At 35.9% G+C, this 144,179-nt stretch overlaps 1 protein-coding gene across 22 annotated transcripts; it reads left to right on the top strand.

Moving 5' to 3' along the window:
- The first annotated feature begins 37,010 nt into the window (after positions 1-37,010).
- On the top strand, positions 37,011-124,261 carry RBM26 (RNA binding motif protein 26). 22 transcript variants are annotated; one of them, XM_034665355.1, is made up of 24 exons: positions 37,011-37,549; positions 67,852-67,970; positions 68,616-68,752; positions 72,081-72,169; positions 72,835-73,052; positions 74,758-75,018; positions 75,784-76,023; positions 76,444-76,614; positions 76,965-77,120; positions 82,998-83,109; positions 84,199-84,358; positions 86,179-86,343; positions 86,996-87,127; positions 88,348-88,419; positions 95,314-95,439; positions 95,792-95,866; positions 97,309-97,476; positions 99,228-99,332; positions 102,841-103,041; positions 105,684-105,770; positions 113,666-113,779; positions 115,433-116,624; positions 117,264-117,319; positions 121,037-124,261. In XM_034665355.1, exons 1-22 carry the CDS (start codon positions 37,479-37,481, stop codon positions 115,520-115,522), a joined length of 3,069 nt encoding a protein of 1,022 aa, XP_034521246.1. In that variant the 5' UTR covers positions 37,011-37,478; the 3' UTR covers positions 115,523-116,624; positions 117,264-117,319; positions 121,037-124,261. The 22 variants fall into 22 exon arrangements, with proteins under 22 accessions (XP_034521246.1, XP_034521247.1, XP_034521244.1 ...); XM_034665356.1 differs by having other exon boundaries at positions 117,261-117,319; positions 121,040-124,261; XM_034665353.1 differs by having other exon boundaries at positions 117,261-117,319.
- Positions 124,262-144,179: the final 19,918 nt, after the last annotated feature.

Genomic DNA, 144,179 nt, shown 5'->3' with positions numbered 1-144,179 from the left:
ATTCATAGTTATGAGAGAGACTAGCTGCCAAACAAATATTGATTTTCTTACTTAATAGCAAAACTTTGATTTTATTCCAGGTAGCAATATGAACAGCTAAAAGATGCCTTTTCACAGCCTCCACTGCAGCTATAAAATTCAGAAAGGCCCCTTAAGAGAGGGATAGCCAGCTTACATGAAGCATTTTTACTTTCTCTTCTTTGTCTTGCTTCTTGCCTGGAACTCGAACATGGTGGCCGGAGCTTCAGCAGTCATCTTGGACCATTAGGAAACTTTGCAGATAGAATCCATGGCTACAAAAGGCACAGTAGGAATATAGGAACAGTCTTAGTCTCTGATGACTTTGGCACTACCTTATGAAATATAGACCACCTATCCCCAAACTTTTTCTACCTGAGAAACAATCAGTTTAAGATCCCACTTTGTTGCTTGCTATTACCTGCTAAAGGTAAATTCCAAAAGATACAACTGTTAATTGTGAATATAATTAAAGGTGAGGTGTGCTTGGATTAGTTCATAATGATAAAACATATTGTTTACTCTAAGACAATTTCTGAAATACTTTCTAAGTATTATCTTATTTAATCACCATAAAGATTTATGAAGTAGGTATTTTATATACTCTACTCTTCATAAAAAGAAACTTAGCTCAGAAATGTTAAGGAACTTGCTCAGGGTCACAAACTGGAAAGTGATGATATTGGAACTCAAACCCAGAAAAGGCTGCCATGACAGCCCTGGTTCTAAACTTCTCAAAGGTTAAAAAAAAAAAAAAATACAATCCCAGTGACAGAAAGTAAAGAAAATTTTATAATTTTAATAGATCAAGCATTCATTTGTGAAATTATGAGTGTTTGTTATAAACTTTGCTCTTTAACAGAAGCTGATATGTAGAAATAAGACACACATCCTATCTTTATAGCTCCTGGTTTAGGGGGAAAGAACCTACCAAATATCCCTATGAATCTGCTTAATAATCCCACAGAAATTATGAAACAGGGAAGGTCTTCCATCAGAATCCTCACAGTCCTTATCAGTCCTCTCCTCACCTTTAGCTATGGGCAGCACTGTTGCCTGATAATGCAACGCAGGATTCTAGAGGACTCTGTTCACATCCATAGTCATCACTGATTTGTGTATGTATTTCTATGATTTTCTGACAGATGGCAGTAAAATGTCTTATGAGTGTCTTTTTTCCTAACTTGCACAAGGGTACTATTTGGGCTAGTGGCAAGGGTGGTTATGTGCTCTTCTATTCTGGGCACCCTAACTTGTGATCTACCCAAAGCACCCCAACAGCACCCCCACAGCCTTGGCCGCATCAAATCCTAACCTTAACCCAACAGGCTATGTTCCGGACAGCTTCCAATGTCCTAGAATTAAACCTCTCATCTCCCTTCAAGGTCTTGATATCTAATTCAGTGGTCAAGGCAATGAAGTCCATAAACTAAGTTATGATAAAAATGGAAATTAGTCTTTCTTCTTAGTTTTCTCGCTTGTTAAGACACACTTGAACACTAAAAATTCTTAATTCATTGAAGTGTGTGTGTGTGTGTGTGTGTGTGTGTGTGTGTGTGAGCGTGAGTGAGGAAGGGAAGGAAAGGGGAAAGGGAGAAAACTAAGTAACAGCCATTTAAAAATACAGTACTAAAAAAAATACAGTACTCTTACTATGATCCCTTGCTCATCTCCATCTCATTCCCCAGGTGAAACTCTTTGTAACACTTAACACTTTTTTTCTAGTATTTACCCCCATATTTCTAAACAATCTGCTGATACTGGTGTGTCTTCTTTAATTAATTTCAAATTTATTTATTAATATCCTATTATGATAATGAGGATTTACATCTTTTACACCACCAATCCCACTTTCCTTATATCTGCCACTCTCCCGGGTGCCTGGGGGACTACGATGGTTGAGTGGCTAACCCTGGATTTCGGCTCAGGTCATGATCTCAGGGTCATGGGATGTAGCCCCAAGTCAGGCTCTGTGCTCAGTGGGGAGTCTGCTTGTCCCTCTCCCTCTTCTTCTCCTTCTGCACTCTCTCCCGCTCTCAAATAAATACATAAACAACATCTTTTTTAAAAAATCTGCCACTCTCTGAAGATAGTTACACCACAAGTTTTGGTTAAATCAATATCCAGTGTTTACATTTTTATGGCTGTGTAAATGTTGACACTTCAGAGTCATAGCCTTTCCTGTAAAACGTTTTTCCTAGCATTAACTGCCTCATTTTGTCATTTCTTAATGTTAGTAACTGCTTTATTTCTCAATTTCTCATGAGAAATTTTTATACATCAAATACCATTTTTTGAGTGCTCAAACATATCAAATAATCTATGAACTCCATTTGTCCCCAGAGGAAGACTTCCCACCATCCTCCTGCTCTGATACTGATTGACTTATTATTGGGTTTGTTGTCCAGCTTTCCCTTGGGGTGTCCTTCTGCTATTATTACTCTGGGACTTTGCTTTGCCCCCTCCCTGTGTTGGATCCCTTTCTTACTGTCATGTCTACTCCCTCATCTGCTGGAGTACATTCTCCAGGAGTTTCCTACAAAAGTCATCTGTTTGAATGCCGACGTGTCTACAAATGTTTTTATTTACCCTCATACTTGACCCTTAATTTGTCTAGGTGAAAATCATTGTCTTGCAAACGTTTGAAGAATAGTTTCACTGTCCGTTAGGATGCTAACTTCCTGCTAACGAGTCTCATTCTTTCATTCCTGATGTTCTGGAATTTCAGGACTATATGCTCAGTATGGATCTTCTCTCATTTATCCTGCTGATAATCAATGGGGTCCTTTCAATTTGAAGACTCACGGCCAAGTGCCAGGAAATTTTCTTGTTCTCTTTTTCTGGAACTCTTCTTTCTTCAGATATTCTCCTAGATCGATCCTGAGGATCTATGACATTTTCTTTACTAAGGTCTTTATCTTTGTCCTTTTGTCCTATTGCTCTGGGAGATTTTCTTAACTTTATCTTTTATCTCTTTTATCAGAGATTTTGTCTATTATATTGTTAATTTCTAAGAGCTCTCCTTTGCCATTTTTCACTTCATCCTGTTTTTTGTTTGTTTTTTAGGGATGCAGTAGCTTGAGGGAGGTTAAGTATGCACCAGGATATCAGTATTTGGGGACCTGTTCAGGAAAAGATGGTTAGAAGCTTTTGGAGAAATAGGAGGAAATAATGCATTAACCCACTTTCTAAGATCACCACGAATGATTTAGGATCAGACTTTTCATTTCTCAAAGTGGCCTCAGGACTGCCCTTGGTTAAATCTATGGAACAACTGTTTTTGAATTCAGATATAACTCAAGCTGTGCGGATTAGATTACAGCAGGCATGTGACAATCTAATGGGTGGAGAGTGATTTCTAATGAAAGAAGTCTATTTTCTTATTACTGAGTTCTCACCAGGACCAAAGATCCATTTAGATTTCATTTTGTCTTCTAATTTTCTGGCTGCAGCCTTCCTTAGGTTCAGAAGTAACTCAGACTGCTTCAGAGAGAGGATAGGTATTTGCTCAGTTTCCTGTTTTGATACTATGCACAATAATAACTGAGGTCCACAAACTTGATCAGGCAGAATGATTTCCCGCAGTTTTGTTCTTGTTTATGACCCTTTGTCCTAACTGGGCTAAACTTACACTTTGTAGTTCTCTCAGGTTTCTTGGGTCTTTCGTAAAAGACTGACCAAGTAGCCAAAAATCCTTACACCTTATCTAGCTGTTGAACTAGCCCCAGATTTGTTCTTTTTCTCTTTCTTTCTTCTCTTTTTTCTCCCCCAAAATGATCTAACAGCATTGCATTCTTTTTATGGAATTCTAGAAAGTTTGGGCAGGGACAAATATCACAGCTTCACCCTTCCCTCTCCCTGGTTAGTCAACATTTTTATTTGGGTGGAATTGCTTGTAATGTGAAAATCAAGGGCACTGGAGTATAGTTGGAGAAGGACAAGGGAGATGCCGTCCATCCCTTTCTTTTGAAGAGAGTGGAGGTCCTCATATTCTGATTATACAGACACAGAGCTGAGGCCTGGCTCCAGCAGTGGCTGAGCCACTTCCTGTCTCAGAAGAGACTCTCTGCCCTGAGTCACTGCCCTGCTGTCACCAGCTGCTTGTTTGCTCACTAGTAACACACTCCGCCCCCACCTCCCCACAGGGAGTTCTGGGGAATTGCCCCAATTTTCAGCTCTGCTGAGGTGGTTTGTGACTAATCCCCCATCTCTTTAGTGTCATTTTAAAGGGACAAGAATAACCCCTATTTTTATTTACTTATTTATTTATTTATTTTTAGTCACTTCTCTTATAGGCCTCTCCTTGCTTATTTGAACGCAAGCTAAATTAAGTTCAAAATCAGTAACTTTGTTTTGCATATCATTGATCAAAAGCTGGCTTTCTATTCTGCTTCCCTTTAAGATATCTTCTTTCCGTGGGGGGAAACAGTTCAGGAGGGAGATCTTACTTCCTATGGTGCAGTTTACTGTATTTTCCACCAGATGCTGTCAGTAATTGTCCAAAATAGGGTACAGAACTGCAATCCTAGGCCTTCTACTTAGGATCTGTTTCTTCATAGTTTTACATACCGTACTTCTCCTGGGATGACAAGGATTGCCAATGCAACCAAAGTTGCTGCACCTGAACTGCACTATTCTGCAATGTCAAGTGATTTAAGAAATCATGATTCCATTGTATTTGTTTCTTTGTTTTATTTTACTATACTTTAAAGCTGTTATAATTAAATATCCTCCACCTTTTAGAATTGATACTTTAGAGATCTTGGCATGCTTATTAGCAACTTAACCTCCCATGAGGAGACACCCACATGGAGGGGCTGTGGAAGATGTGTCTTTGTGTATGTACTTAACTCCTATCACTAGCCCGGAGCCAACTGGATTAGAGAATTTTAAGCAGCCCAATTTCATCGGAACAGAAGGTGTGAAGGTGGGAATGCAGGAGATGACGTAGAAGAGACAGTGCTAAAGAGCTTAACGTTTGTAATTTGTCTGGAGAGAAAGGCTGCGCATAATCTAATTTTAGGAAGTCTAAAATCTAAAGTAGATCAATTTTCCTAAATTTAAGAGACGATATTTCAAAAAAAAAAACAAAAAAACAAAACCAACTCAGAGGAACAGATTATAAGGCTCCTATGTAGCTCAAAAGGGTTTAAAACTCCAGAAATCTATTTCTTATTATATAATTTAAATGGCATCAGTAGTCACACCGATACCGAGTAGATATTCTATACTGTAGAGCTATCGGTTTAGTCTATGTGTGAGTGAGTGAATGGGGAGATATAAAAAAAAACCTATATAATTCACAGTGAATTATTTGGTAATCTAACATTTAAATTATAGTTTAAAAAAAAGATTTTATTTATTTATTTGACACAGNGTGTGAGTGAGTGAATGGGGAGATATAAAAAAAAACCTATATAATTCACAGTGAATTATTTGGTAATCTAACATTTAAATTATAGTTTAAAAAAAAGATTGTATTTATTTATTTGACACAGAGAGAGAGAGAACGCACAAGCAAGGGGAGCGGCAGGTAGAGGGAGAAGCAGGCTCTCCACCAAGCAGAGAGCCCGATGCGGGACTTAATTCCAGAACCCTGGGATCATGCTGAGCTGGAGGCAGATGCTTAACTGACTGAGCTACACAGGTGCCCCTAAATTATAGTTTTGAATGTGATATTACCTATACTTACACACACACACATGCACGTGTGCATGTATGTATGTATATATAATGGAAATAAAAAGCATATAACTACAGGCAGTGTCAGAGGGCAGCCATATGCCTAAAGAATAAAGTGAGATGATTTTTTAAATACCATACATTGCCATTTGTTTCTTTCCTTCCTATTCACTTCCCTCCCTCTCCCTTCTCTTCCCTTTTCTGTTATTATTTCACAAAAAAAAGTAAGGAAGGAAAAGAGAAGGAAAGGAAAGAGAAGGGAAGGGAAGGGAAGGGAAGGAAAGGGAGGAAGGGAAGGGAAGGGAAGGGAAGGGAAGGGAAGGGAAGGGAAGGGAAGGGGACCCATATGTTGTGGGTCCCAGCCAGGTCTTCCATGCCTCGTGCATGTTTGCAGACTGGTCATTGTTGCACAGGGCCAATGAAACATGATTGCAGTGCCACTATACACAGATAAGCCCTAGTCGTTTTTATGTAACCCATGTACCATGTAGCAATATGGTGTCTGTGACAGTAAAAAATTGCAACTAGACCCTGGCTGAGATGCATATAATGTACTTCGCTTAAGATAGTTTTAGAAACCATGAAAGGTTTCTGGAGTTTCACATAAGCACAGTTTGAGTAAGAAGAGTAACAGTAGATCTAGGTTTTCTGGGGTCTGGAATGTATTCAGTTTGGGAGGAGGACCCTACTTATAAAAGACGACAAATTCAACATTTATATGGTCTCTCCCAAAGCCTGGGGACAGGCTTATGCAAGCAAGGGACACTCAGTCTTAAGCTTATATCTGCCTTTGCTCCACTGGGGACTTTCTTTAGTGTAGCAGGGTCTTACCCTGGACAATCACATAACCATTGGCACCTCTTAAACACATGTCCTCTGCAGGACACAGGAAGTCATAGTCCCTACCCATCTCAGCCAAAGAACATGGAAAAATGATGGGAATGACAATTTTCTCAGTGCTCTCAAGCTGGTTACAAAACTAGTACCACTCTAGATGCATAGGGGAGAAGTTAATCTGTGGCATGCAATGGATGCCTTATTGCAATATGGCCTGATTCTTACCTGGAATTAGTTGAGAAAGATTTCCCTAGCTTCATACCTTCTGTTATTCTTTGTTGCAAATGTATCACTGTAAGTTACACAATAAAATATATAAGATCTATATGTGTCAGAGTGCTTCTTGCTACTCTTTAAAGACGATTTCTATAAAACTAAGTCATTGTTTTATACTACAGTTCCAGAAATAGGACTTACTCAGAGAGGACACATATAAGCAAATATGATCTTCTGGTAAGTAGCAGAAGAGTAATATCAATCATTAGGCAAAGATCAGATCATGAACAGGAAGTGAGGAAAAGGATCAGGAACCATGGTAGTCAGGAACGAGATATGAAGTCTAAACAGAGGAAATGTTGCAATGCTGTTCTTAACAGTGTTACCCACACGGCGCAAGAAAGACAGATGTAGAGCAGGAGCACAATGAAGATGATACAACATTCAGAAGAGATAAGATCATTCCACAAATTTCTAAAATGGTAGATCCCAAGGAGGGGGATTCTGGATTATTAAGGAATTGGATTATAAAGGAATGCTTCGTGTCCTCCTAGTTCCCAGCATGGATTAACTTGAGAAGATCAATACACCCTCACCTCATCTCTCCAAATTCCATACCTACCGTTCATTACTGGCAATAGAAGAGTGTGCTTGTGAGCTTCAAGGTGGGGGAGAGGAGAAAAGAACAGGGACATTGGCTACAGGCTGCAATGGAAGTTGGTATAACATAACACTGGGCAGTGAAGCAGGCAATGAAAATGCTATGGCTGTGGGAGGTGTCAGGGCCAGGTGATTGAGGAAAGACAGAGAAAAAGGATGGGCCAACTTTCAAAAATGTTAGAAAAAGAGTTCAGGAATTGAAGACAGAATATGGTGCCAAGAATATGGACCCCCCAGGTAATAATAGCAAGTGCAGTTTGGGATTAAATAGAAGGAAAGGGAGAAAAGGAAGATAATAGAGGAAGTAGGTGCTGAGTGGTTGCCCCAAAACATTCGTTCTTAAAATGTGGACCCCAGATGTGTAACTCATGAGAATTTGTTAGAAATGCAGATTCTCAGGCCCTGCCCCACACCTACTGAATCAGAAACTCTAAGGTGGGATCCAACAACCCAGGTTTTAACAAGTCCAGCAGGGGATGACAGCACAAGCTCGAGTTTGAGAACCACTTCTTTAGAACATCAGTTAGGATTTGCAGATTGTTTTACTGGGAGTAGGAAGCTCAGTGCAACTCCAAGGGCCAGTTTTTGCCTTAACTGTCATACGTTAAAAGTTTTTATTAAAAAGAAAAAAAAAGCCACCCCAAATTTTTGCATTGTGTTTAGATTTCAGGAATCAGTCAAAATCCTTTTGTTAAAAAGATCTGTTACAGAAAAGAATGTGATTTTTTTTTCTAACCACTGAGAGTTGCAAAGAATATTTTACAGTTCTGAAGATAAAAGACTTAAAAAGAGGAAACAGTGAACTTGCTGCTGATTCATTTGCACCAACCGATTAAATTTATGAACCATCATCAATTTTCGCTCTAGCTATTATATCAGGACTTTAGGCAATTATTTATGACAATGCTTCACAAAACGTTTACACTTACTCAAGCACAAAGGTTCCTATTATGTATTTCACAATAGATAAAATCAGGTTCCACAGCACATCATCTTCTTTTTGGGGACAGGAGCTTAGCGAACAGAAAGTACACTATAAAACAAAATGCAATCCGATGTAGGACATTTATTCCTAACCTAGTAAACCAATAAGCAAAAGGCAATTTACTTGATTTAAAAAAACAAAGCAAAACAAAACAAAAACCACCAGTTATTTGAACAGGAAAAATTCAATATAAAGAACTGTTAGAATTTCTCTGTTAGGCAATACTATTGCTAGACAATAAGTAGATGATGGTCATCTACCAAAATGAGTAAAAGGAGTCCAGAAATGTCAGGTGTAAAAAAGCAGCCACTATCCGGAGGCTGTGAAAACACAGACAGTAAAGGAACTAATTGCCAGGAGCAGGCTGTCCCCTATCCCAGGCTGAGAGTCTGACATCTTCAGAGAGGAAGCGGCTACCATAGTGGTACATAGCCTGCTGGTCACTGAAGAAGTTGCCACTCGAGTATAGGCATTGGTCTATAGAGAAGGGTGCACCATTGCTGGAAGTTGTGAGTGGACTGGAGCTGGTTTCTAGAAGTGATACACCATTGCCAAAAGTGTAGGCAGGCCAGAGCTTCTCAGGCTTCTGGTAGGGAGATCATGGCCTTAGGGTATGGCTGGAGCACCTCTGAACAGGCAGCAGCTAGTCTGCTCTGGATAATACCTGAAGACAAGAATCTGGAAGGGAAGTGTGTTTCTTTCTGCCATTGCCTGGAGAGTCCAGCTTTAATATCACAAAGCAGGGCAGATAAAGGTGGGTTTGTAGCTGAGAGACAATAAATTGATAACTGCACAGCCCATCCTCTGGCTATTCAGTTTCCATATGCACTTTTCTCCATACATTTAGACCTCTACTCAACAAAAAAACAACTCAAGTTTTCTACCCAAGAAGATGTAGCTGTCCTTTGTACACATGAGAAAGTTCTCACCTTTTCCCAAAATGAAAAGATGCACCATTCCAAGGGTTATTGTAATTACTGTATTATAATTCAATCACAGTCCAACCAAATATTCTGTTATCTAAAGGCTAAATTATAAATGTAACCTTCAAAAGCATGTATATAAAATCATAAATGAAAGAGAGAGAAGAAAATCACTAATGCAAAGAGAAAATATGTAAAGCTGCTACAATCCTTTTGTAACTGGCCATGACGTTGTAGTTGATACTGTGACTTCTTTCTTCTACTAGTCTTTCCATATTTTGCTTGCTCTCAGGAAAGATACCACCTACTTGGGCTCTTTACCTGGTAGAATGATCCCAAACATAATTCCTGAGGAGTCTGTATTCTCAATAATTTTGTCATTCATTCATTCATTCATTCATTCATTCATTCATTCATTTTTGGTTGCTGAGTTTTCCATTAATTTCAAAACAGGAAAGTACTTGGATAACTAGGTAAACTTTTGGAAAAAGCTAAAATTAGACCCATATCTAAGCTCCAAATAGATTAGAAATTTAAATGTAAATTGAAAAATCATATGAATACTACAAGAAAACATGGGTGAATTCCTCTTTAACCTTGGTATAATGAAAGACTTTCTAATCATGATTCAAAATCCAGAGACAATAAGAAAATAATAAGTTTGATTACATAAAAATTTAAAAATTTTGCAAGACAAAACCATAAACAAAGTTTTTCATAAACTGACAAACTGTGAGAAATATCAGTGACATATAAGATGGGCAAAGGGCTAATAATCTTAATATATAATGAATCTTAAAACTGAACGACAACAGCTAAAGCAGTGCCTACTAGGATATTTATGGCATTAAATATTTATATTAGAAAGGAAGAAAAAGTCTCAAATCAATAATGTAAGTTTCTAATTCAGGAATTAGCAAAAGAAAAGAAAAACCCAAAGCAGGAAGAATTAAGAAAATAACACAGACTAGAGTGGAAATCAACCAAATCGAAAACAGAAAAATAGAGAAAGTCAATGAAACAAAAAGCAGGTTCTTTGAAAAGAATAAATAAAACTGATAAACCTATAGCGAGACTGAGCAAGCAACACAAAAATACTAATATCAGGAATGCAAGAGAGGATATCATTACAGATCCCACAAACAATAAAAGAATAATAATATGAATAATAATAAGATGAAAAAGACCAGTCCTTGAAAACTACAAACTACCAAAACTTATCTAACCTGAATACTCCTATCACTATTCAACAAATTGAATTCATAGTTTAAAATCTTCTGAAAAAGAAATATCCACCCCAGATTGTTTCCCTATAGAATTCTAGTAAACATTTAAAGAAATAAAATTAATTCTATACATTCTTTTTCAGAAAATAGAAGCAAAAATAGAATAAATGGAGGTTAAATAGAAAAATAGAATAGAGGACACTTCCCAACTCGTTTAATGAGGCCAGAATTACTCTTGTACCAAATCCAGCCAAAGACATGAAGAAAAGAAAACTCAGACTCATACTCTCAAGACCACAGACACTAAAATCCTCAGCAAAACATAAGTATGTATATATATATATATATATATATATAATATATATGTGTGTGTGTGTGTATATATATATACACACACACACACACACACCTGGTTGTGATGCATTATTCTTTGAATAATGCATCACAACCAAGTGGGTTTATCCCAGGAATACAGGGCTAGTTGGCTCACCATGAGAATTCAATCATTGTAAATCACCATACTAACAGCCTAAAGAAAAACACCACATGATCACTACCAATTAATGTAGACAAAATTCAATACCTACTTATGATAAAAACTCTCAAACTAGAGTAGACAGGAACTTTCTCAACCTAAGTGGCATCTACGAAAAACCTATAGCTAATCTCTAAGTTGAACAAAATATCAAATATATATATTTGAAATACATATATATTTGCTATAGGCAAGATAGCCATATTTTATAAAGTTGATATAAAGGCCTTCTGTAATGGGTGACTTGGGTCACTTGTTTGCATGCATAACACATAAAGAAGACAATCTTCCACCTCTTTCCATTTTCCTGGGACATTATACCATTATCTTCAGAAGATCCAAATCTTTTTTGGTTTAAACGAAACAAAACAAAACAAAGCAAAACAAACAAGAAGCTGGCCTGAGTGCAGTGGCATTTACAACTCATTGATCACAGCCAGTTAGAGTTCTCTGTTCCTTCTCCACATCCACTGTTTTATTTGGCTACCCTTAAATAGAAAATTAATTAATTACCAAAGAAGTCAGAATTCCAAAGAGTAGTTTGTTCCTTTTTACCTTTTTCAAGACAAAAGTTTCTCATAAATGAAATGGCTTTCATTATAATTACAGCAACAAAAAAAGTAGTTCTTCCCAGAATACCCCCGGGTTTTTCCTTACTTAGGTTATGCTTAATTTTATAATTTCTGTTGGATGCTGGAGAGGTAATATAATTATGTGTATATGAAACACAACACATGATTTAATGTAATTACAAATTCCTGTTTCTGGGCGCCTGGGTGGCTCGGTTGTGCATATGCCTTGGGCTCAGGTCATGATCCCAGGATCCTGGGATCAACCTGCTTCTCTCTCTCCTTCTGCCCCTGTCCCTGCTTGTGCTCTCTCTCTCTCTCTGAAATAAAAAACTAACATCTTAAAAAACAAACAAACAAAAAAACCAAAAACAAATTCCTGCTTCTAACATCTTTAAGAGTGTCCTTTATAAAAGGGGTATCAATGAAAAGGCCCAGATTTGTCTTAATCAGAGAATTCTGTATTTTATTTATATGCAGAGTTTGGGAAATGGAAGTTCAACTTTTTTCTCATTAGACTCATTAATATTTGCTTCTGCACAGATGGAATGTTTTTATCAGCGTGTAACAACTACTAAACTGTGATTAGTATACATAATTTTCCACACAAATGGCTATAAAAAGGGTGATTCTATAATCCATAACTCTTATTTAAAAATAATTCAAGCACTTATTTTTGTTTTCTTTTAGTATACAAACTTGATAAAAGTTAAAATGTTTAAGACTAATATGACTAATATAAGGGAGTGTTATGGGCCGAATTGTGTTCCCCAAAATTCATCTGTTGAAGTCTTTTTTTTTTTTTTTTTTTTTTTTTTTTAGCTAAGAAGAGGGCAGAGGAGAGGAGGAGGGAAGGGAGAGAGAGAATCCCAAGCAGGCTCCATGCTCAGTGCAGAGCCCAATGAGGAGTCCAATCTCACAACCCTGAGATCATGACCTGAGCCAAAATGAAGAGTCAGATGCTTACCCAACTGAGCCATCCAGGTGCTCCTATATGTTGAAGTCTTAACCTTCAGTACTTTAGAATGTGACTGTATTTGAAGATAGGGCATTTAAAGAGGTAATTAAGATACTATATGGGTGGGCCCTAATCGAGTAAGACTGGTGTCCCTGTAAGAAGAGAAGATCAGGACACAGACATGCACAAGGGGAAAGACCATGTGAGCACACCGCAAGAAGGTGAACATCTGCAAGCCCAAAAGGCCTCAGAAGAAACCGAACTTGCTGACACCTTGGTCAAAACTGTGAGAAATAAATTTCTCTTGTGTAGGTTACCCAGTTTGTGTTTTTTGGTTATGACAGCTCTAACAAGCAAATACAAGGAGTTTTAAAAAATTGTTTTCAGTGTGAGCTGTATGCTAGGCACTGCAGGGAATACAAATGCTTTCAGAAACAGTTGCTTCATTCAAGAAATTTAAAACACTCAGATTTAACTGGGTTGAAGACCATGGTGCTAGATCCTATATTCTCTAATAAGCAGAATAACAGAAGAGAAAATTGAGGTTTCTGTGCATGATCACTAAAGTCTCACAGTGTCTTTTGGACTGTAATACATAAATCCCCACAAAATATGTAAATGTAATTTAATCATGAAAAAATTATTAATGAAAAACATTTCTTTCAGCTTAACCACACTACTGCAAGAAGTAAAAATGGTAAAACTCATACTACATTTAGTGGAGAATGTCCTCATGATCTCCAAACAGGAGCTCATTTACAACTAAACACCCCCTGAAAAGTCATAATTTGAGGCCAGGAGACTGATATCTAGAGCTGAGTAGAGAACAGGGTTCACGTACGAGAAGACCTAGGATTCAAATCATGGTATCCAGGACTTTACTATTCTTACAAAACAGGAGAAACTCTTGCATTTGTGATCATTCTGAGGGGTAATTACAGAGAATTTCTCTCCAGTAAAAAGTTTAAAAATGTATACAACTGTTTTTTCCACTTAAAAAAAAACACCCTCGGTTATTAGTTAAAAGAAGATATGTTGATAAATGAGTTTTGTCTGTTCTCTGTGGCTGGGTACAAGCTGTATAATGTGTTCCAACCTACTCATCAACATTACTCATCTCTATCACTGAATAATTGAAAGTTAGCTTCACATTTGGGCACTTACTGCATTGTCTTCTCATACATTCTTAATACTGTATTGCTGATAAGTTGATAATGTACCCCCTTATATTAGAAATAAATAATTAATTAAAGGTGCTGAACTCTGGTAATATGAGCTATTAGCTTTCCTTTCCTCCCCAAATATTGAGTTTATTACTTGGATCACTTGGACCAGTGGTTAAGGTTAGCCCATCCTCTGCTGAACATTGAATAAAAATCTCCAGGAAGTTCCTTCTACAAATGAACTAATTAATTTTATCAGAAAAGACAGAAAGAAGCAAGTTTACAGATGTGTTCATCGTCCTTGCTAGGAAATACTTGCAACACATGGTACTTGCTGAAAGCCATATGAAACATTCTTAGGCTTTGTCTATAACTTTTATGATGAACACTGAACAAATTAACTCCATTCGTTCATTCATTCATTCATTCATTCATTCACTTAATCCACAAAGATTTGCTGAATGCTGACTGTAAGATGACTATAAGATCAAGTCCTAGAAGCAGAGCCTGAGATGAGGATTCTTGTTGAAATGATTAGTTGAAGAAGTGATCTCAAGAGAAGGTGGGTAAGAGAGGCAAGATGGTACAGGGGAAAAGGTTAGCAAGGATGTAATCTTGTCAAGACATTAGCTTCAGTCTAGTTGCCCAGGAAATTCTCATCCCATCTTGAGTGAACGGGGCCAACTTTTGTGCCCCATGTTGGTTGGTTATCACATGGGGGCTGTAGTCCTCTGGGTGTGGCTACCCCAGTCTCCTGTTCTGCTGAAAGGAAGAGAGCAATTCTCCTGAGATGGGGACAGCTGTGAATTGCTAACAACAGAAACTTGTAATAGCTAGGGGACTGGGGGTAGACAAAACAGCCAGATCAAGGGAAGGTGGCCACCAACACACTAGTCCACTAGACTGTGTTAGAAATGGTCATGACTTATTAAATTTTTAAATGTAGGATGTACTTTAGAGATTAGATAGAGGGACACCTTAGACAGTTCAACATGACTCTTGATTTTGGCTCAGGTCATGATCTCAGGGTCATTAGATTGAGCCCTGCCGTGGGCTCTGTGATGGACCTACGTAGAACCTGTTTAAGATTCTTTCTCTCCCTCTCCCTCTGCCCCTCCTTACTGCTCAAGCTCTCTCTCTCTCTAAAAAACAAAACAAAACAAAACAAAAACTCACTCATTTTCTACATAAGCAGCACTGAGGCTGAGAGACATAGTCTTAAGAGTACCTAATTTGGCACAATGTGGATTACAGCACATACGTAACTTCCAGCAGGATAATTTTATTATATCCTAATTCCTAATTTCAGAAATTTTTCTTTTGATTAGAATACAGGCTGCAGAAACCTTATCTCTAATATTTTTCTTTCAGAGAACTAAAGGACCTGAAAACATATTTTGGGACTAAATGAGTTCTGTAATAGGAAAGAATTAATTGCTCAAGAACAAGTAACTGGACTTCTCCTGCTTGTAATGAATTTAAGAAGAATTCAACATCTAAATTTAGATGATAATGAAAAAAATAAAAGGCAGCCCCGAACTGGAGATAAGGATAAGAAATAAGACATAATTTCTTCCTCTCATGAGTGATGAGGCAGAAAAATCCCAAGCTGCAATAATGCCTAGTAATGAAAGAGCAGAAAGAGGTGCCTCATCATTGGATTTTTAATTAACGGCACTAAGTATTTTGACCACGTTTTATGAGAAAGAACATGAGAGAAACTGAGAATTAGGACTCTATTTTCAAGTTTTTAGACTTAACATAGACAAAACCCAGGAATTTGACTTTTCTCTTAAAACATCCTTGCTTAAAGATGTGTTTACATTGTCTTTAGGAATCCTGAAACTATACCAAATAACCAAAATGTGAGGGTTATGAAGTCTGTTTAATTTATCTGTTTATATGAGGAGTTCTTAACCTGAAGTCCTTGTGTGCCCGAAAGGCCCGTGTATAGAATTCAGAGGGTGTTTGAACTTGATGGGTAAAAAAATTTACATCTTTATTTGCAGTAATGTTTAACTGAAATTTAGAAATTCCTTCAAGTATGAATATCGGCAAAAATCTTGGTCCCTGTGACCTTGTCACCACTAGAATTCACAGATACTTCTAAATCACAGTGAAGTTGTTACTGATATCTTAAAATATCATTTATGCTAATCACTCCTCAAAAGTACTGCCGTGTGGGCTCTCAGCCTCCCTGCCCACAGACGCTCCTGAGTTGGAGCTGGCCAACTGCAGCGTAATTCTGGCCCTTGAACTGGGAAGCTATATAACCTCATAGGAGAAATTTAACTCAAACAGCTTCCAAGAATTTTGGTATTCCTTGAGGGAACCTATCCGTTTCTTGTTAAGCAAGCTATGGAAACTTGAATTAAATTTATGATAATATATTTTTTGGTAATCCGGACTGTCAACACTCGTAACCAAACAAACCCCCAAACTGGACGCCAGTGGAATACCTTACAGGACATACACATTGCCCTGTCAAAGTTCACCTTTCTTATTCCCATTCAGTAACAATGGCCTTCACACAGATAAGTGTTCTAAAAAGAAAATTTAACTTTGAGTTGCCTATATTTGAAATCTGTTATTAGTGTATTTTAAAAAGCTCATATGTTGTTACATTACAAAAATAATATTTTATAATGTTTTCAGTTGAATTATTTATTTTTGCTAATCCTATATATTTTATGTATTCAAAATATTCTTAGTAGGAATCCATAGGCTTTATCAGACTGTCAAAAGGGCCCATGAGATAAAAGAAAGTTAAGAACCCTAGAGTTTCAGAGGTATTTATTATTTATATAAATCGTGACACTAAATCGTCACTTTCACTGGCCTTTGCTTCTGTCTTCTGACTCAAATCAGTTAATTATTTCCTGAACTCATATTTTTTCCTATTTTTACACCTTTAGTGAGATATACTTTACATATTATAAAATCCACCCATTTCAGGCATACAATTCAGTGATTTGATTAATAACCTTATTTTTTTTTAAGATTTATTTATTTATTTTAGAGAGAGAGAGAGAGAGAGAGCATGAGTGGGAAGGGCAGAGGGAGAAGGAGAGAAGATCTCAAGTAGACTCCACGCTGAGGTCGCAGCCCCACATAGGGCTTGATCTCTTGACCCTGAGATCACGACCTGAGCTGAAAGCAAAGTTGGACACTTAACTGCACCAACAAGGTGCCCCTCAATCAGTAACATATTGAGTGGTGCAACTATTCACATAAGTCAGTTTTAGAACACTTGCATCCCCCCAATAAAACCACAGTCCTTAGTTCATTATTAGACATATTAAAACTGTATCCTACCCCTGACTCGTTGATTATCATGTTTTTTAGATTATAGGAATTCACCTACAATGAAAGTCCTGTGATGATGCTAACACTTAGCATGGCATAAGTGGAATACATTTTAGAAACAAGTTTAATTTAAAAATACTCATTCTAATCGATTCAGGTAGTAGTCATCAATGGATGCTAACACTAGTGTGTAAATGTTTGAGGAGCAACAGGATAGCTACCCAATCTCAGAGTATCTTTCCAAAAGTCCTCTGTTAATTATAAGAGGTAACATAATGTTACCGTGAAGAAACATGACAGACACCACCTTTGCCACATGATCAAAGTTAAGCACAAATAGTGAGACAAGTCAATAGCATATGGCTCCTAGTGTGGTGCACTGAGAACACAGCACCCTTCCTCTGATATTCCTGTGTAACTTGAATCTAATAATGAGAAAACATCAGACAAAACCTAATTTGAAAGACCCTCTACCAAATAATTGTCCTGCACTCTTCAAAGATGCCAGCTTCATGAAATACAAAGAAAGTCTCAGGACTTCCACATTGAAGGAAAGTAAAGAGATATGACAACTGAATGTAATGCATGTTCCTAAATTTCTTTTTCTGTAATTGTCTTTACTGGTCTATTAGTCAAATCTGAGTAAAGGCTGTCTAGTATATAATAGCGTTGTGTCAGCAGTAATTTCTCAATTTTGAAAATTGTGCTTTCGTTACATAAGAAAATGTTCCTGATTTTAGAAAATGCACACTGAAATGTATAGTAGGAAAGAAGTATCATATCTGAACTTACTCTTAAATGATTGTGTGTGTGCGTGTGCGTGCATGTGCATGTGTGTGTGCATGCACACTTACGTGTAGAGAGAGAATGAAGGAGAAGATTATGAGACAATAAAATTTAACATTTGCAGAATCTGGGTAGAGGCTATTCTGGAATTCTTTGTACTATTTTTGAAATTTTTCTGTAAGGATGACATTATGTTAAAAGAAAACCAAATAAAAGACAGCCCTAAGTGTACTCACTGTCATACCAAATACTGAGAGTTCGGATACCTGAATTTATATCACTATTGGTTGTATTTAGCTGCCGGCAAATTTTCTCCATAGATTTTTTGGCTGTGCGCCATTTGCTTTTTTCATTTGAGTATTTGTACTCTCTTCTTTTGTTTATTATTTCCCTCAGGCAGATGTTGCTGAGTTTCAAACATATGGCCATTTTCATTTTCTGCATTCACCTACAAAAAAAAAAAAAAAGCCAAAAAGGACCAACCATTGTAATAAACCAAAATAAACTATGGCAACGTGGAGCAGAATGAGTCATGTATTTTGGGAGTCTGCAACTTTGGTTAGCTACTAATTCAATTCATGACCTTGGAAAAAAACACATCAATGCTTTGAAACCTATTCTCCTCATCATCTTATTCAACACAGAGTGCTAAAAGGATTAACTTATGAATCACGTTGAATCTCCTTGGTTAGCTCTTAAAAGAGTTACCACAAATAAATATCCTTATAAATAGCACACTTACGAAAATCTTCTTCTTGGTATTTTGGTAGTTGTTTTAGAACTATAAAAGCTTTTCATAATGCTCAAATTATTACCAGCACTGGCTGGGAGTAGACTTTCTCCCTGTGGACATTGTATTATTGAATAATATTGATGAGAATAGGAATCATGCAAAGGATTCATAGATCACCAGTATTTTGCCTTTTTTGTCTTTTCATTTCTAGATTGAAAGTATCCAGTTTTTTTTCTTCAAAGTTTTTACCCTCTGTACCAGGCCTGTTGTTTTGCTTGCCTGGTGTCCATTCACACTTTTTTTTTTTTTAAAGATTTTATTTATTTATTTATTCGACAGAGATAGAGACAGCCAGCGAGAGAGGGAACACAAGCAGGGGGAGTGGGAGAGGAAGAAGCAGGCTCATAGCGGAGGAGCCTGACGTGGGGCTCGATCCCGTAACGCCAGGATCACGCCCTGAGCCGAAGGCAGACGCTTAACCGCTGTGCCACCCAGGCGCCCCCATTCACACTTTTTCTAGCACTGAGTTTAATTTGGAGACAAACCTCCCCCAACTCCGTTCATATGGTTTAGCTGGGACTGACCCAAGAGGTTGAGGTCCACGGCACAGATCTGACCAATCAGAGCACCACACACCCTGTCTACAACAATTGTAGGAACAGACACATGATACAAAGGACCATGCGTTTCTCTTACAACTCTTTCTAAAATGAAGAAACAGGTGATCTCTTTCCACTGAAATTGCTAAACTGGGAGAATGTAAGCCCATTATCTCTAGTAGCTATCTTGCCACCAGGAGGGGAAAATATGTCTATGCCTGTTTCCAATCCAGATAAAAGCACAGGTGACAGATAAAGGAAATAATTTCCTGATGCTTATTTGAGTGCCTGGATTGGGTATGCCTGCATAGAAATACCCTGAAGTTTGCTAATGGGGGGTCAATATATTCCCTGGTTTTTGTTGTTGCTGTTGTTGTTTGGCTTAAGTTGGTTGGGAGAGCTCCAACAAAATCATTTGGTACATGTGGTGGAGACAGCTGGTTGCTTATTCAACATCCATTTTCTCCTTTATCCTTAGTAACATAACCTCAATTTTATTTAAGGTGCCAAATGTCCCATCTTTAAAAAAAGTACTTTCTAACCTCCTTTATAGACAGGTATGACTGTGTAACTAAGTACTTTCAAAGGTGAAGTTATAGGCTGGGATTTATTAGAAAGCTCTTATTAACGGAAAGCTTGGATGAGTCCTTTTGCTCCTTGCCCTTCTACTTATTCCTGCCTAAAATGGACATATGATGGTTGCAATTCCTGTTGTCATCTTGTGATTTTGAGGATGGAAGCTATGTGTCAAGAAAAGTACTGTTGAGANAGAGAGGGAACACAAGCAGGGGGAGTGGGAGAGGAAGAAGCAGGCTCATAGCGAGGAGCCTGATGTGGGACTCGATCCCGTAACTCCGGGATCACGCCCTGAGCCGAAGGCAGACGCTTAACCGCTGTGCCACCCAGGCGCCCCAATAAATATAATCTTTAAAAAAAAAAAAGAAAGAAAGAAAAGTACTGTTGAAATATAGAAAGGCCTGGGTTCCTGTTGTCTTTGTGGAACTCTGTGCCAGTGCGGAAAGCCCACATTTGAACTTCTTTTACGTAAAACAATAAACTCTTAGGTGTTTAAGCCATAGCAGTCAGGTTTCTATTGCTTGTAGCTGACAAGATTCCTATGTAATGTGATACACCTGCAGTCAAATACCAGTGGTACTTCATGAAAGGCTTGGATTTATTTTCTGTGAATGGAAACTGAGGAGGAACAGAACAAGAATATTTTTGCTTCAAGCGATCATTAATTTATCCCATTTATGAATTTTAGGGACAAGCAATAATTCTGGTTGCTACTACCTCAGTCCTTTTTTCGACCATCTCTACACAATAAATAAAATTCTAGATGGGTCAAATGTGGCAGTTCAGAGTCACACGAGCTTGTAGATGTTCCTAATTTTTTGCCTTCTCTATTCTTAGGCTCATTATTCCATTTGAAGTCATCGTCAGTTTGTTACCTGGATTTCTTGCATTCAACCTTTGCTACTAAACCCAGTTCTATGCACTGGCATTAGAGTAATCATTCAAATATATATCATGATTTTAAAAATTCCTTAGAAAACAACTAAATGAACTGGAGAATGACCAAAATTAGGCAGAAGCTGGAGGGAGGTCCACACGTGAAGGAAGCAACAACAGGTGAAGATATTTATATGTGGTTTCCCTCCTGAGGACAGGTTCCAGCGAAGGAACTAAAATTTGGAGAAAAACCCACGACCACTCTGGCTTCAAGAAATAAGGAACAAAGCACAGAATTTGGGATGACCACTGTAGCCAGAAAGAAAAAGGGAAAATATACAAGAGAGGTTCAGAGAGGAGAGTTCCAAACACTCTGCTCAAATTTTAGTTAAAGCCTGAACTCTAACTTGCTCAGGGCAGATTTAAAGCAACCCAGAAAAGCCAAAAGATCTGAACAGAGATTCCAGGTGCTGCCTTCCATAGGTAAAACTGTGATTCCAGTGATGTTAACTGCCTCTAAACAACAGCAACATCACAAAACAAAATACCACTCTGAGCCAACTAGGAATAGAAAGAGAACTTCTTCAATTTGATAAAGAACATCTACAAAAGCCCTACAGCTAATGTCATACTTAATAGCGAGAAAGTTGAAGTTTTCCTGCTAAGATCGGGTACTGGGCAAGGATGTCCCCTGCACCACTGATTTCCAGTATCATACCATTAAGTCCTAGCTAATGCAGTAAGACAAGAAAAGGAAATAAAAGTTATACAGATTGGGAAGGAAAAAACAAACCTGTCTTTGTTCATTGATGACATGATTGTCTATGTAGAAAACCCCCCATAATTGACAAAAAACTCCTGGAACTAATAAGCAACTATAAAAAGGTTGCAGGATACAAAGTTGATACAAAAATCAATTGCTTTCCTACATACCAGCAATGAACAAGTGGAAGTTGAAATTAAAAACACATTTACCACATTAAATTAGCAGCCCCCCCCCAGTGAAATACTATAAATCTAATGAAATATGTACAAGAGCCATATGAGGAAAACTCCAAACTCCGAGGAAAGATATAAAGACAAACTAAATGGAGAGATATTCAATGTTCATAGGTAGGAAGACTCAATGTCATCAAGATGTCAGTTCTTTCCAATTTGATCTATAGATATAGTATAATCCCAAACAAGATTCAAGCAAGTTATTTTTATGGATTCTAAAGTTTAGCACCAGAATAACCAACTCAACATTGAAGAAAAAGAACAAAGTTGAAGAACTGACACTACCTGACTTCAAGATTTACTATAAAGCTACCATAATCAAGACAGTTTGGTACTGGTCAAAGAATAGACAAACAGACCAATAGAACAGAACAGATAGCCTTGAAATACAAATACAGTCAACTGATCTTTCTTTTTTTTAAATTGAAGTATGACTGACATATAACATAACAGTTTTAGGTGTATGACACAATGATTCAATATTTGTATATAATGTGAAATGATCACCACAGTAAGTCTACTCAAAACTGTCACCATACATGGTTATAAAACTTGTTTTTCTTTTGATGAGAATTTTAGGCTTGTTTTTTCTATTTCTGTGAAAAAATGCCATTGGAATTTTGATAAGGATTGCATTATAGATAGCTTAGGGTAGTATGGACATTTTAACAATATTGACTTTTCCAATTCATAAAACTGGGATATCATCCCATTTATTTGTGTCTTGTTCAATTGTTTTCATCAATGTCTTAGAGTTTTCAATGTATAGATCTTTACCTTCCTTGGTTAAATTTATTCCTAAGTATTTTATTATATTTGGTGCTATTGTAAATGGGACTGTTTATTTCTTTTTCAGATAGTTTGTTGTTAGTGTATAGAAATGCAATGAATTTTGTATGTCGATTTTGTATCCTGCAACTTTACTGAGTTCGTTTATCAGTTGCCATAGGTTTTTGGTGAAGTCATTAAAATGTTATATTATATTGGTCATCTTGGGATATTTTGGTACCCATTTGGAAAAATGATGTTGGGTTCATAATTCACATTGTACTTCAGAATAAAGTTCAAATCTAAAAATCAATGAACAAACCACAAAGATACTAGAAGAAAACATGGGAGAATTCTTTATAACCTGGGAGTGGGGATGGATTTTCTAACTGTGACTCAAAATCTAAAAGGCTGTAAACAAGATTGATAAATTTGACTATGTAGATATGAAAATTTCTGCGTGCTAAATACATACCATAAGTCAAAAGACAACAAAGTGGCAACACATAACACAAAGGGCTAATCACCCTAATTAGGAGAGACTGAAATTTAATAAGGACCAACAACCCAACAGAAATATGAGCAAATGATTATGAACAGTAAGTTCATGAAAAAGAAATATAAATGGCTCTGATACTGATATTCAACTAATGCACGCATAGTAAGAGAAATATACATTATACCTAGATACATGTCACCTATCAGACTGGTAAAATTCAGAAGTTTGATAACATTCAGTTGGCAATATTGTGATGAAATAGTTACACTGTTCCTGAGGAAATATAAATTGGTAAGACCTTCATACATGGTAATTTGGCAATATCCGTTAATATAAACTCATATGCCTTTTTACCGAGCATTCCCACTTTGGGGACTTCATCCTTTAGATATACTCTTTACATATACAACATGGCACATGCATATAAGGTTATTATTAAAGAATTATTTGCAAGAGAAAATGATCAGAAACAACTCAAAAGTTTATCAAATGGGAACATGTAAATAAATTATGATATATTCTTAAAATGCAGTTGCTATCCACATATAAATGCTTAAAAATATGAGTAAGTTCTCTACAATAGACTTATGGAAAGATTTCCAAGATACATTAGTGACAAAACTAAGATTTTGGTATACTAAATACTAAGTATTTAGTATGATATGTTACTTATTGCATAGGAAAAAGTGGATTAGAATGAGACTTTATATTCATATGTCTGCGTATTCATAAATAAATTCTGGAAGGATACTTAAGAAAATAATATGAATTGTGTTTATGTATGTGGAGGGGCTGAGAACTGAGTGAATGGGAATATGTTTATGTTTTACTACATATATAAGAATTGAACTTAAAATGTGTCATATTTTACCTATCATGTTTAAAGTTTACATTGAAAAGTTTTCATTATAGTTTGCTCCACCTTACCAGAACCAGAAATCTTGGGGAAAAAAATTTTGGAAGCACAGGCTATGGGAAAAAATAAATGAAAGAATGAAATTTCAATTGCCTGCCATTTGTAGATAAAATAAGTGATATTGATATCTTCCCTGTGAATATATTTTTAACTGAAGGATTTTTTACTAATACATTTTATTATTTAAGTAATAACTACATATTTTTCAGAATCCAGCACCTTTTAAAAGAGAAAATAATTTTCGGTAGTAAGTTAAAAAACAAAGCAAAAAATGTTTTAGCTCCCTCTGCCGGCTCTGTAGTAGCATATCAGAGTGTATTTTGGTTTTATTTAGAAACAAACTGGCATATGGTTGGTAAATCCCATTAATTCATTTGCCAATATTAAAGAGAGTAGTTTTAAACTGTGTGTTTTCCATAATCTTATACTGTTAAGTTCTGCTAATATACCACTAATATTAGTAAGATGAACATTCAATATAAATGTTAAAGTTTTATTCAGTATTTGCCTGTTCCATTTAATACATCCCTAACTATGGTACCACATAAGTGGGCTGTATAGAAAAAAATTTCTACATGCACAACATGTAAAGGCGTATTTTAGCTTTAATTTACTATGGCTTTCAAATTGCAGTAATCATAAATGTTACTGTTGTGTTAGTATATTCATATTTATTTGATTAAAATATATGCATATTTTGAAGCTAGGAGGAATGTAAAATATTTGCATATTTAAGCAATAATTTACATGACAATTTTGAGTATCTATAGTTTTCGTCACGACAGCACAATCTGTGATGTGCTTTGCAAAATTATGATGTACTTTGCAAAATTACAAGTTACCTCTTCTTTTATGATTTCTATTTTTATCTTTCAGATCATTGATTAGTGTCTCAGTGGTGACCATTTGATCCTTCTCTTTATTCATTATATTCTTTTTCTTTTTTTAAAAAGATTTTATTTATTTATGTGACAGAGAGACAGGCAGCGAGAGAGGGAACACAGCTGGGGAGAGGGAACACAGCAGGGGAGAGGGAAAGGAAGAAGCAGGCTCCCAGCCAAGGAGCCCAATGTGGGACTTGATCCCGGAACGTCGTGATCACGCCCTGAGCCGAAGTCAGACGCTTAACGACTGCGCCACCCAGGCGCCCCTATTCATTATATTCTTTAATTTTTGTGTGTTGAACTTAAATCTCTCTAAGGATTCCTTTAAAAAAAAAAAACAATTCAGGTTTTCATCCCTCTTTTTTTTATCAGTTCCATTTTCCGCTTGTTTATTCTGACTGCTATTACTCTCTCAAACTACAGGTGCTTCTTGTCTCAGGTGCTCAATTCTGGTTGTGGAAATATTGGGAATTCCCCATGTGGTGGCAGGTAAAGGTGTTTCCAGTCAATGGTGTGCTGGAGCCCCCCCCCCCCCTGTTAGCAGCCTGTAAGAGCTTATTTACACGAATTTTGCAAGCTAGTTTTTTGGACAACTTTTATTAAAAACTATCTAAACTTAAAATTACATCAATTATATTTTAAAAGGCAATAGATACTAAAAACTTATCACTTCCTAATTATTCTACTCTACTTAATTTTATTATTATTTGTGCCCCTCAGGTTATTTATTGTAACTGTATGGTGGAAATGATGTACAAAGATGTGTTACTGTGACCCTCTTTCCAACTCTGCATTTGGTGATATCATATTGATAACCTGAAATAGACTAGTTTGGGAGCATTTATACCATGGAAGCTGGCAATTGCTACAGAGCTGGACTTGATTTATTGTTTTGTTGATTATCTAGATGTAAAAAAGTGATGCAGAAAATGTTACAGATACAAGCATTTGGTAAAAATCAGCTAAACCATTTTGTCAGAACCAATTTGTTGTAGGGAATTTATAATAAAGAGTATTGTATATTTTGTTATTTGTTAAGTTGTGTGCTACATATTCTTTGTATCAGTAAAACTTATGTACATACATATGTATCCATACATTTTATTTTCTAGAGGGCGAGTTGCTAAACATTAACCAGCACACCATCAGTCTCTGTCCCCAGAGGTAGTATAGACAGGCAGACAGTCAATACTCTGCTGATGCTCCTGGAGGAATCACTGTGGTACTACTCACACAGCCTCAATGGTTGTGCTGTGGTTTTAACGTATGCCCACAAATTCTTTGATGCACCTCCTTTCTAAAGATGAGGCCTAATCCCCACCCCCACCCCCAAATGTGGGCTGTAGGTTAACTCTGAAGAATAGAGTGATAGAAGTGATGGTATTAGATTTCCCAGTGACTCATGCAAACGGGGGTGGGCGTGGGGGTGGGGGGTGGGGTCTGATACCGAAAGGGGGTGAGGATGGATGAAGTTCCAATTTCTCTCCTCTTGGCCCCAGCACTTCCCTTTGTCTCCTGACTACTTGTTCTCCAGCCATCAGACTACCTGCTCTGTTTGGGATGTCCTGCACTTCCACAAGCTAAAAGGTCTCAGACTCCTTAAGGCCATTGGCAGAACAGGCTCTGAAATCAGGCAAATTGGCTTGAAATGCTGGCTCTCCCACCTCCCACTGTGCAGTGTGCCCAAATCCCTTGAGTTCTTCTTCTCAGCCTCAGTCTCCTCATCTCTACACTGGGAACATGAATCATATCTGCATTATGGGATTCATGTGATGAGTAAACGCATGTCAGCTCCCAGAACTCTATAAACAAAATATGTTATTCAGGACTCTGGATTGATGGGAAATGATGACATACTTTTTCTTTAATTTACAAGGACGTAGACAACCAAATGCACCTTATGATCGACAGAGCAATTGCCTTAAGAATATCTCTAAGCAGCATTTTTTCCCTAAAGGTCTCTTTGCTTAACACATTCCTGGAACTTTTCTTTTGAAGTTGCCTCCAGCATGAGTATCTTTAGTGGTGACAAATCTCTTTCCTTTGGGTATGCATTAGGACCAGAATGGCCAATGAGAGACAAGTACAGTATTAAGAGGGGCATCCTTTTGGTTAAATGTGAGGGGCAATTGTGAAGTTCTAATCTGGTCCCAATACACGTGTCCAGCTCTATCAGCTGCCACAACTCCCCATCCAAGGCACTCAGAATTGCTCAAACCTCACCATTTCCTGAACAAGCAGAGTCTCTCCCTGCTCCCAGGGCTCTGCAAGGACTACACCCCCTGAATAGAATGGCACAGCCTTCTCTCTCTGATCCATCCAGAAATATCCTACTTAACTCACATTGAACCCCTTTGTAAAGCTGCTTCTCTGCCAACGGGGCACATCAGCACAGTGGTTAGGTAAAAAATATGAGAGCCCAAGAATAGGGCTCAAGGGAAGCAGCAGACGAGGTGGTGGACCATGGAGCCAAGTGGTGTAGGTCTGAATCCTGCCTCTACAATGTGGTCACAAACTCTGTGATCTTAGATGAGTTACTTTACTTGCCCATGAATCAGCTTGATGAAGAGTGGTAGCTACATCAAAGGTCTGTTTTGGAGATTAGATAAAGCACCTAGAATAGTACTCAGCAAATATTTGCCTAATAAAGTCCAAGATCTATCATTTCTTAGCTAGGTGACCCTGAGTGGGTTTTTTAACCATTTTGCATCTCAATTTCTTGACTTTAAAATGAGGATAAGAAAAAGAATATCGATTTCATAGGATTTTTGAGGATTAAATAAAATAGTGTATGTAATTTGCCTAGTACATTATCATACATAGAACCTTGCATATGGCAGGATTTCAAAACAATGGTAGTTAAAAAAAGTTGGTTGTTTCTACTGAACTCATAATGCTTTATTTATATCTTATTATATCAAATTATATTATAATAGCCTAGACTGGGAACTCCTTGAGAGGACAGGAGCTTCGTCATTATTCTTTGGATAAAGGGAAAACCGGCTGGCAACTAGGTTCAGCTGGCAACTAGGATGTGAAAAGGGAACTGAAAGTTGAAATAGAAACCACAACTTGCAAAACCACATTATCACTCACAAAACAGAAAAACCGTACAAAACCATGACACGCAAGACAAATTGTCTTCAGAATCTGAACACCAATTCATCAGACCCATGGTATTCTGAACAAGACCACACAGACAGACCAACCTAACAATAATTCCATAAAAAGTCATGTGTCCTAAAGATAAAACCACTGATCCTTCCAGCAGCTTCCTAGTTTACAAATTCCGAGTAATCTCTGCCAAGGCCATCCTATGACTAATTCCGGTTCTACAAACTCTATATAGGTATTCTTCTGTAACTGTCACCTGTTGAAATGTTGAACTCTCCACAGTGTACATTCTCCCTTGTAGCAGCCAGCTAATAAACCTAAATTTGAAAAAAGAAAAGAAAAGAAAAAAGCAAAGCAAAGCAAAGAACTATCTATTACATGTTAGGTATGGGAATAAAACAACGAATGGAAAAAAGCTTGATCTTTTAATATGGTAGATAGACAACTATTAACAATACAGGGTGATATAATTATAATAGGGATGCACACTGTGAACACTCAGTCCAGTCAGAGAAGACTTCCTAGAGGAAGTGATTTTTAAGATAAATCCTGAAGTGTGATTGAGAGTTAAGTTCAGAATAGGGTTGGGCATGGTAAATGTTCTAAACAGCAGGGGCTCCTAGTGCAAAGAAGAGAATAAAGGGCAGTATGTTTTGGAATGGAACAAAGGACAGCTAGGAATAGATTGAGGATTTTATGGGCCTAAGGCAACAAAAATATTACAATGTTTTTCCATTTGAAAGTCAAATTCAAAATAATGCTAATGACAAAATAAATGTAGGAAATTCCTTCTGTCTGGTTTTTCTTATCATGTTCAGTTGTATACTTTAAAAGAAATTCCCAAATTCTCTAAAAGATATATTCATGCTCCTGTTTTGATGTTTTTTTTTTTTTTTAGAGATTTATTTGTCAGAGAGAGAGCGCGCGCACAAGCAGGGGGAGTGGCAGGCAGAGGGAGAAGCAGGCTCCCTGCTGAGCAAGGACCCCCCCCTCCCCCGTCCCCCCACAACACAGGATTACCTGAGCTGAAGGCAGACACTTAACCAACTGAGCCACCCAGGCATCCCCTATTCTGATGTTTTCTTCAGCATATACCTGTTTGCTTATTGCTCAATACAATATTGTTTATTTGGGGAACTACACAAATATTTTGGTATGGTAGCACTACCGAGTGTGAAAGGTGAAGAAGTGAGACAAAGTTGGAGAGCTAGACAGACACCAATTAATGAAAGATTTAGTAAAATGTGGTTAAAGATGTGGTCGTTGTTGTTTAGTGATCTGAGTTTAAGCTCTACCACGCTTGAGGACTCCCTTGAATGAACTTAGACTACTCAAGGCTTTAATTTCTTCGGCTATAAGATGAGAATGCTAAATTGTGAGGATTAACATAATATATATATAACGCACTTAGCACGGTGCTTAATACCATAAAACACACTAAATTTCAATTAGATATTATTATGAATAAATTTGTACTTCAGCCTAGTAAATGGGGAGTCAATAAAGGATTTTAAATTGTGACATGATTAGCATGGGCTTTTATGGATTTCTTTGGCTGCAGTGTATAACCTGGGCTGAATGCCAATGAGTAGGTTCTAGGTGTACTTATGAGGAAGACTCAATAAATATTAATGATTAATTGGATGGTGGTTGAAGAGATATATGCATATATATATACACACATTACATATTCATACACACATACGCACACATTTACAAAGTCCCTTGTACACACTGCCATAGATGATGACAGATAGGTATAAATCTCAGTATCCAGAGGAAAAAAATCTGTAATATTATTAAAACCATCTGTCAGGGAAATGATGTGATGTTTATGCTGTCAAAATAATTTGAAATGGAGTAAGAGGAGAGTATGGAATATCAATGAAATAAGATTGATCATGAGTCCATAATTGCTGCAACTGGATGATAAGGAAGTTTATACTCTTTTCTGCGTTTGTATATGTTTAAGTTTTTCCAAAATAAAAAACATTTAAAAAAATCTATTAAGGGGGCGCCTGGGTGGCTTAGTTGTTAAGCGTACGCCTTTGGCTCAAGTCATGATCCTGGGGAACTGGGATCGAGCCCCGCATTGGGCTCCCTGCTCAGTGGGGATCCTGCTTCTCCCTCTGCTCCTGCTTGTGTTCCCTCTCTCGCTGTCTCTCTGTCAAATAAATAAATAAAATCTTGAAAAAAGAATCTATTAAGGCAGGGATCTTGCCTGTCTTGTTTACATCTATATTTTCAGGACCTAGAGAAGTTCATAGCACACAGTAGGCTCTCAATATAATATTACTTATTGAATGAAAGAACACTGGCAAACAAGACTTATAACAGGGGTGAGAGTCTCCCAGCTTAGGCTCAGAGTCAAGACTCCTGGCGTTCCCTTCATCTTTCATGATACAAATAACATTCCATTAGCTGTTGTAAAGATGAATGCCTCCAAACAACAAAAACAGAAACACAAAAACAAAACACACCCAAAGAGAAAGCAAAGCAGACTGACAAACTTCGCTTTGGAATTCCATGAGAAGTAGGATTTACAAGCGTATATGCATATGATCCCTTGAGAGCCTCTGTGGGGGCTCTGCCATATCATTTCATTTCATTGCTTTTTTCCCCAACAAATATTTATTGTGGAGCTATCTCTGTCCTTCAAGCCAAGAATCAGAAGAAAACTGGGTATACCCTTTTGTCCCTTCCTCTCTCATTCTCTGGCTAATAAGAAGTGAGGCAGGAATGAACCATCTTTTGAAGAAAGTTCAGCTCTACATTTCATTCTTGTTTCCTTAGTAGCCTTAGGACAAAATTATCTGTTACAAAAGTAATGATGTAGAAACTTAATTAGGGGTTTTGAAATTCAAGCCCAATTTTATTGAAGACCAGTACCTGAGCAGAGAAAAATGACCAATGACACTGAAACAACAGACATCAGCCACAATAAACTTTAGAGACACTCTAAAGTTTTAAAGCTGCAGTGCCCAATACCGTAGCCATTAGCAATGTGTAGCTATTGAGCGCTGTGCTTCAACTGAGATGTGCTTCAACTGAGATGTGCTACAAGGGTAAAATACACACTGGATATCAAAGACTTCGTAACCAGAAAAAAGAAAAATAGCTCAATAAATTTTATATTAATTACATACTGAAATGACAGTATTTTAGTTACGATGGGCAAAACAAAATATATTGAAAGTAATTTCACCTTTAATCTTTAAAAAATACTGCCACTAGAAAATGTAAAATTACATATGTGGCTCCTATTTATTTTTATTGGACAGTGCTTTCCCAAAATGGAAGAACTTTTCCTCAGCTTATGTGGAATAAAATAAAGAGCTCAGTGTATTACTAGCACAACTCCTAGTCCCCTTACTCTGTACTGTTCTGCTAGGTTTTAGATCCCTTCCATTAAAGTGCTGCTATAGGGAGTCATTATAATCAATTATGGGTATAGATGGAGTGCCCACTAAAGAATTGGTGATTGTCCTTCAAATTCCTTTTTTGCAACCAGAAGTACTCTGATCTTATTAAGGGGGAAATCATAGTATGTCCTCTGATCCTAGTTTACACGATTAGCAACTGCTGAAGGGTTTCCTCTTGAATCACCTAAGGACATACCTCACCACAGCAAAGCATTATTTCTCTTTCCAAGTTATTGGCTTCTAGTCTCAGATGAGAAAACTATATTCTTTATTAACATGATCTTGATTCTACTTCTAGGGAGATAAAAATCCTAGCATTTTTATGTTAAAGGTGATTTGCCTCCTTTTTGTTTTTATTTAAAAACTCCCAAATTTAATTAAGCTTTCTAAGAAGTGTGTACATTCATGTTTTTAATTCGCTCTGCCACACTGAAAACCTCTCAATGACTGCACATCTTATTTTATTTTTTAAAGATTTTATTTATTTGACAGAGAGCACATACATGCAGAAGCAGGGGGAGTGGCAGAGGGAAAAGAAGAAGTGGGCTAAGGAGCCCAACACTGCTTAATCCCAGAATGCCAGGATCATGACCTCAGCCCAAGGCAGATACTTAACCAACTGAGCCACCCAGGTGCCCCTGCACATCATATTTTTAATAACATCTTGTTCAAAAATCTTAACATGGCCCTGTTTACCTAATTGGCCTATAGCTATGTTTCCTCCTGACTTGACATGCTCTCCCCTCTCAGACCTTTAAGATCCTGGCCCTTCCTTACCTCAGGAACATCCCACAAGCTATTATGTAGGCCAGAAATGTTCTTGTCTCTATTTTGCTTCACGTGGCTAACTTGTACTCATTATTCCCTTTTCTTAACCATTTAAATATCATATCCTTAGGGAAGCCATGCTTCAGTATTTCTAGTCTAAACTTTTAAAATGGTTCATATTTCCTTCTTTATAATATGTAATATATTTTATAAGTCTTTTCCTATATGATTACTTGTTAGAAGTCTGCCTTCTTTATGAGCCTATAAGCTCCTTAGGGCAGGTATCATGTCTTTTTTGTCCACCATGGTATTCTCAGAAAGTAGTGGGGGGTTTAAAACAGAGGAGTCCTTCAGGACACATTTGTTGAACAATGCGCTGGAAAGGCCCCGTAGAATGACAGGGTTGAAAACAGGAGATAAGGAAGTAACTGATGAAATGAGGTACTCAAGGAGGTCAAAGGGAATTAAAACAGAGCCTTAGTTGGAGGATAAAGTATATGTACACTAAAAAATAAAATGATAGGTACTAAATCAATGATGGCCAGAGAAAGTCGTAGGCTTGTCAGAATGTATGCCTTGGGAGAGACTGTATTAAACTTAGTTGGGTAGGGATGGTTTCAAAGAAGTAATTGGGCCAGAAGGTATAGTTAGATTTTGTTATTAAGCATGACTTTAATTTATAAAAATAGAATGAATCAGATAACGTAACTTGTGTCATAAGTTGGGTTCTCTGGGGGAGATGTTGAGTTAGTTAGAAGTGCAAAAGGTTTACTGCAGAGTAGCATTTATGAAAAGGAAAGAGAGGAAGGAGGACTGGGCAGGGGGAGCCATCAGACTGCCATGCAGGTCTGACAGAGCCTCTATCACCAATGTTGAGTACGTGTTTTTACTATGCCTGACTCCGTCTTTAGCTGAGGATGGGCATGGGGGAAATGGGCTGCCCTGACAATAATGTAACTTCAGCTTGAAAGCTCAGGTGAACCTAGAAGTTAACAGCTGGAGGCTGTCAGCTAACTACATGCCTTCTGTTGGGCAGTGAGTCCTTTCTTGAAGGCAGATCTGAGAAGCACACCTGTGACTGCCACACATTACAAGATACCAATTCAACCCAAATTTATATATAGAAATATATATAATAAGGGATTTTTATTTTACAAGCTCAACAATCTTGTTCTAGGAAGTACTTGGAAAAACAGAGGTTTACGTTAAGTAAAATTTGAAAAAAAAAAGCAAAAAGGAGGGATTTGTCCTATTAGGTATTAAGATAATCTATAAGATGTTGGTAAATCAAAACAACAGGTTTTATTATTTATGACAGGTGTAGTCATAGACAAAGAGACCAACTGAAGAGTTCAGAACCAGAGCCATATATAAATATAAATGGAAACATGATATATAATAAAAATGGCATCAAAAACCAATGAGAAAGGGATAGACTGCTGTGTAGAATTATAGAGAAAAAGTGGCTTGTCATCTGGAGAAAAAACAGGCTAGCTCCCCATCTTTCACCAAATAAGGGAATGTATTCCATACAAAATAAAGATCTAAATGTGATTCTCTGGAGAGTAATGAACTATAAAGGAAATAGAACATATAGAATATCTTTGTGATATCAAAATGCAGGCTGAGCTTTTAAACAAGAGCCCAAAGGTGCCACTGAGAGTAATAAGATTATATCCACCAGCGAGGAGAGAGAACTGGAAGAACCTAAGAAGGATTTAACTACACTATAGCGCATCTTCCTAGGATCAGGGCAGCTAAATAAACCACGAGGTGACAGAAGTCTATTAGGAGGTATCATTATGACTAGCCTGCCCAAAATATTTTCCCCTGCCTCTACTTCCTTCTTATTTAAAATTAAGTGCATATCCTTCAGTAATCATTTTTGAGTTCCAGATACTGTGCTAAGCGTAGGAAATACAAGGATGAATAAACTTGAGTCCTAGTCCTTAAAGAGTTCATAACCTAGTTAAGGAGACAGAGGAGATAACTAAATAAGATGTTTTAACTCATATCCTACAGGTGGAAACCGAGAGGCAACTATCTTTGCCTAGGGCATCAGTAAGAAGATGGTTTTTTGAGCAATGAGGAAAGTCATCCCAGGCAAAAGGAATCATCACTAACAAAGTCACAGGGCTTTGAAAAAGCATGGTGTATTGGAAAATGTTAAGTAGGTAACCTAATACTGAACATTCTGAAATGTTACTGAATGCAGAAAGTATTCTATGGTGGTTGTTTTAGTCTTTTCTTAACAGCACTGATAATCACACTAGCTAATTATCACCTTTGAAGGCAAAACCAAAGATAAAATACTGAAGTGATAAGGGATCAATGTTAATGGTTAAGAAAAAGCAGCATGCTACAAAGCACTATGACTAAATGTGGAGTAATAACAAGCACTGTACAATGGATTTAGAGGAGGAAGAGGTCACTGTCAGCTCCAGTGGTCAGGGAAGATTTCATGGAAGTGGCAGAGCTTCAATGAATCATTAGAAAAATTGAGAACTGACTGAATATGTCAGGGGCTGTGCTTGGAGCAGGAGCTTCAAAACTATAGTTACTAAGGGACAGATAATCAGATACTTGCAAAAATAAAGCAAGAGTGCTGTAACAGAGGCAAGCACAGGCTGATGTAAGAAAACTTCAGAGTGACTTCTGGTTTAGAGCAGGAAGGTCAGGGATGGCTTTCCAAAGGTGATGTTGTATGCACTAAAATATGATGGATGAGTAGGATTTCATCAAATGAAAGGGAAGAAAAAACATTCTGCAATAGCCCCATTAAGTGTCAGAACACACCTCTTCCAAGGAACATAGAATAGCTCAAGATGGCTTGAAACAAAGGCTGAAAGGCAGTGAAAGAACTTTCTAAGGCAAATAGGTGGGGGTTTGATTATGAAATTAGAATGTGGGAAGAACTTGATTTTTATCCTGAAGACAACGTGGAGTTGATGAAGATTGTAAGCAGGGAAGTGACATGATTACATCAAAGTTTTACAATGATTACTAATAAAGTCAATGATGATAAAGGCAACAAAAGATGAACTGGTAATGGGGGCAGTCTAAGAGGCAGAGAGATTAAAACGTTGCTACTGTTTAGGAAAAATCAAAGACTTCAAATATATAGGAGCAGTGGTATTAGGAGAGAATGGGTAAGGTTTGAGCAGCCAGACAAAGAAGTGGAGGCATTCCTTGTGGAAATGACGTAGATAAGTGTTTGGAGAAGTGGAGGGTGAGCAAATCAGTTTACCTGGAGTGTATAGTATTTGGTGGAAGAACGATGGTTAGCTTTGGAAGGCTGGACGAGAGGGCCAGTTAAGGAACAGTTGGTGATGAAGTTGAAAACTGCTGGAGTCAGCCTGAGACAAGTCTATTAAATAAACAGTCTAAACAATTAGGATTTTACTTTTCCCATAGCAACATTAAAATTTAAAAAATCACTTTTATTGTTGTAAAATATACATAAAATTTACTATTTTAACCATTTTAAGTGTATAATTCAATCGCATTAACCATGCAACCATCAACACTGTTCATCTCCAGAAACTTTTCAACATCCCAAATAAAACTTTCCCCGTCCTCCCCTGCTCTCCCACCACTGGCACCCAACCATTCTACTTTCTGAGAGTTTGCCTACTGTAGGTACCTGGAAAGTGGAATCTTGATATTTGTTCTCGTTTCTAACTTATTTCACTTAGCTAAATCACTTTAATCAACACCTTGGTTACTCAGTGACTGAATTCTAATTTCATTCTACTCTACATGTTATATTTTAAAACAAATGTCTAGCTTTTCCTGATAATTTCTCCCACTTATTGCTTAAAGACACTTCAATCTAGCAAATTATAAACTCAGAGGTCTTAAGGACAATTTCGTCTACCACTGCCTGCCACAAGAGCTTTTTATTGGTCTACTTACTCTAAGTGTCTTTATATTGCTAATTATTTTCATTTCATTATAGTTTACAGGCACTAGACCTTTTGGAAAATCCCACCTAGCACCTTAACCATAGTAAATAATAGCAAATAAAAGAACACAAGCATGATTCAAACTTCCCCAGAAGGGAAGTTAATTTATTTAGGACACTGATATGAAGGCTCTCTCTTTTGATACTAATTTCCTATCTCTGGCTGAATCGGCTCTATATGAAGAAAATTAAAAACACACTTTTTTTTTTTTTTAAAGATTTTATTTATTTATTTATTTATTTGACAGAGATAGAGACAGCCAGCGAGAGAGGGAACACAAGCAGGGGGAGTGGGAGAGAAGAAGCAGGCTCATAGCGGAGGAGCCTGATGTGGGGCGATCCCATAACGCCGGGATCACGCCCTGAGCCGAAGGCAGACGCTTAACCGCTGTGCCACCCAGGCGCCCCCCAAAACACAATATTCTTATCTTTAGGTGGGGAAACGTCCGAAGTTTCAGATGGTTGGAAACTATTTCAGAACCGTCAAGGTTATCTCACCTTTCTTTTGGGGCATCCCTAGATCATAACCTCTCTGCAATCAAGTCGAGTAATTATGGACAAGACACTAATCCTCTGGAAGTCTCAAAGGGTTCGATTACACCAGCCTGTGCTTCCCAACCTTGTCCACACCACAGCGCACACAACATGGTATTGCAGGACACTGAGATAAACGGAGGAGGCAGTACAGCACACCTGGAACCCACTGGCCGCCGTGCGTCCTCGCACAACGCGTAGACGCTCTCAAGGAGCGCTCCAGTCCGGAGGTTCGTTCCAGCTGATGCGCCACAGCCGTCTATTACATAGGATGAAGTGGGACTCCCACTGTTTCTGGAGTCAGCGGCCTTTCCCTTCTTGTAAAAAAGAAAATCTTTATTCCGTACGCGGGCCAAGGAGTAAAAAAGCACCAAGGCCGCAAACCACGCAAAGAAGCAAAGAATCGAGCGCCGCACTCAACCGGCGCGCTCTCCGCCGATCTTACGTCTCTTCCCAGCAGGCTCCGGGAGTCAACGCGAGACTTCATCAATTCTCGCGATATTTATCGGCAGCCATCTTCTTGGGGGTGCTAGGAGCCGGGGAGACCCCCCGAATCGTTTCCATTGAGCTGCCCTTCGTCTTCGTTTTCTTCACTTCTGCCTCTTCTGCGTTGCCAACTCCACCTGATCCCGAGGCTGAGTGAAAGCTCGGATCTAAGCGCGTGTCGCACTCCCGGTCCAAGAAGATTTGCTCGGGTGGAGGGAAGGGGGAGGGCCCGGGCAAACCGTTGCTGCCTCAGCCGGGGTCCGGGGACGGGGAGCTTCTGGCACCCCGTGGATTCGCGGCCTGCGACGGTACCCGCAGAGCTGTTCGCCGATCGGGGCTCGCGGGAACCTGCCACCAGCGCCTCCCACCGCGGCCCACGCGGGCGGCGCGCGGAGGAGGGGGCGGGGGCAGCAGCGGCTGTAGCGGCCGCGACCTGGGCGGGCGGAGGAGTGTGACGGGCCTCGGGGCCGCTGTGGATGGTTTCTAAAATGATCATTGAAAACTTCGAGGCACTCAAGTCCTGGCTCAGCAAGACTCTCGAGCCCATGTGAGTATCCGGGGGCTATCTCCTTGCAGATATGGAAGTGGGAGATAGGCGGACCCAGAGATCTGTGCAGTTTCCCGAAGTGCCTGTGATGGAGGCCGAAGCGGTGAACAGAGATCCCAGGGTTTTGTGTTTTCTCCTTTTCCACCCTGGCTTCCAGGTTCAGGATACCCCAGAGAGCCTGAGCTGACCTTTATCTTACCGCTGAGGTGGTCCTTGAACTGATATCTCCTCTTGTTTCCCCGTTATATGTAGACCGACTCCAACCTACAGACACATTTGATGAGGGCCACCAAATCGGTTTCTTTTCTTTTAGTGAACCCGAGCATAACCTCTTTCCCACAGACTGTTTTAACTGGTTTCTTTAAAGTGAATGGCCCTTATTAGGCATTAGGGCAGTTCTCATGTAAGCCACTCACGTTTTACCTAAATACAGTCCCCGAAAGAAAGGCCACGTTTCCCATGTGCTATCTGGCTCACCCGCACCTCTCTTAACTGATTGAAGATGTAACAGGTGCTAAGGTGTCCAGTAAGATTCTCTTTTCCCCACTTACACGTTTGTTAGTTTGGAGAGAAGGAAGAAAATGTTACTTATCCATATGGGATATTTGGCAGTTTTAAGTGGGATGCTGTAGATGGACTCTGGGGGGCGGGGGGTTCAGAGTACTGGAATGTTTTAGATTAGAAAAAGAGTGTTTTAAGGATTTATCTTTTAATACATGCAAAATATATCTTGGGCCAGGTGCTTTATCAAAATTAGTTGATTTACAATAAACAAAATGAAATAGGGAAATTCACTCATTTAGTAATTTTATTAAGTGCCTGCTGTGTATTGTGGGAGGCTTTGGTGATAGAGCTTTTAAATTCCAAAGTTGAAAAGACAGTAATAAATGAGTATAAAAGAAATAAAATAGGAATAAAATAGCAGTGGCGGTTGTAAAATAGAGAGTCATATAAAAGACTGATCAGAAGGCCTCTCACAGGAGGTAGCATTTGAGCAACACTTGAGGAGGAGAAGGAACCATCTGTGTCAAAGTCTGTAGAAAGACTGTTCCTTGCAGAAGGAACAGCAAGTGCAAAGGCCCTGTAGCAGATATGATCACAGTGTGTTCCAGGAAGAGAAGGAAGGCAACTGTGGCTACAAGGAACGTTGTGATGGGGGAGAGAATGGAATAACATGAGGCTAGAGAAGTAGGAGGGGGCCGCATTATTTCGGTTCTTTGAGGCCATGGACAAGAGCTAGGATTTTATTTAAAATACAGTGAGACCTTGGATAATTTAAAGCAGGCAGGGACTGATTTGATTTTGTTTTAACTCCACTCGCTTAGTGGAAATTAAGGGGGCAAGAATGAAAGTAGACTATTCTGAAGGGCATTGTAGGCAGGAATGTAGGTCGTTTATATTAGAGTGATAGTGGAGACAGAATGAAATATGTTTTGTAAGTAGATCTGATAGAACTTGCTGATGGATTGGATGTGGGAGATGGGGGAAAGGGAAATCAAGGATAATGACTAAGAAGGTAGCCCAAACAGCTGGATGGGTGATGATAGAGAAGACTCGGAGAGAACAGGTTGAGGGGAGGAGGAAAGGTAATTGGTGTTTGTTACACATCCAAGTTAGATATTTAAGAGGTGGTTGGGTTGAGTCTAGAACTTGGGCAGGAATAGAGAAAGTTAGAGTCATTCAGAGAGTATTTGAAACTGTGGAATTGTGGAAGATTTCCTGGTAAGAATGTGTTGATAGGGAAGAAAGGAGGGCCCAGGTCTGAAGCAGAAGACTGAGATTTATGTTACTAACGAAACAAATGTATGGCAAGAGAGGAGAGTTGTCAGCTTGATGGGATGCTGCAGAGTGGATGAAAAGGTGGAGGCAGGTAAGTGGCCCTTAAGTTTGGAAAGGTAAAAGTCATTGGTGACCTTAGCAAAATAGTTTTATTGAAGTGAGGTGGTCCAGATAGAAACTTTGTTTCAGTGGATGAAGAGAGAGCATGCAGCGGTGGTTGCAGTGGTTTAGAGGACGAACTCGAGTCTGAATGGCTGGCTTTGAATATTGCATCTGCCACTTACCAGCTGTATAATATTGGGTAAATTACTTAACTCAGTGCCTCCCGTTTCCTCATCTGTATGGGGAAATAATGAATATGTATTAAGAATCTTTGGACAGTGCCTGGTTTGTAATTAGCACTCAAGTATTAGGTGAACAGAAAACATAAAAAAGTTTTGAATTTAAATAGCATTCCTTTTTTAAAAATTTTTTTGAATTATACTTGACACACAATGTTACATTAGCTTCAGGTAAACACGTAGTGATTTAACATCTCTGTACGTTATGCTATAACCTAAAAGGAGTTTATTTGTAGTTATGTAGTGTGTATGCTTGTGACTTTTATTCAGTTTTAATGAAGTGTGTTTCAGATATCTTATAGCCTACTTAGATGACTGTAGCACTGCAGTCATTACTGTTAGGATAAGTAAGGCCGCTGGTACAGCTTAGACAGTGGCAGGAATTGGGATTGGTCCTTTCATAATGTACATTGCTGTGGTAAAATTGAGCCCTTCTTGTAGTTCCTACCCCTTTCATTGCATTTCAGGTGAGTTCTTGATGACTTTTAAAGCTGCTTCCAATTGTTTAAGACTTGTGGTTTCTAACCTTCGTTTTGTGAAATTTTAAGATGTGTTTGTTATCTAAAGGGATTTTTAGCTTTACTTCGAAAGTGTATTTGCCAAATAGCACCTATTTGAAGGAGAAACATTTGAAGGACCAAGGGTAAGATGTAACTCAAAACTCATATGGAACTTTCTAGCTACTTGTGCTAGTATAGTATCTCATGGTTTTGGACTTCCCCTGCATTTTAAATATGTTAATTCAGCAAACACTGAGTACTTAATCTGTACTGAATGGTAGTGTTAGATATTGGGGATATTGGGAAACAGGCTGAAATAACTATCTTCATATTGCTTACCATTTGGTAGGGAAGACAGAGGTTGAACAAGTAAGTATAAGACCTTTGAGTATTATGAAGTCCAGAATGCTGTCAAAATGTATGTTTGGAAGGTCAGGAGAGGCTTTTGCTGGTCTAACATTTGATCTTAGCTTAAAAGGATGAGGAACAGTTTGCTAGGGCAAAAAGGTGGGAGAGCTGTGAAAGCATTCTAGGTTTTGAAGAACAGATTGTATGAAAGCCCTAAAATGAAAAAAAAAAAGTGTCTTGGGGGAAATGAAAGAAATTGAAAAAAAAACTGAAGGGAAGAATAGCAGTGGATAGCTCCAGAGAGAGGAGCAGGATCATTCAAGACTTTGTTGAGTCATGTTACGGATTTTGGATGATAATAGAAGGATAGTGGAAGCCTGAGAAGGGTTTTAGGGCATGAGAGTTTTCAGATTGACATGAAAACAAACAAAAACCCAGCGTGGTTGCAGTGTTTGGCATGAAATAAAAGTCGATAAATCTGCTTGTTATTTGATTATAAGGTCTGTATGTGTCAGGGCTCTGAGTTTTGTGTTTTTTTTCCTCAAATTATTGAAAATGTAGGTGTTAAAATTGGCATCTTGAAATACTTAAGATTGATATTTTGTTCTCTCAAACATTTGCTTAGTCATACTGCCATAATAAAATGAAATTAGTTGTTGGTCTTTTCTTCAACATTCATTTCTTTTTGCTAATGTTGTTGGTCTTTTTCTTCAACATTCATTTCTTAAATGTAAGCTTTTTTTTTTTTTTTGGTGGTGATGTTCAATTTCCGTTTTTTTTTTTTTAAAGAATTTATTTATTCGACAGAGATAGAGACAGCCAGCGAGAGAGGGAACACAAGCACGGGGAGTGGGAGAGGAAGAAGCAGGCTCACAGCGGAGGAGCCTGATGTGGGTCGATCCCATAACACCGGGATCACACCCTGAGCCGAAGGCAGACGCTTAACCGCTGTGCCACCCAGGCGCCCCTGTTTTTGTTTTCTAAACAGAAAAGGTTTTCTGTATTTTGAAACTTTTTATGAGGTTGCACATCACTAAATGTGGTGACTTAAAATCATGGACTTCAGTAGCTGGAGGGAAACCTCAAAATCAAATCAAATTCGAAAACCTTAATTTTTCAGAAAATGGAGAGGCAGATAGACTTAGTGATGTGCCCAAAATTGTGAGGTTAGTAGTAAAGTACAGAATGCATAGTTTTGTGCTCCTGCTGCTATGTAGTGCTGTGGAGGTAATGTGTAGTGGAAAGAAACCAAGTTTTGTTGCCATATAAACTGGTCTTCACATCAAAGTTCTGCCACTTTTAACTGAGTAATTTAGGCAAATGAACCTCTCCTTTCCTTAATGGTATAATAGGGGGAATTACACTTATTTCCTTCTGTAGTTGAAAGAATTGAGACATAATTTTTTAAAAGATTTTTAAATTAATTAATTAATTAATTTAAGAGAGAGCCATGGTGGGGAGAGGGAGAGGGTGAGGGAGAAAGAATCTTAAGCAGACTCGCTGCTGAGCTTGAGCCCTGCAGGCTCATCTCACAACCTTGTGATCATGACCTGAGCCACCAGGAGTTGCATGCTTCACCGACTGAGACACCCAGGGGCCCCTGGGTCACATTTTTAGGAGCCTGGCCCTACCCTCCTTCCTTAAATACTGCTTAATTAAACATAAATAGGTTACATTACTGGCTACTGTTAACTATTATCATCACTGCTGCTGCCACTATCACCCTCATTTGTATGCACTGTTGAAAGTTTTGTATTACTTCCAAGTTCTGAGAGGTAAGGATTGTTACTTCATTTTGCAAGTGATGGCACTGAAGCACAAAGTTAAGGTACTTATCCAGAGTCACACAGCTAGCCACAGCATGTGACTGCAGAGTAATTTAAACTCATGCTTTTTTTTTTTTTTTTTTTTTTGCCTCTAGAGCCATGTTCTTAATTTACTACTACACAATATAGTGTGATCTACCCTATTATTGTATGCACTTCTTTACTATTACATTTTCATAATACCAGCTGCAGTTATAAAGGAATAAAGTTCTAAAGCGTCATGGTTATCAGTGCTTTACAGTGTAAGAAAGAAACTTATTCGGAGTTTTTGTAGTCTCTCTCCCCTCACCCACACTGATTAACTGTGCCCTTCTCACCACATTAAAATTATTTTTTGTTCCTGTTTTACAGGAAGAATTGAAAGGTGATCTCTTCACTGCTGAACTTTGTTTCTATTTCCCTCCTTTGATCTTTCTTTTTGTACAGACTTCTTTTGGCATAGAAAGTCAGTTTCCTAGTCCTTAAGGAAGAAAAACTCAGCAATAGTGGCAGCAAAAACAAAACAAAAAATAAAATCATAGTTTTCTTCCAGTCACTTTCATGCTAGGTTTTCCTTTCACTGGTAAATCTAGGAATAGTAATCAGTCTTTACTTTTTCACTCCTTTGTCCCCAACCATTTAGTTCTTAATCCTTTCTCATATAGTCTCTTCCTCCTTATACAAAAACAAAATTGCTTACCTCAGTGTTACCAATGAGTTTATTAAATGTAGAGATTTTATATAAATTTTATATTCTTTGGCCTATATATATAACATTAAGCAATGTTGATGCTGCCTTTTTTTTTAACTTCTCATATCTTTAATCCCTAATACTTTGCTTCTGTTTCTTCTCAAATCAGCTGTCTTTTTTAGTTCTTTTTCTTGCCTTTTAATTATATTTTTTCAAGTTATGTTTCCATGCCTTTTTCCCTCAACTGTTTCTACTCCTGTCATCTCATTCACATTCATCCCCCTGGATAGTTTCCATTATAATCTGTGCCAGTGGTTCTTAAAAACTGTGTGTGTGTGTGTTTTGGAGTCTGAAAGTTTGATTAAAGACTTCCTTCCTTAGGATATTGCATGTGCTATATATAAATTTGCATTGAATTTCAGAGCTTTTCCAAGAGAACCTCTAGTCTCTACATTATTTTTCACATATGTATGTTTCGACTTAACCTCTGTTCAAAGCCTTAAGCTCTTATTCCAGTTGCTAGCTGTGTATCTGCCGGGTTCTCCCATCTGAACTTCACACTACATTTCTGAAAATAAACGTTCTCTGAATTTACTAATTTCCATTTCATTTCCTCAAATTTTCCAAGCTTGAAATTTTATTTTTTTAGCTTTTCCTCCCTTCATTCTTTCCCCCTTCAGTTACTCATTGGGTTCTATCTCTTTTTTTTATATAATTATTAACTAATGACATTGCTCAGTAGGGGGTCTCACACTCCTTATATCTAAATTTTTGCAGTTTTTTCTCCCTTCTAGTTCCATCCTGGATGCCCAGCCTTGTTTATATTCTTTTATTTGCTGAAATTTTTAGCACTGCTAAATAAATTGTATACATTTTGACCTGGTTTTCAAAATGTGTAATCTTGGGGCGCCTGGGTGGCACAGCGGTTAAGCGTCTGCCTTCGGCTCAGGGCGTGATCCTGGCGTTGTGGGATCGAGCCCCCACATCGGGCTCCTCTGCTATGAACCTGCTTCTTCCTCTCCCACTACCCCTGCTTGTGTTCCCTCTCTGGCTGGCTGTCTCTATCTCTGTCGAATAAATAAATGAAATCTTTAAAAAAAAAAAAACAAAATGTATAATCTGCTTATCTTTCCAGTTTTATCTTCCCATTTTTTGGTGAGTTTTAATTTCAGCAAAGCTGAACTTTTTTCTTTATCACATTGTTTATACTGTACCCTTTTTCCAACTTTTAGAGGGTAAGATTCTTTGAGTGCTTATCATATGCTAATCATTATGTATTCATTGAGTGTGATATAGATTCTGTTATTTCAATTTTAAATATGAGGAAGTGGAGTCTTAGGCAGGTTAATATGGGTCATAGCTAATAAATAATGGAGAAAGGATTCAAAACAAGACATTTTGATTTCAGAGCTTTGTTTTGTGTTATGATATACTGCCTTTCTCCATTTCCTTTATATATATTGAAATCAAAGGTCAAGGATTGAATCCAGTTCTTCTAGACATTATTTATGATCCATCCATCTGCAAGGAGTGACATGACTTTTTCCTCCTAGCACTAGTTTGCATCAGTTATGACATTCACCACTTGCATACTTGTTTAGTAATTATTTCTTATTTATTTTAGCTTCACTATTAGAATCTCAGGTCCTTGAAAGTAGACTCCAGATCATAAGATTTAACTGTCTTCCTGTTGTATACAGCACCCAGCACAGTGTCTTCTGTGTGGTATATTAAATACACTGGTTGAAATTTCTAGTTTGTGTAACCATAACCTAAGCAGAGAGAAGAAGTGTAAACTATAAAATGTACCATACTTAAACGAGAATTTTATTTCAGAGCAGCAGATACGTGAGCAATTTGAAAAGTTACTAGTCTCTGGGTCTGTTTCTCTTTATTTTTACTTCATAGCGCCTTCAGATTATGTAAAGTTTAAGCAATTTTTTTTTTAGGGGGAAAGGACACTGAAAAATATTAATAACATTTACTCAAAGTATTTTTGAATTCTGTTATGTGCAAGCTGCTGGACTCCATGGAGCTGCCCAGAAAAGAATGCTATATGATAATTCTAGTCTGATGAATTTTACAGCTGGTAGAAGAGTTTTTCTATAATTGATTACTGGTTAAATATTTTTCATTACCCTCTACATCCCTTTAACTTTTGTTGAGTTGACTCTCATTACCACATTTCACTGCTGCAACCTTACTTGGCTTTTTCATCTGAGTGCTGAGTAGTTAAAATGGGTTTAGCATTTTCTATATGTTTTAGCACATCCTTGTCTTTGGCTTACAAAAATTCTCAAATAAAATTATTTTATATGCATATCAATCAAAAGACAGAGATAGTATTATGAGCAAAACAGAAAATAAGATATTCCAGTGTTTGGTGTCTACACATCAAGAATGACTAATTCAAGCTTGAGCTAAACAGCTTCTAGGAATATTTTTTTTCTTCCTTCTGCTTCCTAAGTCCCAGAGAATAGAGAGTGAGAGAAATGAGTAGATGGTATAAGCCCTTCCTACCAAACTTACTTACTTACTCCCACTACCTCATTTCTTTGGAAAAATCCTTTTCAGTCTACAAATAGTAACTTCTCAAACAGGTGAAAGTTTATTTTTAACTTGGGGTCGTATTTAGTATTGTGTGTGTTTGAAATAATGGAATTCATTTGAGATCTGTTACTTAGTGATTCTTCCTGAGGTATTTTACCAGCACACAAGCGAATATGTTTATGTATTCTTTCTCCTTTTAACATAATTGGTATCATACTTGGATGTCATTCCACATAATACATAAAAGTGTTGTCTTTTTTATTATAGTTACATAGTATTTTAATGTAACGGATATGCCATAATTTAACCATCTGTATAGATGAACTGGACAAAAAGTACAACAGTGTATATATTTGCACGACACACCCATATATACCCATCACTTTGATTCTGCTGTTAATATTTTAGTGTGCTTGCCCCTATCCTTCTTTGATGTATTTTAAAGTAAATTGCAGATGTTAGTGAACTTACCTCAGAGTACTTATGCATATCATGAGAGTTCAGTATTTACAGTTTTAAAAAAAAGTTGGATTTATATGTATACGATAGTGTCCACAGATCTTAAAGTGTATTGTTTGATGAGTTTTGACAAATGATGTACATCTTTGTAACTCAGTTCCCTATCAAAATAAAGAACATTACCATCATTCTGGAAAGTTTCCTCATTCCCTTTCCCATGCTACCAGTTACCCATAGAAATAAGCACTGCCCTGATTTTTTCCCCACTGTATATTAGTTTTGCCTGTTAAGGAACTTCATACAAATGGAATTTTGGAATAGGTGCTCTTTTGAGCAGGACTTCTTTTTACTTCTCAAAATGTTCTTGAGATTTATCCATTTCCATATTGTTGCATATATCTGTAGTTTGTTCCTTTTTACTGCTGAGTAGTATTCCATTATCAAACGCATGCTATATAGTTATAATAATGCCCATGCCATTTTTTTTAGTACTGACTAGTTAATTTAACACATTTTTTCTTTTAATTGAAAATAATACATACTTGTTTTAATTAAAAAAATATAGAAATAGAAACCAAAAGCGAGGGGCGCCTGGGTGGCACAGGGGTTAAGCATCTGCCTTCCGCTCAGGGCGTGATCCCAGCGTTATGGGATCGAGCCCCACATCAGGCTCCTCCGCTATTGAGCCTGCTTCTTCCTCTCCCACTCCCCCTGCTTGTGTTCCCTCTCTCGCTGGCTGTCTCTATCTCTGTCGAATAAATAAATAAATAAATAAATAAATAAAATCTTTAAAAAAAAAAAACCCAAAAGTGAGTCTTTCTAGCCCCTTCTTGATCCCCATATGTAAATACATAATTGTATATTTATAAAAATAAACATACATGTATTATGTTTATGTAGGTATATGCAGTTGATCCTTGAATAACACTGGTTTAAATTGCATGGATCCACTTATACATGAATGTTTTACAGTACTGTGAATGTATTTTCCTAATAACTCTTAATATTTTCTTTTCTCTTTATTGTAAAAATACAGTATATAATTACATATACCATACAAAATGTGTATTAATTGACTGTTTATATTGTTGGTAAGGTTTCTGGTCCACAGTAGGCTAGTAGAGCTTAAGATCTGGGCGAGTCAGAAATTACACACAGATTTTTGACTGCGTGGGGGTTGGTGCCCTTAACCCTTGAATTGTTCCAGGGTCAACTGTAATTTTGTAACATAGGATCATGTTGTTCATATGTTACTGTAAGTGATATTATGGGTAACAGACACTCTGCATATCCTCCCATATGAGTATATTCTTTAGTTTCCTGTTCTTCTCAATGGCTCCATAGTGAATATACTATATAATTCATTTTAATAGTGCTTTACTTAAGACATGGGCATTACTTTTTAGAAAAAAAAATTAGCTTATTTTCTTAAGAGTGTTAAATTCCTGCATATAGTTACAAGAAAGAAAACTTGCCAGAAGGCTTTGAAATGAAAAGTTAAAGTCCTCTTCACACTTCTTACCCTAGCACTTTTTTTTTTTTTAAAGATTATATTTATTTATTTAACAGAGATAGAGACAGCCAGCGAGAGAGGGAACACAAGCAGGGGGAGTGGGAGAGGAAGAAGCAGGCTCATAGCAGAAGAGCCTGATGCGGGGCTCGATCCCATAACGCCGGGATCACGCCCTGAGCTGAAGGCAGACACCTAACCGCTGTGTCACCCAGGCGCCCCTACCCTAGCACTTTTAATATGTAGCCTTAATACCTTCAAAGTGGCTGATTCCAGTTTTGAGTAGCGCTACCACAATTTACTTAACCATATTTTTACTTGTGATTTGGTTAGTTTCCTAGGTTTTTTTTTTTTTTTTTACTTTATAAATAACTGCAATGAACATCTTACCATATGTAGTTTCTTTTTCTCTAACTTTTCCTTCTTTCGTTCCTTTCCCTCCCTCATTCTCTTTCCATCTTCCTCCCTTCTCTTCCCTCCCTTCTCTTTTTTGTTTTTCCTCCTCTCCTCACCCCCTCCCAGTTTTCATTAGAGGGGAATTATTTTCCAGATGTCACCTGATGCTGCTGTTGGAGGCCTTTTTAACATTAAAAGATGTGTGTTTGAAAGCTCACCTAGGTGTGCTTTTGACAGTGATTGTTTAAATCCAGTAGTTCAGATAAACTCATGTATATCGTTGTAGCAAATAATTTCTCTTGTTTTCTCGTCTCAGAGAGCCATTTAAAAAGTGACAGAAGGAGAGGGGCACCTGGGTGGCTCAGTCGTTAAGGGTCTGCCTTCAGCTCAGGGCGTGATCCTTGCAATCTGGGATCAAGCCCCACATCAGACTCCTCCGCTGGGAGCCTGCTTCTTCCTCTCCCACTCCCCCTGCTTGTGCTGTCTCTCTCGCTGGCTGTCTCTATCTCTGTCAAACAAATAAATAAAAATAAAATCTTTACAAAAAAAAAAAAAAGCTAGTCCTTTGAGTGAGTTGTATTTAAAAAAAAAAGTGACAGAAGGAGAGATAGTATGTCAGTATAAATTCTGGCCTGTTTTTGACTTTATAACTTCTGTATCCTGCTGTTCTGACACTCCCTGCTGCTATGCCCACATTCTCCAATTATTAATTTTCCATTGCTTATTGGCAATTTAAAAGTTGTTACGAAAAAGCATTTCTACAAATTTAAGATTTATGCAAATCTTAAAAAGTTACCAAAAGTGAAAAATACTTGAATGATTACAAATTCTACATACAAGCATTTAAATATGCTGTTCAGCAGATCATTTGTTGCTCTTTGTAATAGTTTTTTTAATTGAATAAATCTGCTGAGTAACATTGTGTAAGTTTAAGGTATAAAGTGCATCACTTTAATACATTTATGTATCAATATGATTGTTGTAGTAATATTTATCACATATTATAGTACAATATTATTGTCCATGTGTATAATACTGTGAATTTGGTCTCCATGGCCTATTTACTACTCATTGCAAGTTTTACCCTTAAACACCATCACGCCTGTCTCCCTCCCTCCCAATCCCTGGTAGCCACCATTTTACTGTTTTTCACAGGTTTAACTTTTCTTAGGTTTCACATATAAGTGATTCATACAATACTTATCCTTTTCTGTCTGATTTATCTTGGCATAATGTGCCGAAGGTCCATCTTTTTTTTTTTTTTTTCCACAGAAGGAATGATTGTGGCTGAATAATATTCCATCATATTTATGGACCACATCTTTTTTATCCATTTATATGTTGATGGGTATTTGGGTTGTTTTCAGGTCTTGGCTGTTGTGAATAATGCTGTGATAGAGATGGAAATTCATATATCTGATCACTATCTTGTTTTCATTTCCTTTGGGTACATACCCAGAAGTGGAATTGTTGGACTGAATGATAGATCTTTCAAAAATTTTTTGAGGAACCTCCATGTTATTTTTAATATTGTCTGGGCCACTTTTTATTCCTACCAACAATGTATAAGGGTTCTCTTTTTAGTACATCCTCGTCAGCATCTATTGTTTCTTGTCTTGATGGTAACTATTCTAACAGGTATGAGGCAGTATTTCCTTGTTGTTTTGATTTGCATTTCCCTGATGATTCGTGACATTAGCATCTTTTCATGTGTCTCTTGACCATTTTGATGTCCTCTGGGGAAGTGGCTATTTAATTCTTCTCATTTTTTAATTGTAATGTTTGATTTTGTTTGTTTATGAGTTGATGGAGTTCTTATATATCCTTTGGTTATTAACCCCTTCCAGCTTATGGTTTACAAAAATCTCCCTTTTCAGATTGTCTTTCATTTTGTTGATGGTTTTGTTGCTCTGCAGAAGCCTTTAGTTTGTTGTAGTCCCACTTGTTTTTGCTTTTATTGCTTTTGCTTTTTGTGTCAGCCTCAGAAACTCATTGCCGATAGCTATGTCAAGGAGTTTACCACCAGTTTTCTTTAAGACCTTTGTTTCAGGTCTTTGAGTTAGTTTTTGTATATGGTGTAAGATTTTGGTCCAGTTTTATTTTTTTGCATAGGACTTTCCAAGTTTCCCAACATTTATTGAAGAGACTATATACTTTACTTTCCTGTTGTAAATTCTTGACCTCTTTGATATAAATTAATTGACCATGTTTGCATGGGTTTATTTTTGGCCTCTGTTCTGTTTTATTGATCTCTGTGTTTTTATGCCAATACCACACTTTTAATTACTATACTTTGTAAAATAGTTTGAAATCAGGGAGTATGGTGCCTCTAGCTTTGTTCTTCTTTTATAAGATTGCTTTGACTATTCAGGGTCTTTTGTGGTTCCATACAAATTTTAGAATTGTTTGTTCTGTTTATCTGAAAAATAGTATTGGAATTTTGATCAGGATTGCACTGAATCTTTAGATTGCTTTGAGCAATGATGGACAATTTCACAATATTAATTGCTCTACTCCATGAACGTGGGATGTCTTTACATTTGCTTCTTTGATTTCTTTCACAATCTTGTAGTTTTTGTTGTATAGATCTTTCACTTGCTTAAATTTATTCCTAGGTATTTTATTATTTTTGGTGCTATTGTGAAAGGGATAGTTTTCTTTATTTTTCAGTGTTTCATCATTAGTATGAAGGAATGCAACTGACTTCTGTAAGTCAATTTTGTATTCTGCAACTTTACTGAAATCGTTGATTAGTTCCAAAAGCTTTTTGGTTGAGTCTTTGGGTTTTTGTTTTGTTTTGTTTTTTTTAATAGGTAAAATCATGTCATTGGAAAATAGTGATAGTTTTACTTTTTACTTTCCAGTTTGGATGCCTTTTATTATTTGTCTAGCCTAATTGCTCTAGCAAGGACTTCCAGTTCTATAATGAATAGGAGAGGTGAGAGTGGGCATCATTCTCTTATTCTTGATCTTAGAAGAAAAGCTTTCAGTTTTTCTCCATTGAGTGTTATGCGAGCTGTGAGTTTGTCCTATATGATAGTGTTTATTGTGTTGAGGTATGGCGCTTTAGTTAAGGTTTTTTATTATGAAGGGATGTTGTATATTGTCAAATGTTTTTTCTACATCTGTTGAGAAGATTGTGTGATTTTCATCTTTCATTTTATTGATGTAGTGTCTTACATTTGTTGATTTGCACATGTTGAACCATTCTTCCATCCCAGGGATAAATCCCATTTGGTCTGTAGTGATGTATAATCCCTTCAATGTGTTCCTTACTTTGGTTTGCTAATATTTTGTTGGAAATTTTTGCATATGTATGCGTTAGGGATATTGGTCTGTAGTTTTTTTGTGGTATTCTTATCTGGTTTTGGTGTCAGGGTAATGCTAGCCTCATAAAATGAGTCAGGAAGTGTTCCCTCCTTGTTATTTTGGAAGAGTATGAGGAGGATTGATTGGGGTGAATTCTTTAAATGCATCATAGACTTCTCCAGTGAAGCTGTATAGTCCTGGCATTTTCTTGTGTTGGGAGTTTTTGATTACTGATTCAGTCTCTTTACTAATTATTGTTTGTTCAGATTTTCTGTTTCTTCCCGAATCAGTCTTGGTAGGCTTTGTGTTTCTAGAGATCTATACATTTCACCTAGTTTATATAATTTGTTGGCATATAATTATTCATAGTACCTTAAGATTTTAAATATTTCTGTAATATCTATTGTAATGCCTTCTTTTTCATTTCTTTTTTTTAAATTTTATTTATTCATGAGAGATGTAGGTGGGGGGCAAAGGTAGTGGGAGAAGCAGGCTCCCCACAGAGTAGGGACTCTGGGATCACAACCTGTACCAACGGAGCCACCCAGGAGCCCTTCTTTTTCATTTCTGATTTTATTTTATTTTATTTTTTATTACTATTTTTTTTTAAGATTTTTATTTATTTATTTGACAGAGAGAGACAGCCAGGGGGAGTGGGAGAGGAAGAAGCAGGCTCCTAGCAGAGGAGCCTGATGTGGGGCTCGATCCCAGAAACTGGGATCACGCCCTGAGCCGAAGGCAGACGCCCAACGACTGCGTCACCCAGGCACCCCTGATTTTATTTTATCTTTGAGCATTCACTTCTTTTCCTCTTAGTCAGCTAAAGGTTTATCAGTTTTACTTAGCTTTTCAAAGAACCAGCTCTTAGTTTTGTTAATGCTTTCTGATGTTTATCTGGTCTTTATTTCATGTATTTCTACTCTGATCATTATTATTTTCTTCTTTCTGCTAACTTTGGGCTTAATTTATTCTTTTCCTAGTTCTTGAGGTGTAAAGTTGTTTATATGAGATATTGCTAATTTTTTAATATATGCATTTACTGCTATAAATTTTCTTAGAACTGCTTTTGCTGCATCCCACAATATTTGATATGTTGTGTTTTTATTTCATTTGTTTCAAGATAATTTTTTATTCCCCATTTGGTTTCTTCTTTGACCCAGTGGTTTAGAAGTGCATTGCTTAGTTTCCACATACATGTAGATTTTCTTACTTTCCTCTTGTTGATTTCTAGTTTCATACCATTGTGGTCAGAGAAGATAGTTGGTATGATTTCAATCTTCCTAAATTTGCAAGATTTGTTTTGTGGCCTATCTTGTGCTGTTATCTTGCAGACTGTTCCATGTGCACTTGAGAAGAATGGTTATTTTGCTGCTGTTGGATGGAATGTTCTCTTTATGTGTTAAGACCATTTGTTCTGAAATGTGGTTCAGTTCCAGTGTTTCCTTGTTGATTTTCTATCTTGATAATATGTCCATTAACAGATAGTGGGGTATTGAAGTCCCCTACATTTACTTATTGTATTGCTGTCTGTTTTTCCTTTAAGATCTGTTTTAGTTGCTTAATATGTTTCAGAGCTCAGGATTTGGGAGTGTATGTATTTACCATTGCTATATCTTCTTAATGTATTGACCCCTTTATCATTATATAATGACCTTCTTTGACTCTTGTTACCTTTTTTGGCTTGAAGTTTATGTGTCTAGTGTAATTATGGCTCTGCCCACCTTTTTGCTTTTCTTTGCTTTGAATATCGTCTTATCATTTCACTTTTGAGCCTATGTGTGTCATTAGAGTGGAAATGAGTCTCTCGTAGGCAGCACGTAGTTGGGTTTTTTTTGTTTTTAATCCATCCAGCACTCTGTTTTGATTGGTGAGTTATTTCATTTATGTTTAGGATGATTATTGATATGTAAGGATTTACTACTGCCATTTCATTTTTTCCTTCTGGTTATTCTGCTTTTTCATTTTTTTTCCTTCTGTTGCTGTCTGTTAGTTGGTTTTCCATGGTGTTTTGCTTAGTCTCCCATTTTTTTTAGTTTCATGTCTCTGCTTTTTGCTATGTGGTTACCGGGAGGTTACATAAAAAGTCTCCTAGACAAGCAGTCCTTTTTCTGCTAATAAAAGCTTATCTTCATTTGCCTATAAAGATTCCATCATTTTACTCTTCCTCTTTTATATTTTTGATGTCGAAAATGATATCTTTTTATATTGTGATTTGGTTATCGAGTTGTAGCTATATTTTTAATGCTGACTTTTAAAAAAATTTTTATTTATGTTAAGTAGCCTCCATGCCCAACGTGAGGCTTGAGCTCACAACCCTGAGATCTAGAGTCACATGTCCCACCACCTGCGCCAGCCGGGTGCCCTTTAATACGCTTTTTAAAACTTTTATGCTATTGTTAAGAGTTTAATGTACTATTCTTAAAAAGAGTTACAGTATTCTGAGTATTCTGTTCATTACCTTAATCAGAGTTTTCTGTACTTTTGTCTTTTCATTTCAGCATGAAGAGCTCTTTTTAACTTTTTTTTTTTTTTTGAGATTTGTTTATTTTAGAGAGAGAGAAAGGCAGCAGGCGAGCGTGGGAGGAAGGGGAAGGGGTGAAGGGTCTTTTTTTTTTTTTTTAAGATTTTATTTATTTACTTGACAGAGAGAGAGAGAGACAGCCAGCGAGAGAGTGAACAGAAGCAGGGGGAGTGCGAGAGGAAGAAGTAGGCTCCCAGTGGAGCAGGGAGCCCGACGCAGGGCTTGATCCCAGGACCCTGGGATCATGACCTGAGTCGAAGGCAGAATCCTAACAACTGAGCCACCCAGGCACCCCGAGGGAAAGGGACTTAAGCAGACTCCATGCCAAGCATGGAGCCTGATGCAGAGCTCACTCTGATGACCCGGAGATTACCACCTGAGCGGAAACCAAGAGTTGGGCACTTAGCCGACTGTGCCACCCAGGCACACCCCTTAACATTTCTTATGAGCATGTCTAGTGATAGTGAACTCCCTAACCTTCTGTTTGTCTGGGAAATCCTCTATTTCTCTTTTGTATCTCAAGAATAACTTTGCCAGTGGAATATTCTTGGCTGGTTGTTTTTATCTTTCAGTGTTTTGAATATGTTATTTCATTCTCTCCTGGCCTATAGAGTATCTGCTGAGAAGTTAGCTGATAGCCTTATGGGGGTACCTTTGCCGGTTACTGTGTTTTTTTTCCTGGCTGCTTTAAAATTCTTTATTGTTGACTTTTGACAGTTTTCATAGACTGTATCTTGGAGAAGGTCTTTTTTTAAAGATTTTATTTATTTGAGACAGCACAAGAAGGGGGAAGGGCAGAAGGAGAGGGAGAAGCAGGCTTCCTGCTGAGCAGGGAGCCCAACATGGGACTCGATCCCAGGACCCTGAGATCATGACCTGAGCCGAAGGCAGATGCTTAACCAACTGAGCCACCCCAGGTGCCCCAGAGAGGGTCTTTCTGTGTTGGTATAATATGGTGTTCTGTTGGCTTCGTGGCCTTGTATATCCAGTTCTTTCCCTGGGCTTAGGAAGTTCTCAACTGTCCTTTAAAGATGTTCTGTGCTCCCTTCCCCTTTGTTCTTTTTTTGAGATACCAATTATTATTGTGGGGCTTGAACTCATGACCCTGAGATCACAGAATGCTATGGTCTACTGACTGAGTCAGCCAGGTGCCCGGGTTTTTTTACTTTTTAAAAATTCTACTTCTTTCTCCTCTTCCACCTGAATCATTTCTATATTTCTATCCTTGAGTGTGCTAATTCTCTCTTCCATAGGATCTGCTATATTTCCAGTGCATTCTGATTCATTCTTCATATAATGAGTTCTTCAGCCCAGAATTTTTAAAAAAATTTTAATCTCTCCAGTAAAATACTCCTTCTGTTAATCTTATGCCTGAGATCATTGTATTGCTTTTCTGAGTTTTCTAGTAACTCACTGAATTTCTTCATAATAGCTGTTTTATATCCTTCATTAGATAACAATATTTTATGTCTTTGGGTTCGGTTGCTGGAAAATTGTCATTTTTTATTGTGACACCATATTACTGTAATTTTTCATGGTGTTTGATGGGAAGTGCTTCGACTTCCACATTTGAAGTAGTAAACACCTTCCTTATTTAGGCAAGGTTTTGTTTACTTTGGTTCTTAACAATTCAACAGGTTTGTAATTAGGAGCCTTCATTTTGTTTTCCAGAAGGTGGCACTATAGTACAAGCCTTTGGTTTCTCTTAACTAGGGCTGACTCATGTTAAGGTTGTTGAGCAGGTATATTTAAAAGAAAAAAAAAGGACCAAAGGGTGCCTCTGCAGAGCTTGGGGAGAGGTGTGTATTTAGTACTTCAGGCTTTGGGTGTGCCAGTGGTCTGCGGGGGATCCTCAAGTTGGGGGGGTGTACCAGAGGTCCATGGGTGGTCCTTTACCCCCAGGGCAGAGAGCAGGAGACCCTTTCCTTCACTTCTCTGCCTACTTCCCTATCCTTCCGCTCTTCCCAGGCACTGTGGTCTCTCTGCAGAGAGAGCAACTGGTTTTTTCAGCTTTAGCATTCATGGTCAGGCAGACCCCTCTTCTCCTGCCTTTACCTTCCACCTCCTCTGCCGGAATGGTTGTGCTGGCTTCCTGCTGGACCAGCTACACCTTCTCTGCTGTTGCTACAGCCTCTGTGGTCCAGTCCCCTCACTTTCAGGTGCCCAGATGGATAGATCTCTCAGGTGTCCTGATATCCTGTGCAGAGGTGCTCTTTTTCCCCTTCAGTTATGGATATCTAATTAGTTGTAAATCAAAGAGGAGAGAAAAAGGGAATGACTCCTGCTGCCATGATGCTGATGTCTGTAATATACTTTTAAGTGTAAGAAGTACTTAAAGACCTTTTTGGGGCATTTTGTAAGAAATTGTCAGTGTGACTGGTACTTACTTTACCTTTTATGAAGTTTAATTCTTTATAATAGGAGACAGTGAACGAGATAAATCCCATTTTGAAAACTTCATACACTTGCAGTGACCAGTCTCTGAAGTTTTTCATGCACTTTCTCAAATTGGATTCTGTTAAAGTTTAAAGCTTATGATGACATTAAATAGCCAAAATTGGAAGAACAGTTCTGTGAGGAATTATGACTATTCATTTTGGTTAGGAAGGGGCTTTTGAATCCCGTAGCCTTTGTTGATTTCAGACTAAGATTTTATTGCCATTCTGAAGTGTTTGGGCATTGGGACTGGGTTGTGGTATACTGGGAAAGGTAAATTAAAGCTGGGGAATAACTTGATCAGATTTTTTTTTTTTTTAAAGAATGATACTGGGGTGTGTAGAGGTTTGATTAGATTATAGCATTTTTGGAGACAGGTTAGTTAGCAGTTTTTTCTTATAGCTTTAAGAGTGAGTTGTGAAATGCCTGAATTTGGACTTTGGCAGGAGATTAAGAAGAAATGGCAATATTCTTGGAACTTGTGTACTGAATATATATGAGGAGGAAAGGCAAAGAGGAAAGACCTGCCAATATGCTAGAGATGTTTTATTGACTTTTTTTGTATCTGTGAGAGGTCTTTGAACTTGTTAGTACACCTTTATGTATGTCATAATTGGTTTTGACCTAAACTTAGAGCTGTTTTTTGTGTTTTTGTTGATAATAGTCTTGATTTAGTGTGATCTTACAAAATGTGATAATTAGTTGATACTTCTCAATACACTGTAGTTGGGTCTGGGGAAAAGGTAGACATAGTTACCTAGAATCCCTGTAGGGGAAACAGACAAGCGTAGCATCCCAATAGTAACAATTTAACAGGACAGAAATATGTACAGATCTTAAGGTCTGGCAGTTCAGGAAAAATTTATAAAATGTTTCTACTTAGTTGAATTTCGATATTATTTATCTCTTCCAGAGGGTTAAAGTTTACTCATGAGTGTTCAGAAAGGGGGATTCTGGGGGCGCCTGGGTAGCGCAGTCATTAAGCGTCTGCCTTCAGCTCAGGGCGTGATCCCGGTGTTCCGGGATCGAGTCCCACATCGGGCTCCTCTGCTGGGAGCCTGCTTCTTCCTCTCCCACTCCCCTGCTGTGTTCCCTCTCTCGCTGGCTATCTCTCTGTCGAATAAATAAAATCTTTGAAAAAAAAAAAAAAAGAAAGGAGGATTCTGTGGCTTTTGAAAAACAGGTAGGGGGAAATTTTTTAGTTTTCAGATTACATACTGAATTATTTTAAAGTTCAGTTAGCTAGGTTTTTTTCAGACTTCTGGTCTTAGTGCTGTTTCTTTTGGGTAATTTTGCCTCTTCTTGGTCATGAAAGAAAATATTTCCTGGCGTCCTCTCTCTCTTAGTAACTGAAAGTATGAAATACCTCAGCTCTGGTTTATAAGTAGGTAGAATGTAAATATGAGTAACTGAAGGGGTGGCCTTTGGAGGCCAGAGTCCTTTCCCAGAGAACTCAGATCTTCAACCGGTCTTTTACGAGAGAGTTCTGTGACATGATACTGTAACCATACCTGTCTGTGCTTGGTTTGCCATTTGGGCTACTGTTCTTTGTAGTGAACAGTATAGAGCTTTCAAGTCTGAGTTAGTGGGTCTTATCTTCGAGAAGATGAAGACTGACTTTGTCTTTGAATCAGATACTTAAGAGATACTTTTAAAATGAATTTTAAAAACAGTGGTTCTCAAGTGTGATGGGAGGACTCCTGGGCTTTCCTGAGACCTTTCATAGGGTCTGTGAAGTCCTCCCTTTTCTAACTATGTATCTGTACAAGGTCAGATTTCTTCATGTATTTCAACCAACAGCATATCCCAACAGATTGAATATAAAAGTAGATATTAGGGTTGTTCTATCTTCTTTTAAGCCAGACAGACATTTAATGGTATTTGCAAAAGTGTGAAACATTGTCACTTTTGTCACCAAATTTTTATTCTGTTGTGGAAATATAATTTTTTTCATTAAAAAAATAGGATATTTAGTTTCAGGGGAGGCTGTTAGTCATGGAACTCTGTCCATCCCTGCCCTGCATAGGGATATGACCCAAACTGAGGAAGATGAATCATTTTCAAGGACCAGTATGATGCAGGAGGAGAGGAAGGTAATTCCCTCTCCCTGGATTCACTAGCTATCAGAATGATATAAACCTGGAACTGCTCAGAGCCATCTTTGTGGCCATGTGGAGAGGGCATGCCTTAAAATGAAATGAATACAAGGGAAAGCAGAATGAAAAGAGAGTCCTGGTATCATTTGAATTCCTGGATCCATCTATACCTCAAGTTAGCCTTACATTTGGCTTTCCATTTATTAAATTCCTGGTTTTGATTACTACCCTCCCCAAAGGGCTACTTACGTTAAATTGTAGGTTTGTTATTTAATTTATTTGATTTGTTATTTTAAATAAAATAATTTTTTTCCAGTTTTCCTGATATGGTAAATATTGATAGATGCAGTCCTTTTAAATAAAAGCTCTTTGGAGTTCTCTATAGTTTTTAACATGTAACTCGGTCCTCAGACCAAAATGAGGACTACTGTTCTCAAGGAAAGAAAGCATTGTTGCTATTTCTTGGGGGTAATATAGGGAATGAAAGAACTGACTGAATAGTTTTCAGTGTTGTGACTACATGTATTGTGGTAAGTGCGTGGTGAGAAGTGATTTTTATGATGCTCATGGATGGATCATGTTTAGATATGCTTATTTTGTGGTTGTGATTTTATTTTGTAGAATGAAGTGGGTGTGATAATTCTTAATGAATAACTTGCTGTAGCTAATTACTACGTACAAATAATCTATTTTTGCCTCCTTATTTGAATTGAATGAAACTGTATAGTAAACTATGGCAATTGAATTTTTCACTGTATGTATTGTATTTGTTGCAATGGGATTTGGATTTTTAAAAGAGTAATCCTGAGTACAAAATAATGGAACTATGACTTTGATGCAAATTAGATATTTTTCTTGAATATAAAGTGAAAATTTGGTAGGAACAGATGTGGGTGTATATCCATGTTCTACAGTTACTGAGTTAACATATTTAAATTTAATTTTTAATTTCCACTGCCACCTCCAGCTACACCTTCTCAAGATTACCAAAAATGGAAGCTTGGGTTAAATTCCTTCGGTTATCTTCCACTGAATTTCTAAAGCCTCCAAGAAACTTGAGCAAAACAAAACAGACTTCTTTTTGAAAGAATGTACTAGAAGGCTAGCTTTTTTTTGGTTTTCTTTGTCATTACTATTTTGAAAGTCCTAAATTAAAAAATAAAAACTAATATGAAGAGTGGGTTAGGAAGACTAATTACAATCTTTTTATCTAGGAGTGATTTGATTCATGTCAGTTCTTTTGGGAGGTTTTATTTTTATAATAATATTTGATTTTCTGCATTGTTTTGTTTTCTTCAGCTTTTTTAGTGTATGTACTTCCCTCCACAGATACTTTTGGAAAAGAATGACCTTCATGGATGGTTACCCCTGCTAATGCTTTTCGTTATTATTACTATATCCTTAGCACAAATTCAGAGATTGTTAAAATTTTACTTTGACGCCTTTAAAATCATTGGGTTGAGGGGCGCCTCGGTGGCTCAGTCGTTAAGCGTCTGCCTTCAGCTCAGGGCGTGATCCCGGGGTTCCTGGGATCAAGTCCTGCATCAGGCTCCTCCGCTATGAGCCTGCTTCTTCCTCTCCCACTCCCCCTGCTTGTGTTCCCTCTCTTGCTGGCTGTCTCTCTCTCTCTGTCAAATAAATAAATAAAATCTTTAAAAAAAATAAAATCATTGAGTTGAATGACTTCATGGTGATCTGGACATTTAATTTGTTAAAAGCTCATTGAGCATTTGATTTTAAATCTTAAAATAGGTAAGAGATTAGAAATCCCAACTGTTGATGAATGCTCTCTTTTCTCCATCCCACTGGACTCTTGTGCTTCATGTATAAGTAGGCATCCACTTCAGACCTTTTCTTTTGGGCTCCCTTGGCCTGGACCGTCCTTTTTCCAGATTGCCCAAATTTTGTTTGTGCTCCATTTTGATCCCTGTTTAAATTCTGATCCCTGTTTAAATGTTACTTCATCAGGATTCTTCCCTGATGATCTTATCTAAAATATATTCATTCTGTCTCCTGTTTCCTGTTCTTTCCTCCTTCCTTCCTTTTACTCTATATTTTATCTTCATGCTTTACATTATTTTTCCTTAGAGCACTTGTCTACATGACAGTATGTTGTGTGTGTTTCTGTATGTGTTGTGTCTCCTTCACTGAAGCTTCAACAGCCTCAGTGTAAGTTCTGTGAGGATAGGAACTTAATTTTTTTTGAAGTTGAATCCTCAGGATCTAAAACAGTGCCTTACATAGTAGGTGCTTGTTAAATATTTTTGAAAGATGAATGTGATATTTGGAAGATAATCAGCTATTTTATTCTCAGTACTTCATGAAGATAAAAAGAAAGGGTCCTTGATAAAAGTGAGCTATTGATCTAGTGAGGTACATTTGTATATATTCTCTCTCTCTGTCTCAGTATTCTCTCTTAGGTACTGTGTTAGGCCCAGAGGCTACACCTGTGTAAGAAGTTCTGTTTTTGGATTTTGATATGTTTTTGATAGAGCTCTCTTATATAGTACATAGTTTATCTGTAGTGCGAGGTCATTTAAATTTTTTTATTACTAATATTTACAAATTAATTGAAAAGAATATTATATTTCATATATCTGTGCAATATTCCACAAACAAAATTAAACCTAAGGATTATACTCTTTCAGGTTTGTGAGGGATTTACTATCTAGTCCAGTGCTTATCTGCCAGGAGCTGTTCAGCGTATGCTTGAAACCATTCTAATGATGGAAAATGCACTTTCTTTTAGGCAGTTTATTCTGCCTTTGGGAGGCCTCAGATTATTAAAAAAGTTCATCTCTATTTTAAGCCAAAATCTGTTGCTTCCACTTACTGGGTCTAATTATATCCCATGGAGGATGTATTGAATAAGTGTAATCTTTCTTGTGATAGCCCTTCAATTATTTGAAAACCTACCAAGTTGTCTGTGACATTTCAATTTTCCAGGCTGAGAATCCCTAGTAAGCTCTCTGATAATGATACCCATTTACCATTCTGGTCATTTTCCAGGAATCTGTTTGAGTTTGCTTATGTATTTGTAAAAGGTGACATCTAGAAGTGAAAGCAGTGGCCCTCCTTACGGCTTGGGGAGCTGGGTTGTTTCCTCTCTAGTACTGTTTTTTAATTTTATTGCATCTTTATGATTTAAGTTTTCCCCCAACCATTTCACACTTTATCTCATTTGACTTACTAAAATAAAATACTTAGTTGCTCCTCCTCCACCCTACCTTTCACAAATGCTGTTGGCAGGTCCTGTCTCATGCCTGCCTTATTCTGTAGTTTTTCTTTGTGTTTTGCCCACCCAACTCTCTCAGCCCCCCAACACACACACACACACACACACACACACACACACACACACACACACAGGTAATTGGAGTTGGAGCACTCTGTGGTTAGTTTGATGCTTTATTGGCAGATTATGTACTTGCTGGATTGAGAAGTCCTTATGGAACATAGAATCAACGGGAATTTAGCTTGTTTGCTAAGATAGGGATGAAGTCTGTCACTCAGTGTTCTTTGTACTTAAACATTTTCAAAATCTGTTCTCTCTCTCTCTGATCTGAAAGAAGATTTCAGTCCCACTTTTCTTTTACTGTTTCTAGAATGCTAGTAACATAGCATAGGGTAAAGTCTAGCTCTGACAAGATCTTTTCGTTCAGACTGCAAACCTATCATCTACAATGGCAGTTGGTGCCATAAAGTACCACATGAACAGTCTTGCTTGCCATGGAGACTTTTTTTTAATAACCCCTTACTATCTTAATATAATTTTCCTTTGATTAGGTAATTTAAACATTTTTACTGCATTAATTTTGCATAGCAGGTTGGTGCTTTGGGTGTTCAGATGAAGTAGCATTGGCACTTTTATTTAAAACACAAAAGAGAACATGTATTTTGTCCTTTCTCCTTGATTTATAACATGTGGAATATTATTAAACTTCCGCAGTTCAGATGTTTTTTTACTCAGCTGTAATTTACAAGTACATATCTTTTTTATTTTCTAAAATACTAAATATGAAATGACTTTTTATAAGATTTAAGAAAAGTTACCTGTCATGTAAATTTACCCATTTTGCCATTAGATGTGAAATTATAAACCTTGCTTCCACTGTATAACTTGCAGTTTAACAAATTTTAAAAAGTAATTTGGCCTTTCAGACTATTTCAAGCATTTAAAATTTTTGTGTATGGTAGTTGATTTGCTGTGGTTGTTGTGATTTTATTGGTTTTTTTATTCAGTTCACTAGATTCCTATAGAAGATGTTGAGCAATGATTGTTCAGGAATGCTTCTGTCTTGCTTTTTTATAAAACTGTGGTCTATAAACCATAATAATTACAGAAATCACAAAGGTCTTTTTATACATTTTTTTAAAGATTTTATTTATTTGAGAGAGAGAGGCAGAGATTGAAAGGTGGGGAGCAGCAGAGGGAGAGGGAGATGCAGACTCTGCTGAGTAGGGAGGCCAACGTGGGGCTCAGTCCCAGGACCCTGAGGTCATGACCTGAGCTGAAGGCAGACGCTTAATTGACAGAGCCACCCAGGCACCCCTACATTTTTAACTGCTAAAATTTTAATTGACTTAAAGTGTCCTATTTGGAAAAGTAATGGAGTGGCAATGGGATAGATTTGGTGTTTAGTTAAGAGAAATGTAAAGTCACAGTTAAGTCATTAGAAAGACCATTATTAAGTTGAAAATTCACAACAATAAGACCAATGTTGAGTTAAATTATAGCATTTGGACTCAATGTGGAGACTCTAAATTTGTTAACAGCAGTTGCAATAAAACAGTATAACACAGTGGTAGTATTATGTTTCACAGTGATTTTCAATAGATTGAATTATGTTTAGCTTGATGTCTAGTTTTCAGTTGACTGTGCTTATTCAGGTTGCCTAACATGAATAGGCATTGTTTCATGATTTCTCATGCAGTATTACTGAATTGTTGTATATAAGTGTATCTATAGATACATCATGAGATTATATTTGTCCCATTTCTTTGGGCTTATTTCATCACAGATGTAGGTATTTCTGTGCTCATTATGATAAAACATGAAAAAATGACCATGAATCATTTTGTCTGTATTTTTTTAAGTGTTGGTTTAAGTATATTGAATTTCTTTTTTCAAAGAAAAAGTCTTAAAAAATTTTCCATGTACCATTAAAATGGAATTTTTTCTTGCTTCTTATGTAAGTAATAGCCCATTTCAAGTCTTTGTAAATAAATGGAAATAGATCTATGAGAAAAGTATGATTACTGACAAATTACCCTGCAACTTAGTAACACAGCAGACATTTATCACCTCATGACATTTATCATTCTTGTGCCAGGAATTTGGAAACAGGTTAGCTGAGTGTTTCTGGCTCTGAATCATGAGATTGCAGTTAAGCTGTAGATCAGTTCTGCAGTATTCTCAAGGTTCTAGGGTGACTGTAGAATTGGCTTCCAAGCTCACTCACATATGGCTATTGGCAAGAAACCTCAGTCCTCTGACTGTTGACTGGAGCCCTCATTTCATTGCTACATGGTACTTTCTCCATAAGACTGCATGAGTGTCCTTGGAACATAGCAGTTGTTTTCTCTAGAAGAAGTGATTCCAGAGAGAGAACAAGGATGATGCCATAGTACTTTGTATGTCCTAGTCTCAGAAGGTAGGCACCATCACTTCTGCTGTTCTGTTTAGAAACAAGACCCTAAATTGAGCTTACTCTCAAAGGGTGGAGAACCAGGCTCTACCTTCTGAAGGGGGGAGTGAAGAATTGGAAGACGTACTTAATGACCACAATAACGTAGACTAGGAAGTCTTAGAACATAGGATAAATGCTATACTGGTTCCTTAATAGGGTAGTTGTCAGTTCTGACACTGTATTAGACTTATCTGTGTAGCCTTTGTAAAACAACAAAGCAAAACACAAATGGTTGAATTAGGCCTGTTGATTCACTTGTAGTCAGGTTTTTCTATAGGTGTTTTCTACTGTGCAAACAAAGTTCTTCATTGTCTTTTTTAAGATGTACTTTCTGATTGAGTGACATAGGTTACTGCTGTACTTTTAAATTTTTTATTATATTAGTCACCATACAGTGCATCCTTAGTTTTTGATGTAGTCTTCCATGATTCATTGTTTGCGTATAACACCCAGTGCTCCATGCAATATGTGACCTCCTTAATACCCATCACTGGCCTATCCCAATCCTCCACCACCCTCCCCTCTGAAGCCTTCAGTTTGTTTTTCAGAGTCCATACATAGTCTCTCGTGGTTCATTCCCCCTTCTGTTTACCCCTGCTTCATTCTTCCCTTCCTTCTCCTACTGATCTCCCTGCTATTTCTTATGTTCCATAAATGAGTGAAACCATACGAAAATTGTCTTTCTCTGCTTGACTTACTTCACTTAGCATAATCTCCTCCAGTCCCGTCCATGTTGCTGCAAACGTTGGGTAATCGTTCTTTCTGATGGTTGAGTAATATTCCATTGTGTATATGGACCATATCTTCTCTTAATCCAGTCATCTGTTGAAGGGCATCTCGGCTCCTTCCATGATTTAGCTATTGTGGACAGTGCTGCTATGAACATTGGGGTGCATACGGCCATTCTCTTCACTATGTCTGTATCTTCGGGGTAAATACCCAGTAGTGCAATTGCTGGATCATAGGGTAGCTCTATTTTTAACTTTTGGAGGGACCTCGACACTGTTTTCCAAAGTGGCTGTACCAACTTGCATTCCCACCAACAGTGTAAGAGGGATCCCCTTTTTCCACATCCTCTCCAACATTTGTTGTTTCTTGCCTTGTCAATTTTTGCCATTCTAACTGGCTTAAGGTGGTATCTCAAGGTGGTTTTGATTTGAATTTCCCTGATGGCTAATGATTTTGAACATTTTTTCATGTGTCTGTTAGNACAGAGATAGAGACAGCCAGCGAGAGAGGGAACACAAGCAGGGGGAGTGGGAGAGGAAGAAGCAGGCTCATAGCAGAAGAGCCTGATGTGGGGCTCGATCCCATAACGCCGGGATCACGCCCTGAGCCGAAGGTAGACGCTTAACCACTGTGCCACCCAGGCGCCCCCCAGAAGCTTTTTATCTTGATGACGTCCCACATGTTCATTTTTTTCTTTTGTTTCTCTTGCCTTTGGAGATGTGTCATGAAAGAAGTTCCTGTGGCCAATGTCAAAGAGGTTGCAGCCTGTGTTCTCCTCTATGATTTTGATGGATTCCTGTCTCACATCGAGGTCTTTCATCCATTTGGAGTTTATCTTTGTGTATGGTGTGAGAGAGTGGTCAGGTTTCATTCTTTTGCATCTAGCTGTCTAGTTTTCCCAGCACCATTTATTGAAGAGACTGTCTTTTTTCCACTGGATGTTTTTTCCTGCTCTGTCGAAGATTAGTTGCCCATAGAGCCGAGGGTCCATTTCTGGGGTCTCTGTTCTGTTCCATTGGTCTGTGTGTCTGGTGACATGCTGTCTTGGTGATCACAGCTTTGTAGTATAGCTTGAAATCTGGCAACGTGATGCCCCCAGCTTTGTTTTTCCTTTTCAACATTTCCTTGGCGATTCGGGGCCTTTTCTGGTTCCACACAAATTTAAGGGCTGTTTGTTCTAGCTCTTTGAAAAATGTCATTGGTATTTTGATTGGGATGGCACTGAAAGTATAGTGCTCTGGGTAGCATAGACATTTTAACTATGTTTATTCTTCTGATCCATGAGCATGGAATGTTTTTCCATCTTTTTGTGTCCTCTTCAATGTCTTTCAAGAGTGATCTGTAGTTTCTAGAATATAGATCCTTTACCTAACTCTGGTTAAGTTAATTCCAAGATAGTGTATGATTTTTCGTGCTATTGTAAATGGAATTGATTCCCTAATTTCTCTTTCTTCAGTCTTATTGTTCGTGTATAGAAATGCAATTGATTTCTGAGCATTGATTTTGTATCCCGCCACATTACTGAATTGTTCTATAAGTTCTAGTAGTTTGGGGGTGGAGTCTTTTGGGTTTTCCATATAGAGTATCATGTCATCTGCGAAGAGAGACAGTTTGACTTCTTCTTTGCTGATTTGGATACCTTTTATCCCTTTTTGTTGTCTGATTGCTGTTGCAGGGACTTCTAGTACTATCCCTTCTCTTTCCATCACATAAGTGGTAACATGATACCAGGTTTTCTCTACCTTTTTAAACATAACAAATTGATGAGGAAAATTTCTCTATGATAGGAAAACTTCCTCATTCTTTTTTGTGTCTTTTTGCTGTATTCCATTCCCTTGTGTAGATTAGTGTAATTTCTCTTTCCAGTCCTCTGTAAATGGACATTTGCACATTTTTTATTTTGCAACCAGTGTGACAATGAATGACTTGTGTATGTGTCACTTTAAATGTGTAAGTATGTCTGTAAAGTAACTTCAGAGAAGTAGAATTGCTGGGTCATTTGCACTTGGTATTGTATGCTACCGTACCTTAGGGGTTACCAGTCTCCTCACAGCAGCCACGGTGTTTAAAAACTGCTTGTATGCCCATAGTCTTTATCTCCAGAATATATTTTCATATCTTTAAATTTTGCCAGCTTTATAGCTGAAAAATGGTATTTCAATATAGCTTAAGTTTGAATTTCTCTTATGGATGAGGGTGTATTTTTACTTATATTTAGACCTACTTTTCTTCTTCTGTTTAGCATCTGTTCATATTCTTTGTCTTCTTTCTCTTATGGTTTTGGTTTTACTGATTGGTAGAAACTACATATTAGGAGAATTCACCTTTCAGAATGAGTTAAACTGTTTGTCTTTTGACTCTTTTCATTCCGAAGTTTTTGCTTTTTTTTTTTTTTGTATAATCAAATTACTCTTGTAATATAGATTTTTGTCATTACTCAGAAAGTCTTACTCCAGAGTTATAAAATTATAAAATTACTTTTTTGTTTTTTCCTAATACTTTAGTGGTTTTATGTTTTTCAGTTTTAGATTTATTGTGGTGTATGGAATCAGTTATGAAACCAACTTAGTTTTTAAATAGATAACTGCCAACTTGTCTCAGTATCTTTTATTGTGTAGTTCATTTCTTCCTCATTGACTTGGATGCCAACTTTATAAAATCAGAATTCATATATTTATTTATTTGGGTCTTTTTCTAAACTCGTAGTATGTTTTCAGGTTTTCCTTTAGTGCCCTGTCCGTCTGGGTTTTCTAGCTATTTATTTAGTTCTTGGTGTAGGGGGAAGGGGAGGGTGCTTTTTGTATTTTTATTGGTTCCATGCTAATATTAGTTTTTGATGCTCTGGTACTGTTTTTACTTTGTTATAACTTCTTTTTATAATAATAATAAAGTCTACTGAGTTAAATACATACATTAGTACATATGTGGAAGGATATGGAATAATGGCTATGTATATTGTATAAAATATATTACCGTAAGCAAGAACTTATTTCTTCATTGCCTTCCATGGAGTAGGTGCTTTTTAAATATATTAATCCACTTAACTATTTATCATACCAACTAAGTCTATTTGTAACTGGAATTTTCAGAATGTGCAATTGTTTATGGCTAAATTTCCTTCAACATTGCTTTTTTTCTTCAGTTGTGATGCGGATCCATCAGCCCTAGCAAAATATGTTCTTGCTTTGGTAAAGAAAGACAAAAGTGAGAAAGAGTTAAAGGCATTATGTATTGATCAACTGGATGTATTTCTTCAAAAAGGTAAAATCTTTGGTTTAAAAATACTAGTTTACTTTAATAAATCCTTTAAAGCAAGATTTTCCATAATATTAAAGGAACTCAATAAGATAACAGACTCTAATTGTAACAAAGTTGAAGTGTTATTACTGATTATTTATAATGAAAACCTTTTTCATTAATATCTTTATCTTCTTTCTTAAAGCATGCTGATATTTTTCCTTAAAAAATTAAGTAAATGAATGCTTGTTTATTTAAAGATCGTACTGCTTAAGAAACTACTTGGAATGTTGTCCAGATAGTGCTTCTAACTTTTTTCACTTTGCCACCATCTAGATAATAATAATATTTATGTTTGGAACTCTGAGCGCAGCATACATGGAGACTAGTCATGGCTGGAAGCAACTGGCCCAGAAGCTCTGGCCATCCTAGTTCCACTACCCTGAAATTGAATGGATTAGTATTACCATAGGATTTGTTTCATGACACACTGGTTTGGAAGCTATTATTGTTAGTATAATTTCTAGACTTATAAAAGTCAGTGTATATTTCATCATATTGAATTCTGATGTATAGAAGGGGAGAATTCATATCTTAGCAAATGTCTTTAATTTGTGGTTTTTGTGTTTTTGTGTGTGTGGCTTTTTTTTTGTTTTTTGTTTTTTTTAGAGACACAGATATTTGTAGAAAAGCTTTTTGATGCTGTGAATACAAAGAGTTATCTACCTCCTCCAGAGCAGCCATCATCAGGAAGCTTAAAGGTAGAATTTTTTCAGCACCAAGAAAAAGATATTAAAAAAGAAGAGGTAAGGATTTGTGTATTAGATGTTCTTTAAAAACATATAAGGAATAATTAAACTGAGTTTTACTTTCTGTATTTGTGTCAAGAATCCTCAGGACCATCCCTAGGAGCAGTCTTAGGATTTGACACCTAGTTGTACTCATGGCTATGACTTCTTACAGCAAAATCAGCAAAAAGAAAAAGGAGGTGTTGCGAAGTCTGGGGGAAAACAGACATAAGCTTCCAGAGGCTTCTCCGAGTAGTCATGCAGGATGCACATAGCAAGTAGTTTAAACACATTAGAACTAGGGAAATTGATTAGAGACTCTGTGTCCAGGGTTTTTATTTAGGGCTGATCGCAGACGCACCTTCTGCCTACTATGTACCAAAATTCCAAACTCCCAGAGGAAAGCATGTGTTCAGCATAAAACCATATCCCTGACACAAACAATTTAGGCATATAGTAAGCTATTCTTATCAGGGAATGATGGGAACCCTCCAGAAATCAAAGTTCACAAACACTAGCCAAGGGTCTACCTTATATAATAAGCAGGCCTTTCTAAGGATAACAATCTCAGGCTTGCTTTTTAACTCTTTTCTGTATAGTATCTTACAGCTATGGACTTGGATTATCTGTGTTCCGTGAAAATAATTAGATTGACATTAGATCTATTTGCTTCTGTCCCACCTGCGTTTTGTAGGGGACTGTTTTTAAGGTAGTCACATAAAAGGACCTTCACAGGGCAGGGGGCATGACCTCATCCTTTAAGAGATTTTGAAGAGTTTACCTTTTATACAAGGTTGCCATTCTTGCTTAATAATTACATAAATTCACATCTTCTCAATTTGATGTTTAAAGATTGTAATTCGAGCAAAAATAATTAATAGTTAAACTGTTATATTTTTGCAATTAGCCAAGCTTTAGGTCAAATAAATCTTGGTTAAAATTTTGGCTTTATCAATCAGTGCTTTATGACCTTGGAAATGTTACTTTTCCAAGCCTTAGTTTACTCAGCTGTGAAATGGAAATACTATAGGGTTGTTGAAATAATGATAATGAGAAATAATAAACTGGTGTCTATAAAGCACTTGGTGTAGTATGTAGCACATAGTATGTTCTCAATAAATGGCAGTTCCTTTTTTTTTTTTTTAAGATTTTATTTATTTATTTGACAGAGAGAGAGAGACAGCAAGCGAGAGAGGGAATACAGGCAGGGGGAGTGGGAGAGGAAGAAGCAGGCTCCCAGCGGAGGAGCCTGATGTGGGGCTTGATCCCAGGACTCTGGGATCACGCCCTGAGCCAAAGGCAGACGCTTAACGACTGAGCCATCCAGGTGCCCCAATAAATGGCAGTCCTATTACTGTTGAGAGATTGTTGTGTGGTGGAAGATGTGATTGGGCTCTTTCCCCTCATACTCTTTTTTTCTTTCCAGATTATGTAAGTAATATTTATTATGTACTAATATAAATATGTGTATAACATTACATAGTCATTCTCAAGTATATTTTTATTTCTGTTTCTGAACATATTTACATACATGTACACATATGTAGTTACACAGACATGCACATAAAACACCCCTATCACTTCTCTGTGCAAGGGAAGACCAGAAATAATTTTGTGTGTATTTTATACCTAGCAGTAGGGGGGTTCTACTAATAAGGAAGAAAGGAATAGTGGCTGTTGTCCTGGCTACTGCTTACACCACATAGAGATGCACAGTAATTTATTTAAGTTTTGCCCATCGTTGGAAGTTTGGTGGGTTAGTTCTAGATTTTTGCTATTGCAAATCATATTTTAATTCTTAGAAAATTTTAAGTAGTTTTCTCTTGATTTGAGAAGCAGTAAGTCTTCCCCCAAAATGAGTTAATGGCAAAACCTTAGTCTTATGTCTATTGACGTAATAATATTTTTCCACAGTTTTCTTGACCAATTGTGAAAGATATTTATCCCCGATCTTTCAGAACTGTCAAAATGTCAGATGACAACCTGGATTTAAAATACCATGGGTATAGTAAAAGTTCCCAGTTGAGCATGTACTGTGGAATATGATGATCTGTCAACATAAATTACTTGCAAGTGTGTGTTGAAGCAAGTAGAAGGGAAAAGGTGCATTGTACCCTGTTTTTTTTGGGTGGGGGAGGGTCAAAATGGGTGGGAAGAGGAGAATGAAAGTATTTATAAGAAAAAAAAGGTCAGACTGTTAAAAGAAGGCTTTTAAGCAGTGTTTCTCAGAGTTTGGCCTATTGATAGGATTTCCATTTAATTTATCCCGCAACATTGGCCATTTCTGACAGTGAGAGGCTGTTATCCAGAGGGATGTTGGAACAACTGGCATAAACTGGGACACTGTTATATAGCCTGTAGACTGCCTGCATCAGATTGTCTTAGAGTTCTTATTAAAAATGCAAAATCTTGGGGCGCCTGGGTGGCTCAGTCATTAAGCATCTGCCTTCAGTTCAGGGCGTGATCCCAGGGCCCTGGGATCAAGCCCCACATCGGGCTCCTCCGCTGGAGCCTGCTTCTTCCTCTCCCACTCCCTCTGACTGTGTTCCCCCTCTCTCTGGCTGTCTCTCTCTCTCTGTGTGTCAAATAAGTAAAATCTTTTTAAAAAAATAAATATGCAAAATCTTGAGTCCTATCATATTTGCAGAAGCCACATTTTCAGTATTACCTGTATTTTTTTAACCTTTAAATCTTTTTTTTCTAGTAATACCTATTAATGTCTATGTAACCATTGTTCTAGACAGTACAGCGTGGCCTTAGAAAAGTAATTCTGGCCTTAGAAAAGTAGCACTGATCAAGGAAATGTTTTCCAGGGCTGCTCTATTAATAATATAATACGAATGGAGGTCCCTTGTAGGAAAGAGGAATATATAGCTGCTATACTGTTATGAGAACTGGAGAACTGTTTGACCTTACATATCATTTTCTCTTATATCTTTTTCTGACTTGGTTAGTTCTAATGCATTCTGCTATATTTCCTAATGTGTATGGTGCCAAGCCAAATCTGGGAAACCAAAACATGAGTATATGTTGGAATTTTGAAAGAAGAAATAAAATTGATTTTCTACTAATAATGTTAAAATGAGGACATTTGCCTAAGTGTTTTCTCACCACTGTTATCTAAGATAAACATTTCTGAGTTTCTTTAGAATTTGACTTTAACTTTCAGCAAGCCTTTCTTCTATGGTTAAATTAAATGATTATGCTTAGAAATTTATTTTTTTTTTCATGCTTTTAGAAGAGAACAAGTTCACGTCTATATTTTAATATCAATTAAATCACTGAAATAGTAGCATGGCAGGGAATAACTTGCTAAACTTAATGCACATTTTTCTTTGTGTATCAGATCACAAAGGAGGAAGAGCGAGAGAAGAAGTTTTCCAGAAGGCTAAACCATAGTCCTCCCCAGTCAAGTTCCCGATACAGAGAAAATAGGTGATTGATTGATTGAACCATGTTCAGTGTTTAGACACTGGATATCTTTTATATGAATGCTTAGACTTGATTATCTTTCACCTAGGGGCAAGTAATGTCTACTCTTCCATTGGTCTAAAAAGTGTAACTCAGTTCCTTTCTTACCAAGAATATCTGTGTCAGATTTATAGGTCCTGGAAGTGAGATTTAGAGTAGTGCTTGGCAAACATTATTATTATATTTATTTCTAACTTCAAATTCCAGTGAAATCTTAATGTGAGCACTTTTTTTGCATGACGTTTCCCTTTAGTGTGAATAAATTATTTTTCCCACTAAGGCTTCAAAAGCATTTAGTGGGAAGTAGATGCGCTACATGCCTGTGTAAGTATGAGGCTGTGTATGTACAGGGCAACATGTGCTAGGAGACGTTATGTACCTATGCTAAATGTATAGATGTCTTTGTGTCTAAGGCTAAAGATTGAGACTTTGAGAGTTTTTTTTCCCTTCAAAGGGGTTTTAGAGTTCTTAAACAGATCATGTCCAGTTTTCTCAATTTGAGTTTCCTATATATGTGATGGAATAAAGAATCATGGTGTTTACAGGAATTAAATGTGACTTTTGCATTTAATGAGTTTTCTCTGTATTTGCTTAATTATTTTCCTAAAAGTGATCATTTATTTTTTTAGAAGTCGTGATGAGAGGAAAAAAGATGATCGTTCTCGCAAAAGAGATTATGATCGAAACCCTCCTCGAAGAGATTCGTATAGAGACCGGTACAATAGAAGACGAGGCCGAAGTCGCAGTTACAGCAGGAGTCGGAGTCGAAGTTGGAGTAAAGAGAGGCTTCGTGACCGGGATAGGGATAGAAGCAGGACTAGAAGCAGAAGCAGAACACGAAGCCGGGGTAAATAATCCATATTATATGTATGTTCTGATGAGCATTCTTCTATTGTGAATAAGCCGTATTTGAGGGTTTTAAAAATGGTCTTAATTTTTGTCAGGGTTGTCTTCATTTTTTCTATTTTGATATATTTTGTGGTCCAAGTGAATACTTTTTTAAAAACTTCTTTTAAAAATTTTATTCATGCAAATGAAAACCAGAATGAATGCCCATTACATTGACTAAAAGTAAAAAGGCTGACTTTATCTAATATTGGTGAGGATAAAGATAAACTGGAACTCTCTGGAAAACACTTTCACAGCATCTTAAATTTAAATCTACACCTACCAAATGACCCAGCCATTCCAACTCTGAAGTATTTATGTAAGAGAAACAAGTGTATTTCCACACCAAGACTGTGTGCAAATGAAATAGACAAAAACTAGAAACAACCCAAATGTCATGTGAATGGATAAACTGATACACCCATACAGTGGAAGAAAAGGATGAAACTTTTGATATATGTCACAAAAGGATGAATCTCAAAATAACAATACTGAATGAAAGAAACTCAGACAAAAAAGAATATACATGTAGATAAAATTTTAGAAAATGCAAACTATTTCTATGGTGACAGAAAACAAATCAGTGGTCACCTGGGATGGAATAAAGGGCAGAGAATTACCAAGGAGTCCAAGGATATTTTGGGGGGTGATGAATATGTATCTATATGTATATTACTTTGGTTATGATTGGTTTCGCATGTATATACATAGATAAAATTCATTAAATTGTATAAATATGTTCAGTTTATTATATAAGAGTTATATTTTAAAATTGGGAAAACAAAATTCTCATTTCAGATGAGTATATTTGCAAGAGCATGTCATTTCCAACATATGTATAATTTTTTTTCCAGTGTGTGTTCTTGAAAGGAAGATACTGTAGGCAGTAAAACAACTAAAACACCTTCAAGTAAAACACCTTTACTCAAGCTTAGATTTTTGCTACTCTTTCAGCCTTTATTGTACCTTTAGTCTTTGGGAAATAATATTTATGGCCTTTGTATAAGCTTTATACTTCCCTGTTCCTCTTTTCTTAGAATTTTCCCTCTCTGTGATCTAGGTATACTAGGCCTTTCTGCACGTTGCTTCACTTAACTAATCTCCTTAATACCTTTTCTCTCTCCTTGGGACCATACACAACCCAGTTAATGGTTTTGTTCATATTTAATATGAACTCCTTTTCCTTCCTTTTGGCTCATCTATTTCCATCTTCAATAAATAGTTTTCCCTATTAATACTATTAATAGTGTATACTATTTATTTAAAAAGCCATGCTAGGCTCTTTAGGTGGATTATAATTAAATGTTCATCACAGAAAAAATAACCATACTTTTTATTGTATATTTTGTTTTGTGGGCTGAAGTTATGCATACTAAGATTACACTGAAGAAAATAAAAGATCTCTTCTGTAAACAGCACTCCAAGAAGAAACAGCTCATTAAGTACAGCAAATTTTGTGTGATTTTATAGTTCAGGTCATATTGAAAAGAAATGGCTTATCTTGGAACATTGTGTATTCATTTTAGTAGTTTTTAAAAGAAAAGGAGGCTTGTTCAAAAGAAAATTTGAACATTTTCTCTGTGTTTAGCAAAAATACCACTATTTTGTAGATTTGAGACTTTTTTTTTTATATAGTTTTATAAGTCATTTATATTTTGTTGCAGAAAGGGATCTAGTAAAACCTAAATACGACCTGGATAGAACAGATCCACTAGAAAACAATTATACTCCAGTCTCTTCGGTACCTAGTATTTCATCTGGTCACTACCCTGTACCTACTTTGAGCAGCACTATTACAGTAATTGCTCCTACTCATCATGGTAATAACACTACCGAAAGTTGGTCTGAATTTCATGAAGACCAAGTGGACCATAACTCATACGTAAGACCACCAATGCCAAAGAAACGGTGTAGAGACTATGATGGTAAGTCTTTTATTCTTTCCATGAAGTACTGAATTAGTATTTCCAGTTGTCTAAATTCTGTAAGTTTAAGTTGCACAGTTATTCATAGACAGCCCAGTTAGTGGTGGTAAGTTAGTCTTAGGCACTTTTTGAATTCCTCAGTGTTATTTAAACCTTCATTAATCACTACTGACTACTGTAAATCCATTTAAAGATAGTGCTTGTTTACAAACATAAGTCTTAATATATTTTTGGAGTTTACCAAACAAGAGTAGTATCTACTGAGTTGTTTATCTGGGAATCTGCTACTGAAACATTCCTGACAAAACTCATTTCTTTAGAAATAAATGGTTATTGGCATGTAATTAGAACCTAGAAATGTGAATATCACCTATAAGAATTTTATAAATGAAGACTCTCAAAGTTTTCCTATAAGTTTTGTAAATTGTATTAAAGTTATAGTTGCAATATTCTCAAAGTTTTAAGTGAGATTTAAATAAAGGAAATGAAAAATAAAAGAAATGTTTCTAACAGAAAGTATGTAAAAGTTTTGTATCCTCTTGTTGGCTAGGTATACTCATTTTAATTTGTGGATATACTTTTTTAATGTTATGTTAGCTATATTTACTTCATAATTTTTTTATGTTATTGGAAATTAGCTCTTGTGTTACGGTTAGTTATACTTGCCCAATATTAAAAATATTCTTATTTTTAAATATCTTTGTTAACTTATCGAAAATTTATTTATCTGACACTTTCCATATTTCTAATTATTCTTCCTTACAGAAAAGGGTTTCTGTATGAGAGGAGACATGTGCCCTTTTGACCACGGAAGTGACCCTGTAGTTGTAGAAGATGTGAATCTTCCTGGCATGCTGCCTTTTCCAGCACAGCCGCCAGTTGTTGAAGGACCACCTCCTCCTGGACTTCCCCCACCTCCACCAATTCTTACACCTCCACCTGTGAATCTGAGACCCCCAGTGCCACCACCAGGCCCATTACCGCCCAGCCTACCACCTGTCACAGGTAAGTAAATATATTTTTTTGCCAGTACCTATTATCTGTGCATTCATAGCCTTTTTAACAGTTATTAGATTGATGCTTGCTTTTGTTAAAAATACCTGAAATAATCCTAAAGATGCCTGCTAGAAACTAAGGGCACGATACCCTTATTTAGAATATACCCCCACTTTGCACGCTTTGCCAAACCTATGATTTACTATGGTTTGGAGTGGCCCTGACTTAGCATATCCCTGATGAATCCCAGCTCTCAGTAGTCCTTTATAGCTTTACATGCACCTGTTTTGGAATATGGTAAAGGGTATTTTACTCTAGAAAACTAATATAATTGTAAGAACTTGGAGTTTATAGATATTATAATTTTGCTGATAAATGAGAATATCATGTTTGGATATACAATAACTTATTTTATTTGTTTGCTTTCAGATGATATTTCTTATTCTTTGGTTTTGACAGGACCACCACCTCCACTTCCTCCTTTGCAGCCATCTGGCATGGATGCTCCCCCAAACTCTGCAACCAGTTCTGTTCCTACTGTAGTAACAACTGGCATTCATCACCAGCCTCCTCCTGCTCCACCCTCTCTTTTTACTGCAGGTGCAGTTTTGCCCCTCTTTATATTCATAATGTAGTGATGTTTTAGAGCAGAGTTTTAGATAAGGAATTTAAAAATGTCTAGAGAGTGACTAGCTTTGTTAGGTTTATTTTTTCTCACTAAAATCATATAAAATGTAGACATGGTGAATGTATGTTAAATGTAAGTCCTCATTTATGATTTTTAAAAGACTAAGTTACATTTTCCATTTAACTTTTTATATTTTTGGAAAACTAAATTTTCTTAGATATAGTATGTTAGCTCTATATTAGTAATGTTATATAATTTATTTTTTCTATTATCAGTATAAAAAATTTCCAAGTGGCGTTTTATAATTGTTTTTTAATTACAGTTTTTGTATTACCAGATACATATGACACAGATGGCTACAATCCTGAAGCCCCAAGCATAACAAATACTTCCAGACCTATGTATAGACACAGAGTGCACGCACAAAGGCCTAACTTGATAGGACTAACATCAGGGGATATGGATTTGCCACCCAGAGGTACTATGATTAATCTTTTCTTCTTACTTTCGTATCAAGAGTGGCAAAACATTTATAAAGAATATGGACCTGCATTTATTTTAGAAAGAATATGGACCTGCATTTATTGGGGTTGAGTAAGGGGTGGTGATTAAGTTTATTCCTCTGATCCTTTGGTCTCTCTTAAGAGAAAAGGTAATAATGCGTGGTTGTCTATTTGTGTTACTGTTGACCATTTATTCTATCACCCAAGGGGAAAGAAATTCCTGAAAGTACATATTTTCTTTTTTTTTTTTAAAGGAGAATAAATCTTTTTTTTATTTTCTTAAGACTTTATTTATTTATTTATTTATTTATTTGAGAGAGAGAGAGAACGAGCGTGCGCACAAGCCAGGGGTGGGGTCAGGAGGAGAGGGAGAGGGAGAAGCAGATTCCCCGCTGAGCAGGGAGCCTGACTTGGGGCTCAATCCCAGGACCCTGGGATCATGACCTGAGCAGAAGGCAGATGCTTCACCGACTGAGCCACCCAGGCACCCTGAAAGTACATATTTTCTAAGTTAGCTTTTTTGGGGGTATTTTGTATCATTTGCAGTCTTTTTTTTTTTTTTTAAAGATTTACTTATTTTGGGGGGATGGTGCAGAGGGAGAGAGAATTGGGCTTGATCTCGTGACCCTGAAATCATGACCTGAGACTGATCAAGAGAAATGAAGAGTCAAATGTTTAACTGTGCCACTCAGGCGCCCCTGTCATTTGCAGCCTTAATTGGTTCATTTAAACTCTTGAAAGTAATGCTTTAGGGGTGCCTGTGGCTCAATCGGTTAAGTATCTGCCTTTGGCTGGGGTGGTGATCTCAGGGTCCTCAGATTGAGTAATGCTTTAATTCCTGAAGATAGATTATTTTTTTGTAGATTGGATAATGAAATTAGTTTTACAAACTTTCACAAACTTGTGCTTGGTACGTATTTTACATATAAGAATTTGATATTGGTTTGCTTATAATACTTTAATCAAAAGGAATTATGTTTTAGGAAGTGATTTATTAGTTTTTAAATTTTTCTTAGAGGACACAGACGTTGATAAAATTTCTAAATGAGAGAAGATAAAAGCTTAGATGATAAAGTCACAAGCTGGGGCAGCAAAACTGCTCTACAGGAGATGCAAACTGATAATGAAGGTTTAGAGGAGCGGAGAGAGCTCACGGTAATTTGAAAGAGGGAGCATTGGCTACAGATACCAGGAAGTGAGGGATTGTCATCCAAATGGAAAATATATGTAGGCCAATAAAATATATTTTTTTCCCTAACTACTTCAACTATCTTTTAAATCCCACTTTCTTTGTAGTTTTGCTTTGTTGTCTTTTTTTCCAAGGGGGAAAAAAGTCATGTCTCATCAATCGTGAATAAAAGTCCAACTTGTTAAATAATAGTACTTAATGTGGTTTAATAAACTTGTGATTACTTATACTTTGCATTTTTTTATTCAACGAAACTATCAAATTTTGCATCTAATTTGAGTGTTCAGAGGACTTATAGAGGTGTGAGGAACATTATAATTTATACCCAGTTTAATTTATATCATCTTCGATTTTACAGGAAAGCATTTCATGTGGATGCCACCTTTCCCTCACACCTTTTAAATTCTCATTGAGGAATTCAAATAGCTATCATTAATAACAAAAATATTTTTTAGGAGTTTCATATAAGGGATATAAGATTTTTTATAAATGAAAATTATAAGCCACTTAAGATTGTGGCTCTTCATCTCCCAAGTCTCTCCTGTCTAGTTCAGAGAAAACCCCTTTCTTCTTTGGGTCACTGCTTAGCACCTTTCTTTTCATCATACCAATACTCTTTGCTTTTACAGGAACCTCCCACATGAAGTAATTTCTTACCTTGCTGCTTAGGAGTGGCAAAAATACATGCTACTGCAGACCAATATTTATTAGACTCATTCCAATGCTAGGCAACCTTTTTTGTTGGTGATCAAGAAAAGGAAGAGGGGTCATACTCCTTGCATATAAATTTTACCATGTAGAAGTTGCAGTTATGGTAATTTCAGCTCCACATGTGTGTAGTACAAGTTACGGGAAGTGGCCCTATTGAGACAGTAATAGTATGTGTAGTTAGAAATTTGAATGCCTTTTCCTATAGAATCTTTGTAAGCAGTGATTATTTTAGTACTGTTCTTCATATACATCACATAGTATTTTGTGACCTGGTTGAAGAATATATTTCCCACTGATAACATTGTTTTTATGTACCACAGAACTGATTTAGCAACCCATTTAAATTAAGTAGTACCTATACTTCTATTTCCTCACCTTTTTTCATTCTTCCTCCCCCCCAAATGTTTCCATCTTTTGTCCAATCTTGTGCCCATTTGGTTTGAAATTTATTGTCCTGGTTGGTGACAGATACATAAAGCTTTTAATATTATTTATTATATAATTAGTGTACATTTCTTATAGTCCATAGTTGATGGCCTTAATTTAAATGTCTTAGACTATTATGTGGTAATTATATTGTTATGTTTCATACTTCAAACTTCATGAGGAGTCATCATCATTAAACAAATGAAAAAATTTAGGCCCACTGATACCTTAGAATTACTAATAAAAGTGACTGAAAGACTCTGAGAATTGTTCTTTCCAGATATCTAAGGAGGTAGAGAATTTGATAGATGTTCCTTGACTGGATATAGGTAAGAATAAGGGCTTAAGTGGTTTTCCATTTGCTGTCAGCAAAACCAGTGCTAAAAATTCTAAGCATAAAAACAATTTATTAAAAAGCTGATGCAGGGGGGAAAACTCAGTATATATAATAGACACATTTGCTAATCGTATACCAGGAAGAACTTGCTTTTGTTTTTAACACTTCATAAATAAATAACAGTGGAAGAGAGTCTGAGTGAGAGAATATAGGTAAATTGGAACAAACACATCACAATGACTGGGGGAAAAATATTTCACTGCCTTTCTTAGTGAACCTTCAGATAGATAAAGAACATATTAAAGTAAAAAAGGATATTCGATAGCTCAAAAACTTCAAGAAAGCCAGTGAACCAGGCTTGGGAGACAGGAGTAAGGCCATAAATCCTGTTGCAGAACTGGTCTTGTAAAGATACCACTGGGCAAAGAAACTGCCAGCTTGCACTGTGAACATCACCAGTGTTAGATACTGAATGTATCTACCTGATCTGCTGTGGAAACATAGGATGTCAGAGTTAGCCAGAGAGAGGGGGTAGATAAAGCACTACACTCCATAATACTTTTGAGAAACTGTGAAAGGACTTTATGACTGGAACAGATGGAGATATGTGGAGAGAGGTAAAAGACCAGTTAAGGGCATTTGAAGAATTCTAGAAAAAGAGATGATAGTATAGTAGCTGGAGTACGGTACTAACAGTGGGAAATGAAAGATTTAAATATAGTGGAAAGTATTGGTGACATTATTGGATTGCGGGACTTAGAATGGGCGAAATGGAGAGGATGAAATTAAAGACACCAGGTTTCTGCTGTGGATAATTGGGCAGCTGATAATATCATTCATTGAGAGAAAGAGCAGATTGGTAGGAAAATACATTTAGTTTTGGAAGTGTTTAATTTGTCGTGTCCTGGGGCATTTGAAGAGAAATGTCCAGTCGGAGAAGGATCTGGATGTCAGGTCTATAAGAGACAGATGGTTTAAAAAAATACAGATTTTTAATCATGAGCATGTAGAACAGTGGTTCTTAATCTTTTCTTTTGTGCCATTAGTAATTGTGGGAGGTACAGGGAGATCGAATGAGGCATACCCAAGTCTGCAAACCTGACTGACACAGGTTCTGAAAGCCCTTCTCATGTATTTCTGATATACTCTCCTTCCCTTTGAGAATGAAGCCATGGTGATAAGATGTCTTAAGGCGGTAGTGTAGAGTGAGATTGGAAAGTCCAAGTAAGTAACTTGGATAATGCCAGTATTTGAAGCAGTGGGCAGAGAAAGGGGAGCTTACGTAGGGCACTGAGAAAATGAAGTCAAAAAGGCACAGACCAAAGCATGGAGTGAGGAGTCCTGAAAATCAAGAGAAGATAGGAGAAGAAGGTGATCAACAGTATTTAATGATCAAGAGGTCAAGTAAGAGAAGCACTGGGATGTATTTATAAGCTTAAGCAACAAGTTAGGACATCAGCAAATTTAGGATGAACAAGTTAAGTGCAATAATGAGAGCAGCTGCCAGTTTGTGGAGGATTTGTGAATGGGTGGTAGGGAAGCAAGTTAGCAAGTGTAGATATCTCTTAGGAAATAGCTGTAAGGATGGGGAGAAAGGGAGGCGGTAGCTGGAGGGGAAGTAGTTTTATGAGGTTTCATTTAAAAATGGGGTGATTTGAGCTTGCTTAAGTGTTGATGGGAAGTGGCAGTTTAGGAAGAGGTTGAAGATGAAGGAAAGCAGCAGAGTTCTGTGGCACTGATTTTGCTAGTTCTTTATATAGGACGAGTTGCTGGAAGGAGAATCCAGAAGCAGAAATCCAGTTAGTACAGTAGACTAGGTGAAAGTAATGCAAGTTTGTACCAAGGTTGTCTCAGAAATGAGAGGAAATATATGCAAGATGAATTGAAGGGATGTGGGCAGACTCAGAAATCAAATAGTAGTTTCATTAATGGAAATGCTTAAGAAAGATTTAAAAAGTACATTTGATATGAAGATAATTTGTACTTTGTATGTACTCTAACGAGTTTTGAGAAACTTGGAGGATTTCCAGAACTAGATAGCCAGAGAAAACTGACTAGTTAGAAATTGAGGACTGACTCTTAGAGTTTATGCGTGGTAGGGGGATTGATGCGATCTCCAGTGTGGAGATCAGGAGTCGTAGCCATCCATGAGACAGGTTGTGCTGAAAGACCTTAAGTTATTTTGGTTAGTTATGTGTTTAGAAATATTAAGAATAGGGGGCGCCTGGTTGGCACAGTTGTTGAGCGTCTGCCTTCGGCTCGGGGCGTGATCCCTGCATTCTGGGATAGAGCCCCACATCGGGCTTCTCCGCTAGGAGCCTGGTTCTTCTCCCACTCCCCCTGCTTGTGTTCCCTCTCTCGCTGGCTGTCTCTTTCTGTCAAATAAATAAATAAAATCTTAAAAAAATATTAAGAATAGGATGTATGCAACTTACCCATCTTTAAAAAGGATTTTAAAATTATATTTTTCTATGTGGATTAAGGTTTGCATGTTGTAAGCTTTAGTGTTGTTTCGGAATAGCAGGTTAAATGTACCTATGTTTGTCACATTCCAACTAAGTAAATGTAAAAGTGTTGAAAGTAGCAGATATATATATAGCTCTTTTGCACTGCATTTCAATCTTGAATACCTTTTTAAATCAAATGTGCTTTGTGTTACTGTTTTTAATATTCAAATAGGCACCTTACTTCAATCACAACTCTTATCAATTGTTTTTTCTTAAAGTTACCAATTCTTAAAGGTCATTGGGTTAATGTTAAATTTTGAATAAATTTAAATTTGAATAAAGGTTAAATTTAGATTGTGCTTTTGGTTTCAAAACTATGAACTCAAAGCCTCAAGATGCTTTATTTATGGGGAGGGTGATGGCAAATGGAAACAGTGACATGGATTTTACACGCCCCCCCCCCCCCCCCCCCCCCCCCGCTGTCCCAAAAAGAGGTGGCCTGCAGAGGCATATTGTAATTTGCCATGTAAGAATTACTGACTTTTCTTTAGTTAGGTATGAAATTAATTCAGAGTAAGTTAAAATCCCTTTGAGTATTATATTTGAATATACATTTATTTCTATTTCTTCTAAAAATGTATATTTGTACAAAAAGACAGAATTTTGTTTTCAGTATGCATTTTAGGAAGTAGCTGTGGTAAACAGAAAATATTAATCTGTGCTCTCTTTTCTTTTCAAATAGAAAAGCCTCCTAATAAAAGCAGTATGAGGATAGTAGTGGATTCAGAATCGAGGAAAAGAACCATTGGTTCCGGGGAGCCTGGAGCTCCTACAAAGAAGACCTGGTTTGATAAGTAAGCTGGCAGGGAAAATTGAGGAATTTCATTGTACAGTGATTTTAGGATACTGGAATATTATTTGGCAGTATAGTATTGTCTTTCAAAATGAGCTTTATATAATTCTATAAGCAGTCTCACACTATAGTGTACATTGATTTCTAATTTGGAAGTTAATTGATACTTGGAAGGCATTTTCATATAGAAATGGTGTGGAAGACAAGGACACAGTTTTTCCTTTTTCTGCCTTTCCCCACATCCAAAAAAAACACCACTTTACTTAGAGATGTCACTGAAAACTACCTATAGGAAGATATTCATGAGCCCACTTTTAGGGAAGGAAGTTGGGTCAGGTTTGGGAGGAGGCTTTAGCCTGTGGGCAAGTTCTATTAAGAGCTGGAAAGTGATCTTTTGGAGAGCAGGGGAGGCTGGATAGACATTAAAGTTGTCTAGGGAAGGGCTTCAGAGAAAGTGGGAAGGAATCAGTGCTGGAGTGCGTGTGATGATTGTCTTATAAGTTTGCGAGTTAAAGGAGAGAAAGAGGATCACACTTTCAGAGCTTTAACATCATTTAATAATGGATAATATCTAATTCTGGCTGTGCCTGTAATTCTGTGATGTAAGGCAAGCGGTGTAACCTCTCTGGGCCACAGTTTTGTCCTTTTTCAAGTGCCAAATGTACGGTTTACAGTTTTGACCTTTTTTTTAAGTTGGAAAGTGGTTGAGACAGTTATACCTTGTTTTTAATCAGTGTTTTAGAATAGGATACATTTCAGTAAGCTAGCTTTTGTAGAAGTGCAACAAAAATTGTATATGCAAATTTACTGAGAGAGCACTGGACCTTTCCTGCCTAAGTAGGCATGGGTTTGAAGTAGAACGTAATAAATGGCAGAGAAGAACCCTTCTCAGTTAGCTTCTATGAAAGATATATACAGTACTAATTTGGAAATTTCAGTTTTTGGAAGAAAGTTTACATTTTCTTTATCAACCAGTAATTTCAGTTTTGAAAAAACAATTGAACTTAAATTGTAAAACTTCATTAATTTGTACTTGATAGGGGTCAGGATTTATAAATAAATGTATTAATAGATGTGATTTTTGTTACAGGCCAAATTTTAATAGAACAAACAGCCCAGGCTTCCAGAAGAAGGTTCAGTTTGGAAATGAAAATACTAAACTTGAACTTAGAAAAGTTCCTCCAGAATTAAATAATATCAGCAAACTTAATGAACATTTTAGTCGATTTGGAACCTTGGTTAACTTACAGGTAAGAGCTATGAAGTAATTCTCTTGTCTTTGCTTAATTATTTAGGGAGGGAGTTTAACGTAGTAAGAAAAATACTTTTATAAAGGAAAAATACTTTTTATAAAGGAATATGGAAAATTTTGGTGACATTCTAAATTTGGAAAATTGGAATGAAATGAAGCTTTTTAAAACAATGTATGATTTTAAGTTTTTTGCTTTCAGAAGGCAGGAATTTTGATTGATCATATTATTATATACATTCTACCTAATAGAAGTTATTATAAAATTATAGCAAACTTTAAATCAGAGTAGGAAAATCTAATCTTCAATAGTGTTCACTTCCTCAGTTTCTCTGAAGCATTACAGCAGAATGCTTTAGTCAGGTTGTTTTTGCTGCCTGTATAGTGGGAAACACGTAACAGATACTTTTGGGGCCCAAATAGCACGTAATCCTTAATTAGTTTAAACATTTACTTTTTCCTCTATCACTTTTGAACATCCTTAAGGATTAAATATCAGTATAATTTGTATATGACTTCACCTAAAATTAAACCTTGGCTTGGGTATATGTAATTTGTGAAGTTATTTAGTACTGAGTTTACATTATATGATATGTTGAAAATGTTGAAATAATGTTGGGATTTTTTTCCAGTTTGTATGATGTTCTTTTCAACTAAAATAATTATTTCCCATAACCTGATAAAAATAAGTTTAAGAGAGTACAGCTGAGTTGGTTATTTGGAAAATTTTGCTTTCTTGACATTTAAAAAATAATATAAAAAGAACATGAAAAAATTGCATGCTTGCTTGGTGTGGGGCAATAGAAGTTTATATAGAATTTAAGGAAATGTTTCCCCTTCAACTCTTCATGTCCCTCTCATTCCTTTCCCAATATATCCCCATAATCCTATTGTTAAAAATATATCATGTATTAATCTAGGTTTTTTGTATTTCCGTGTCTATCTACTTATCAATCAATTAGCACATACAAAAAATATATTAAATGATTGGGGCACCTGGGTGGCTCAGTCAGTTAAGCGTCTGTCTTTGGCTCAGGTCATGATCCCAGGGTCCTGGGATGGAGCCCCACATTGGGCTCCCTGCTTGGCAGGGAGTCTGCTTCTCTTCTCTCTCTCCCCCTCTGCCCCTCCCCATGCTTGTGCTCTCTCTCACTTGTTCTCTCTCTCAAATAAAATCTTTTTTTTTTTTTTAAAGATTTTAATTATTTATTTGACAGAGATAGAGACAGCCAGGGAGAGAGGGAACACTAGCAGGGGGAGTGGGAGAGGAAGAAGCAGGCTCATAGCAGAGGAGCCTGATTTGTGGGGCTCGATCCCATAATGCCAGGATCACGTCCTGAGCCGAAGGCAGATGCTTAACCGCTGTGCCACCCAGGTGCCCCTCAAATAAAATCTTTAAAAAAAAAATATATGGGTCCCTGGTATACATATTACCCCATAGTTAACTAATCTTGAAGATCTTAGAGTATCTTTTTTGCAGCAATTCAGTTTTATTTACCACATTTAGATGTAGACACAAAGTTTTCAGAATATTCTTTTCCTCATACAGGTTAACTGCCTTGGTAAAATTAACTTAGGAAAATTTTCAATACTGAGGAGCAAAACATGGTATCTCACTGTTGTTTCAGTTTTCATTTTGTATAGTCCTTAGTTAACATTTCTTCAGGAGTGAAAGTAAACTATGATAAATAATCTAGATATAAGAAAGAGTAAAGATAGAATATTACCTGGAAGGATCAGAATTTCATCTCTTGAGGAATTTTACTGGATGAAGCAGTGGATTCTTTTGGAATTCACTGTTCTTAATATTTTAAATCTTAGGTTGCTTATAATGGTGATCCTGAAGGCGCCCTTATCCAATTTGCAACATATGAAGAAGCAAAAAAAGCTATATCAAGTACAGAAGCAGTACTGAACAATCGCTTTATTAAGGTTTATTGGCACAGAGAAGGAAGTACCCAGCAGTTACAAACTACTTCTCCGAAGGTAAGAGAGAGATTTGTGTGAAATTCAGTGCTTTTCTTAGAAAGCTGTTAGCATAGTGTTTAAGAGCAGAAGTACTGCAGTCAGGTAGACTTGAGTTCAGATTCTGGCTCTACCTCTGTTAACTGTAAAGACTGAAGGAACTTACTTAATGTCTGTAACCTGTTCTTTCATTTTATTGTGAAGTTAATCCATAGTTTAGATAATTATATGATGATGAGATGTTAAGGGTATAGAAAAATCCCTGGTAGATAGGAGACACTCAGTATATGGTAGCTGTACATACTCCAGAAACTCAGACTGTGTGTTCATCTTGGAAATCCTTCCCTTCCTCTCGCCCTCCTCCTTCGCTCTTTCTCTTTTTCAGTCACTGAGCCTGTCACTAAGTAATGTTAGATCAGTTGCTTGTAGGAAGGTTTTATAGCAGTTCGTTTCTTGATTGAATTTTCTCCTGTTCATTATTTACTTTATAAATAAGTTAATTTATGCAAAGAAAAACATCTGTATATATGTGTGAAGGAATTTGGAAGACAGGTTTTGATTATAAGCTGCGCTTTTAAACTGTCTGCATGGGCAATTTAATGACAAATAACAGAGGTCACTTGACATGTTCATGAACTAATCCTCTTGTTTAACATATTTTTCTTGTTCTGAGGTAATGCAGCCCTTAGTCCAGCAGCCCATTTTGCCTGTTGTGAAGCAGTCGGTCAAAGAGCGGTTGGGTCCAGTACCTTCAAATACTATTGAACCAGCAGAAGCCCAGAGTGCCAGTTCAGACCTTCCTCAGGTAAATGAAAAGTCTTACATTTTGTCTGTCCTGTAACAGGTTCTCAGCAAATTAGTTTCCTGTGTGATTTGAATTAATAGTTAATTGTATATATTTTATACAGAAATATCACGGTCTATACATATATGAACTCCACCTGTAAATTTTCTTTTTACCATTAGCATAAGATTTTCACATTCTACTTTTCCTATAGTATTTGAATTTTAAATTCTTCTCTCTAGTTAATACTTGAGTTCCCTTTCACTTTGTGGAAGAGTTATTTTCAAGCAAAACTGCCTGAAAAATGAAATTCAGTACACTAAATCTTATTTTTCCCATCATCTTTTACTTAACTAGAATTCTGATCCAGAGAAAATGATACAGTAGATTGCACCAAAAGCTTTTGGGAAGGGAAGGCGTAAGCCATCAGGTTTTAGCGTGCTTGATAATTCTGTTTCAGGTTACTTATGCAGCTCTCAGAACTTTGCATCACTTATTCCTGCCTTTCAGATTCTCTTCTCCACATGTCATTCCCTTCCCACTGCCTTCTACACTTGAGTGGCAGTTTCTTGTTTCTGTACCCTCAGTCTCTGAAACTTAGCTTTCTTTTGTCTCTAGATGTTTCAGCATTTGCTGTTTAAAGTAGCATTAGGATGTGTAGTTAGGATGCTAGTTTATTAAGATAGTCTTCCTAGGTAATTCCTGAAGACGAAGATAATGAGATTCTGTGAAAACATGCGGAATAGAAATTGATAAATTCTTAGTTACTAAGAAAATCCCAATAATAATAATAGTTCGCCGTCCTCTTACCTCAAATCATCACCAGATACAGTGTATTTGGCTATAAAAGCATACTTTAGGAAAGAATGACTTATTTTTAAGCTCAAGAAGCATGCACATATTTTAATTACTCAAATCTGATATTTATAATGTTCACACTTTCTACTTGTTAACATAGAATTCTAAGCATTTATGAGTCTGTGTCAGTGGAGGGGACTTTAATAAATACCTGGTTCAAACCTTACTTTACATCATAATTTTTTATGATTAATACTGCATACTGTTTGTTTTTCCACACACATTTTCTTTCTGTCTCTGTCTTTGAAAAAGGCCAAAGTTTGTGTGATTAACATCAGTATACTTAACGAGTCAGTATATATGAGTAAAATCAGAATGTTCAAAATCCCAACAGACCTGTATGTTTGGGGAAACACTGAATATGTCCATTTTAATTTTTTTAGAATGTAACTAAGTTATCTGTGAAGGACAGGTTGGGTTTTGTATCAAAGCCATCTGTTTCAGCAACTGAAAAGGTAAGAATAATAGCATGATGTGTTTGTCTTGGCTTCATAAATGTTTTCAGGTGGCATCTTAATTTTTTAATTTTTTGCATAGTTCTAAACTCTTGCTTCTTAATAGTATCTGTATCTCTTATTCCCATCTTTTTGCTTTCCATTTGCTGAAAAAGAAAAATATTTGTCTACCTTTTTTTACTTTTTGCATCAGCATTTTAATATTTGCCCCTCACTGTGTTTCCATGTGCTTCCTTCTTTTCATTTTCTCTTTTTATTTACTATATTTTCTTTAGAGATATTGTGTATTTTAACTTGAAAACTCTGGCAGCCTAATGGAAAAGGCCACAAATTAGGAATTTTAGCTGAGTTTGAGTTCTGGCTTTTCACTTACTAACCGCATGATATTGGGCAGTGCTCTTAACCTTTTTGATTCTTTTTCCTTATTGGTGAAATGATGATTGTAAATTTGTGTTGCTCACAGGGTTTTGTGAGGATTAAATAAAATGATTCATTTAAAAGCATTTTTTAATTGGAAAGGATGATGTAAATGTATATTTTTTATTTATTACTAACAGCTATTGTACATAGTCATTTGTCATTTCTTTTTTTAAATGACCGGGTAAATACTGATAAGACCATTCATGGACCTATCTTATAGTTCTATGTAGATGTGTTATTTATTTTTTTCTATTTAGGTATGAGTGAATGTTCTGGTCTTTAGTTTTATTTGAGGTATATGGAATCACAGAATAGAATTAGATAATTTTTCTCGTTGCTGTGTCCTCACCTTAAAAGGAAGGTAAGGCCCAAATGGATGCACCAGTACTGAGTCAGGGCTGGAATGTGGGTCTCCTCTATTTCACATCCATGGCTCTTTCCATTATTAAGATGATGTAAGAAGTTGACTCCATGTGTTACATGGAGCATCCTGTGAGAGATGGCTAACCTCTCTCCACTGGTTCTTCAGTATATTCGTTTCCTTATTTACCACGTTAAACTAAGGCAATTCTAGAAATTTGAATCTGAATCTCGTTCTGTGTTTCAGATTTTCATCTTGGGCACCTCAGCATTACTTCACGCATAATATACTTAAAAATTGACGATTTCCCACATAAATTAACTTCTCCTCCTCACCGCAACCTCTGGAAGTTATACCACCATTTTCCAGGTTGTGCGGTCTAAAAGCCTGAGAGTCATTCACTTGTGTTTGTCATCCACTTTTCTTTCTCCACCACCTTCAGTTTCCCCGCCTCTGGATGTGGTATCCTAGCCGTATACCCCTCCTGTAGTTTATACTACCACCATTGTACTCCCAGACTTATTTTAATGTGAACTTCTTACAGGAACTTTCGTTTCCCCAGCTAAATAACTGCTTGATTCATAGCTCATCATTCCTCGGTTTTTTGGGGCGTATACCTCCGTGTTAGTCCTTCTTTCTACTTAGCAAGCCCTTTTTGCTCATTGTTTCTCAACCTTTCCTGCCTTTTTCTTTTTCTTTTTTTGGTGGTGATTTTCCTGGAGTGCATTTTCCTCTAAGAGAATTCTAGTCATTCTTTTAAAGATTGAAAATCTCTTTACCCTATTCTGTAAAATCTTCAAAATTTTTCCATATCATGCCTCCCCTTTTTTCCCTGAATTTGTCTATATCTTAGTCTATGCTACTGAATTTAGCAGTATCTAACTATTTACTCTGATTGGGTTTATCCTCCTTGATGATGAGTAACTAAGGAATAAAGAAAATAGGCCTGTTACACTTTGTGTAGTTATGACCAGTTTTGGAGAGGTCTGAAAACTTTATGCTTAGCATCTGTTTATGTCAAGATTTAGACTCTGAAATTGACGTGTACTAATTACAGCTTTTACAGAAACTTTCTGGTATGTTTGCTTCTGTTTTTATTTTTTTATTGTGTTTTATATAGCTTTAGAATAAAAGGGATACAAATTTGGAATTGGTAGTATACATTTACTAATATAGTTGCCACTGAAAAATCACTAATGGTAGTGGGCTATTTATGAAAAAAATACTGTACATGCTATAAAGAATCTTTTAAGGAAAGCAGTTATTTACAGGTGTGTAACTTTCAGTCATCTTCAGTGAACCTGTTTATACAATAGCATTTTGTTTTTGCTTATTCTTGGTTCTTCCCGTTCTGTAGGGGTTTTTGCTGAAGAATCATTAGAGGCTAGTGATTCAGGGAAATCTTAGGAAGGATAGAAGAATGTTTCCCATCATGAAATTGAAGGCCGGGAAATAGTCAAAACTAGTATCTATACAGTGTCTTCTGTCGTTGTTAAAGCAAGTAAGCACATAAATGTAAAAATTTTCCCCTTACTCTGAGCAACACTGAGAAAACCCTTCAGTGATTCTTCTTTATTCTAAAAGTCCGTTTTTGTGAGAGGGTTGAGAGAGGAATCTTAAAGCCTAATTGATACTGCTAAATCTTAAGGCATTGCAGTAGCTATTAAATAGGCATTATTTGGAAAGAGTGATCAGTGAAATCATGTTTGAGTACCTCTCAAGATCGAGCTATTTATCAAGAATAAAGGTGGCATCTGTCTGTACCATCCTGATTAGTCTACAGAAAGACTTAGACTGTCCAGATTATCTCCCTAAGACCCTTCTTAAAGATTAAGATGGCAAAATGATTAATCACTTGAATATTTAATGTTTGTATATCATTATCAGTTTCAGGTGTAGTAGACTTGTGATACAGGATGTTACTGTTCCTTAGCAGCTTAGCACTAGTTTCTTTATCTCCACCCCTCATTTTTTTTAAGGTAAAAATATATATCTTGGTCTCTTTGCAATATGAGATGTTAACATATGCACCATCGAACTTTTAAAAGGGAAATTGGGTGGTATACTGAAGGAACATTGCAAGTCATTTTGAGACGCAGCTGACATTAGGTATGATCCTGAATAAATCTTACTTTCTCAGTTGCCGTAACTATAAAGTGCAGTCATCTAAGTAACCCTTTGATTTTTTAATTTGTATTTTTGTGTAATTTTGCTACTTTAAATATAACAGTTAAGGAAATTTACGAGTTTCCTTTCATAACTGTTGTTGACTACTTTTGATTTTTTTTTTTTAATGCAGTGATCCCTCTAGTCGGAGTCATTACCAGGATTGGAGAAATATGATTTCTATAAAATTACTTGCTATGCTGAATTTTCTGGGAACCAAGTTCTTTTTTAATAATTTTTACAAGATACTTTTTTCCCCCTTCCATTCTTATCCATGAGAAAAATCTGTTTTTCTTTTTCTTTACAAGAACTAATAGTAGTTATGGCTGGTAATATTTTATATAGGCAATAAGATAAAGAGGTGTTAATGGATTAGAGCTTCTGTCTTGTTAAGAAAGTGACTTTTGTCTTAGAAAGTGAGAGGTAGTGGTGATGCACATTTTAATAACAAAACATATATGATACTTTTCAGCTCACCTTTTGAATTCAACAGATCTTTGACACCAAACCTGACAAGTATATTACAATAAAGGAAAATTATAAGCAATAGCTCATGAACGTACACATAAAAATCCTAAGCTAAATATTAGCAAATTCTCAGTGATAGGAAAAAAGACAATGCATCCTGGCCATGTAGAATTTATTCCAGAAATGCAATATTGAGTTGACATTTGAAAATCAGCTTAATTCACCACATTAACAGAATAAGGGGGAGAAGGGTGGGAAGAACCTCCTATGATTATTTCAGTAGAAAAGCATATGGTAAAATTTATTACTTAGTCAATAAACAGTGCACAAAATAGGAATAGGAACTTCCTTAATTTGATAAAAGTTTATGTTCATAAAACCTCTACAGCTAACATACTGAATAGTGAAATATTGAATGCTTTCCCTCTTAGGATCAGGAACAAGAAAGGATGTCCACTCGCATCACTTCTTTTAGTGTAGGGGCTAACCAGTATAGTAAGGCAAGAAAATGAAATAAATGGTGAAAAGATGGCAAAAGAAGAAACAGAACTGTATTTACTTGCAGATAGTAAATGTGAAAAATCCAAAAGAATTCACCAAACTTTGGAATTAATAGGTGAATGCCGTAAGGTCAGTATGTAAAAATACCCATTTGGAAAATAGAGAAGGTGTGGTAGTTTGAAAGGCTACCACCTGTGCTTTGACTTCGTTATTAGGAGTTGTAGCACCTTCTTTTCTGCTGAATTTGTCATTTCCTTCCACTGGTTTCATTTCAACAGATTTTCTTCTCTTATTATAACTCCATCCTTGTCTTATGAAAATACAGATATCCCTTGCTATTCATACTCTTACTATCTAAACTCTAGAGCCAAATAGATTCAAATAGTGAGCAGTATTTGTGATCATGTAGTTCATTGTTTCTACGACCTTTTATTTTCACCTTTCAACACTGTAATTAGGCTGCATCGTATTGGTGTTTGTGGTTGTAACTGGCAACCTTTTTGTCTTTAGTAAGGGTACATTGTGATAATGTGTTTCATAGTGATGTCTTGAGCTCAATGAAATATGTTAGCTGATGTTCTGTTTGTATAGAAGGCAGTTCCTGGATGAAACAAGGAAGTGTGAGATGCTTTTAGGAGTACAGGAGTCTTCTCATTCTTGTCATATAGTTTCATTTACTTTGAATCAGCACTCCATAGTCTAATATCAGATATTAATAAGTATACTTTGAAAAGGAGTGTTCCCTTCTCACTGAAATTGGAGAAATGCCAAATTAAATTCCACAGATTTCTTTACTTCAGGCCTTCTCACAGCTTTTATGGTAAAATGCAATTTTGAAACTAGAAAGTAGGTTTATACTATTTCCAACTTATTTGAGTATAGAAATCTTTTTGGTCATAACTTTTCAACTTTTTATGGAGCCCTCATGAAGGAAACAGTTTATGAGACACTCAGACTGTCTTTAGCACACTATCTTGTGTTCTTTATAAAGTCACTCTGTCGGGGCTCCTGGGTGGCACAGTGGTTAAGCGTCTGCCTTTGGCTCAGGGCGTGATCCCAGCATTATGGGATCGAGCCCCACATCAGGCTCCTCCGCTACGAGCCTGCTTCTTCCTCTCCCACTCCCCCTGCTTGTGTTCCTTCTCTCACTGGCTGTCTCTATCTCTGTCGAATAAATAAATAAAATCTTTAAAAAAAAAAAAAGTCACTCTGTCATCCTTGTATGATCGTGCAGTTTAGCATTGTGTGGTATGGTAAGGTAGCATGGAAGAAATTCTATTCTGGTATTACAGAGAATGGTGACTGAAGTTAGACTGCAAAGTAAATCTGTATTTAGTCCATATTTTACTGAATGCAACTATTTCATGATTTGTTAGTGATATCTGAGTATTATTTTTCGTAATTGAAGAAAATTATCAGATTTGATACACATCAAGTATTGTAAAGAACCTTTATTTTTAAACATCAGTTGCATTGTATGGAACCAGTATGATTAACAGTATTCTAGGTTTTCATTTTACTTGGGGGCTAAAACATTGTTGAATACTTAGAATAGTGTCGAGTTGTCTAATCTTTGGGATGTTCCCTAATCTAATTTCATGGTAGAGCATTAGAAAATAGTGTCTGATTGTTACTTTCCTGATAAACCCAGATGTTTATGTTTTAGTAGCTAAAAAGTAGGGCTCTTTTTCTCATTGATAGCCTTCTGTTTGTGTAGCTCTTTTAACCTCTTTTAGGTTGGGAACTCCCTTAACACTTTGGAAACTGTTTTTTCCTCTGAAAAGTTTAATTGTTCACACATATGGTTCCATGTTTAGTTTTTATAACATTCATAGATTTCTCTTAAGGGATCTCTAGACTTCTTTCTTAAGAACTGGTAACTAACCACACCATGGAACATACAACTTTTTGCTTTTGAAGAATAAAAAAGGTAGCCTATACACTTTTATTTTCTTGAATTGATCCTTGTGTAGATTGTACATTCCAATCTATGATCATTTCAGTTTAATTTAGTGCAAAAGTATTCATTGAGTATTTACCACATGCCCTGACACTGTTCTAGGCACTGAAGATGAGTGGTGAACGAAGCAAAAAATTCCTACCATCATGGAATGAATTTTTGAGTTTGTAAGGACATTAGATGCCATCAACTTAAACATTCTCATTTTATAGATGAACAAACTGAGGCCCAAAAAGGTGTTTGAAGTTACCCAGGGTCTCATAATTAGTTGGTAACAAGGTTTAGTTACTAGAAGAAGCACAAAGAGGAGAAAGACGTGGTTTTGTTGGCTTTACTGTGTAGACAGGGAGAGGGACACATAAATTAATTTATCATTAGGTCATTTTAATTAAATGTTTGAATAGCCGTAGCAATAAAATTTCATGGAATTATCTGGGTAAAAGAAATAAATGATCAGGGCTTTGTGGAGGTCTTGACTTTTGGTGCTTAACCTGAGCTGGGTTTAAGGGAATAAGGTCACAAAACAGAGGGATCAGTGCAAGCAAAGGAATGGAGAAAGAAAGCAGTTTCTTAAGTCCTCAAGAAAGGATAATTTCAGAACTATAAATTGCAAATGATCATGTTAAATTGAGGGACAATATCCAGTTTCCTCCTGTGTCATGCTCTTGTGTGCAGTTTTTGCTTTAGTCACTAGGAATATTAAGTAAATGTTTTTAGCAACTAATATTTTCTCAGTGATTTAGTAATTTCAATGTTTTTTCTTGATTTCAAGTTTTTGTATGTTTTTTTTCCTATAGGTATATGCTATTAATTTAGGTTTTTTTTTATTTTATAGCTTATGCCTCAGTCATACCCTTCCTTTCAAATCACTAAATGTGATTTAGTTATTTTATGTATATAATACATTTATTTCAATGTACTGAATTTTGACAAAAGTGTTTTAAAATTGAGTTTTGTGGAAAGACAGGTAATCATGAATGCTTGATACATTTTTAAGAAATTGAATTTGTATTGGTAGGTGTTGTCTACATCTACTGGCCTAACTAAAACAGTGTATAATCCAGCTGCTTTGAAGGCTGCACAGAAAACCTTACTTGTTTCCACCTCTGCAGTTGACAATAATGAAGCACAGAAAAAAAAACAGGTAAATATAGATAGAAGTGCACAAAATGTGCATGTAGGAAAGCTTTTCTGCATGCATGTGTTTTTTTAAGGCTTATCACAAAATAGAACTAAAAGAAACGTGTATGTTGGCTGCCACTGAACTTTTATTTTTCATAGTGTAGTAGTAAATACTAATTTTGGGGGGAACGAAAGCTTCTCTTGATTGATCTTTGAAACTTACATACATATTTAACTTGTACAAAGCAAAACTTTACATTTACAAATTATTGCCAGGCTGCTGCATCTATAACCATTTCTTTCCTCTGGAGTATCTGTTTATCAGAAAAATAAACAGTAAATATTCTAACGGTATTTTTGGTCTCTTTCTCTAGGAGGCACTGAAACTTCAGCAAGATGTAAGGAAAAGGAAACAAGAAATTTTAGAAAAGCACATTGAAACACAGAAGGTAAAATATTAAAGTTAGATTTGGCAAAGTTTTTTTATGGTGTCATAATTTTAAGTGAATTTTATTTCACAGTATATAGATAATCCTAAGAAATATATTTTATGTAATTGAAAAGGGTAAAACTGAAATATTTATCAATGATAAGGTATTTATCAGTGATAAGATATATATCACTTGATTAATGTATTGGAGATGAAGAGCATGTATTTAATGCTGAATTGGGGATTGGAATGGTTTAAAGGATCTGAGGTGGTCAGTTTGAAGTGAAAATAAGGAGTATTTATCCAGATATGTTGCTGCGCAGTAGTTTGTCAACAGATAGTAAAGTGGAACCTTTTTCTCAGTGTTGAAATATGTACTTTTCTTTAATTGGCTTGGGATCCTCTAGTTTGTGTTGTCCAGTATGGTAGCTAATAGCTTCATCCAACTTTTGAGTACTTGAAATGTATCTAGTCCATATTGGTATGTGCTCTATGGATACAAAATGCATACCAGATTTCAAAGATGTAATACGAAGGAAAAAAGTAAAACAGCTCAGTAATTTTTGTTGAAATATAGCGTTTTGGATATATTGAGTTAAATACAGTATTAGTTAACTTTACTGATTTGGGTTTCTTTTTTTTTAATCTTTTTAATGTGGCTGCTAGAAATATGTAAAATTATTTGCATGGTTTGCATCATTTCTTTTGTACAGGGTTGCTGTAGTTTATGACATTTACTTAGTGTCAGTTTTTGATTATGGCTACTAATAAAGGTTATGACATTGCAAAATGTTGAAAGTACAATAACTTCTTACATTTTCGCTTATAATTTCTAATTTAAGTTTGGATATACTTGATAAAGAGAAATTACAGTACTTAACACCACAAACTGTGAAACCACCTTCACTCAGAAAACCTATAATGTGTGTTTTCTTCTACTCCATAATAGTACCTTGTTTATGTTTTGATTCCCGTCCATGTTGGGGATATCATTCTTAGGCTAGCCAGTTACTTTCCTGTGACAAAGAAAGTAATTAATTTTTTAAGATTTCATTCTGTGAAGGGAACCATAAAACTTCCTCTGGTTCTTTCTGAGTTGCAGACTACATTTAGAGTGGGAATACTAGAGGCAGTAATACCCACAAATGGATTGGAAAGTAAAATTACTGCTATTACTTCAAATTGACAACTTTTGGTGGTCAAATTGAATTTCTTATAGTTGTGTGCTTTGAACTTATGTTCTGAGAGAGCAGTGGCAAAGTGTAATTCTTCACAAAGTGTGCCAAGATTGACTTGAGTTGAGAGCGCACCACCAAATTGTTATTCTTCTTAGTAGCTGTAAGCCTTCCATGAATATGTAAACTAATCTAGTAGTTATTTATTTTTGTATTTATTTTGCTGTTTGCTTTGTTACTATGAGGAATAAGTATCTTAATTTTTCTCTTTTTAAAAATTTGACAGATGTTAATTTCAAAACTGGAGAAAAACAAAGCAATGAAGTCTGAAGATAAAGCAGAAATAATGAAAACTTTAGAGGTTTTGACAAAAAATATTACCAAGTTGAAAGATGAGGTCAAAGCTGCTTCTCCTGGACGCTGTCTTCCAAAAAGTATAAAAACCAAGACTCAGGTATTTTACGTTGTGTTGTTCTTCATTTTACTACTTACTTAAAAAACATTAAAATGGTACACTGTTTCAAGATTGATTTCCTTTTAGGTAATATCCTTTGCTTAAAATCTGACTATTATATGCTAACATTTTTTCCCTCCTTCATTTATTAATAGTAAATATATACAGGCAGGCAAACTCAGTGTTTTAAATCATTTCTCTATTAACCTTTTAAATCTTTTAGATTACAATTGGAAATTCAGTAATTAGGAGAATAGTTATGGATAATCTTGAAAAGATAGCTTGAGGACAAAGTCATACAGGTACTTGAATGCTTGATAAAATACTTGAGTGAAGAGTTTGAGCTTCATTTTATAAGGAGTTCATAGTCTAAAAGGTTAGTAAACAGAAGTAACATTCCAGAGGCATCTCGGGGGGAATCTGGTTCTCCCTCTCCCTCTACCCCTCTGCTTGTTATCTCACTCTCTCTCTCTCAAATGAATAAATAAGATTTTGAAGAAGAGGGGTGCCTGGTTGGTATAGTTGGTTAAGTGTCTGCCTTTGGCTAAGGTCGTGATCCTAGAGTCCCGGGATCGGCCGCATTGGGCTCCCTGCTCAGCGGGAGTCTGCCTCTCCCTCTGCCCTTCACCCTGCTCATGCTGTCTCTCTCGCTCTCGCTTTCTCTCAAATAAATAAAATTAAAAGAGAAAAAAAAAAAGTAACATTCCGACAGCATTATATAGACTTGATTAAAAGGGGGGAAATTCAGGTAGATCAATCCATTGGATGTGACTAAGTGAGGAAGATAATTTCATGTGGTAGTAAGTGATTTTTAAAAATCTCATTGCATAATATTTATACTTGGTGTGTGTATGTATATGTATAAAATCATGACTGCATATTTGATATTTCTGATTCTATCCAGTACCACAGGTTCTTCTTTTCCTCCTCTTATTCCATATTTTATCTCCTTTTCCCATAATGACAACTTGCTTCCAACTAACATCAATATATAGTACTCATTTGCACATTTAATATGTTCCACATAGTTCCCGAATTGCTACAGCAATACCACTTCCGACAACTAAGTAAAAGATTCAAAATTTATTTGTATTCTTTACAAGCTCACAGTATATTCAGCTAAGGTTATAGAGTCAGAACTGTAGCCTAGGATTACTTTTTTTCCTTTTTGTGTGGTTATGTCGTCAATTTGATAAAGTTAAATGTGTTTCTATTTATAGTCAGTTTTGGATCCCCCTCCCTTTCATTCTTCTGACTTTTATTTTTTGAATAAATAAAACATTAACATGGTTCGAAAGTTAAATTATATTAAAAACGTATATAAAGAAGGCCTTTTCCCTTTGATCCCTGCCACTGTATCCCCATTTTTCCCTCCCTCTTGGTGTGTGTGTATGTATTCTTAACTATGTAAAAGCATTAGTATACATTGCTCTTTTAACACTTTGCTTGTGTTTTTTTTTTCTTTTCAGTTATTTCCTGAAAATTACTTCATATCAGTCCATAGAAATCCCACTCTGGCTTCTGTATGGAAAATGAATTATAGGGAAATGAGTGGAAGTAGGAACAAGTTAGGAAGCTACTGTAATAGTGTAGACCAGAAGTGACTGATGGCTTGGACTAGGGTGGTAGGACTGGAGATATAGAAGGAATGTATGGATTAAATGGGAGTGTGTAACAGTTCTTTATTAAAAAAAGTTTTTTTTATAAATGTAGGATATTAATTATTGTCAATATTAATTACCATTTTCTAGATGCAGAAAGAATTGCTTGACACAGAACTGGATTTATATAAGAAGATGCAAGCTGGAGAAGAAGTCACTGAACTTAGGAGAAAGTATACAGAATTACAGCTGGAAGTATGTTTCACCACAACTACACAGTATGCTAAAGAGGAGCAGATGTAGTCATGGTGGTCAATTTGAAAATATATCCCCCTCATTCTAGTCAATAATTGTTGGTAGTCTCTGACATACATATTGTGAGTTGATATAGGAAAGAGAAGGAGTTAGCAAATTTTTCAGAACTGGTTGAGAAAATCTTTTATTTAATGAGGGGTGGCAGCAGTACACCCAAGTCCTTCCACTTCTAGTGAGTTTGGTTTCTTTTCTAATTTTAGTCTCCCCTTCTCCCTGGGCCCAAAAATCTATTAAAGCCTTTTTAGGTATTCTTACAGAGATATTCTGTGGATATATAGGCATATTATATTGAGTTGCTATAAGGATCAGACTTTAGTGGAGAACTATATTAAAAACATGCTTAGTTAAGTTTTGCCTATAGGTGGTGCTGTGGATATTTATAAAAGAAAATAAACTACTAATTTAGCTATATGAGTATGTAAGAAAAATCTAGTGAAATTGATCGTGGCAATGAGCATTTGTAACATTTAGCAAAAAGATGTTTAAAAATCAGAATTACATTTTGAAGTACAGAGACATTAATGTCATTAATGGTGTTGGTACTTGTCTACATTTATGATTAATGGCACAATTAAAATTTTTTATATTTTAGATTATTTTGCCTCCATCTGAGAATTATGCTTTCTTTCCAAATTTGTTATCACCTTGATGATTTTTTTTTTCTAATAGGGCATATTCTGAATTTAGTACTGGCATCCAGGTATTAAAGACTGTTTAGCAGCAACTGTGCTTTTCTTAAGGCTCTATCTTGCCTGTCATAGGAAATCGCAGGATGTTCTCTAAACCTGCATTCATTTTGCATTCTTTGGAAACTTGATAGGGTTGCCTGTGTGTCCTGGCCAAGATAACAGTTTTTGAAAAAGATAAATTTCTTTCATGTTAATATAGAAATTGTGTTTTCTTTATTATGGCAATTACTTGCCTGTGTTGGTGGCACTTTAAAAAACAAGTTATCATTATTAAAATTTTGGTTCAGAAATTTTAGTAAATATTTAGTAAATAAATAATAATTGCACCTATGTTCTTCATTAGTCCATGTTTTGTTTCTCTATCATGATATAACTAAATGCTGAATGGCATTTTCTGGTTTGCTTTTGTGATGGCTAAACTTTAGTTTGTAGTTACCATTGGAATATGCAGTAATGCATTATTTCCCAGAATGTGTCACTGACCACACCAATTCCATTTTTTCTTAACAGATGTTAGTGCAAAAAGCTTTTGAGGCCAAATAAATTTGGAAAGGGTTGTATTAAACATGCTTGTTGCCATAGGGTTTCTTTAGAGGTTTTTGCTTTGTGAATCCCTAAATATACCTATTCAGTATTCAGTATTGCTCACATTTGTTTGTCCATGGATCCCCCTTTTCAGGAACATTTTGAGACAGTGTTCCTCAGAGCATAAGTCTGTATGTGCTTCTCCATTATGAACATTAATCCTTGACCTGTGAAGTTTATTATTTGTATTTTAGATTATTATTTTAGCAGATGTTAAGATGAACTGTCCTTAGATGAAGAAACAAATACTTATACTTGAAGAGATTTGTCAGTGGTGCCTGCTTGACATTTCTACTTGGATAGCTCACATCCTCAGACTCAACCTGTTAAAATTGAATTTGTCTTGCCCCTAAATTTCATCTACACAGTTACCTAAGCCAGAAATCTGGGAATCTTCATTGATTCCTACCTTTCCTTCACTATCCATGTTAATTAGTTACCAATTTTTATTTTTTTAAAGATTTTATTTATTTAATAGAGATAGAGACAGCCAGTGAGAGAGGGAACACAAGCAGGGGGAGTGGGAGAGGAAGAAGCAGGCTCCCAGCGGAGGAGCCTGATGCGGGGCTCGATCCCAGAACGCCGGGATCACGCCCTGAGCCGAAGGCAGACGCTTAACGACTGAGCCACCCAGGCGCCCCTATTTAGTTACCAATTTTTATACATATTACCTCCAAATATATCTTCAGTATGCTTCCTTCTCTGTGTTGCCACCACTGTAGATGAAGCTTCCATTTTCAGTTGTTGGAGCTACTTTAGTAGCCTACTGACCGTTTTCCCAGCTTGTTCTTATCTTTCTTCTACTCTGTTCTTAAAACTAGCCAGAATAACATGTTAAATTCCGATTTGATTGCATCACTCTGCTTTTGTGTTTAAAGTGTTTTAACGGATTTTCATGGCTCTTGGGATAAAATTAAAAATCCTTAATTGTGGTCCTTAAAATTTTTCATCATCTGGTTCTGCCTGTCTAGCTTCATTTTTTCATCCCATGTGGTCCATGTGCACTGGATTTCCTGTATTCTTGGAAGTACTGTGTTTCTTTCAATCTTGATTCCTTTGTTCATGCTGTAGCCCCCACCTCTCACCCTTACCTTTTTGTTCTTTGTTTCTTCTTTGATTCATGGAACACATACTAAATATCTAGTCTGTCAGCTGCTGTTGTAAGTGCTGGGGATCAAGCAGAGAATAAAACAATTAAAAAATATCCTCATGGAGCTTTCATTCTAGCATCTTATTCATTGCCAACCTTTAATGTTCTGTTCAAGTCTTTAAAGCATTTCCTTACTCTTTGAATTACCTCTCAGTAATATTATTAAGTAACTTGGTTGCTAAATGTCTCTTGCCCTTCTAAGATTTGAGTTTCAGGAAGGTAAGGACCTGCACATAGGAAGTGCTTGTTAAATATTTGTGTAATGAAGGAATGGTATACTATTTATATAAAACAATGTGGTGGGATATAAGTTACTGTGCTACATTGGTTGTAAAATGATGTTAGTATAAGTGAGTAAAATGGTGAATTTGAGATAATTACACCTACTGAAGTCAACAGGGAAACAAATACACTAAAAGTTGTAAGTGGGAAAGTTGTATTATGTATGTATTAAACTGCTTAAGTAACATTTTAACATTGTGTATTATTTGGAAATCAAGAATTGCTGGTCTGTTTATGATACAGTCTGATACCTTGGAAAGTAGGAACTTAGTAGAAAAAGGCACATTTAATAATTTCAAAACATTGTTTAAATTGATGTTATTTTGTTTTCTAATTTCATTAGCTACCTAAATTTGCTTTCACTTTAAAAACTAAAACCCTAACTTGAGTTCCTTTCATAGGCCGGTATTTGAATATGATGTCAAATTGTATAAAAGATGGACTACTCTGACTTTATATATATATAAAATGTGGGTTGCATTAGAAATTGAGACGTTTAGGGGCGCCTGGGTGGCACAGCGGTTAGGCGTCTGCCTTCGGCTCGGGGCGTGATCCTGGTGTTGTGGGATCGAGCCCCACATCAGGCTCCTCCGCTATGAGCCTGCTTCTTCCTCTCCCACTCCCCCTGCTTGTGTTCCCTCTGTCGCTGGCTGTCTCTACCTCTGTCAAATAAATAAATAAAATCTTAAAAAAAAAAAAAAAGAAATTGTGACGTTTAACTTGTGTGTCTGATCTCTTCAAGGCTGCAAAACGAGGGATTCTTTCATCTGGTCGGGGTAGAGGAATTCACTCAAGAGGTCGAGGTGCAGCTCATGGCCGAGGCAGGGGTCGAGGTCGAGGTCGAGGTGTGCCTGGTCATGCTGTGGTGGATCATCGTCCCAGGGCATTGGAGATTTCTGCGTTTACAGAGAGTGATAGAGAAGATCTTCTTCCTCATTTTGCGGTACTTTCTTACTGTCCAACAAAACACGTACTGATAATCATTGTTGGGGATAATGGATATTGAAGGGGAAATTATGAAAATATGAGTAATTTAACCCATTAATCTGAACAAAGGGTTTGATTAATCCGGAATAATTTTTTGCTAATTATTTAAAAAAAAACTGAGGGATTTTTTTTGTTTGTTTATTGCTATCTGGAAGAAATGTTGCTATTCTTAACAGTAGGCCTTCAGATATTGTGAAATGAATTATTTAAATTTTGCTGTTTCAGAGGGGGATGTCCTGTAGTTTAGTTTCATTTGACACATATTTTGAAGAGAAAATTCAACACATCACATAGCCCACCCAGATTTTTAAAAATTAAGATGGGATTTTATTTGTAAATACTGTATTCTTGATCTAGCTGACCTTAGAAATGAAACAAGACAAAATTTTGATATATGATCTTTAAGTTGCCTTTGCTCAGTGGCAGGATATAATTAAAGGGAGTCAGTATAATATAGACCTATGAGAAAGGAGAATGAGATTCTAGTCCTGGCTAACCCATTATTTAACTTGGACTTCCTGAGATCCATTGGGCTCCTGTGCAGAATGGAAATTATACCTGCCTAAAGGCCTTTTCAACTTAAATGTTGTGATTCTTAGTGGTGTCCCAAAGGTTAGTTACTAAGCATCGGTCTTGCCTTCAGGACTATAGTTACTGCTCTGGAGATATGAAGGAAATAACCAGTTCTTTACCTTCAAGGATTTTATATTTATTGTTTTAACACACAGCAGTTAAACTGCAACATAATTTATCACATCATCAAGCTAAATTTATTAAAAACTGTAAGTACTTTAGTAATTTAGAAAGGCATATGATGGAAAAAGAATAGTACAGGAGAATTTCATGAGGTAGGAAAACTGGTAGGTTAGATCTTGAAGGATCAATAAGCTTATAGATAGGTACACAAATAATTGAATCTTTTGGAAATTCAGATTTAAATGTTTGACAATCATATTCTAAGCTGTTGACAGAAGTTACAGAGGTGAAACTATACTTTGTCAAGACATAGGGAATTATTGAAAGAAATGATATGTATTTGAGAAATAACTAAAATGATAAATATTTAAGGACGAGGAGTCTGGAAAGTCTTATGCTTGATGGCTTCAAAGGAAGAAAGAAAGGAATCAGAGAACTAGAAAGGATCTTAGAGATAATCTAGCCCAATTCTCACCAGCTTCCCCTACCCCTTTCACAAAGGAAAGGAGATCCAGATAATTGTTTTACATGCAGTTATACAGCTAATCAAGAAACTAGCAAAGAATATGTTAAGATAATCCAAATAAACCAGGTGATTTGTTATGTATGTATTTTAGTGAGACTAGGATGTTTGGTTTTGTAAATATCCAGAGCCTCTAAACAGAGATTCTTGCATGCATTTAGAGATTTGAACTCCTTTCAAAGTTAGTAGTGGTAATGCACTTTTAAAAATAATCAGTCTTTAAGAATGCAGGTTTAAAGTTTAGTTCTTGGTCTCAACCTGGGATTTGAACATGTGACAAGTAACAGGAAAAAAACTACATTATTATGGGACCACTGACTGTTACAGATTGTGATTAACAAAATACTTTCATTAATTTATCCACTGGAACCAGTAGTAGTATTAGTGATAAAAATTATAGCTGAAAGTTACAGAGCATTTATTTTGTGGCAGGTGTTATTCTTAGTGCCTTATATAATTCATTATATTATGAGTTATCTCAACAACTTTGAGGACGTACCTTTATTATGCCCACTTTAGAGATGAAGAAGATGAAGCATGAGGAGATTAAGCAACAACAGTTCACACAGCTAGTAACTGACAGAGCTGAAAGGAGCTGATCGATGCTAGAGTTGGTTATCTTTACAGAAATGTTCAATATGGGGAGAGTGCGCGCACGTGCGTGTATTTAATGAGATTATAGTTATTTTGGTTTTGGGTAAAAAGAAGGAAGGTATTAGTAATGATATATAAAGGACTAGAATTTTCTATGATAAAGGTTGCTGTTTAAAGGAAATATAAGAAAAATCCATCCACGTACAGAAAAAATAAAATCCAGCAAACCAAAAGCAAGCATAATTTAATTTAGTTTTTTTTTTTTAAAGAGCATGCGGTGTAGAGGAATATGTAATAGGAGTGAAAGCAAGGTCAGTTTGAATCTTAAGAGACCGGGACTCTCCTGGTATTTAACTTAATTACTTTGGGAAAATTATTTAAATCATCTGAATCTTTTTTTTTTTTTCCCACCATCTTTAAATTGGAAATGACACAAAAAACTCATAGAATATCCTGAGGATTAAATATTCTGTTTTAGAAAGAATTTAGCATCAGAATAATGAAAGAAGGGCAATAAGGAAGCCCATATATGACCATTGTTTCATTTTTTTAAAGAATAGTTCATTCAAGTATAAGTTTCCCTAATTCTAGTATAGAAGTTTAAATAGGTCCATTCTTTATCTACAATATCAAGTACTAAAATGAATTATTCATCTTTTTTTTTCTGTTAATCACCTTGAATTGTTATATATTCTGGGTTACATTTATTGGTATTTTAAAAGCCATTAGGGTTTTGGATGTTTCAAAATATTTATTTGGAGGAAATACTTCTTTTTAATTTAAAGCAATATGGTGAAATTGAAGATTGTCAGATTGATGACTCTTCACTCCATGCAGTAATTACATTCAAGACAAGAGCAGAAGCTGAAGCAGTAAGTATTAGAAATAATCTAATTTATTGAAAATTTAGATTTAAATGTTTTATAAATATTGCTTTTAAGTCTTAAAGGAAACTTTTTTAACTTACTAAATAGCTACACTTCGACAGTAGAGAGGTTATATGAAGTAATTCATGGCACAAAGAATGTCCTAAAGCAGATAGGCAATTCTATTTATAACATGATAGAATTAGAATAGTCACCAAGTTGAATATTAAGTTGTATTGTCTTGAGACACTAGCCATTCTCCTTCCTTTCTCTTTCACAGGGAATAGGGCCACCTGACTTTCCATTATCCTTTTTCTCAGCTGGCCCAGAACAAAGTCTGCTTTGGCAGAAAGAGTAATGAGAGATAAGGTAGAAGCTGAGATATAATCCCGATGGTGGATCTTCGAAAGCATCCCTCATCTTCTACTTCCTAGTCCCAGTAGGCTGAACTCTAATGTGTCCCTAGCTTAGCATACCTCCAGCTAAGCCTCTACAACTTTTTCCCCAAGGCATGATACATTGCTCCAGCTTTTAGGGTCCTTTTAATATAGTTATCTTAAACCATGTCTTTTGAACTGTCTTTACAAAGAATGAGTATATGCAACCTTGTCTTTCATCTGCGTTTAAAAGATTAAAAGAAGGAAAATGGGTATGAGTATGGGAGATTTATAGGCACATTTTTAGCCTTGTGTGTTCTTTCTTCAGGATTGCAGAGAAATAGATGTATCATCTTGTCCTTGGAAAAATGGAGTAAGAGTTCCAAACAGTTAACCTAATGTGAATGGAAGAGCAGTATGCTTTTCAGAAGTTTTAAGTGGATTGTGGTCTGAATTAAAGTTTAAAAAACTTTCTAAATTGAGTTATCCTCTTGAATACTCCCTGACAGCACAATGATACCTTACTGGGGACCTAGCCTTATAGGAGTTGCTCTTGGGGCATTGTAACCAGTAAAAGACTGTAGGTCTGAAAAGTCTTAATGGAGTATTCAGCTGGGGCCTTGTAATAACTAGTGTCAAGATTAGTGGTGTAGGAGGTAGATAGTTTTATGGAATAGGAGTTCCTGATCCTAGAGTTTTGTTTTTTTAAGTCTACTTTTGGGTAATCTTTCACTTAAAGATCTTTTTTGAGAATAAAAAATGTTATTGATGAGAGTTTAAACCTTTCATAGACATGTATATATACATGTTATATTAAAAAATAGATCTTTGATCAAGTTTTCTATCAAAGGTATTATTGAGTATAAGTTAAGAATAAGCTTCATTTAATTGTTGGCTTCAGTGATAATTTTTAGTGTAATGTTAGGTAGCTTGAGTAAGTCTCTTTATGTTCTATTTTCTAGGCAGTAAAACAGTGGTAATTGTCATTGTACAAATGGTTAAAAGTTTATTAAACTTCTTGCTTATATGGCTGAGGGAAAAAAACCTTTTACCTCTGAAATAATTTTTGAAAGTTTTGCTTTTGGAAAATATATTGACATATTTGCCTTCTTTCTTGGGTGTTGCTTTATCTACCTCAGATGTATATGTTTGTATGTACATATGTCTATATTTATACAGTGCATCTGTTTTCCAAATGAATACTAATCAATTCAAAAGACTAGGGATTAATGTATGACAAAGACTTTAAAACATTGAATTATGTGGAGGTTGAAGAAGTGACAAAATAAGTTAGATCTAATAAGGATTATCTTTTCAGAGTAAATACCATTTTAGTTGGAATTACTTAATAGGCTGAAAGGAAGAACTACCATTGCTATGATAGACATTTGGTTTTAAGTTATAGAAGTTGTTAATCCATAATTATTTCTTTAAGTCAAACAATTCTTAAAATTTTGTAACCTTCTATTGTAGAAAAGAATAGAAGATTAGGTCGAAGCTTATCTTCTTCTAGCAAGATACAGGCTAAAGCAGTGGTTTTCAAACTTCTGGATTTCAGGGACCATTGAAGTGCGGGAATTCAAAAATTAGTGTGTTTGACATAGAGGCGCCAGTTTTTAATTTTTCAAGGAAGAATGCTTAAAAAATACAAAACGGATTTCATGTACCATCACCATCATTTTATAAAATAAAGAAAATTTTAACACCGAAAATATAAGAGGTTATAAACTCAAGGTAAATGATAGGCCTTCCCAAGAAAAGAAAATTATCAACCTTTTCTAATGTTTATTTCCAAATATTTCTTTGTTCTTATTTTCTGAATGTTGTCCTAGATGAGCGAATGAATGTCTCTGTATTTTCTGTAATCAATAGATGGCACAATATTTCAAAGTCAAAGTATAAGATAAGGTACCTCAAGATGTTCATACGTAACTGAAAAGTGAGAAATTTTCCACATATGGATGTACCAGATTTAATCAGCCATGTTGATGGCCTTTAAATTGTTTTTATTTTACAGTGCAGTAGTGAATATTCTTGATGCATATTTCTCTGTGTACATATGTGAATATGACTGTAAGATATATTCTTGAGACATTATTGCTGGATGAAAGGATATGTGCATTTAAATTTTTGTTGGATAGTTTTAAAATTGCTCCCTTCATCGGCGCCCCCCCATATAGGTTGTACCACATTTGCTTGCCCACCAAAGATGTATGAGAGTGCTTTTTCCCCACACATGTGCCATTGTGTACTCTGCATAGTGGTTTGCTTATATAAAACACAGGGATACATAAGCCACAGTATGCTATCGGTTTTATTTTGGTAAAAATAGCAACTCATTTTAATACACTTTACTGCTATGATTAAAATTGAACATTTTCATATATGTTTAAATGCTCTTTATTTCTGTTTCTGTCAGCTGTTAATGTCATTTGCCTACTATTTTTCTGAGTTCTGATTTTTTTTCTTTCTGAATTTTTTTCTAGAAAATTAGCTTGTAAGTTATAAAGATTTTTATGAAAATTCATATGAATTTTATTTGGTGTAAGGTGTGAAAAGGGAGCCTACTTGATTTCATTGAGTGAAAGCTAGTTTCCCAAACTTAGGTGAAATACCTTTAGTAGGAAAAAATTTCCACGTTTATTGGGGCGTGTTCATGACTCTCTTCCCCTGATCAGTTTTCTTTTCATGTGCCTCTTCCGCACTGCTTTAATTAAGCTAAACTTTTTATTTTAATAGTTTGTCAAGGCTGTTGTTTGGATTCCCTCTTACTATGCCCAGCTATTGCTTATTTTCAGCATCTTCCTGGTAAATTTTTTGTTTATTTTTTATATAAGCTTTAGAATAAACTTACCAGGTTCTAAAAAGATAGAATACTTAATGGGAGAATTAATATCTTTATGATACAAATATTCCTCTAGAATATCATTGTATTTCAATCCTTTTTTATCCTTTAAGAGCATTTAGAGGTTTTCTTTATATAGATTTTATATGTATATATATTTACACATATATGTAATAGATATAGGTAATGTACATATTTTGCAGATTATATAATATATAATGTAAATGTATAATATAGTAATATATAATGTAAAATATATATAACATGTATATAATTTCTTTATGTAAATAAATATATTAGTTTTCCCCTAATCATTTAACTTCTAGTTACTTTAAATGAGGTGTTTTTTTCCATTGTATTTTCTCTTGATTGTATGTGGAAAAACTGTTTTTATCAAATATAGTAGCTGCCATCTTATCTTTTGATAGTTTTTTAATTTTGTTGTCTTGGGTTTTTCAGGTAATCATATCCATCTTCAATGTTTATAACTTCTTACTTTCTGTTACTTGTTAGTACCTTTAGAAAAATGTTAAATAACAGTAGTAGTAATTGTGTCTTTACTCATCAAATGTCATTCATTGTCTTGCTCGTGAAATGAATTAAAATAATAAATGAATGAAAACATTTCTAATAATTTTAGTATTATATATGATGCTGGCTTTTAGATTAAGGTAAAATATAAATGATTCCTGTTTTTTGAAAGCTGTAGAGATTTTTGGTTTTTGATCAGAAATGGATTTTATCATAACTTGTGTGTATTTATAGAAATATGAGGGGTTCTGTTCCTTCATCTATTTGTATTGTTTCCTGAGATTGAACTAACCATTTGCTTCTGGTACAGATCCCCACTGTATTGTATTTTTCTTTGATAAATCCCTGAAGTCTGAAATCTGTTCCTTTTTTTTTTTATTTATTTTTATTTATTTTTATACTTTTAAAAAATTTATTAAAGTATAGTTGACACACATTGTTAGTTTCAGGTGCACAACATAGTGATTTGACAGTTCTCTACATTACTCAGCGCTCACCATAAGTGTAGTTTCCATCTGTCACCATACAACATTATTACAATATTATTGATTATATTTCCTATATTATACTCTTCATCTATGTGACTTATTTATTTTTTAACCGACGTTTGTACCTCTTAATCCCCTTCAGGTATTTCGCCATTCCCCTTTCCATCTCCCCTCTGGCAACCACCAGTCTGTTCTCTGTATTTAAGAGTGTTTGTTTTGTTTTTTAGATTCTACATATAAGTGAAATCATACAGTATTTGTCTTTCTCTGACTTATTTCACTTAGCATAATAACCCTCCAGATTCATTATGTGTTGGAAATGACAAGGTCTTATTCTTGTATTTATTTGTAGTTTTAATTCAGTCTTCAGAAGTAAGATTAGTTTGTAGATTTGGGGGGGATATTATTTTCATCAGGTATCAATACTACCTGACTTTATAAAAAGTAATTGAAAAGTTTTCCATCTTTCTTTGTGCTCTGAGTTAATTTTAAGTAGCATTGGAGATATATTTTCTTAAATGTTTAATCTGTGAAAATACCAGGGTCTACTGATTTTAGACCATGTATCTTTGTAAAACATTTTTCTTTTCTGTAGAAAGGATTTGTTTATATTTCCCCCCCCTTTTTTTTTTTAAGATTTTATGTATTTGTCAGAGAGGGAGAGCAAGCACAAGCAGGGGGAGCAGCAGAGGGGGAGGGAGAAGCAGGCTCCCCGCTGAGTAAGGAGCCCAATGGATGTGGGATTCATTTGATCCCAGGAACCTAGGATCATGACCTGAGCTAAAGGCAGATGCTCAACTGACTGAGCCACCCAGGTGTCCCTGTATTTTTTTTCTTTTCTGGCTTTACTTTGGTACTTTTGGTAGTTGTTCATTTTGATTATCAACTATTTTCATTAAGATGAGCAAATTTAATTTTATCTTCTTATTTCCCCCACTTTCCTTTGTTATTTTGTATATTTTTACATTTAGCCCCACTTCCACCTTTATAATCACTACCACCTTGCTCAAGTAAGCATCCTGTAGAATACATTTAAACATGTTTTTTATTAACATTTTATAAGTAGTTACAAAGTTCATTTTTTTAGTGTACATTTTAATAAAATGGTTGCAGAACTCTTGAAGCAACTGCCACAGTATTGAAAAGCACTGATCTAGTTGATATTATACTATTAAGCAATAGTAAGTATAATACTGGACTTGGCCAAAAAATTCCAGAGGTCATAAGAACAAAATGTCAGAATAACCAAGAATATTCTGAAAAGGATGAAGAGTGATAAATTTCATAAATGCATTATGAAATAGTTAATATAGTAATTGTATGGATAGACAAATAATAAAACAAAATAGAGTCCAGAAAAAGACCTAAATATATTAACGAATTGTAGAGGATTACAAGGAGATATTTTATTTAAATCAGGAAATTTAATTTTGCTGAGTGATCTATAAATAATGTTAGGACAACTTACTGTTAGGAAAAAATAATACATTATGCCTTTATTTTTGGTATCAAAATAAAGGTGCATAAAAGTTTTTTCTTTTTTCAGTACATATGACTAGTAAAAAGCTAGGGGATTCCTGAACAAAATTTTAATGTGGAGGGGACTTTTTAAAGGATTGGCACAATTTGGAAGCCATAAAGGTAAACACTGACAGATTACAGTACATGAAAATTTAAACTTATTTATGACAAAAAGAATAGTAGCAACCCTTTCCCTTTAATAAAAACATGGATTGTAAACAAAATCAAGATCCAGTTGAGAAAAGAATATTTTACTAAACAAATAGGACAAAGTTCCATTCAAGAAATTAGTTTAAATATGGTGTGGGTGTGTATGTATATAAATAGCCATTCAAGAGAAGTGAAAAATCGATTGGTATGGCTATGAAAAGGGTCTGAGAAATAATTGGATTAATAATATAAGAAAGAAGGTGTAAGTCCAGTAGAGTGTGTTCCCATGTACATATCCTTCATATGTATATACATAAACCTTTTTCGTATGTGCATAGGACTTTTTTTTAATGTGTTGCAGAATTTTTTTTTCCAACTCTTCATAGGATAGTGGTGGTTATGTCTTCAGGATGGGACAGTCATGGATCATGATATTTACATTATGTAATGTGAAATTTTTGAATTTTTAAAAAATAAAATGGGTAGATTACAGAATTTTTTGAACTTTAAGGATTTTATGTTGCAAATTACCTAAAATAAATTTACATATTTAAAAAGCAAGAACTCGGTTATCTCAAAAATTTATACAGTCAAATAGTCAAAGATTTCTAATGGAGAATGTTGATAAAATGTTAAATATACCTAGCTTTGAAAATCATCCTATAAAATGTTAAAATTAAAACTTTAAGAGGGTTGTAGACTCACCTTATAAATTTGAAGATTTATGTGCTAAATATAGAGATTTACAGCATTAGGTCATCAGAAATGTTTGTCAAGAACTTACCATAGAAAATAGTAAAATTTTTCGCCTTTTTTAACTGGATGAAAAGACAAGTTTTATGAGTAGTCATTTCGCATGACACTATTAGACTTCCTTATAGTAAGATATTTTTATGTAATAGTTTTAGCTTTAAAAAATTACAAGTTTCTAAACTTAAATATCATATATAAGTACTTAAAAATTTTTTTAGTTATATGACACTGTGATGAGGCCAAGGACTAAAAACTCCTGAGCTGCATTTTAATAGGTATGAAATCTCTTAAATTTATCATAGATTTATATGTACTGATTTAAAATTTATACCTGGAGACTTTAATATCACACAACTCATGGTTCGGTGTCATTGAACATGTCATTGTTCCTAGATTTCACATTATGCTATATTTGAGGTTGTGCTATAAGTCTTTTGTGACTACGAGTTATTTTGGCATGTTGCTAACACTGATTTTATATTAGTTCACGTTACTTCAATATGAACGCACGATTTCCTAATCAGCCACTTAGTGTAGCAAATACTAAGTTTAACTTTTATCTTATATAGTTCTGAAAGCTTTGTAGGAAGTATTTTAGTTTCAGTAGAAACATTCAAGGTTTTTTTCTTCATGGAGATACTTAATTTTGTAAGAGTGATAATGTCAAATATCGTATATTTAAAAATAATGTGATACTTTACTGATGTAATTTTAAAATAAGGTGATACTTTACACATGCAAAATTATTCTTATATTTGCTAAAGGTTTCCAGTTTGTAGTACTCTGTCATTCGTAAATTAACAAGAATTAAAATGCAATAAAATACATTTAGCCTGTTGATCCTAATTTGGACTTCGATTCAGAACCTACAGCGGATCTTGAAATGCCTTGAGATTGTTGCCTTGATCAGCCATTGTCATTGTATTGTAAACATGTAGACATAGTTAGATACTTGCCAGTAGTAAAATAGGTCTGCTAAAGCATGAGAAGTTGCTATTGTTTTCTTTTTAAAGGTATTTCCAACCACAAAGCTGATTTCAGAAGGTAAAGAACCATAAAAAGTAAATTATAAATTATAATAATAAACAGTAAATGGAGAAATAACCACAAAGTAAATGGATAGTTGTCTTCACTTTTGTTTTACCAATTTAATTTAAATAATAGGTACTATAACATTTCATTGTTTTTTTCAGAAATTATTAATGTTCTACATTCTAATGTTTTTAATTGTTTTAGGCTGCAGTTCATGGAGCACGTTTCAAAGGGCAGGATCTAAAACTGGCATGGAATAAACCAATAACTAATATTTCAGCTGTCGAAACAGAAGAAGTTGAACCTGATGAAGAGGAAGTATGTTTGTTTTTTTTTTAATTTGTTTTGGCCCTTAAATGTTCACATTTTTATATGAAATGTGATTTTATGGCTGTAATTTTAACGTAAAAACCTTTTATTCCTGAGCCATATTCCAGGCAGGAGATGTCAGATAAATGCAGACAACTTTAAATTTTCTGGATTAATGAGAACTATGGATTGCTAATCCAAAAAAAAGAGAGAGAAAGAAAGAAAAATCATATATATACTCAGTTTTCATTTACTCTTAGAAAATAATAATTATTCTTTAGATTTTTATCCACAGGAAATCTTGTAATATTTTAAGTTTTAGAGGATATATCCTACTCGTTTGTTTTATTAACATTTCAGGTTTCCTTTATTTTAATTCATATCGTTCTAGTTTGTTAGAGTGAATGCCTGCTATATGATAGATACTGTGATAGGCACAAAAATGAATAAGACACGGTCCCTATCATCAAGGAGCTTATAATCTGAAAAGGGGGGTGGTGACAGACACATAAGAAACTAATTATAATGAAAGGCAGAGTGATATGCTCAATAAAGATTTGAACAATACGCTGTGGGAACCCAGGGGAAGGAGTGATTATTTCTGTCCCGAAGAATCTTGGAAAGGTGGTGACAGTGGAGCTGAACCCTAAGTGATAAAAAAGCTTTCCATAACCAAGAGCTGGGATTGGGAATAGAGTTGAGAGAGGCATTTTAGGTGTGGAAGAGGAATAGGTATGAACAGTCCATTTTTCTTGGGTACAGTAATTAGTATGATGGTTGAGAGGTGTGAACATAAAGAACAACAAAGTGGGAGAGCCCTTTGAAATCATAAACATAAAAATAACTCTATTTTGTTTGATCATGAAATAAGCTGTAGGAAAAAGTTGAGCTTAATAAATAAAGGTAAGGTGGGGAAACTGATTCCATGTTTTACCTTTGTTAGATTTTCATAATGGCACTTCATTTTGTCTGAAGAGCATTCGAGGCTGTTATACATATCCGTAGTCAAATGCAAGAATAAAATGTGTATTTTGAAACTCATATACATGATTTGTCATTTTATATTTTAGATTATACCTTTGTCCTTCCATGAGTTTGAATTGAATGGGGAGAAAAGCAGGAGAGCTCCTGGTATTAGGTATTTTGAAAAGTTTGAAAAGTAGTCTGAGAAGCTTTTATGAAGGGAGTGGGGAAAAGCAAGGAATGCTATAAAAGAAATGTTTGTTACATATAGCAGAAAAAAATATAAATCTATAAATCTTGATAGACTTTTCTACGAAAGTTTTTGGTTGATTTAGTGTCCAAGGTTAGACAGGGTAAGTCAGAGAAGACTTATTGATGTTTTTTTTTAAAAGCTAAAAGTATTGAGCACTGTTCTCAGGTGTAGAAGATGGCATAATTTGAGCAAGTGAGGCAGGAGAAATGGCATGTACAGAGGCTTACTTCGTTATTTTTTTAGTGCAGTTCAATATAAGCAATAGAATAGATACTGTTGAGAAACCATTGAGTGGATAAAGGTTGCTTTTCTTTGTTCTTGAATATTGTAGCTATAGAAATACCTTTTGTATTCGCCTCTGTTGAGAGAAATCAGTATTTAAAAGTGTCACCTTTTTTCTTTTCTTTTTTTTTTGGGTAAATTCCTAAATGCATTTTAACCTAAAGTTTCAGGAAGAGTCTTTGGTGGATGACTCATTACTTCAAGATGATGATGAAGAAGAAGAGGACAATGAATCTCGTTCTTGGAGAAGATGATTTGACTGATCATTGATCTGCATATGCTAGAACTCTACCTGTGTTTCATTAGTATAATCTAATGTACTTTTACGTATTTGTAAAAAAACAATTTTTTGGTAAAATGTGATGAAGATGGATTTCAGAAATAGACGAAAGAGAAGAAAACTACCTTCTGATCTTGTATTTTGAAAGATTGATGTTTGCATTTTATTTCAGTAAACAATTGCTAAAGACATCACACTAGAAACATATGCAATGTTTTTATTACATACTTCTACTGAACATTACGGAATTCTTTGGGATCTTTATAATTTAATGAATAGGTCTAAAAACTTACGACCAATACTTGTTATAACTTAGAGGATTTTGTTTTACTCCAAATAAGGAATGAATTTGCATTTAAAATCTTAATGAATGTTTTCAAAAATGAATAGATAACATAGTACTCTAACTAAAGTCTCCAAGTTTATGTATTCATAATATTACATAGTAGTATGCTTAGGCTTTACTATGTATTAGCCTTTTGTTGGACTTGTGTATGTATTTTACCATATGGGTTTTAATGATAACGGTGTATGACTGCTTTGCATATGAGTCCTTATGCATTCAGATGTTAAAAATAAAGTGGAATGGTCTCTTGAAAAGAAAAGAAAAGGGAAAAAAAAAAAAAAACAATGACAAAAAAACCCCCACAAAGGCCAAGACAATGTTCCTTGATTTTAAAAAAGGAAAAAAAAAAAAAAAGAAAGAAAGAAAAGAAAAAAAATTAAAATAAATAGACCATTCCAGATGGTGATCTACCCTTCCCCCCAATTATCACAAAAGGAGCTATAATCACTAACTTATTAATAATGGTTACTGGTACCTTTACAATAATGTACAATCCAATGTTAAAGATTTATACCACTTCAGTTTGGTTTGATCCTATAAATTTTCAACAGATGTCTTAAAATTTAAAAGCAGGCTGATTAGTTTGGAACCAGACTTCAAGTAGAGCTAACATTTGGTGAATAAGAAAACATCACATTACATTTTGGATGTATGAAAGAAAACTTGACCATTTGAAGATGTATGAATAAAGAAATGTACTATAGATACTACTTTAGGAAAACACTGTTTGGTAAGTGTTCCAGTCTGATATTTTAAGTGTGCATTTCCTATACTTGTATAAAAATCTTTGACATTTGCAACAGTATTGTGATTTTTAAGTGGATTTTTCTGGCAAATGAACGTGATCGTTGAAAGTTGATACAGCAGTTTCAGGAAATAAATGCATTCTTTGTAGAATGAGGGGGTGGGAGATTACATATTTATCTTTCAAAATTCATCGTTTCAGTTGCAAGTGTTTCTGCCCTTCCTGAGATTATAGTGATTATATTCAGTGTCACATTAAAAAAAAGAATCACTTTCTTCCCATACTGGGGTCCTCACAGTCACAAACTGTAATTCCAACACCATAATCCTCTGTCAGTGGGGTAACTAATGGATGCTGTTCCTCTTTTATTTTTTCCTCCCACACTTAGGATTAAAGTTGTATATATGTTCTTGATGGTAATACTATTTCATAGGAATGTTTTGGCTTGCAATTGGTACATGTATTAATATTTAAAATTTCAAAATCAATTTGTTTTGTCAAAATAGTGACTTTACCCAGAAACTTCTTTACTTAGATCTATGATATATTTTTATGTAGTCTCTTGTATGTTGACTGTGCTATTCTGATTCATTAGGTAAGTTTCTTTTCTTTTCTTTTTAGTAGTCGTGAAAGGTGCCAAATTGGCAGAGGCTCACGTTTCTTCTCTTTACACCAAACAGGTATTATAAAGAAAGAAAATCTTTCAAAGGCCAGTTAAATCTCCATGCTGATTTTTGGCTTTATAATTTGACTAGTGAATTTTAGCCTGATTTTTAAAAATTATTGTATAATTCCATTATAATTTAACAGAAATTACCTCCTACTTATTTAAATCCATAAATAGCTTATCAGTTTCCCTAGTCTTAAATTCTCTAGTAACCTAAAATTAAAATGTTTTAAGCCATGTTGCTTTGAATGAATGAGAAAACAAGTGTGTTTCAATTTTGTCTCAAAGAATGAGGATTCAATATTAGAGACATTCATTAGGTTCAGGATTACATTTTTATTATCATTAAGATGATTTTGACTATAAATATTAGTACTTAATTGCTATTGGATTTTTGAAATTAATGAATATGCTTATAAATACTAGTATTCTGCACATACTTTCATGTGTCCTGATTTTAAAACTTAAGTTATCCCTTTGAGGCAGTTGCTAAGTCCCATTTTACAGATAAGGAAACTTAGGCTAATAGAGATGGAGTGACTTGCCCAAAGTCACAGCGAGTGAGTGAAAGGACTAGATTTGAATACAGGCATTCTGATTTCAGTGCCAACTTTTTTTTTTTTTAAACTCTATATTGCTACTCCTTCCTAATTATTGATTGAGCATGAGATTGTTTTCGCAGTAAATGTGGTAGTTCTTGCACAGAGTTGGTAGACTTCTTGGTCATTAGCTAGTTCATACCTTTACCTTCCCTTCTAATACAGCACTTTGTTCATATCTCTGTTATAGTACTTACGTTGTAATATAATTTATCTGGTTTATATGTCTGTCTTCCCCACTAAATTACAAGCTCCTCTAGGAAGGGGACCATGTCTTATTCATCTTTTTATCTCTAGTGATTATCACACAGCCTGGGTCATAGTGGGCACTCAGATGTTTGTTGGATGAATTAATGAATGAATGCATATTTAAATCTCCAATAATGGAGTGACAATTACCTCCCTTGTTAATTCTTATCAATTTTTCAAAAATCTCTCCTGAAGGTCTTCTCAGTTATTGAAACCATTTTGCTAAACAGTTGAACAGTTAGGTATTGCAAGAGTGGGGTTACAAATACTGGTGGAGGAATATACATGTAGTCTTAATGGAATTTCCACAGCAATTAAGTAAGACAATAATTTGGAGTATTAAATGTTGCAGTCAGTTTCAGGAGTAAACTAGCCTTTATTTTCTGTCAGTGTGTAAGAATAGAAATGCCAAGAGCCACCAATCTAGTCCATCCCACTAATTGTTTTATATCCAAAGGTGACCTAGCAGAGAGCTACCAGGTAAGAGTTAAGAGATTTAGCTTTTGGTCCCAGTTCTGCAGCTAACTCTCTGGCCTTAGACAAGTCTCTAAACTTATCCAGGGGTGTTTCCTTGTCTGTAAAATGAAAGGGGTTGGACTAGATGATCTTAAGGTCCCTTTTCACACCTGTAGTTTCCTTGGTAGTATATTTGATCTAAAACAATTTAATATACCTGTACCAGTTCTCCCTACCAGTTGATGTTGTTGTTTCTGTCGTCCTATTAATAGAAACAACGTAGATTTGGTTATAATAATCTATATTGATATGTCTTGGTACAGTTTTGTATATAGTGTTCCCAAATGCTTGCTTTTGCTGGCACAAAATTCATTTAACCTCTAAAGTATAGCTAAACTTCCCTATTCACTAGACTTTCCCGTCCTACTTACAACTTTTCCCTTTGCTTCTAAACTCAAAATCTTAAAACTCTTTCCCTTTAGAATATGCTACCTAAAACTTGAAACACATTTTTAATTCTACAATTCTCCCAACAAGTTCTTTGCTTTAGTATAGATCTGGGCTGAGTTTGAAGTGAAAAAAGGATCAGAGCAATGTAGGTAGCTGCTACTTACAAGAAAAAAAAAATGAGAGAAATATACATTATTGGTTAAAAGATTGATTAGGATTACCTCAAGGGATGGTTGAGTTGTCATTTTGCATATTTCACTCAATATTTTATGTCTACTTAAGCAGTGTTGTTTAAATGTTATTGAATAATTGTTAAGATTTTAAAAATTAATTTTAGTATTTAATTGATGCCCAACTATTTAATGAAATCATGTTGCAGGAATGGGAGAGTATTCCATAGCTCTTGTTTTATTGTAATATGATCAAGTGTATCAACCAGTAGTTTACTATAAAGACAAAACTTCAGTGTTCTAGGGTGATTACCTGTAGAAAGTATGGCTGAGCTTAATTGTAGGAAATTTCCTGTGACTAGAACTGTTTTATGGGGACTGTATTTCCAATCTTACTTGGAAAACTAATCATTGGCTCTAAGGGTTACATAAGAAAGCACAACAGTTGCTTGTTTGGTATGTTGAAATATCAATGGTTATTTTAGAGTGTTATACAAACTTTACCAATTTATATTTTCTTTTATTCTTCCCCATATACATTATGTGAACCAGTTGTAGAAAATTAGTTTTAGTCCTAGAATTTGTAGAAATATTTATAAACTTTTTTTCTTCCCTTACACAAAAATCTTTTAATCTTTTAAAACAAAAATGTCCTGCATGAAATTCTAGTTAATTAAATTAGTTCACTTTTTGGTCTTTTCTCTCAGGGCTTTTATTCTTCTAAAGCCCTATAAATTAAAACAAAAATTTAGGATTAAATCATCAGTGAAGGATGTTTGTAAGGCAGAGAGAAAATTTCCTTTTCCCAGATCTCAGGAATTACCTTGTTCTTGCTAACTTCTTGAACTGGCTAGTTGCTCTAAGGTATGTATGTATACAGGCTTTTAGAGGAGAGTAGGTTTTTTCCCCCCCCTCTCCCTCTCTAATCATTATATACCTATCAGATGACAAGAGATTATCTTCCAAACTTGTTACCTAAAAGTTCTAAGAAAGAAATCTTGGTGAAATGACTGCCATTCTATTTTCTAATAAAACGTCATACTTCGTTAGTAGAAAAATTCTGAATTTGGTAAATAATTCTCTTGCAGTTTATCAGTAATATGTATTACGTAGTGTAATTGAAAGCATTTTTTTGTTTTACTTTTTTTTGTTATCAATTTATTACTTGTTCCTAATTCCTCCCTCCCTATTACTTTATTTCATCCATCCACTTAACTTCCCATCACCCAAAGTTAGTCTTCCTTTGTATACTAAGTAGCACTGTCTCATTCTGATGTGTTCCTTTTTATTTTTGGTTGTTTAATCATTGTGCTTAGTACAGAATTTTATGTCCTATAATATAATTAAAGAATGAAATTGTTATCACATGGGAGTTAAAGGAAATTAGATACACCTCACAATTACTTTGAAATCACTGGGAAATTTAAAAAATTGTTCTTTTATTTTTATAGACACTATCTTGGAATTTGTTTAAAGTTACTTTGCCTACACACACTTTAACAGTTGACTGTCTTGTCAGTTACTGCATTTCCTGAGCAGAAATTGTGGATCACAGCTGTGTTGTAGCACTGTGATCTTTGTGGCATAATGTTTTAAGGAAGCATGATGCAGAGAGGTTTTGTTAAAATCATTTAACCCAAAGCTGATTCTTTGTCAGATTTGTCTGCAACTTTGGTTTTGATTCCTTCCTCAAGTAGATTTTTTTTTAATGTTTAGAAAAGTTGGAGATCAATTTATGGTGTGATTCAGTTTTTAGATTTATTTACTATTTTCAAAGTTTTTTTTAATAGTCTTCTCTTTTTCCAGCAGAGAGAGATCATCATTGCCTGAATTTAGCTTTGTGACTACAACAGCAAGACGTGTTCCTGTCTGGAGACGACTGTTATAATATCATCCTATCATTTTATGTTTGCTCTTAATCAATTTGAATAGATGTTTACATGTACTATAATTTGTATTTTGTCTTTTCACAGTTCTCTAATTGCTACATCTGAGTCCAGAAGTATGTCTGAGTGTGTGCTTTGTCTGACCTTGCTCTTATCTTAAACGTCTTCTCCCCTTACTTTATAGCCATTTATTTTTTAAACACTAAGAAGGAAAAAGACCTCTTGGCTTCCTAATATAAGTTCAGTCTCAGCCAAGTTGAAAATTGTGTCTAGGAAATCTGTAAAGCCATGATACTGTGTTCATTAGCATGAACAATTTAGAATGAAGAAAATGATTAAAAAGTTAAGCATGGGTCTGTTTTTAATTTTTCTGGGTTTTAGCATACATTTCTGGGGTTAGGATAGTCAAATAATTTTGAACAGATGCTAAAATACTTTTTTATACACTGTAATAACTTGCCTATTTCTTCTAAATATACTTAACTGAAATTGTTGCCAAGGCCACTTACCCAAATAATTTTTTCAAAAATTTCTTAGCTCTTCAAAACCAACAAGGAGAAGAATTTTTTTTCAAGTAATACAGGATGATCTCTGGATTATAAATATTGAGACATATCTATTAAATGTCTAATTTACACAGTTTTTCCATATTTTCCTCACTTGCAATCAAGACATCAAAGACAATCTTAAAAGCAAGGGGAAATTGTGTTGTGTGTCTAACATTGTTAAAGACTATAGTTTTCCTGTCTTAAAAGGTGTATGTTCATAATATTTATAAGCAGTATGGCTTAGAATTATTTATAAAGAGCGTAATTAAATCTTATCCTAAATATTCACCCCAAATACCCTTTTTGTAATGAGCATCATATAAAGAAGCTTTCGGAAAATTAATTTCTGAGTATTCCTTCATAGATTCTCATGAGGCATCTGAGAAGTTTGGAAGTTATACTTTATTCGGAAAGTCCAAATTATACTTGATTCTATTCACCCTTGTTTTTTTAGTTTCATTCGGCCATGCTCATATTTTCACATTTTTTTGTGTGTGTGCAAAGTTGACTATTCTGCAAACACTTCTTTTTCTTGAGTGTGCAGTGCATTTGTCTTCATGGAAAATAAAAAGAATGACCACATCAATCATAATGTAAATTATTTTGATCCACATTAGTTGACAATAGCTTGGTTAATATTAGGCTTGTGTTTAAAGGAAAAGTACATATTTTGGAAGGTCTTCTAATATAATTATGACCTAATAGCCTACAGGGCATTTTTTAAATTAGACTTCTGTTTTGGTTCACATTTGCAAACTAGCATATAACCACAAGGAATTCAAAGATACTTTCCCAGATGAGTTCAGTATTTTTTCTTTTCAAGGAAGGAAGATTCTCTTCCCCTATGGTAGTGATTTTCTTGCTAGGTTAGAAACCCAAAGAACATAGTCTGAAGAGACCATACTTGTTAACAGTTTTGATTGGTTCTTGGATGTGGACCACATACCAGCACCCTCAACTTTACTTTGTTATCTTTCTTTTTCTTTCCCTTGCTTTTAAATTAAAAACAAAATAAAGCAAAACAATTAAACATGCCATTGGGAATCAGAAGTTGAGATGATTTGATTCTCATTAAGATCATTGTGCTTTTTGAAAATTTCTGTGAGAGTCAGTAGGTCAGTTACATATTTAAATTCCTATATGTTGATTAATTAAAGAAGGATTTTCATCATTTCATTTTCCTGAATAGGATTCTCATGGAGCTATGTGTAGATAACTGTACAGAATCACTTTTGTGTAATTGAATGAAGTGGTTTACCTCTGCATGATTGCATTATGGAAGCCTTTTATATATCTTTATATTTTTCAATATACTTAGATTTTACACTATTAGCAGCTCTAGTCATGGCTATATTTGTTTTTTTTTTAAATAGAGTTTATAAATATTTATGCTCAAAATACAGATTAACTAAATATTTTTGGTCTTGTTTACAAGATAAATAATAACTTTAAAGTGATGCAGCCCCTCAAGTGTCTTAGGAAAAACGTTATTGGTGCTAAAAAACCTTTCAATATCATTTTTGAACCTGTTATCTAGATTTCGCTAGGCTTTAATGTATGATCACTTGTGACTTACTCTTAATCTAGCAGCATAATTATAAAAGTTGTCTGTGGTGAGTCAGGTAAAGAGCCCAGCCTGTTAGAAACACCCCATAATTTAAAGATATGATACAGAATTACAGTATACTTATTTGTGCCCAGCTTACAAAAAAGAAAATAGTTTCTTCAGTTTGTCATTAGCTCTTTTGATAGGAACTTTAATCTGGGTAGAATTAAAAAAAAATGATACATTCAGCATGGCTCAGTTTTCCCAGATTTCAAGTGGAAAATTTTCTTGTCCTAAAATAATGGTGTAATCCTGCTCTGCTTCAAATTCCCATCTGTCTTTTACTGAACAGGAGGCAGGGTAATTCTTACATATTAATAGAACGTTTGATGAGTTGTAAAGGGATGTATTACTTACATTGTACAAGTTTTGCATTGATATGTAGATTGTTTTCTACATCTAGAAGACTTCATTCCAGCACCTTAGTGAATGTTCTTAAGATACAATTTTTAAGTATCAGCAAAGCATTCATAGATGTTTACTTTTGATTCTCAGAATCCTGAACCTGTTTTGGGTCTGATATTACTTCAGAACATGTTATCTGGCACAAGATTTCCTTTAATAAGTGGTTTAATTTTACTCAAGTTCTGTGGATTGTTGAACCTAAAAACACCAAAGGAGTCTTTTCTTGTCTGGAGACTGGATTGTTCCAGTTTTTAATACCTGTGCCCATAAGTATCCCATTTCACGAATGTGTGTTGGCATGGGGAAAAAATTCCCTGCTCTTTGAGTGGAGCGAAAGTAATTGGTTAAGCTGTAGCAGCTTTTTTTTTTTGTTTGTTTATTTTTTCAAAGTGACAATAAAACTTGAACTGAAAAAGGTAAAACTTGAACTAGAAAACTACTCTTGTATGCTTAGAATGTTTATAGTATTACGTGTTTATGTGGGGTTGTCAACATTTTTATTATTTATAGTTGAATTATGTTGTTTTGTTTGTTAAATATCCATAATGTTTATTATTTTTATATTTTGAAAATTTTTTAAATAAAATAGTCTTACTAAAAACAGTTGTTAACTTTTTAAAATTGTTCTGCATCTTGCATCAATTATATTAATATGGAATAGAAAAATTTGCAGCCCTCAGGTGTTGCACAGTTGAGGATTCTGAAAATATTTATATATATACAAGTGGCTCCAGGTTGCCTCTTCCCATCTCTACCCTCCATTCCCACTTTAAATTGTTCTAAGTTGCCTTTGGTTCCAATGTGTTACTGGCCTAATGACTCCTTTTCTAACACATATACAAATCCTCCATACCCTCCTTCTCCCTAATTCCTGCCTCTTTACTATCCCTTTATTCTATTTGGGGGCCAGAAAATTTCTCCTTATTATGAGTAATAGAGATAAAATACCATTGTGATGTCAAAGAAAGACTGCCATATAATCTGAAGTGAAATTCGGTGTAAAGTGCTTATGCTGTCAACCTCCAAAGCCATTGAAAGTTTCCAGCACCTCCCTCTATAATTTTCAGTTTTCATCTCAGTGTTTGTTTTCCTGATCTGATTTGACCTGCTTTTCCTGCATTCAGCATGCTCATTTCATATTTAATTTCACTGAATGATAAATATTGCAATATTTGGTTTTTTTTGTTTTCATTGCAGATATACCTTCTGTCATCTATAACGTGGGTTAAATAAGCTTGGTAATAACCTGTCTTCCACTTGTGACACTGCTTCTACAAGAAAATACATTATCATCTCAAACTGCATAAGTCTCGATAAAAATCTAGTTAAATCTGGTTATGAAATAGTAGAGGACTTTGGTTAATAATGATGTACTGGGTAAAATTATTTTTAAAACATGCTTTATATAATACATACTTTACATATCCAGCCCCTGTGGAATATTTGCAGATTGAGCATATTGCCAACCTTTACTTAACCTGAAAAAATATTTCTGCATGAAGTATGAATGAATTTGGTCTTAAAAAAAATTTTTTTTTTAAAAATCACGTGTAATATCTTATTATAGAAAAGCTAGAAATTAAAAAGGGTAATAGCCTGTGATTTATAAATGACCACAGAACATTTGAAAATGGGATAATATAATGTATACTGTTTTGTAGTCTTTTCCATTCATGATAATAGGTTGATACCATTTTTTTAAAGCTCCTCCAGTTATAGATGAGTCGTAATGTATTGAATCCTTGTTTTGGGTGTGTAGGGCCTACCTTTCCATTCTTTATTTTAATATAAATGATGTGTCCTCGAATATCTTTGATTATTCCTTCAAGATATATTCTCCCAAAACTGGGTTAAAGTATACTTGTTTTTAAAACTCATGCTACATTTTCAGTTTGATCTTTTACAAAGCAGAGATGTATAAACATGTAGGTACTTTCATAATTTAGCTTTGGAAAACAGCATAAATTTGGTTTTTTGCACGTGTTAAAGCTGAATTTATATTCATATTTTAACAGGAACCAAATTATGCTTAATAGAATAGTTCAGTTCTGATGCAAAAGTGACATTATTACTAGTATTTTCCAAAATATGTTGTTGCCAGGATTTTGTATACCATACCAAATTTTTTTTGTAGTCTCATAACTAGTCTATTGAAAGGTAAGACAGATAATCTTTACCTTTATTAAATAAGATAAATGGCAGAATCAGGACTGGAATTTCCATTTCTCAGTACTACAAGCACTAGAAGAATACACAAAGACCACATAATTTATAGCAATGACACACTCCACATATTTTTTTATTTCAACTTTCCAAACTGCTTTTCTTCAGGAAAACGATTTTTCCCCCATGAAATTCATGAACGTTTGTTCCTGAAACATAAAGCATGGAATAGACTGAAAGAAGGAAATTACATAGGAATGGGAAGATGATGGGTTCTGTATATGTCCTAAGCAAAAAAAAAGAAAATTGAAAAGATAACCCATTTTCTTGGGAAGAGTAAAATCCCTTGCAAACCATGAACATTTTCCTGAGCTGTTTACGTAATGGTGATGTTTTATCTAATATTTAATACACTATATTGTATGACATTAATTCCAGTATTTGAGGGTTTGCAGTGTGGTGGCGGAGTTTTCTTACCAGTCTTTGATTCACCTTTTTTAAACCTAGAATGTGTTATTGAAGTATGCAAGAATGCACTTGGTGTTTAGTGTTATGAGAACCATGATTCTGATGATCTAAAATGTAGTATGCAGTGTATTTGTTTTGAGGATTTTGAATTTAAGAAATGGAGTTAACGAAAAGAATTCTGACTTCAAGGAGGATAGAGGACACGTTACGAAGTTAGCTTTTAAGATCTCGCATGTTTTTGAAACCTTTTTAATGTTAAAATGTTACTTATTCCAAAGCTCCATTTAAATCAAAAATTTCAAGGACGTTACCATCCTATTTTTTTAAAAAAAGTAATATCTATGACTTAAGACGTCATGGTCATCACTTTTCATTAGAAGTTGATGTTAGGAAGAAATACTTAGAGATGTCCTCAATTTTGGAGTTAGAAATAGATAGCAGTCAAGTTTGTATTAAGTTTAATGCAGTATTTAGTTTTTGTGTGATAAGTCTAGTAGGTAATATGACAATTTCACATTTTATTTTTTTTATCAAGTTAATATTCAGAGTTAACAGAAATTAAAGAATGATAGAAAAGAAGATCTCTGGCACTTAGCAATTGTCATGTCTGAATGAGGTAAGAATTTAAACATCAAACAGGTAACTTAAAAATATTCTTTGAGTACTGATCTGATTGTTAGCCATGATAGCCATCACATATGTCATATTTGTAATACTAAATGGACGAAAACTACATATATTGAAAGCAAAATAGCATCCTAACCAACATTTCTTTGGTTAACCTAGAGTAGGTTTTTAAATTTTGTTTTATCAAGGTATCCATTGAGAAAGAGGAGAGAATCCTCAAATTAGGGGGTACCCACAAAAGAATAGAGCCTTCTAAGGTGCTGAAGATGGGGAGACTAGATTCAGTCCTGCATTTGTGAAAGTTCTAATTGAAAGAAACAGCCTATAAGCAAGTAATGCATTTGTATTTTTGGTTTATCCCCCCAACTGATAAGCTTTATTGAGCATCATATATAAAAAAAAAAATTTAAANCAAGTAATGCATTTGTATTTTTGGTTTATCCCCCCAACTGATAAGCTTTATTGAGCATCATATATAAAAAAACAAATTTAAAGGGGCGCCTGGGTGGCACAGCGGTTAAGCGTCTGCCTACGGCTCAGGGCGTGATCCCGGCGTTGTGGGATCGAGCCCCACATCAGGCTCCTCCGCTAGGAGCCTGCTTCTTCCTCTCCCACTCCCCCTGCTTGTGTTCCCCCTCTCGCTGGCTGTCTCTATCTCTGTCAAATAAATAAATAAAAAAAAAACTTTAAAAAAATTTATTAGAAGTACACATCCAGGGCACCTGAGTGGTTCAGTCGGTTAAGTGTCTGACTCTTGATCTTAGCTCAGGTCTTTATCTCAGGGTTGTGAGTTCAAGCCCTGTGTTGGGCTCTATGCTGGGCATGGAACCTACTTAAAAAGATATATTAAAAACATGCATCCAAGAATATATTTATACAGGGTCTCTCTTCCGTTCCTCATGGGGAAGCACTCAATACAGGGGTGGTGACAGCAACCTGAATGGGTTCTAAGGTATCCCCCCCTCCAAAAAAAAGACCCACCCTTTTTATCTGCCACAAGAGCACCTCAGCGCAATTTATGTTACCGCATAAAGCATAAGCCACACCATTCAGACCTAATGCCCAGCCAAGTTCAATTTCCTAAGATTTTCACTGTGCTGTATATTTGTGTAACCTACCTGTGATTGCTCTTGCCCAGTTGGACCTGGGAATATTCCAAAAGGTGAACACTTAGGACCTTCCTGTGTGCAGTTCTAACTATGGCTTACTAAGAATCATAAACGTAGAGGAATATTTTTTTCCATATACTAACATCGAACACTTGGGAGACTGAAATTTAAAATACAATGCTAGTTACAACCATACGTTAAAAAAAAAAAAAAGATATACCTAAATGTATATCTAACCATGTACAGGACTTGTATGCTAAAAACTACAAAATGCCAATAATAAAAGAAGACCTAAATAAATGGAGAGCTGGAGTTCATAGATTGGAAAACCCAACATAATAAATGTGTTCATTCTCCAAATTCATACACAGGTTTAATATAATACTTACAAAATCCCAATTTTTTAATAGATAGCAAGATCACCCTAAAAATTATATGGAAAGGCGAAAGAATCAATACAATTTTTAAAAAGATGAGTAAAAGGAATCCAGTTTCCAGACAAAGCTACAGTAATCAAGACTGTATTTATAATGGAGGGATCTTCATGGGAATGATAAACACATGGATCAATGGAACAGAATAGAGATCTCCTAAAGATGCACACAACTATGCCGAACTGATTTTTGACAGGGTACAAAAACAATTGAATGTAGGAAATAAAATCTTCAAATGATACTGGAACAATTGGCATCCATTGGCAAAAACAAACACCCCTCTCCATGACCTAAGACTCACACCTCACTCAACAATTAACTCAAAATGGATCAAGGATTTAAATGTAAAACTATAAAACTTGTAGGAAAAAGAAAAATCTGTGGGATCTAGGGCTAGGCAAAAGTTCTTAAACTTGACACCAAAAGTATGGTCTATACAACACGATAAATGGGACTTCATCAAAATTTAAAATTTGCTCTGTGAAAGAATCTGTTAACGAGGATAATATAAGCCACCAAGTGGGCGAAATTTGCAAACCACATCTAGTATGTGTCAGCACTGGTATCTAGAATATATAATTCTTAAAAGCTCAACAATAAAAAGCAAACAATCCAACTAGTACATGGGCAAAAGACATTTCAACAAAGATAGTATTCAGGTGGCAAATAAACATGAAAAGATATTCCACATCCTCTGCTGTTAGGAAAGTGGAAATTAAAACCACTATAAGATGTCCTTATACACCATCAGAATGGCCACAGAAAAAGTGACCAAACCAAATGCTGGCCAGGATGTGTAGAAACGATTGCTCATTGAAGCACCTGGGTGGCTCAGTAGCTTAAGTGTCCACTCTTGATTTCGGCTCAAGTCATGATCTCAGGGTCCTGAGATCCAGACCTGCACAAGGCTCAGCACTAGGTGTGCAGCCTGCTTAAGAGTCTCTCCCTCTGCTTTTGCCCCCCTCTCTCTAAAAAAATTTTTAAAAAAAACTGGATCACTCATAGATAGCTGGTGGGAATGTTAAATTGTATAGTCTGGAAAACTGTGGCAGTTTCTTAAATAGCTAAACATGCAACTATCATATCAACCAGCAGTTATACTCCTGGGCATTTAACTTATTTTCACACAAATACCTGTATATAAGTATTCACAATAATAAACCACTGGAAGTAATCCACCTGTCTTCCAAAGGGTGAATGATTAATCTGATAACATTCATTCCATGAAATACTACTCAGCATTAAAAACAAAAAAACCCGCAAACCATATTATTGATACATGCCACACCTTGGATGAATTTCCAGAGACTATGCTGCGTGGAAAAAAAAAAAAAAGCCAATCCCAAAAGGCTACTTCCTGTGTGATTCCATTTATATAACATTCTTAAAATGACAAATTTATAAAGATGGGGAACAGATTAGTAGCTACGAGGTGTTATGGAGGTGGTGGGTGTGAATGTAAAAGGACAACATGAGAGATCTTAAGGTAATGGAAATATTCTGCATCTTGACTATCAGTAGGTGGTTGTTACATTGTACTATAGTTTTTGCAATATATTACCATTGGAGGAAATTTGGTAAAGGATACACGAGATCTTTATTTCTTACAACTGCATGTGAATTTAAATTATCTCAAAAAGCTTAAATTGAGAAAAAAGTAAAAGCAGAGTAACATCTAGTTCCATCTTAGGGCACAATCTGGGGAAATGTCTTGGAAAGATGTGTGCTTCTCATAAAGAATGAAGTCCTGAGAGCAAATACTTGAGGTATATAAAAGGAATCAATTGAGTATGCACACTTAGAAATTTCTGGAAGTACTGCAGACTTCCTTCTCCCCCTGGTTACCCACCCCGTGCCAGTAAATGAAGTAGTTCTGCATACATGGTGACTCTTTCATTCTTCCCGTCAGCATTGCTGCCTGAAAGAGACTTCATATTGAGAAATGGCAGAGCTCAACTATGAAAAGGTGGGTGAAGATTAAAACAACTGATGCTCACCTTGTTTTCCCTGCCCTTTACCATAGTTCGGTGGGGGGAGGGGGTTTGAAATCATTCAAAAGAGAAGTATAAAGCAAATGAACCTGACCTATTGATGTCAGGAAATTCTTCCCACAAAAAGTGATGTTTTAGTTGAGATCTGAAAGCGGAGCAGGAGCTTACTAGAGGGAGAGCATATTCTTGAATGAACAGTCTTGTGCAGAAACACCATACGCAGACCAAATATGGTGTACTTGAGGACGAAAAGAAGCCCAGTGCAACTGCAATGCAGTGGTAAACAATTTGAGAATTATTTAGTTACAGAAATTTTAATCTATAGGTGAGAATGAGATTCCTAGAGATCACATACACGAGTGAGGAAGTCTACATTTAATCCAGATAATGTAGGCAGATTCTGCAAAGGCGAATTAGGACAGCCAAAGTGGTAGGAACAAAACCAGGAATGGTTGCAAAGATAGGGGCCAAAAAAAAAAAAAAAAAAAACGGTTTAGGAAGGAGGTGGTGATAATGTGTCAAATGTTAAAGGGCAAAGTAAGATGAAACGTGAGAAATGTCCATTGGATTTCAGGATAAGGAAGTCATTGACTCTCAAATATGCTTTTGTCTGTCTTGTTTTGTTTTGCTTATTTTTTAATGATGGATATGGGAGCCAAAATGGATGGGCTAAAAAGTAAAAGGAAGGTAAGGATATAGAAACAGAGTATAGGCAGGTTTTTTGAGATTTTTAAGGGTAGAAGAGAGAGAGATTAGTAGTTTGCAAGTCAAGTGGGATAAAGGGAGGCCATAAAATCGTGTTTAAATCTTTACAGAAAAATCCTTATAAGAAGGTAGAATGAACAATAATGATAAGTTTAAAGTGCCCAAAAACATGGAATAAGAAGAAATCCAAAACACATTTAGAACTGCCTTTAGAAGGTAATAGAGACAAGGAGAGGAGGAAAATTTCATGTTTTTAGAAAGTTTGGTAGTAGAATTCAAAGGATTTCCATTAGATGACTTCAGTTTTCTTTGCAGCTTCTTAGGAATATCATTTGCTGCATGGCCTCCACCCTATAAATGGTGAATAGCATCCCCGCTCCACCTTTATCATCTTTCCCAGTTATACCTGAGCATTCCCCAAATATCTAGCCTTAACTAGTACTCTCTCATTCTTCCACACCAGACTCAACTGGACCCTTCACCACAGTCTCTACTGCCAATCACAGTGGCCTCTGTTAAAACACTGCTTTACTGGATACATCCAAACCTCACAGTGTCCCTCTCCCCTACCCACACCACACCTTCAGGGCAGAAAGCTGCACTGCAGTCTGAGGAAGTCTATGATCCTTCTTCAACTCTATCAGTCTTTGTTCCTGGGACCCAATGCATAGCATCTTTTAACACAGCTCCTTTTATTTCTTGCCCTCTCAAGCCAGTGAGTAAACAAATATCTTGCCATCCCTTTTATAATCCTTTACTGCTCTATCTATTCTCCTGAAATTTCGGGGGAAGAAGTTCCCATAAACATCAATTAATGAAAATAAATACTGAGAGGAGTGGCCAGGAGCATGAAGCAATTGGAATGTAAAGGCTTTTTAAAAGAAATAGAAACTAGGATAGAAGGCGTCTGGAAAGAAACAAGGCTCAGAGCATGGTAAGAACTTTGAACTTCATCCTGAGATGTTGGAGTGCGGGGCATTGAATGGTTTGAAAGTTCAGAAGAAAGAAGGGGATGGAGTAGAAGGAAGACAGAGATGAGGGCAGGGAAATGTGAAGTGATTATTTTTGCAGTGATGAGGAGGAGGTACTGGAGGCAGGAAGGATATTGGGCATAACAAAGGCAGAGACTCCAGGTTTCTGAGCTGAGCAACAAGGTCGATGGTCATGTCATACCCTGAGTTGGGCCAGTGGGATTGGGAGCAAGTTTGTAGGACAAAAAAGGGAATTGAATTCATGTCTGACATGTTGAGCTTCAGGGGCTTGTGGGATATCAAAATGGAATATCCTGCAGGCAGATGTCTGCTATCTAAAGTGTAGGAGAGGAGTCTGGGATGCAGATACAAGTTTAAGCACCATATACACTACATGAGTGAGATTCCCCAGTGAGGACATGTAGCATGCAAAGTGGTAAAGCTAAGGATGGTAAACCCCAGTATTTGCAAGGGCTAGAGGAGTGGGTACCCCTGAAATAGATGAAAAAGTGTTGCTAGAAAAAAGACCTAACTGAAAGGATGTCACAAAAGCCAGTGAAGGAGAGAACATCACAAATGGGGGCTTGATAAAATAAGAAGTCAATAAGATCAAGGTGGAAAGGACCAGTGGATTTGCCAATTCAGAAGTCCACAGGCAATTTCATGGAAGGAGAAGTCAGTCTGATGTTTGTTGGAGACTGAATGCAGGAAATTCAAAGCAGAAGGCAAAATTTAGTAAGGTAGCTTAAAGACTTTGCTGGATAAAGGAAAGGAAAGGTCTATATTTTATAGACTGAAGGAAAAGAATCAATGGGAAGGAGGAGGTTAAGAATGTAAGAAAAATTGTTTATAACTGATATTTCAGAGTGCACCTTGGAAAGGGAGGACAGAATGAGTTATGAGAACGTGATAGAGTATGCTAGAACATGGTCACCACAGCCTAATCATTTGAGGACTGCTTAAGTGTGATGTGGCCAACAGAAATGTATGGAACTAATGGGAATTTTAAGTCAATTTTAATAGAAAGTTCTTTTGCTCAGAACTCGGGGTAGCTGTGACCTGCTGGGGTATGCGGATCGCTGTTTTCACCCAACCCCTAGAAATCTTAACACAACTGGAATATAGTAATTTCTACTTACAAAATGTAAGTAACTTGCTCATAATAAGCACCCAGATGTTTGTAAAATAAATGGATTAGGTTGCCCTGGACTTTTCTGGGGGAAGGGAGAAGGAAAACTATAAAATAAAAAAAGGTGTAGGAAGGGATATTGAGGAAAGAGAGAATCCTTGGGAAGAAAGGTATAACAACAAAGCCTAGTACCAGAATAAAAACACCCAGTGTAAGGGAAAAGAGGTTTGTTTATGCTTGCTGCAAGTAAAAGAAAAATGTTCTTTTTTCCCTCTGAACTATTTGTTTCTTTCAGTGACTAATCTTAGTGCCAGGGTAATGAAAGTCAGAGTTGGTACTTTGGTTCCTGCCACTACTTCCTAAAGACAACCAACATAAGGTGTCTGGAGTAGGGAGATGGAACACCTGGGTTTACAGAAACTATGTAACCTCAAGCAAATAATTTACAGTGTCAATCTCAGTCTTCTCATATGTAAAATGGAGTTAAAATTGGAGAAAATCCTATGAAATTATGTGGATTAAGGTTTTTCTTGGGATATGGTAATGGCTCAATGGATTCATAATTATTTGAAAGGCTCAGGAAGTGGAAAATATTTCCTCTGGGTTCCATATCTTAAGAAAAAGGAGAGGCCCAGATAGCGTTAAGGAAAATGGATGCAGTATAGTTCCACCATCCACTCCCAGGGCCTTATTCAGAAATATGAATTGGATTTACCCTCAGACCTGGTCTGCTTTAGATATAGAGAATCCTGGGGAAGGCTCCTCATTTTCCCTTCTGCAGTCCACCTGCTTCTAATATACTCTGAAACCCTAATCTAAGGAGGTATGACAGCTGTGGAAAAATGAGAGTTGAGCTCTTTGAGTTGCAGAGAACTCAGGCTGCTTCAAGTACCGTCCTATGAGCTCAATGTCTTGGGGAAAACTGGCTTCAGAGGTATATATGGCCTGGAATTCCAAAATTATTCAACATTGAAAACAATCACTCTGTGTCTCTTTTTCCATAGTATCTCAGGCTTCTCTGTGTCTCTCTATTCCATTCTGCTCTCTCTACTAGCTAGAAACTCTTTTCTGTACTTTCCAGTATACACTTTTGGGGAGATTTTCTAATTAGCTAAATAAATGCACTCTGTTGTCCTATATTAATCAGCTATTGCAAATACAACAGCAGCAACAACAAACAAAGAAAAAACCCCACAGATGTGCAAGGAAACAAAAAAAATCCCAGTGGCTTGCAATAAGCCTTTAGTATCCTGCATGTCCACAGGTTGATGGTGATTCCACTGATCTAGAACTAGGGTCACCTGGGAAGTTTTGCTTGAGGCTACAGGTTGACATAAGCTCTCTTTCACGTATGTTCACTCTGGGGCCCAGGCTGAAGGAGAAGCAGCTTCCTGGGCATTCTCTTCTCATGGAGGATAATTGAACAAGTCATGCCTCTTGAAACCTCAGTATGGCACATTGTGACCTCTACCCATATTTCATCAGCTTAAGCAAGGCACATAACCAAAGCCATCAATATGGTAGTAAATATACTCTCCTTACTCTAATAAAGCAATGTCACATGGGAAAGAGCATGGGTGTAGAATTCTAAAACAGGAAGTTATGAAGAATTGTAAACAAAGATTCAAACTTTGTCCCAGACAACTATAATCTATGTGTGCCTCAGGTGCCACTCTCATCTAGTCTTTGGCTGTACTTAACAAAAGTCTGCTGAGTAGAGCAGCCCGCAGTGAAAACAGGTCCATGGGTGAAACCCCTAGTGTGTGAACACTAGGAAAGGTGTCCATAGCATGAGAGAATAGAGAATAGAGGGGAATGGCTAGCCCCCATTCATAACATTTTCCCATGAATTTGTTTCAAAAGTAAAGGTTAGTAAGTATGGAGGTACATTTGTTGGAATGATGAGTTATGATTCAAAAGAAAGGAAGTTATGAACCCTCAAATAGTTGAGTCTTAATACAAATAACTACAGGCAGCCTTTGCTCTAGACTACCCCAATGTACATGAATTTCACTTGCCACAGTTTACTTAAATAACACCAGTCCCACACCACTATGATTTAAAATCAGTTACCACAGTATATTAATTGTGAGTGCAAAAGTACAAACTTCACCACTGGCTCTTAAGTCCAGAAATCACTGTGTAAATAAGAGATGTGCATCATGATTGGTGAACAATCACATTGCTTCTTTCAAAGTCTGTCTGTGATTGGTCACTGTGCATCTTTTATTCAGTTCACACATGTGTAGCAAAGCATGTCATTGTGTTGCCTTCTTGTCTCCCAGTGATAAATTCATGTAACAGTTTATAGAAATGGCTAATGGAGTGTTAGTTACACCAGCTTAAAAGTGATAGAGGTGGTCATTGTTCTTTCAAGAGCAAAGAATAGAACGGAACAGATAGCTGTCAGAGAAGAGGAACCGACTCACAGCTGGTGCTTGGATTTCTAAGAGGATCACACAGCTGATCCTGAAAGTGAAAAAAGATGCTGGAAGGATAGATACAGACCTGAAGCAGGAGCATCTCTTCTCCCTTTCTTACCCTGGTAGTCTTCCAACAGCTCCTCCCATTGGCAGTTAGTCTGGGAAATGTAGTTTGCAGATACACAATCAAAGCCAGAAGTAGAAGGGTTGGACTGGGTCTGAGAAGCACTAGGTTAGTACCTGTAATAGCTGCCATCACTATTTCTCCTAGGGATTGTTGCAAAAATAAGATTGCTAATGCTTTGCTTTGATACCTCAGATCTCTGAAGAGGCATGTCTACAGGGCCACTGTCATAAGCCGGCTATCCTTATAAGTCATGCATTGAAATAAATGGAAACATGTTGCCCAAATATCAACCAGAGGCCAGTGACAACCACTTTTTCTTGGTCCACAAGAATCAGACATTCCCCCACCCCAAAATTATCATTGTTATTTGCTAATAGTTTATTTCATTTCTCCCTCGAATGGCTAACCTTTGTGTGATTCCATGTCTAAGAACTTAGTTTGTCTTCTTTTATCTATTCTCAGACTCTGGGGTTGCTTTTTCTTTACTCTCTTTCTTATTTGCCTCTCTACTTCTGGTAATGAGGTATCCTGGGTGTTGATTCTTTGAGAGTATTTTTCAGTTTGCTACTCAAAGAAAAAGAGGCTAAGGAATCTGAGATTTTAATTTATTTCAGCTTTCTCGGTTTCTTTCTTATACCCCTGCTGGCCCACTGGGAAGAAACAAGTCCACCCCTTTGGAGAATTTGAAGCTTATGCTCTGGAAAAGAAAACAATGGCTTGTACTTACTTCTTAATATATTTTTTGTTTTCTTTTACATATGCTCTTTTACACATAATAAGCATTTATGTATGATAAAGATAGACAGCTACAGCATTTGGGCTATTTAAAAAATTATTATTATGAAGTTCTGGGGTCCTATCTGACACCTACTTGTACTGGTGGCAGTGACACCTGAGTGGAAGAGAATAATGTGAATATACAGAGAAAGTTTAAAAATTACTAGTTGGACAACCATTTGAGAAACTAATACAGATGATAAGTCTTGCTTATATTCTAATTTCCGTAGATATTTTTTCAAATATGTCTTTGATATCCTAAGAAGCTATAAGAAAGATACCAGTTAAACTGACTGTGCTGCTTTTTCATTGTATTTTTTTGTGTTTACTGCTTTTTATGGCAAATATGGCAAAATAATTTAGTGTGTTTATTCCAGTGAGCTGGACTAAGCTGTTCTGAGTTTTGAAAAACTATGCCTCCGTGGCTTTAAGGGAAGATTGTTTTGGTACAAAATACCAATTGAGGTCTGGTGACACTATTGGTTGAGAAATACTAAGTGGAGATTCTAAACCATTATATATAATGTAAAATCTGATATATAACACACATGCACATATAATAAAACTAACATTTTCTACGAAGTATTCATTCCTATTGATCAACTATAGAAAGAGTCTAAGATGATAAGGTTTGGTTCAGCCTTTACTACTAATTAGCTTTGTGACCTATGCAAAGCCATTTAACCTCTCTGGGACTCACTTCGCTTATCTGTAATAAGAGAGAATAAACCAAGAGTGACAAGCAGGATTCATCTTGACCACTAACTCCAGAGAACGGTATGTTTGTTAAGTGCTGAGTTGAGAATTCTAAGGCTGAGTCTGGGCTTAATGAGAAGGAGTGCCATGATCGATTAGTGCTGTCTGCTATGGGTGCAGGAGGTGGAGAATGGCACTGAGAGTGCCATATATTAGCTGTCTCCCTACACTAGAACGCCGGGATCACGCCCTGAGCTGAAGGCAGACGCTTAACCGCTGTGCCACCCAGGCGCCCCTAAATTTAGGTTTATAAACATAAAGCAAACTGGAAAAACAAACCTTGAGATTCCCTGATCTAAATATGGATTTTGGAAAAATACTTTTTCCTTTTGGAAGCAGGAATGAAAAGGAACTTTCTGCCAGAACTTTTTGAAAGAGTTTTAAAATAATGTAAATTTATCTCCCATCACTCTTCCATCCTCTCATGAAATATTTATTGAGTACCAATTTTGAAATTGACACAGTGCTGCATGTTGAATATTTGCTGAATTGAATTGAAATGGGGGATTGAAAGATGAAATAGACACAGCCCTTACTCTTGTGGAGTTCATGGCCCAGTGGAGAAGTCACACATCCTAGCAGGTAATTCCAATACAACATGCTAAATGCTATAATGATCTTATGAAGCTCAAAAAATGAAATGACTAACTTTGTCTCAAGGAGTTGCTGCAGGTTCTATAGAGATGACATCTGAGCTGAGTGTTAATGGATGAATAAAAATTTGTCTGGTAGAGAAGGATAGTTTAGGTGTGTTGGGACTTCTGAAAAAGAGTTTCTCCCCACAAATTATTTATATTTTTCAGGTTATTTTGGCTAAGATGGAGTCTAGAAAATTGAAATATAATTGTTAATGAGGATTCTGATATTTGTTTAAGAAACTTTAGTCAAATGATGCAGGCCTGGAAATTTAATTTGAACTGCCTGAGAGAGGAGGGATGAGACATTTCAGATGGAAGTTTAAATATCTCTGGATGGTAACACCAGGAAACAGCTTGGAAGCAGAGAGGACAGAACTGTGCTGATCAAAACTGGATATTCAGAGAGAATGGAAGAAGGCACACTGACTGGGAAGGGGGCTGAGGATTGAAGAGGTTCAAGAGGGAATTTGTGTAAGGGTTTGGAAAGGGGTGGCCTGAAATCGAAAGGATCTAGCTTCTCTAGGAAAATAAGGCTGGAAATGGTACCTCATGCTGGAAAATGGCAGCAAGGTAAAGTATGAAGTTATGAGAATCATCGTCAAGGGTCAGGTGAACAAGAGGAGTCAGTTGCCAGAAGAAAGGTTATGTGGAGCCCAGGGAAAGAAGCTGATTGTGTACTAGTGGGTGAAGATTTCATTTTTAATATGTATAAACTATGCCCTACCCCAAAATAGAATAAAATACTCCATAGATCATAATTGTTTCTGGGGAAAAATGGGGAAAATCTCAGATGAGGGACCTTCTTGGAGGGAAGAGTCAGATCTCAACTCCTTGTCCTTCTGAGCTATTGAAAACTTGGGGAGAAGCAAGCGTGGACTAGACCATAAGCTTCCCTGACAAACTTGAATGTTGTTTGGAGGTTGCTGATGTTCTGAGTTGTGACTTTGTGTTGGCATGTCTGGTAGATAGAGTTAGCGGTCGGATTTGCTTCTTAAGCTGTGTGTTCCTATTTCGGCAGCAGGTGAGCCTCACTAGTATCATGATTGACTTACAGTGATGTCCAAGCCCTCACCTATATGAGACTGGCTATGGGGCAGAGCAGCCTCCATTTACCCACTGAAAAAGCACTTTTATAGATCAAACAGCAGGCCTTTTGTTGTTCTGAAAGGATAATGAATAAAAATGTGGCTCAGGTTCTAAATGACATAGAGTGGGTCCCGTGTCTGCCACATACAACTGAGATTTGTGGGAGTATATATGTAACTTTAGTCACATGGCACACTTTTGGGGAAGGCATTCAATGAACTGATCATTTTCTAGTACATTCAGCGAACTCGTTTAGCAGCCTGCATCAGAGTTGGCCGCCATGGCTCCCACTCCTTTCTTCTCACAGTGAGGCATAATAAAAGCTATTGGCTGGCAAAGCTAGGGGAAATCGACTTGGGTTTCAATTTAGGCACATTATTTTCTGGCTGGGAATTGTGTCTGTGGCATGTGTATTGAATTTTGGTAAATTTTTTTTCTTGCTAATTTTTTTGTAAACTAAAAGAAAATTTCATGGGCCGTAGTGAGATTTTCTTACTATGTAAAAAGTGCTTTCTTCTTCTTTAGAAAGCTCTTAGGCAGAATCTAATAAAGCTATATCATATTAAAATATACATGCAGAGGCAATGACCCAGCAATCCCACTCCTAAGTATATACTCCATGGAAATGAAAATATATATGCAGCAAAATGTAAATGTGCAGGAATGTTCATAGCAACAAACCAAGTGTTTATCAATAGTAGAATATTTTGTACATACAATGGAATATTATGCAATGAAAAAGTATAAACTGCACTTATACAACACAGATAAATGCCCCAAACATAATACTGAGTAAAGAAGTCAAACATTCCCACCTTCCCAAAAAAGAAGTCAGACCAGAAGAGTAGATTTTGTATGGTTTGATTTGTATGAATTTCAGAAACAGGTAAAAGAAATTTGTGCTGACAGAATTCAAAAGAGTGTTTACATTTGAAGGGTTAATGACCAAGAAGGGACATATCGAGGGCTCCCGCAGTCTGGTAATGCTCCATTTCTTGATCTTGATGGTGGTTACATAGGTGTGTTTACTTCATAAAATGTCAATATATACACTTATGATTTGGGCACTTTTTTGGATATATATGTTTTTACATCCATTAAAAATTTTAAGAGGTTTATTTAGTAATAAATGTTTCATTTATATTATTCTAGTCTTGTAAAGATAGGTTTAATTATTTCTTCTTATCATATTAAGGTCAAGTCTTTTGTACAAGAATTGGTACTTTTATTCTGTTGTTTTTGTTAAATACGTATGTGTAGCAATTAATATTTTCTGAATTTTATGACATTCTCTACAGTGGTTAATCTTCTGGTAAACAACTGAATTTTAAGAGGGGCTAAGGGAACAAATTATGTCAAAGTTTCCTACAGAGTGGAAAATTTTCTCTTAGCTAATAGCATTGATTGGGACAAATTATGTTTTCAGTTTATGTATTTTCTTCAGTATAAGTATTACGTAGCTCATATAAACATGGTTTGCCTTTGTTGCCATCTTTCCTTTCTGTGTTTCTTCCTATTGTATGACATTGCTTGGTATCCTCCCTTTTTATGAAGAGAATTTCAGATTATATTTTCCCTTTCTGTATGTATTTATCCATAAAGTACATATGTATGGGCTTTTTCTGTCTTTTTGTCTTATATCATTGATATCTTCCCAGAAAGCTCTGTGCGTGTGTATATGTGTAGTGAAAATAGAGAAATTGAAGTCAGAGGTTGAAAGGAACCGAGGACAATAGTTCATATCCCGGTTTTCAGATAGGAGACTCTACCTTCTGAGAAATTTAGTGCTGTAAAACGTTCTATTAAGAACTTGTAGAGATGCTAAAATTATAAGACCTACGTGAAGCAAATGAGATAACAAGCTCTTATGTTTTTTTCAGCCTTTTCGGCTTGATAGAATCATTAACTGTTAGTACTGGTTGGGCAGCATGCAGACAGCCTGCAGCTTCATGGAAATGTCACTCACAGTCTCCTAGGTGCTGGTGATTGTCTCCACGGCTCTAGGCATGAAGGAGACACCACCCTGAACCTCCAGCTCTCTGCAGAGAGATAGTACAAGGTGAACTGCCTGGGCCACCTTTGCAGAGGGGGCCCCTGCCTTGCTGGAGATGGATGCCCTTTAAGAAGAAAGCTGCGATGTCTTGGATTTTCTTCCATTATGCTCCGCTTTTAAATTTTTAAACTTTCCTTCAGTCCTAAGGGCTGTGGTATAAGAACATAGCTTTCCAATCTTATCTATTTTCCAGTGTAGGATAAACATGTTGGGTTTAGTTAAATTATGAATGCTGATAATATTCATTTGGTACAATTTATATTCTTCTTTTATCTTTTTATTTTTGACAGTTTAGGCTGGGGCATAAAGCATAATTATATTCTTGGCATCCTCCCTTAGAAGTTTTAAATCAGTTCGTGAGTCTTTCAGCTCAGCTCCTGTCATTTATCCATCAGCATTCAGTCCACTTAATCCCGGCCTCTCAGCTGAGCAGCCCTAGCCCCTGTTGTGAGTGATTGGCCTGCTCCAGTGCTCCCAGCTTCTCCTGTCACATCGCATTTGCATAAAAGAGGACAGATAACCAAATTTGAGCACACAAATGAAAATGCTAAGCGCTAAACCTGTCACAGTTGTTGTTCAACTAATTGTGAAAAATTTGATTTGCTCGCCTTTCACTGTTTGTCATGTGGACCCCCTTCTCAAATGTGCCTTGGCTTCTGCCTCTGTATATGTAGCTTTTAAACTCTTGAGCACAAGCAGCCCACCCTGGGGATTACTTACCTCTCCTACCAGCTTTTAATGTTGGCTCATCTTCTTGACTAAATTAGGCCACCATGGCAAACAAACACATAATTAAAAACCCAGGAAAGACAACTGCAGTTGCACTTCTTAAATTGATTTTTACAATGCTGGTGTATGCCTCTGTATGTTCTTCCATTTGATAATTTTATTTCTTTATATAACCTCTGGTAAGAGAAAATTGAGGATGGGTGCTGTAGCAAGCTTTGTTATTTTGAAACCCATGTGTTTTTTTGTTTCTTACTTTCTGTTTCTCAAATAACAAAAATTGTATAATGGGTCTTAAAAAGCACATTTCTGTTCCCTAATACTTTACCTGACGTGCCAGTATACATTTTTAATCAAGGTTTCAAATGATTCCATTTGAAATAGTATTAGAAACAATGGATAAAATTCCTTTGCTTACAACACTCAATCACAGGAGCTCTGTTTAAATGGTATGTGATATGGATGTTTTGAAAATATGTATGTGTATTATGTATAGTCTGGTTCAGTGTTCATTATGCAGAGGCTGTAACTATTCTCTTTTTACAGGCGTTAAGTTGATGATTTCTTGGTGCCCATGAAAACAATACATATGGTGTGTCTATAAGGTGAAAAAACTTGTTTTCCAAGAGTCACATGAGAAAATGTCTCTATTGTTTAGAACAATACCCCTGATTGCTCTACTGTGTGAACTTGTCCCTAATATTTTAGGTATGTAATCTTCAAGCCACAATGAAGATGGCATTAACTAAAATTTAAACCTTTTAAAGTTGAATACAGCTTACAATACTTCTGAGAATTGGAGGGTTATCGTCTTGAAATTGGGTTGAAATGAAATGTGACATTATAGTGATAGTTTTTGGTTTGCAAAAGTTGGATGTAACATCATGTATTACAGTATTCCTTTGAGATTTATTTTTAGTAGGTCATAAGACATGGATTAATTGAAGAAGTATTTGAATATATATAATTTTATACAGTCCCATCCTAAAGAAAACAGTGTCGTTCTCTTTGCCATAACCCCCTTAAGATGCTGAGGGATTAAATCTAACTTGAAAATTTGAATGTACACTACTCTCTTTACAATGTTTAATCACATTTTAGTTCAAAGAATTTAGGTTATAGTATGAAATGCTCACTACTTTAAAACATACATGATAAATTTAAGAGTTTAATTTTTTTTGTACAGAACTGGAGGAATAATTTTATTCCTATTACATTTTGTTTATATTTCACTATTTTTATGTCATTGTAATTTCTTTTGTGGGTAAAAGTATCTGTGAGATGTATGTATAAATTTCAACTAGAAGTGTTTAGTTACATATGAACAATATTAATTATGAGATTTTAATGTCTCTGAATCAAAAATCTAGAAAGGACCACAGAATTAATTTAACCCTCCAGAAAGGATTGAGTGAAACCATTACCAGAGAGATCTCTTATTATGACAGTTAATACAAGCCCTTATGTGGATTAGGAAAAAAAGTAAGTAATAAATCTACTCCATTGCCTACTTTCATTCTACTTCCAAGTTGGGCTAATTCCTCTTCAGTAATACTTCTTAATCTTTATCCACATATATTTCATTTTTGGATTCATTTAATTACAGACCTTACAATTACGGAGGCAGAATTAGCACTGTGGTTGTTAATTGTTTGGACCTTAGAGCCAGACTACATCGGTTGGAAACCTGTCTCATACTCTCAGTCTTGTGAGATCTGGGGCATAACTGGTCGTTACCTTCAGACTTCTCTTCTACATAACGGAGATGGTAATAACACCTTCCTTATAGAGAAGTTATTAGATTTAAATGAGTTCATGCATGTGATGCTTTTAGACTAGAATTTGACACATAGTAAGTGCTCAAGAATAGAAGCTATTATTACAGTGCATGCAGGATTAATGCTTTTCTTTTTGCCTTTGACCTATTTTAAATACTTTTCTAAGGTTTCTAAGCAATCACATTTTAACATTTTAATGGCTTATATAATATATGATAGTTTACCCAATATTTCCCCAACTACTGGATATTCATATTATTACTAGTTTTTTAAAGATATATTAACACGGGGCACCTGGGTGGCGCAGTCGTTGGGCGTCTGCCTTCGGCTCAGGGCGTAGTCCCGGCGTTCTGGGATCGAGCCCCACATCAGGCTCCTCTGCTAGGAGCCTGCTTCTTCCTCTCCCACTCCCCCTGCTTGTGTTCCCTCTCTCGCTGGCTGTCTTTCTCTGTCAAATAAATAAATAAAATCTTTTAAAAAAAAAAAGATATATTAACACAACTGTGTGTATCTCTGTTCATTCAGCCTCCTCTCCCCCCAGCA

Source organism: Ailuropoda melanoleuca, chromosome 7 (assembly GCF_002007445.2).
Source record: "Ailuropoda melanoleuca isolate Jingjing chromosome 7, ASM200744v2, whole genome shotgun sequence".
NCBI classification, from domain to species: domain Eukaryota; kingdom Metazoa; phylum Chordata; class Mammalia; order Carnivora; family Ursidae; genus Ailuropoda; species Ailuropoda melanoleuca.
Note: the sequence above shows the minus strand (reverse complement) of the source record. Positions and strands in the feature narration are given on the sequence as shown.

Coding starts and splice junctions, on each gene's coding strand:
- RBM26 (XM_034665351.1), top strand. CDS start 37,479: ATGGTTTCTAAAATGATCATTGAAAACTTCGAGGCACTCAAGTCCTGG. Junction 95,867..97,308: donor AGCACATTGAAACACAGAAG/GTAAAATATTAA, acceptor AAAATTTGACAG/ATGTTAATTTCAAAACTGGA. Junction 103,042..105,683: donor ATCTTCTTCCTCATTTTGCG/GTACTTTCTTAC, acceptor TTTAATTTAAAG/CAATATGGTGAAATTGAAGA.